Here is a 121,896-nt window from a genome sequence, read left to right as displayed (position 1 = left end):
ACACCAGTAGTTGACTTCAAAAGTGCTAAACTAAGATGCTAATAAAAAAATTGTGTATCATCAAGGGAGTCTGTATCTACATGGGTGAAGATCCAGAAAACCTTGTGCAGCAATATGAGGTATGTGTTGTGTGCTTACTACTCCCTTTTTGTTGTCTAGATCAGGGGTCTTCAAAGTTTTTTAGGCCAAGGACCCCTTAGCTGAAAGAAAGACGGAGCAGGGACCCCCACCAAATTAAGTTGAAATTGGGTTGCATATTAAACTGGGCCTACAATAACGTGTGGGTGGCCTAAAGCCTCTATACATACCTTTTTTATGTTGCATACAATACTAAGTGTAATGGCCCCTTCCGGAAGGGACCATTCCACTTCGTGTTTTCTGTGTGTCCTTGTCTTGTCCTTGTATGGTCTTTCCTGTTCTTGTTTCTGTCAATCGGTATATTCAGGTCACCTGTGTTTAGCCCCCACCTGTTTCTGTTCTCCTCGTTTCTCAGTGTATTTAGTTCAGCCCTTTTTCTCCTTGTCATCGTTGGTCATTGTGCTCCTGGGCTCCTGGGCTCCTGGGCTCCTGGGCTCCTGGGCTCCTGGGCTCCTGGGCTCCTGGGCTCCTGGGCTCCTGGGCTCCTGGGCTCCTGGGCTCCTGGGCTCCTGGGCTCCTGGGCTCCTGGGCTCCTGGGCTCCTGGGCTCCTGGGCTCCTAAGACTTGATGTTTTTCTTTGTAAGAAATGGCCTCCGTCTTGCCACCCTTCCCCTATACTTGCCAGAAATTCCTGCAGTTCCTTTAATCTTGCTATAGGTCTATTGGAAGCCTCCCTGACCAGTTTTATTCTCGTCTTTTCATACATTTTGGAGGGACATCCAGTTCTTGGTAATGTCTCTGTTGTGCCATATTTTCTCCACTTGATGATGACTGTCTTCACTGTGTTCCATGGTATATCTAATGCTTTGGAAATTATTTTGTACCCTTCTCCTGACTGATATCTTTCAACAATGAAATCCCTCTGATGCTTTAGAAGCTCTCTGTGGACCATGGCATTTGCTCTGAGATGCAACTAAGAACATTTCAGGAAAATCCTACAAGAACAGCTGAACTTTATTTGTAATTAATTAGAGTCACTTTAAATGATGGCAGGTGTGTAATGACTTCTATTCAACATGAGTTTGAATGTGATTGGTTAATTCTGAACACAGCCACATCCCCAGTTATAAGAGGGGGTGCACATTTATGCAACCAATTTTTCATTTTACTTCCTTGAAGATTTCAGTTTGTTTTTCAATTGAATTGTTCACATTATAGGTCATATTAAAAGTGGATTTATCTTTGTCTCATTCTTTTAAGTCACAAAAACCTGGCATTTTAACAGGGGTGTGTAGACTTTTTATTTTTAAGAGGAAATGTCTCTGAGTGACTGACAAAGTAACCCTTGTTAAATTGCGTTAGTGGTTAGAGAAGCAGACCTGTAAACTATAGGTCCCAAGTTCGTATCTCCTCACAGGCAAAGTGATGTATGAATTATTCTGTATAGAAGAAAACATCGCTGGCTAAAACCTTCAATATCTCCATTATAGTAAGCCTGAAATAAAACAGTTAACAGTAATATTGCGACTGTTTCTGGTGGATTTTTGAAGTACGCATCTGTGCATGCGTTTTGGGTCAGGATAGACAAACACATTTGCTGGCTTAACATACAGTAGTTATGTTATAGTAAGCCTTAACTAAAACTATACGGTTATATTGCGTCTGTTTCTGGCATGGAAAAGTTCATCTTCAGTCTTGCTAGAAATTGCTCAATTCTTATGATTATTCCTAGGAAGTTAGTAGATACTAGTAAGCCTATGACTGGTTAATTAGCTGTTAAAACAGCCAGTGGTAAAAGCCATACAGTTCATAGACGTTATGGTGGAGGTTAACATAATAAGAAATGTTAGTCAGTTTTACACGACGGCTGAAACGTGTAACACTGTAGCATAGTGGTTAAAGACAGTGCCTCTCATGTGGATGACCTAAGTTCGAATCTATTGAGAGCAATGACATTTATTAATTATTTCTGGTAGATGCTCTCATCTTTTCACTTGATGGAAAACTTAGTTATCGTCACCTTTATTGATAATGATGTTTTAAATGTCATTCATGAATGAAAGAAAAAAGTATGTTGTTATGCCATGAAAAAAAAACGTTCTTTTGCCATGAAATGAAATAGCTTTGGCAGACTCACTAACAATTTCTCAATTCTTATGACTATTTCAGTAACTTAGAAGATACAGGTAAAGCTTATTACTGGCTAATACGCTGTTAAAACGGCCAGTGGCAAATGCCATGTAGTGCATAGACACTATTTGTGGTGGAGGTAAACTTAGTAAAAACTTTTAAAACCTCAGTTTAACTGTATCATTTTCATTCATGAAAGAGGATTTATTCAGGATAGACACAAGAGGCTATACTGACACTCAGCAAAGGTACAGCTTCGTGGTGTAGTGGTTAACGAAACAGCCCTTTGCGTGGGCGACATGGGTTTGAATCTCGAGAGGGTAACACTTTCTGTTGCAGGCCAGCTGAACTAGGGTTTCCTGGTTTCTTGTTTCCAGAGCTGTATATGTGTCATCATCAGTGGGAATGGAAAACAGGTGTGTGTGATAATATGGGGACCGGGGTGAAGGTGATTAACTGGAACAGTGGTGCCTAGAAGGCTGGTGACAACGGAGGAGCACCTGCACCGGGGGGATTCGTGACAATATGCTTTGGTTCTTCAGCCATTCCAAGCCTTCTCCATTTTTCTTTTCCATGGAAAGGATCCTATGATCATCTACAATTGTTGTTTTCTGTGGACGTCCAGGCCTTCTTGTGTTGCTCACCAGCTCATTCTTTTTATCTCAGAATGGATTTTTTTTTACAGCCTAAGGATGGCCTGTTTCACTTGCATTGAGAGCTCCTTTGAGTTCACAACAACAGCTTCCAAATGTAAATGCTACTCCTGGATTCAACTCCAGACCTTTTACCTGCTTAATTGATGAAGAAATAACAAAGGAATAGCCCACACCTGTCCATGAAACAGCTTTTGAGTCAATTGTCCAATAACTTTTGGTCCCTTGAAAAAGAGATCAAAAAGCAGAACTTAATATTTGGTACAGAAACGTTTTTTTACAATTACAGAGGTCATAAATATCCTGTAGTTCTTGACCAGGTTTGCACACACTGCAGCAGGGATTTTGGCCCACTCCTCCATACAGACCTTCTCCAGATCCTTCAGGTTTCGGGGCTGTTGCTGGGCAATAAGGACCTTTAGCTCCCTCCAAAGATTTTCTATTGGGTTCAGGTCTGGAGACTGGCTAGGCCACTCCAGGACCTTGAGATGCTTCTTACGGATCCACTCCTTAGTTGCCCTGGCTGTGTGTTTCGGGTCGTTGTCATGCTGGAAGACCCAGCCACGACCCATCTTCAATGCTCTTACTGAGGGAAGGAGGTTGTTGGCCAAGATCTTGTGATACATGGCCCCATCCATCCTCCCCTCAATACGGTGCAGTCGTCTTGTCCCCTTTGCAGAAAAGCATCCCCAAAGAATGATGTTTCCACCTCCATGCTTCACGGTTGGGATGGTGTTCTTGAGGTTGTACTCATCCTTCTTCCTCCAAACACGGCGAGTGGTGTTTAGACCAAAAAGCTCTATTTTTGTCTCATCAGACCATATGACCTTCTCCCATTCCTCCTCTGGATCATCCAGATAGTCATTGGCAAACTTCAGACGGGCTTGGACATGCGCTGGCTTGAGCAGGGGGACCTTGCGTGGCCTGCAGGATTTTAATCCATGACGGCGTAGTGTGTTACTAATGGTTTTCTTTGAGACTGTGGTCCCAGCTCTCTTCAGGTCATTGACCAGGTCCTGCCGTGTAGTTCTGGGCTGATCCCTCACCTTCATCATGATCATTGATGCCCCACGAGGTGAGATCTTGCATGGAGCCCCAGACCAAGGGAGATTGACTGTCATCTTGAACTTCTTCCGTTTTCTAATAATTGCACCAACAGTTGTTGCCTTCTCACCAAGCTGCTTGCCTATTGTCCTGTAGCCCATCCCAGCCTTGTGCAGGTCTACAATTTTATCCCTGATGTCCTTACACAGCTCTCTGGTCTTGGCCATTTTGGAGAGGTTGGAGTCTGTTTGATTGAATGTGTGGACAGGTTTCTTTTATACAGGTAACAGGTTCAAAAAGGTGCATTTAATACAGGTAATGATTGGAGAACAGGAGGGCTTCTTAAAGAAAAACTAACAGGTCTGTGAGATCTGGAATTCTTATGGGTTGGTAGGTGATCAAATACTTATGTCATGCAATAAAATGCAAATTAATTATTTAAAAATCATACAATGTGATTTTCTGTATTTTGGTTTAGATTCCGCCTCTCACAGTTGAAGTGTACCTATGATAAAAATTACAAACCCCTACATGCTTTGTAAGTAGGAAAACCTGAAAAATCGGCAGTGTATCAAATACTTGTTCTCCCCACTGTACATATTGATGAGATGTAATTCCTAAACACTTCCTCCTGTTTGGATGTGAATACCCTCAAATTAAAGCTGATAGACTGCACTTTAAGCCCATGTTATTATTATGACACTGTAACTAGAATATATTTTGGTAAACAGCCAAAATAACAAAACTTGTATCCGGGTCCTTTTTATCTGGACTTAACTGTCCAACAACTTTATTGCACAGGTCTCACAGTTTGGACAGAAACATTCACTACAAGTAGCCCACTGGAGGTAATTTTGTAGGTCTCTAGCAGTGCTCCTCCTCACACAAAGGGGCAGATGCCGTTCTACGACCCTGTCCTGTCTCCTGGTATCTCCTCCATTCTCTTGAGAATTGCACAACTTTCTTGTGATGGTATGTATGGATGTGCCGTCCTGGAGGAGCTGGGCTATCTGTACACCTTGAATGGGCTGCAGGTACCGCCTCATTCTACCAGTTATGCCAAGGACACCAGCAAAATGCAAAACTAAAGAATCAGTCAGGAAGGATAAGGAAAGAGCAATTGTTTGTGGCCAACACCTGCAAAATTATTCCCTTTTTGTGGGTTGTCTTAATGTTGCCTCTTCATTGAACCTGTTGTCACTTTTATTTGCACCAAAACAAGTGACATTGATTCACAATTGCATATACAGTTGTACTCATACATTTGCATACCCTGGGAGAAATTGTGAAATTATGGCATTGATTTTGAAAATATGACTGATTATGCAAACAAACTGCCTTTTATTTAAGGATAGTGATCGTATGAAGCTTTTTATTATCAAAGTTAATTGGCTCCTTTTTAAATCATAATTATAACAGAAATCACTCAAATGGCCCTGTTGACATACCCCTTGAATGTTTGGCCTTGTTACAGACACACAAGGTGACACACACAGGTGGAAATGGCAATTAAAGGTTAATTTCTTACACCTGTGGCTTTTTAAATTGTAATGAGTGTCTGTGTATTAATAGTCAATGAGTTTGTTAGCTCTCACATGGATGCATTGAGTAGGCTAGATACTGAGTCATGGGGAGCAGAAAAGAACAGTCAAATAACCTGCGTAACAAGTTAATGGAAATTTATGAAGATGGAAAAAGACAAAGATATCCAAAGCCTTGCATATGCCAGTCAGTACTGTACAATACTTGAACAAAATGAGCTGTATGGTCGAGTTGCCAGAAAGAATCCTTTACTGTGCCAATGTCACAAAAAAGCCTGGTTACAATACACCTTGACACACCTCACAGCTTCTGGCAGACTGTAATTTGGAGTGACAAGACCAAAATAGATTTTTATGGTCACAACCATAAGTGCTATGTTTGGAAAGGGGTCAGCAAGGCCTATAGTGAACAGAATACTATCCCCACTCTGAAGCATGGTGGTGGCTCACTGATATTTTAGGGGGGGTGTGAGCTCTAAAGGCATGGAGAATCTTGTGAAAATTCATGGCAAGATGAATGCAGCACGTTAAGAGAAAATACTGGCAGACAATTTGAATTATTGTGCACGAATGCTGCACGTTGGACTTTCCAGCATGACCCAAAGCACAAGGCCAAGTTGACCCTCCAGTGATTACAGCAGAAAAAGGTGAAGGTTCAACATGTAAAATACATGTTTTTCCTGCTCACTTATGTTCTTTACAAATGAGTAAAAACATGAGTGAGCAGGGATATACATGTATTTTATTTCTTATGGGATTCATACAGTATATAATCAATTACCCAAGGGCATGCAAACTTTTGAGCACAACTGTACTTCCTAACTGAACAGATTGATATCCCTGAAGTTGACTTGGTGTTATACAGTGATGATTCAGTGTTCCCTTAATTTGCTTGAGCAGTGTATAACCAGGGATGCAATTTTCTTTTAACTATAGACGACCACAAATAACTAATTACATGCACTGCTTCTGAAGGAGATTCTTTCTTTAAAAACAGACCGGGTCTTTATTTACATCTGAATAAAGTAATGAAACCATGGATTACACCTCTAAAATCACTGTTGAATAACCAGAGTTTCTTTTATCTGAACAAATTGAAGACTTGCATACCCAATTAAATTAACATGTTTTTTGTGAAACACACAACTCCCAATGTGACAGAAGAACTGAATACAGTAAAATCTGCTATTTACTAAACAGAGCACACATGAGAAGAACAAGTTATGTTCAACAAATCAAACTGAAATTTTGCCAAATGAATAAGCTTCTATGACTTTAACGGAAAAACTATTTCTAGGCCAACTTGACCTCAAGCGTTCCCTTTAGAGTGGCCTAGCGCCAATTTGAGGCATAAAGTTCTTAGTGAACACAACTATAAGGGGGAAAAGGAATAATTAACTGAATGAAAGGTTGAGTAAACGCTACTTCACAAATGAAAAGGTACGTAAACAGTGAACACCCTCCACTTCATCCCTGGTTTGAATTAAAAGGCTGTGAGGTTTGAGAAGTGTGTTAGTTTAGAGGAAATATAGTACAAATTCATAAAATGACAATTAAGAATCTGCAGTACTGATCAAAGAACAGAGCCAAAGAAACACTGAATATGAAATATTTTATTACTAAAAGTTGTGGTACACAGAAGGTGCTCTTTTCAGATCAGCTGAATTTCACAACTCAATTATTTGCTTGAATCACAAAATCTTTCTCTGAAATGAAAAAAAAAACTAGGAAATCAAACGTGAAAATCTTTAACATGGAGAAAGACTGGGGTAACAATGGAATATATACAACATGAAAGGAGAGCAAGGAGAGAGGTGGATATCACAGGCTGGCATTTTGTTAACATGGCTCATGCAGGAGGCACTTAAATCTGAGAGCCTATAGCCAGAACCCTATCAAAAAAAGGGAGAAAGAATGATAGGAGAAATTTGACATTGCTGGAGTTAGTGGGGGCAGCTCTGTTCTGTAAAATGACCAGCCTAGAAATTAAACTGTCAGATTCTTCAGGTGGAATACAGTACTACTGCTGATTCTATTCCTTTAAGTATTTTTTTTGTTTTTATACTTGATATTAGATGTTTCTCACCCTGAAAGAAGTTGATGGGCTAAGATAAAATGTAATCTATGGTTTGGTAGTGATGATGAATTTTAGCTTACTTTAGCTTCAGCTAACAAAAAAATCTATGGAAGTAAGGGAGGATCATGTTTGTTTTTTAATTGGCCAAATAACATTTAAAAAGTGTAACTTCTTTTACTTAAACATCGTATTTTCTTTTTAACTATGGGCAGCAAAAGTTAAGTTTTCAATAGTTCATAGTAGACAGAAAACAACTGTGTATTGCAGTTTCTGTCAGCCCAATGACTACTTTCAAGGTGAGAAACCATTCAACAAGTGAAACCAAAAATAGGACATTGTCCTTTAAGCACAGGCCTGGGACCAGCGAGATGGGTGGTGAATGCTGTTACACACACAGAGAGCATTTACAGTACACGGGCCTGAGCTACACACATCTACAGCTTAGCAAAAGGGGTTGACATTCAAAAGCATGCATCGCCGCAAGACGGGCAATGAGGGTGATCATAAAAAACTGCCAAAGACATGCCATTATGTATCATCTCCTTCATGCGTCAAGTTCACAACACAAATTTCAAAAACCGACCTACACTCAGATTTGTATTTACAGTAATTAGATTATTTCGATGCCGCTTTGCCGCCCGTTCAATTGTTAAAGTCCATAACTGGGCCTTTGCTGTCCAGATGGGACATTTTACAATGAAAAATCATAAAAGTATTTTTTTTTTCATGAATGAATATTTCCCATGAACTATTTACATTAATGACCAGATATCAGATTACAGTAACCTTAAAAATCTAAATGAGGGAGGTTAAATTATGGACAATGATCTTTGTCTTATTTGGTTACCAGACTGCAGCTAGACCTGGCAAAGATGGTGGCTTTGTAGAACGGATCCAGATCCAACTGTGTTGTCTTGCTAATTATTAAGGTCATGTCACAATGACCCCAGGAGTTTACAAGACTGCACAAAGGGATCTGAAACCAGGCTAGTGGCATAACGTGAGCTGGTCTGAGATTAGTTCTCCTGGATAAAAGGGTGCGGCAGAGCCGGGTTGCTGGTTGGACTGATCTGAAGTAAGATATTCTCCTGCATGAAGCATTGCGGCAGAGCCTGTTGGGTAATAGGGTGTGTCTGATGTCAGATCTTCTCCTGGATGAAGGGGTGTTGCAGAGCCTGGTTGATGCTGATGCGTTTGGCTGGGTCCAGCATCAGCGTGCTATCGATGAGGTCTTTGAGGACAAGGACTTTCTTCCTCTGCTCCTCAGGCAGCCTCTGGCCCCCTATCATGTCAGCCAACAGGTCCTTTGTCGGGTTGATGGTGCTCATCACCGTTACCTTCTCCTGTTGATGAGGCAGTGAGGGTCAGGTGGAGGGAGGCAGAAGAGGACGAAAAGTGAAGGTCAAATTAGAAAGAAAGAAAAATGCCTTCAAAAGAACCATTAGAACGAGCCTTCATCATTACCCCAGCAAACATAACTGATTTGCATGCGATCTACTAACTGTAGATCCAAAGAACAAGGGAAACCGTTTTGCTCCCACATTAACTAAAGAAAACTGAGCAGATGAAATGTAAATAATATACTAACCCTTTCAGTCACTTTGTCCACTTCAATGTAGAGGAAGTTGAGGTTCTGATCAAAGTGCTGGTCTTTGAAAAGTCCTTTGCGGATCATCTGAGAACAAAAATATTTCATCAAATTTATCTTACTGCGGTAAACAACTTGCCTGAGGTTATGACTCATGTCATAGAAAATCTGAGGGGAGAGAAATACAAAGGGATACAAAGGCTTGGAGACTGGCCGGTCCAGTAATAGACAGTTCACCTTGTTAGGCATCTTTCCCTTGAGGTCCATGGCCAGTTTGATCATGTGGTTGTTAGAGGAGCCAGGGAACAGAATTTTGCCTGTGTAGAGTTCATAAAGCGTGCAACCCACTGACCACATGTCGATGCTGTAGTCGTATGGCTTCCCAATGACTGTTGAGAGACAGATGCAGACAGAATGACAATCAGAAAATATTGTTCCAGATAAATGTTATAATCTAGAAACTCAAAATAAAGCCTACTGATTTCTGGAGCTCTGTAGAATCGGCTGACAAGATACGGCGTGATATCATTGTCTGCCACGTGGGACGCCGAGCCAAAATCGCAGAGTTTCAGAATGGTCTTGGATTCGTTCACCTTGTGTGGAGAGATGAAGAAACATCTTTTGATTAGAGAGAACTGTAGTCTTACAAATTAGGCCACTTTATAGCAAAACAGCTCCAAACACACAACGTAAAGACAATGTTTGCTTTACTGTCTAATCTAGTTACAAAATCCTTGTTTCAGTGTGCTGGTACTTCCGGTTGGTGTAGGGATCAACGCCACCCGGCCTTAGTGAGACAGTGTTGGTCAATGATGGTTTAATGATAGTATGGGCTTCTTACCAGGATGTTGTCAGGCTTGATGTCAGCATGGAGGATGTTGCATCGTTTCAGGAGCTTGAGTGCTAGGAAGAGTTGCTGTGTGTAGGAGCGGACAGCCTTAATATGGAGCCCCACGTCCTTGCCGTACTTCTTCAGTACCTCGCGCAGGTTCATACTGGAAAGATGTCAAAATGTTGAGTCCAAGCGACAGTTTGCTAGAGGACCAATTGCGTGGTCACATTGCAGTGCAGCAGTCAGGGATTACCTCAGGGGCTCAAACACAAGACACAGGTGCTGCTTGTGGTAGAAGTGTCTGAAGAGGCGCAGGCAATGGAACTTGTCATCTGGGTCGGCATCGTTGAGCCTCTTGAGGAACTCCAGCTCCTTTAGGCCAGTCTTCTGCCTGGAAACCCCCCCAAAAAATGTAGGTAAAAAGGATCATTTACATTTTGTGGTAAAAATGATCATTTACATTTTGGTCATTCAGCAGATGCTCTTACAGGAGCGATTAGGTTTAAGGGCTTTGCTCAAGGCCACCGACAGATTTTTCACCTTGTCGGCTCGGGGATTCGAACCAGCGACCTTTCGGTTACTGGCCCAACGCTCTAACCGCTAGGCCACCTGCTGCCCTGGACGGTCCAAGTAGACAAAAGTGCAAATTCTAAAGAGAACACACTCAAGTGTATAAGGTTGTGAAGGTACATACATACATTAGAGACCAGGAGCCCATCCCAAATTGCACATTGTTACCTATATACTGCACTACATTTCAGAAGGCAGGATCAAGAAGCAGTGCACTATAGAGGGAATGATGTGCAGTTTGAGTCCTGAGACTGTCTGCCTAACAGAGGACCTACATTAGCTCGTTGTTACGGATGATCTTAACGGCCACGTCTTGTCCAGCGCGGGCCGTATCCCTGGCCCGAATCACATTGCTGAACATCCCCTGGCCTGTGTAGCCGTAGACGTCATAGCGCTTGTCCAGCGTCTCACCGATGTTCACACCTAGCCCCCAGCAGGACAGAAACATCCCGTGACTAAACGTGGAACTAACACTACTTGAATTATGGAGAAATTGAAAGGGACAGCACAGGTAAACAAGACTGAATATTGCATTTTGTAGAAAATGAAGCTCATTTGCTGCCTTTTATGGATGGATTATTGAATGACACCAAAAGTCATTATAGTGGGTACTTACGGTAGTAACCCTCTGCATCCGTCCAGTTATCCCGGAGGTTGGGGTTCTCTTTGAAGTCCTTCCCACCCGCGCCTGCCGCTCTCATCCTGGCATTCTGTACAAAGACGTATGGTTGTCGGCTCAAGCACAAACATTCAACCAGCACTCTAAAGATCAAAGCTGTAAATGTCAGGACATCGGTGGTAGGGAGTGAGGCTCCTGAAAGACTTACATCAATGGCCGCTTCAAACATGTCGTCTGATTCTGTAAACATATCTGGGGCCGAAGGCTTTTTGGGTCCTGATGGATAGCAGAAACAAGATTGAAAATGTTTACATGAGACTTACATTTCTCAACAAAAGCTAGCCACATTACGGGAAACCTGCTTTAACAGGTGCACATTTTAGGCTGAATATGAATAAGATTGAGTGAAAATAAAATGGGCTTTAGTTTCAGACCAAAGATTAATTTGCCACCCTGCATTAGTCAATGTTAGTCTCAAGTGTGAAATCACAGCATTACGCAGTCTCCAAGTGAAACAATTAAGTCAAACATGATCAAAGAGCCCTGTTGTACTGTGTACCTTCAATGCGAGTGCTGTCAGGACCCCGTAAAAGAGAAACAACCTTAGAAGAGTTGGGGGAAAGGTGAGAGACTACAGAGGCCCTGACAGCCACACAGTTAGAGGCCCAGTCACAAGTTTACAGCTTATTAGGGATCGACTAGGACTGTTTAGTCGGTAGTCTGTTCCTCAGAGAGTTGCATGGCCACTCAATGTCTCCTTTCTGCCTGTCCCAGTCATCTACTCCATGTGGAGGTCTGTGCTGTGTAGTCACATGGTTCCATCAGCCAGGCAACATGGCAAGCAAGTTTACTTATACAGCCCAATTCGTATATAGAAGCAATTCAATCTGCATTACAAAGAAAAATATAAATATAAAAATACAATAGAATAAAAACAAATAAATCAAGGGGGACTCAACACCTGAGGTGGACCCTAACCACCTTAAATAACAAGGGGACTCAACACCTGAGGTGGACTCTAACCACCTTAATAATGAAACACAGAACAAGAAAATAGAAACAGAATAAAAACAAAAACATAACTGGTAGATTCTGTAGCAGATTCCATAAGGAAGCTATAAAAGCTGAAGGGCTAACAGCGTGGTTAAGTTAAAGTGCTCAGTCACAGGCACGAGAAAAGAGAAGTGTTTTTAACCTGGATTTAACCCTTGTGCCCTCCTCAAATTTACTACTCTCTTGACACCTTCGAGGACAGAAATGTCCCATTGACTTCCATTTAAAAAAAAAAAAATTATCTCACTGTCATTACAGTATAAAACCATGCATTCTGTAATGTAAGCATTTAATTTTGAAGAAAAGTTGTGATATTTGAATTATTTACTGTATTCGACCACACACACACACACTTTTACTGTATTCTACCAGATTCAACCATTTTCCCATTGTAGGCCAATGGAAGAAATTCTTGTTTTTTTTGCCAGTTATATTATGGAGCCATGTGACGACCAAGGGGGCCCAAGAGGTTTTGTGTGCACGCGTTTGTGTGTTTGTGCACGCGTGGTGGAATACAGTAAACATTTCTAATATCACTACTTTTCTTCAAAATGGAATGCTTACAATACAGAATGCATGGTTTTATACTGTAATGGCAGTGAGATAAAAAATTGTTTTTAATGGAAGTCAATGGGACATTTCTGTCCACAAAGGTGTCAAGAGGGTGTACATTTCGTAAAAAGAGTATGAAAGACAAGTAAGAGTTAAAGACATTGGATTTCAAAAATGTAACTAAAAATAAGAATTCTGACAAAATAAATCCTGCTCCTAGTTGCAACACAGACAGAATGATCACCAAATCAACAAAAAATTGAGCAAAAAGGACAAAAATGTCAGAGGGTGGCATAAGGATTAAAAATGTATACGTTTGGGGCACGTCTAAGATCTTCTGGAAGTTTATTCCAGTTGTGTGCAGCATAACTGCTAAATGCAGCTTTTCCATAATTAGTTTGGTCGCTAGGCTCTACTAGCTGACCATGGATCTAAGAGCCATGCTTGGTTTATAATCTTAGTCCATCATTCAAAACATTTACAGTTGAAACTGAATATGGTTATGTAAGAAGGCAAGTGACACACCACTAATGAAAATGCAAACTGATATTTTAATGAGCCGTTGGCCTGGTAACTGTAGTTTGTTGGGCTGAAGACAAAACAAATGGAAGACAATCACACCCCAAACAACAACGGCCTTAGATTTGGCTGAAGAATACAACATCTGAGTGTGAGTCAACCTACTTAACATAACACAACAGCTTGACATCATGAAGGATATTTTTTGGAAGTGATCTTAAATGGTGATATTGAACCATGTGGGTAAACCAGCGCTTTCAAATAGAGCTTTAAAAAATGTATATACTAAACACATTGGGACAATATAATCAGTTCAAGGTTAATTCTAATGATATGTTCCTTGCTTCTTGCTAAATAAATAGTGGTTGTTGGAATTTCTGTACTACATATACAGGAACTGCATGTTTAGATGCTACTAGAGAACACCCGATATATAGGATGGCTGACATATCTTCCAGTCCATATGCGATTTTCTATTGGTCTCACCGATAGTCCCTCCATAGCCTATTCAAGTGCCCCCTCTAGTGGTGAGTTTGAAAATCGCTGTGCTGCTGCCACTAACAGCCAACAGGACACATCTACTCTAGTAGCGAACATCATCAACACGCAGCGAGCTTGAAGCAAGATCAATCTCTATCCTAAGTTAATACCTAAGTTAACATTAATGTACTGAGAAATATATTGCGTTGGCACAACGACCAAATTTCAAATATTAGGTTTTGCTGTATTTACTTACATGCCTGGGCATAAGAAAGCTATGTAGGTAGCTAGCTAAGTGACTTGATAGGTACACTAAGTAAGCAAATTTTTTTTAATGGGATTTCAACTAGCTGGCTTAGCTAGTTAGATAAAGGTGGTGCTTAGACATCAGATAACTAGATAAATAACTGTGGGCTGATCTGACCAGTCTCAGGCAACCAAATACATTTACCGCTGGTAGTCAGAAAATAATGCTGCTGAATATGAAAAGCATAAAGTGTTTGTAATGCCAAAGTTTGACAATAGTTGTATAGCCCAAGGGAGCTGTTTGCATTTTAATTCTCTATACGGGCAGATTCCATCAGTTGGACCGAACAGGCATTGTTTTTTTTTTATCATTAGCTAAAGGTGGTACTAACATTTCAGAGAGCTATTATTTCAATTTGGAACATTCACCATTTAGGCAACAACTCCTTTACTGTTGGTAGTCAGAAAATATTATTGTTGTAATACGTAAAGAAAAATGCATCTTAAAATGCCTCCAAGTTTCACAATGATTGTGGCAAAGTTGCGGTGGTTGTCATAATTTCACTGGATGCAATGGACCAAAGATTCTTGGGCAACCGTTAGTACTTCTAATTTCAACCACAGCAATTTTTTTTCATCAGGTAGTGAGACAGGCTGTTGCAGATTGAGTGAGCTGTAGGGACAACGCGTTGCAGGCGCACACAGCTCGGTGCCCGCTCAACCTTCTGCCGGTATAATATGTATCCTATAACACGCTGCTCCCGGTGTACCCACAATAGGAACACTGACTTCAATGTAGAAAACAAGACCAAAACGTTAGCAATCTAACAAGGTGGAAACAAAGTGATTTCTTTGGATGATTACTCAGCTACAAAAGTAGCGGCCACAATCAAGTCTAGCCCACTATGCGCCCGGACACTCTGAGGTAAACAAAGAAATTGGCTATAAAGCCCATTTGTTGGTGAAAATATTTGAATGCGATCAAAGTTGGTTATTCATGTGAACACTATTTGAGAATGTGCTGTTGTACATTACTGGTTAATTCAGGATGTGTTTCCCTTATACAGACCTCATTTAGTACACACATTTTTTGTGAAGCATTAAATATTGCAACTTTTAATGAAAATGTCAATGTATCATATGGCATGGTATCATATCGCAGCAACATTAAGGAACATTCTAATACATTGAATCATGGCCCAGTGTATTGATACAGTACTGTACATAGCCCTAGCAACCACTGAGTTACACAATAGGGATCAACTGAGCTCACTCAAATATGGGAAGTCACGCCAGGATCGCTGATCTAGTGGCTCTTGATAAACAAATAATCTGGTGTCTAGCAAGCTTTTCACACAACTCAAATTAGCAAACAAACCCACTCCAGCTAATATGTTAGCTATTGAAGTAGGCTAGTTACTAAGCTAGACCAGCTAAATATACATGCTCTGACATGAGTGATACTGTTGCATGTACAGTTAGCACAAACCCTTCAGTTTTACATACAATAGCTATAACTGATTGAGTTGATGGCTTAGATAACCTTGACATCAAACTTTGCAAATAATCACGGGTGCACAAAATGTCACAACTTTTCTGTTGTTGCAGCCTATGACAAAGCAGATTAACAGCACAGGAACAATTGTCTGGTTCAGGAAATCTTGAAATCTGAGGTTAGAAACGGAACAAAGTGTACTGTAATGTAAATAAGCTTTGGAAATGTAGTCATTCGGCCCCAAAGTTGTAGGTCATCACATGGGATCAATTAAATAATTAAAGGGGGAAAATACTTGAGAAAACATTAATTGTAGGTTTTGTATTTGTGATAAATTTAAAACAATTTGTAGATTGTTTAGCTTTTAGGAAAACCCTAATCTGTAGATTGTATGGTTCCGAGTATATTCATTGAAGGAACAAATTAGGATCATATTGCATAGCTTGATAAGTTGAACACTACAGAATACTCACTTTTGATTTCATTATACACTAATTGGGGTGTATTTTGCACTCTCTCTAGATACTTATTAATGATTGTAGGCGTTTCAGGCATAGTTATGCACCACTGCAGAATTTTTGTAACATTGCCCTGGGCGAGTTCTACCAATGTCAGGTTTTTGAACAATTATTGTGACTTCTGTGATTTCTTGATCACACTAGGCGGGTAGATATGTCCTTGTTGGAATCGTCTCCACAATGTTTCCATTTGCGACAACATTGCTGGATAGCCAGGTTGAAAATTCTTTCTTGCTCTGTGAAGTTTACAGGAGCCCTTATTCTTCTGTTCCCAATCACCAATGTGGGATTTTATAACAGGGGCGGAATAAGTTTCTACAGTCAACATAAATTCTGTTATTTGCTTACAACCAGAAAATGTGGATTGTATGTTTCTACCAGTGAAATGTAGCATGTGTTGCATGAGGAGATTCAAAGTTTTTATAGCACACATGACATGTCAATACCATAGTAATTAAGCACCAGTGCTCAACTAAATCTATTTCAGCAATTAGTTACCTGTACAAAAAACCTCCTGTTTTTTGTACTAGTACAGGTTACTAATTGCAAATGTTCTCCTATAATGTGTTCAGTCTTTCAATAATGAGTCAACCTGTTTTAATCACTTAATCGCACACTCCTCAGCAACAATGAGGAATATGATTGGATTATGAAAAGCAGCACAATGACTAAAGAATAGGATTTAATTGAGAAACAATTGTTTTTCCAGACAGAACCCCTTACCATCTTTCTCCTGCGTAATAAGGCCTTGCTTGGCCTTGATGTTCTCCTCAAACGTGTCCAGGTTCTCCCGCTCATACTCCTTGACGTCGGCAGCCACTCGTTCAAGGATGTCATCAGGCGAGGGTGAGCGGCTTCGCGTGCTGCTTTGGGGGCTGCTGGGCTCCGATGCCACGGACGCCATGCTGTCCTCGTTAGCACTACGGTATTTCTGACCCAGGACAGGAATGAGTCAGGATCGGGCGAGGGTTTTGATTCCAAACAGGGAGGGGGGAGCGGGTGAAAATACTCACTACTGAAAATAGCTTTGGATAAGACCATCTTCTAAATTACTCAGAAATGTCCCATTTCATAGTGTGGGTAGTTAATGCGGGTCCATCTATGCAGATATGAATAAAAGGGAAGGGTTTAACCCTGAAAAGGTTGTTGTGATGTAAGGGAGGGCTGCAACTGACCTGGACGATGGCCAGACGCTGCTGACGCCGCTGCTCTATGAGGGCCTCTTCATCCACCTCCTCACCATCAAAGTCCTCCAGCCTAAGCAGAAAATAAACACACTTACAAAACAATAACCCAGAGAATGGCCATATTGCGGTGTAACATTTGACTGCATGCGCCCCCCCCCCCCCCCCCCCCTTTACTCACACTTCCTCAGAGGAGGACTCCTTATCAGCCTTCATACCCTCGGAGAGGCTTCCTTTGAACTTGTCTTCGTCTCGGCTACGCCTCCTCCGCCTGTCTCGGTCCCGGGAGTTGGAGCGTCGGCCGTACTGTCGGAGCCGGCCGTATCTATCTCTTTCCGGTGACCTGCAGTGTGTTATGTGGGGAATTTTTTATGGTTAACCACTTTTACAACCTTGGCTTAAGCCTCACTCTGATATCCGCAATATTCTTTTGAGATTGAAATTGTAGTATTTTGCCTCAAAAGTAATACAAGAATGTTTTTAATATTTCAATATTTATTCACTATTTTTCATAGCCACTGCAGTAGAATGGAATTCTTAGAGCTGGGAGGGTTTACCCATGTCTATTAAGCTATGCACCAAGGCAGAAATTAATAAAATATAAAATCTGTAAATACTGGTGACAAGTTGGCAAAATTTAGCTATGCTGTTTTGTAGGGTTAAGATTATTCACTGCTATCTGGACTATCAACTAACTTGAAATTTAAACAGTCCATTTTCTTTGTCCCTTGATAAACAGACAAGCCCTTATTTAAGAAAATGCTCTTACTGGAAAATCTGCGTATTGGGGAATGCAACTGTACTACAACTGGCAGAAAAGCGTGGAACTGTGTGTAACAGACAAGCGTGGAACACATTTGTGTAACAGACAAATGTTATAAAAGGCATGAGAAAACTGGCACTTTAAAAAGCTGGGGACTTTTATTTCTTATTATAATAATTCACCTGAGTGACTAGGAACATGTAAGTGGTAAGCCATGACTTCCTGTTTCACTGGGGTATAAATATGTGGTGGCCAAATTCCAACAGTCAATCATCACAATGGGAAAGACCCAAGAAAACAGTAATGATGTGCGACAATGGATGTTGAGCTGCACAAATCAGGAAACAGCTATAAGAGAATAGCTCAACATTTGAAAATGCCCATTTCCACTATCAGGGCAATAATTAAGAAGTTTAAAGCTACTGGAGGTGTTAACAATTGGCATGGAACAGGATGTGTATCTATATGGACCCCATGCAAAGTGAGGAGGATGGTCCAAGGGATCATAACTCGACAACTGGAGACATTAGTTGGGTCTTGAGGTCAGGTTGCACAAAGAATTAAGCATGCATCAATCGTAAATTTTAACATACTTCATTCCCAACATTCAAAGCCTCTTTCACAGGCAAGGGCAAAGCATTAAGCTCTTTTAGGGAAGCAAAACATTGCCAAATCTGCATGGTCAAGAAGAAATAACATCAACAAAAGTATGTTTCAAATGTCAGTTTTTAAAGCACCCTGCATTGGATGGTCGGCCAGAACCACACACATTTCCAAATTCAAAAGGTAGGCTACTTCATTAATAGGCAAAGACATGGTAATACGGCTGTGTATGGGCACTGACCTCCCAATTTGACTTTGATTCACGAGGTCCCGATTCGATTTAGATTTAATTTGAATATAGTGAGAATTACAATACCAATACTACTTATAAGCGAGATTCTCCGAGAACGACGACTATGCAACGCACAGGGAGCTATTTCATGTACAACAAGGAAGATTACTAAAGATGAATGCTAAACATGGACGACCAAGCCAAAAACACTACTTTGAATTGCATTTTATTTAATCTAATTAAATATATTCATTTTTTGTTGTAGAAAATCAATAATTAAGAATGAAAAATACCATTCATAAATTACCATGCAATAAAGACAAATTAACTAAGACTCTGATTTGTCTTTAAAAAAAGAAAATAATCCAGAACAATTACTAAAAATAATTAGTATTGCATATGATCAGTTATTAATATTGTAGTTCTCTACTGCCGGTTGTTTGAATGAAGGAAACAGTAGTTAAAATTAATGACAACATTGGTAATTTAGTCTTTTTAACAAAAATGTAGTGTATGGTTTCACAGAAGTATGTGGGTATTAAAAATAATTATCGATATTCATTATTCCAACCTGTGTCCAACTGAGTTATAAACATGCAACAGGGCCACACAATTATTCAAAACATAATCGAAATTGCAATATTGACATGCAATATCCACATTGCCAACTTACACATATTTCAGCCCAAAAAAAGGTGAATGATATGTGCATTAGGCGAGGCAACGGGCATGCATCATATATCTGTAATATTTTTTTTGCAGGTGCTGTAGGTATTTTTGTAGATTACTTAAATACCTGGACTAATTTTGTTATTTGCTTACAACCAGAAAATATGGATGGTATGTTTCTACCAGTGAAATGTAGCATCTGTCGCAATACTTTTCAATGTTTGTTTGAGTTAACACTGCAACTGCTAGCGAAGACATCTGCATAAAGATAGCAAGTGGCACCAAGGTGTTGTCCCACATACACAAAGGCATGGTTATTAAAAGTTTCTGCTTCAACGTCAATATTTTATCCAAATCGTGAAGCCCTAACGAAAGCAAAATTCTGCCTGGCTAGATCTATTTTTCACAGCAAATGTAAACAGCTGTTGGTCAGAGCACTTAACTGGAGGGCCGCATATGAAACCAATGATGAAGTGGAAATCTCCAGTAAACTGTTCGACTGAATGATACAGTTGAACAAGTCACCAAAAAGACTCATTACTCTTGACAGTAAAAAGTTGTTAATTTTTTAAAATTTGTTTCCACTTTAATTAATCTCACACTTTAGCAGGTTGACTTTGACAGACCTAAAAATAATATTTTATAAGTGGTTAGTAATTCGTTTTGAGTGATTTACTAAGCCATCTGATTGTGACTACACAGCAAAGTTCTTCAATGGAGTAGTCAACTGAGGCCTAGTCTATACAGACACGGGTATTTTTTAAAACTATACAGACACAGGTTTTTACTAAGCATTTTGGCCTTTCGTCCACATGCAAACAGCGTTTTAGGTCACTGAAAACTGACCTTTTGAAAAACTCCTGCCAGAGTGAAGATGTTCAGAAACTAGTTTTCTGCGTTTCTGTGTAGACAGGGAAAACTGATATTTTGGCTTGTAACGTCAGTGTGCTCTTTTATCTCCTTTGTTTACCAGGAGATTTTGTGGAAGGGCGGATGTAGCCAAATAGTGCTGGTTTTAATCTTGTTAAGTGGACTTTTAACATTTACATATAAATGTACAATTACTCTCCCACTATATTAAGGAACAGAGGTGTCAGAATGTGCAACAGAGATCACTGCTATATCCAACACACGCGCCATTGTTGTTAGCCTACCGCAACTGGTAATAACATTTCTCATGGCTTTAAGGTTAGGGTTATATAGTCTCCTGTGGGTTTGGCGATTTCATGTGGATGGAGATTTTTAAAACAGTTCTTACATGGACAGGAGTAAAAAAATACCATTTAAAAAAATACCTGTGTGGACTACGCCTGAGATAAGCGGGAATCAGACAGGTGTTTATAAGGAAATTGGGTTAATAAATCTCTCATATACATAGAACATGCATTAGCGCAACATCATAATCATAATGAAGGACCTCCCTAATGGTTGATTTTCCTCTCAAGAAATAATGTTTTTTAAATTGATATTTCCGTATGCCAACAGTGCCTTCCTTTCAAAGTGCATATAAATATTTTACTTTAAGAATTTAAGATTCATTGACTTAAGCTCAACGTTTCTGTTCCCCCTAAATTGCTTGTCCATTCTGCACTGCAAAACATTTTGCCAACGGATCAAGACAATTTCACTATTTTGGAAGAGATATTTGCTTGGAATAAGTGAAATAAGACCGATTACATGATATTCAAGGCATATTTTCAAAAAATTAATCTAAAAACAAGCGGTATATGCTAGCTTGTTAAGACAAATGTACCTTATTTTAAGGACGGTTATATTTCGTAACCTGAAAACAAGTTAAATATACTTGATAGGAATTTTTTGCAGTGTGTCAAATAAATACAATGTTGTCCATTGCGATAGTCGGACTTACAATTCTGTAATTTACATATCCTCTACACGATTTGACAAATCCACATTAAAATGTTAATTTATCCAATTAGGTTAGACATCCCTTATGCTTTTAACCACTCAGTTCTCCTGGTCTCACCTGCGTCTCAGTGGAGACCGGCTCCTTCTCCGGAAAGGCGATGGGGACCTTCTCCTGAAGGGAGAGCGGCTCATCCTGCGTCGTTGGGCAGCACCTCTGGGGCTGGTCTCCCGTGACCTTGCTCTACCCCCTGGCCCTGTATCTGGCCGTATTCGCTTCCTGTGGAATAGAGCAAACTGAAAGATGATGTCCCTGCTACATAGCACACATTAGCGGCATGCATTGCCATCAGTCAGGGTTAGGTTACTTTTGTCATTTGTTATACTATATTTTCAATATCTCTTTAGGTTAATGTTATTTCCGGCGTTGCATCATAAACGCAAACATTTTTAACTGAAAAAAAAAAGAATTGTCCTATGTTCATAAAAATGCTTATACAACATCAGGTCTAGAAAGGAGTCTGAGTAATTTAGTTTTTGTTGTAGTTACACTTTAATTCAAAACTGGTGTAGTGGAACAACATCACATTATCACAATACTGATTGCTAGCAGCAGTTATTTCCAATGTGGCATTCCATAACAGTTGAAAGCTGACTGCAACGCTGAAAGCTCGATGGCTGAAGTGTTACATAGGACCTACACTACAGCCATCGAGCTTTCAGCGTTGCCATCAGCCTTCAACTGTTGTGGAATGCCCCATTGGAAATAAATAACTGCTGGTACACTACTCACGTTGCGTCACGTCCAATGGCAGCATCCAAGCTTTACGAAACACTGAAGTGCAATTCTTGCATGGGCATCAAGAAAAAGATTGATTTGGGAGGCGGAGTAAGTGTATTGACTTGTTAAAAACTCATACAAATGTTGGTAATTTATATTGGCCTGTTATGTAGGGGGCCCGTTATGTACTTTTGTCCGCCTATTTAATAGCATACATTTTTGGATGCTGCCGCAGATCAGCTGACACACCAAGCTTGCTGTGTTAAGTTTTTGATGGATGGCAAATAACTGATTATGGAAGTGTAGAAATATAGGTTTTTGTATGACCCAATTAACCCATTGTATAAATAAATTACTGTGAAGAACGAGCATGGGACGAGACTGGACCATTATTGGAAAGCCAGGTAAACTGAATGAAGATGAATGAAGCCAGGACAACTGTAATCTAGCTAGGTAGCTAGTAGTAGTTTTCCCGCTAGTGAACAATGTAAACAAAAGCAACTTGTGTATTAGAGGACGGTTTTATAATCCACTAGCAGCAACGTAATAATTGTGAAAAACTTAGATATTTTACTTACCCATTATTAAAAAAAGAACTTTCTTCAGCCACTCTTCTCCCTTATGAAAAAACACCCTCTGTGTAGCAGCTAAAACATCAGGCTGGCTCAACGCTGATGGCAATGCAACGCAGCGCATATAGTGTAGTATATACATGTTACGAAAAAACGTGCTGTGTATCAGGTTGACGCGACGCTTATGGCAATGCAACACGTCTAGTGTTGTTTATATGTTAGAAGACTAATGGTGCAATCAAAATGCCCCAGTAACCCCTTAAATATGGGGCCCTTGCCATGTCCAAGCTAATAGCACCATTAAGTACTAAAATAGACAGGATACAATAGTCATTGGGCATAGGGTAAATGTTAAATAATAACAGGTTATTGATAAATGACAACATGTCATTTACTTAATACTTACCCCATTTATAATTTAATTCTCTCTACATTTGCATACTAAAACTTTTTTGTTAAGTAGTTGTACCCACATTTATAAGCTAAACTGAAATATCCTTAAAATTGCACATACAAAAAGCTTACGTCAATGCAATAAGATTAAGTAAGCATATTCACTGTCAACGTGTAGACCAATTGTTTTCGGCACGTTCCAAATACATTTCTATTGGTTGACAAAACTACATAAGGGGTAACATCTGCAAGAAGGTAAATCCATTTTAACAAACCTGAGTGGTGAGGAGCCCTGTCTGTCAGCATCCCTCCTCCTGGTGTCTGTGGAGCGGCTGCGGCCTCTCCTTGCTGGGGACCTGGCTGCTCTGGAGGGGGAACCCTGTTTGGAGGTGGAGGCTGAGGCCTGCTGGGATTCCCTAGTGGCGTGTGGAGAGGGACTGCGTCTCCGTGGGGGGCTGCTGTGGCCCCCTCCACGCCGGTGGGGAGAGCGGTTCTCTTTCCCAGACGAGGCATCCTTGGATGGGGACTTAGTTGGCCTCTTGTCCCGATCCCTCTCTGCCTCAGAGCGTCCTGGACGCTCCCGGGATCTGGACCTCCGGCTGCTGCGCTCCATGTGTGGTCTGCTTTCGGGCTGGGGTGAGGTGCGTTTGTCCAAGCGGCTGCTCCTATGCTCTGCTTTCCGGCTGGAGGGGGAAGGAGACTTCTTACTTCTCTCTTTGGACTTATCCCCGCTTTGGGAACGTTTTCCCTCTTTTGATTTGCTGCGCCCACGGCTTCGGTCTTTAGTGGCACCATCTTTGCTGCCTTTGGTCGTTTTGTCGGACTTGGACTCCTTGCCTGCTCTTTCCCCGGACTTGCTCCGACTGTGGTGCTTAGTACCAGATTTCCCTGCTTCTGCAGAGTCCCGTCTAGCTTTACTCCTTCCCCGGGGAGAGATGGGTTTCCCCACGCTTGCTCTCTGCCGCTGCTCCCCGTTTCTGACTTTACCCTCTGCATCTCCCTCCTCAGAGCCAGAGTTGTAACCCTGGAGGATGAGGCCCATGCCAGACTGCACCTTGCCACCCTCCATAATCTGGCTGTCTAGCTCTGCTTTGATCATTGCTCTCTGTTTTTCCAACTCCTCCAATAAGGCCTTGTCATCAGATGATGGGGAAATGTCAGTCTTTCGGTGACTGGAGGAGCTGTTGATGACCGGGGCTGATGGAGAGGAGCCATCTTTACGTTTGTGTTTCTTGTGTTTGTGTCGATGTTTGCGTTTGCGGTCCTTGTCCTCTTCAGAGGCATGCTTGTGTTTTTTGTGCTTGCTGCGGTGTTTGTGTTTCTTCTTCTTATGTTTGCTACCACTACTGTGATGTTTGGACCCCCCTGCGGTCTTTCCTCCATTAGTTTCAGCTTCGCCTTCCCCAACATCTTTCCCACCCTCTTCTTCAGAATGTTCACCACTTTCCTCACTCCCACTCTTGTCATGGCTCTCCAAATCCTCTTTCCTATGGAGTTCAAAGAGAATCGTATTTTTTAAAAATAACAACAACACTTTCTGTTCGTTAGTGAGAAAGCACAAACAAAATCTGTCCAAACATGACCTAACAACACAAACAAACGCTTGACCGCCAAGACAGACAGTTAGCTACATAGCTAAGTTAGCCAGCATTAATATGCTAGCAAACTCCGGCTAGCTCGTTACGTTAGCTTCCTAAATAGCTACAACTTATGCAATAAACGCTTGCTGACAAAGTAGCTAGCTTGCGTGTAAACTACAATTTGTCGTCGTATATTATTGCACTAAGATTCATTTGGTGTATCGTTAGTAAGGATTTAGAACAAAATGCAAATATGTCCCCAAAACACGTTTGAACACAGCTTTATAGCTAGTACCGTAACAAGCTAACATTAACGCAAGGCTTGCTTATCCAGAGATAGCTAGCTAGCCAGCTAGCTGGCTAGCCCAAAAAATGTTTTAATACTACAGAAAACAAATACACAAACGACAACGACGACTTGCCGAAATCAGTGGGCCGGGTAAAAGTACTTAAAAAAAAGATGCATGACTGACTAATCTTCTAAAATGTCTTACACGTGTTCGTTTCCATTATTCATTCTTCTAGACGCGATATCCATCTCTACGTCGGCCATTTTCCTAAGCCGGGGTTATTTGTTGCTTCAAGGTATTGTACAGAGCACACACGACTGCAATAAATTGTGCTTCTGCCCTCTACCGCACAGGCGACGTACTGAGTTGACTGAATATGTTAAATGCTTAATTTTCTCCATCAGAGGTCAGTAAGACGAACATGCTAACAGTGACAAGGAGAAAAACGGGGTGATGATCTGGTACGAGTCTTTGCCTTTACTTATGTATTGGTTTCTTCCTAGCAATAGTTATTCTTATTTTAAAAACAGAAACTTGAGACAAGGGTATTCTCAGGTGCTCTCACCACTGGTCTTTGTCACTCAAAATTTGGAAACTTTACTTGGTAAAATAAAATGACTGGAATGACTGAAGTTACACCCTGCTTTAGTTGAAGAGACTGCATCCTGGACAACCAAAAAAAAAACACTGCTGAGAATTTCAACACTGCTGAGTTGTTGACAAAAAAGTGGAAACTTTGCACTGTCTATATATTAATGTTCTGTGAGGTGCAGGAGGACAAGCAGTTATATTACACTTAGTCATTAAGCGTCAGCCATTTAACTTCTAAATATGCCAGAACTCAGTTCTTATCCGTTTCAGGCCAAGTCAAACACTGTTTACTGTGGGCTAAAGGCTACTTTGTAGTATGAACTACAATGTATTATATACATGTCATATATGATGCCATAGGATGCCATAAACCAATTAGATTATGGTTTAATTGGTTTGTGGGTGGTTTGGACACAGAAAATATTTATATTATAACACTAAGCTAGTTAGCTACAATATTTCACTTCTTTCTAGCAAATAAAGCAAACTTTATACTGTAGGGAAAGTTAGCACCCTAGGGCATGTTGTACTATACCCTAAATGTTTTATGTACCATTTTCTTAAATGAAAATAACAGAATATCAAAATAAGATCTTTCAGTTCTCAACAATAAGGGAATTATCTCCCAGTGGTTGCCACCACAAAAGTGACAACAAAATGCTTAATAGCCACAAACCAATTGTGTTTCAGTGCTTATTTTCTATCCAGTTGAACTATGGTTTAGGGGGGTGCTTGCAGGGAGACGGAGACACAGACAGTGCATTCATCCCAGCTTTCTGCCGGGGATTCCAAAGAACCAAACATTCCCATTATTCTCTTCTCTAAGTAATACATTCTAACAGTGCACTTTGGGGAGACCACCCCCTACAGCGTATGAGGGGCCCTCCCTCTACACTCTCATTACATCAGTGACCGGCCCCCATCCCATCATCCCAAGTTTCTTTCACTTTCTCAATGGACTTGTGGGACATTCTCACTAATAAATTCAACCACTGTAGTTTAAATAAACAATGTGCACTCTTTCAATGTGTACACATAGTCTGATTCCTAACTGAAAATTGATGTTAAACCTTTTGTAACCGCACTGTGCACAACAATTTTAATTAACACTGTATTCATAATTAAACCTGCTTATCACATCTCAGCCAAAACCCTATTCACTTCATGTTAGTCAATGCTAATACCTTCAGCTGATTGTATTTTATTACATTATTTTCACTCAGTCACATTTCAATAAGAAGCATCATGTTACATTCAATGCTAATGCTACTGCAAAAGAGAAAGACAAGCCTAATAAAGAGACTGGGCACTATGGAAGCCACATTTTAGCAGATCATTTTAGAAGCCACAATTCTAACCTTTCTGTTCCTCACTCAAAACCTTCCTTTTTTAGAAAGGAAAGAAAAAGTTGCAGTGGTTGCTTAATCTTTTCCAGAGTTGTATTTTGCCACTCTTTTTGCTTTATACCTCAACCCCTTTGCAGAATATATATAGGCTTTCAATAACATTTCAATTAAATATCTGCTAAAACTAAACCTAACCTTAAACTTCATCCTATCTCTGATGGTAACCCATTCCCTAGCCCTAACACTTATTCTAAACCTAACACTAACCTTAACCTTAGCAAACATTTATTTTGTTTTTGATAGTTTTTTCTTTAGAGCATATACAGATACAGATTTTGACTACCCAATTTGTGAAATTTGTGAAAGTTCACAACCTGGTTACATTGAATACAGAACCACAGGCAATGTAATTTATTCAGAGTTCTTCAAGAATGTACAGTATTTCACTATGGATGTACGACTTGGTAAGAAAGTTTTTTTCACTTCATTTATTTAACCATCAATTTTTTATAATTAATGGCCCAAGACTTTGATTGCACAGTGACCAGACAACACCAAGAACCACATAAATAATATACAAAATAATTTCACTTAGAATATGCACCAGATTTTGCAAAGTAACTGAGTGTCTATTCTGTCACCTACAATACTATTTTAAGCAAAACATATTCGGTGGTCTCTTTTCACTACAGGAGAGTAGAAGACGTCAGGCTTAGATGTCTGTTGGATCTAAGCCTGACGTCTTTCAACCTCACTGGTTCCTTTCCCATGTGACACCTCACAGTCAAGTCCAATATGGTAACCTTAATGACTCCTTTGATGTGTAGTGTTATATTTTTTTGACCAGAGCTTTGTTAAGGGAATTGATGCCATTTAGGACACAGCCCAAAGATTCCTCTGGTCTTTGGAAGAAAGGTGATGCTTTGTAACTTGCGGCCAATTCGTTCTCCCTCAAAGCTCTAAGTTCTCTCTGATTTATAGGGTAAATATGAGGCCTGCAGGTCTCAACAGAGATTAAAGTGTCGGCTGTGCAGACGTTAGATAGTCAATTAGTGCAGGCCTCTGTCCCACCGTGCTCAATGAATTACAGACCTGTGCCATATGTTGCTTGTTCTCTCCCCTATGGCCCTGTCTGGATCCACAACTGCAGATGGCTGTACAGGATATACAGTAAAGCTGTGAATGAGTCTATATGGTCCTCATCATTGTTTTGTTAGATATAATTATTTCTTGATAAATAAATTCACAGAATAAATGTACTTTGATTAAAGGTTGGATGTTTGTAATGTTTTTGCTGTGACATTGAGCTAATTCACCAAAAGATGAACAGCGAATGTCTCAAACTGAGTGCCTGACTGACTGACTGCACATTGTTAAATTGCGTAGTGGTTAGAGACATGGACTGCCTTGATGACGAACCATGTTTGATCCTTGCCTCTGACAGAACAATGTATGCATCATGATTTGTTTCCGGAAAAAACAAAAACTTTGCTGGCTACAAGCTTCTGTAGCTACGTTATAGTCAACCTAAAATAAAACTATTTGCAGTTATATTGTGACTATTTCTACTGGGTTTTTTAAGTGCACATGCAAGAATGCTTTTTAGGGTAATATAGACCACAACCTCTTGCGCAGTAAGAGGATGGGTTCCAACGACTCTCTCGTCATTTTACTTGACCTATATTGATAGTAATTGTATCAATGTCATTCACGAATGAAAGAAAAACTTACATTGTTGTGCCATGAAATGAAATAATTTTAGCAGTGTAAAGTAGATTTTCAGTCTCGCTAGAAATTGCTGAATTCTTATGACTATTCCAAGTAGTTAATGAATGACAAAATGATCTAATGGCGAGACGCAATTGTATGACGAGGTAGTATGTCCCAATCTCTTTCTAATTGAACAAGTTTAATGTAGGGTATCAACCCTGTTATACCTGTAGTTGGTTGAGATATTAGGTGATGTAGGGAATTTGTTTCGAGAACTGTGGAGTTACGACTAATTGTTTTAACTAACAATGAAGGCAGACCACAGAACACTGTACAGCTCAGTGGCGTAGTGGTTAAAGACACCGCCTGTCACATAGAAGACCCCATTTTGAATCCAGTGAGGGCAACAACATTCATTCTTTCTAATCGTGCTAGTCTTGCCTGGTTCCATTTCTTGCTTACTCATCTTTACTAGGGATGCCGTTAATCATGGAGGGCACCGTAGATGCCTATGGAAACCAAGTATTTAGGACCAAGTCACTTAGACAAAGCTTGTTTTTCAGTCTCTCTAGCAATTTTGTATGTTCAGCTGTGTCAAACACTGAAGGTCTAATAACAATAGGATTGATATTTTACCAGAATCAATGTTTAAACAAATGTCACTGAAAATCCCTATTAGAACAATTCTATGTAACCATTTGAGTTTAAGAAATTGCAAATTTGTTTGAATATTTTTTCTCCCGTGATTTAACCTAAGAAATAAAATTTTGATATACCCTACTGTTCAAAAGTTGGGGGTCACTTAGAAATGTCCATGTTTCCAATGAAAACAAACATGAAATTAATTTGAAGAGGAAATATAGCCTTGCAGGCCTTTGGCATTCTAGTTGTTTATTTGTTGAGGTAGTCACAAGAAATTTCACCCCATGCTTCCTGAAGCTCCTCCCACAAGTTGGACTAGCTTGATGGGCACTTCTTATGTACGATACAGTAAAGTTGCTCCCACAACTGATCCGGTGACTGTGCTGGCCACTCCACTATAGACAGAATTCCACCAGACTGCTCCTTCCCTAAATAGTTCTTGCATAGTTTGGAGTTGTGCTTTTGGTCCTGCTGTAAGAGGAATGTGACTCCAATTAAGCGCAGTCCACCGGGTATGGCATGGCGTTGCAGAGTCCCATTTGCCCTGTACATATCTTTCACTTTACCACCACCAAAGCACCCTCAGACCATCACATTGCCTCCACCATACTTGACAGATGGGGTCAAGCACTCCTCCAGCATCTTTTCATTTGGTCTGTGTCTCACAAATGTTCTTTTTTGTGATCTGAACACCTCAAACTCATTTGTCTGTCCAAAACAATTTTTTCCAATTATCCTCTGTCCTGTGTCTGTTCTTATGCCTATCTTAATCTCTTCTTTTTATTGTCCAGTATTGTGGACAATATTGTGAGATATGGCTTTCTCTTTGCAATTCTGCCTAGAAGGCCAGCATTCTGGAGTCGCTTCTTCACTGTTGACATCGGGACTGGTGTTTTTTGCATCTGTTTCTTAAATTAAACACTAATTTACTTGTCCACTTGCTCAGTTTTGCACCAGGGACTCCCACACCTCTTTCTATTCTGGTTAGAGACAGTTTGCGCTGTTCTGTGAAGGGAGTAATACATAGCGTTGTACGAGATCTTCAGTTTCATGGCTATTTCTCGCATGGAATAGCCTTCATTTCACAGAACAAGAATAGACTGATAAGTTTCAGAAGAAAGTTCTGTTTCTGGCCATTTTGAGCCTGTAATTGAGTACACAGTTTCTGATGCTCCAGATACTCAACTAATCAAAAGGCCAGTTTTATTGCTTCTTTAATCATCACAACAGTTTTTAGCTGTGCTAACATAAATGCAAAAGGGTTTTCTTATGATCGATTACCTAATAAGCTTGGATTAGCCAACAGAACGTGCCACTGGAACACAGGACTGATGGTTGCAGATAATGGGCCTCTGTACGCCTGTGTAGATATTCCATTAAAAGGCAGCTGTATCCAGCTACAATAGTCATTACCAACATGTCTACACCGTATTTCTGATTAATTAATTTATTTTAGTAAACAGAAAATTAGCTTTTCTTTCAAAAACAAGGACATTTCTAAGTGACCCCAAACCTTTGAATGGTAGATTTTATTTTGCATGCAGTAACATCAATGAACCGATCAATGAGAATGCAGGAAACATTTTAATGACAGGAGTGGTTTGGGAATGTTTTACACTTAAAGCTGACATAATATAACTTATACAACAATCACACTCTCACAAAATTATGGTTTTCAACACAACCTCAGGAGTTACTTTACCAATTTAATACTCAACAAATTAATGTCACAACCTAATTAACACAATAATTGAAAAATCAACAATGAAGCTAGCACTGGCCAATTTGCTGTGTAGCTCTTTATTTTACTATGATTGGTGTGGTTCATTATGGTTTAAAAATAATTGTAGATGTGTTCCTGTGGGTCAGAGAGAGATGTGAAGCAGTCAGCAGCCACAATCAGCTCTGTGGCCTTTCACCATCAGTTTTTCACTGATCTGAAATATGGGCTTGCAGACTTTAGGTCTCCTCTTTGTATAAGAACCTTACAGCCTTTACTCACACAACGTCAGTAGAAACACAATAAGACCCGGCCCATAAAACACGGGCTCCAGCAGATGCACCTTGATGGCGACCGCAGTCCATTACCGGGTCAGTTAAAAACACTCAGGCTCTTTAGCTAGCATATGTCTCCCCTGGCCCAACCGGCATCCTCGCTCTTCACAGGGTTTTGTCTGGGAGTGTGGACTGGCTCAGAGTTATGGCTCCAGCTCCAGATGACTTCCTCCTGGTGAACGAGGCTGTGTGGAAGTAATTGCCCCAGGCGCATATTGTCTCTCATTGAGCCCGGGGACCGCCTGTCTCCATCTACGCAGATGTTCTTTGTTCTCCGACAGATGCCTCAATCCCTTTGTTTTTACCCTTTTCGTTTACTATTTCCAGTTGACATTTTATGGGTTTCCACTGTTTGGTTTGTAAGAGTGGAGGGGCTGGAAGAGGATTTGCAGGGGGTATAGGGGACGAGGGAGTGGTTTCTGAAGCGAACCCTAAGCGTATGGCCTTGTCGGAGGTTGGGATTTATGTTTGAACTGAGGGAAGATGCAGGAAAGCTGACTGAGATTTATATGCTAGCCCAGATAGCTTTGGAGAGTGGCCATCTGTAATGATTTGGAGAGAGGGGCATATGCTGTACCAGTCAAAAGTTATTCCTTCAAGGGTATTTCTTTAGTTTTACTATGGAATTTTTTTATTTTGAATTGTGGCAATCAAAAAAGTGTTCATCAAATCAAAATACATTAATATTTTAGATTCTTCAAAGTAACCTTGATGACAGCTTTTCACACTCTAGGCATTCTCTCTTGATGTTTAGATGCATCCGTTACTTGAACTCTGTGAACTATTTATTTGGCCTGCAATTAATTGGCAATTCCTGAGGCTGGAAAACGTATGATGAATTTATCCTCTGCAACAGAGGTGATTCTGGGTTTCCTTTCTTGTCCTCTCATGAGGCGGTCCTCATGAGAGCCAGTTTCATCATAGCGCTTGATGGGTTATGAGACTGCAGTTGAAGAAACGTTCAAAGTTCTTGCCATAATGCATACTACAACCGTGCTGACTTAACAATGGTCAACTGTATTCCCGCCCTAGCTTGTCACCCTCTTTATACCAACTGTAATGCATTAAAATAAACCTTTAACATGGAACACCTGTTAATTGAAAATTTGTACTGTATGTTTATTGCCAGTGTTTTGTAGTAAAGAATTGCAATACTTTGTCGTGTTAATCACCCCCAGCAGCAGTGAGGTATTTTGCTCTGGTGGGGCTCACATTGACGAAAACAATCAAACTTGAGTGGCGATACAAACACCGGCATACTTGTTAGAGCATGCTCAAAATTACATTAAGCTAGAGAAAACGTTAAATGGTCTGATGACATTTAGCTCTTTACAGTGACAGAGAACCTCACAAAGATTAATTACTCTGATGATTGTTTTATTTGGAAGATACAGTAATACTGGACTCCAGGCCCATTGATTTGAAATAACCTAATTAGAACACATACAGTTGTGTAAAGAGTTGATATATACACATGTGCCTATGATTTACCTGAGGCCTCTGTTCACACCTGCCCTGTTCCAGAAATGTCCTTGGTGTGTATGCTTTTTAAAACATCCCCATCAGTGTAGTGGATTAAGAATTAGTGAATGAAATTGGCTGCAGACATCGTCATTTTCCTGCTCTTCACAGGATAATTGTATTGGTCTGTACTTATAGGGCATGAAACAAACTGCTTTAAATTGCATTGCAGAGTCCTCTTGGTGCTGCAAACAAGGATTTAAAGATTTAAAGGATTCCATTCCTTTAGTCGTCAATTTGACACAATGTCCAACCAAAGCTTGACTGCTGCTTTTAACATCTGAAATGAAGGGGCCGGAGGTCTGCGTAAATCAATTACAGTCAACTTTTTTTACTCAAGAACAGCATATCCTGTGAGGGCTGCTCCACGTGGCGCTGCGCGCTCTCTCCCTCTCCGGCGCGCCACCTCACCGGGTTACTAACCGCCAGTTGGAGATGGTGGCAGCAGGGCACCCACACACCTGCACCTCATCAGTTGTTATGTGGTTATTTAAGTTCTCTGTTCAGCACCCGCACTTCACGGGACACTTTTACTGTGTCCTGTTGTTGTCGTGAGCGTGTGGTACTGCATGAGCATCGTTATAAAAAGTCTAGAAACGCTGTTCTCGTGTCATTGTCGTTTTCGTATTTTTGCCTCTCCTTTTACGCACGTGCTCCCCTCGCACCTCACATGTCCACTTCCATGTTTAAAGTGGTATTGAATTGATAAAATACTGAACTCATGACAGCAGAAGGAAACTTAAAGTTCAAATAAATGCATTGTGACACTGTCATTTGTGGTTAGAAACTATTTGATGGCATTCATTTTGTTCTGTTCATTCTGCCTAGACCACACAATTGCTAAGACTTGACAAATCATTCATGTGACTAGCAGAACTTTATGAAGGTTTGCTTCAAGGTTTATTTCAAGGTGCTTTGGCAAAGGATCATGGACTCCCCCTCCCTCACTGGTGGTGGAGCAGACATTCATCTGTTCCATTCCTTACAAAGCCACTCTCCAAACTTTAAGCTACGCCCCTATTTCCAAACATACACACACATCCTCATACATTCATGGTAACACACGCACAATCCCTCGGAACAGAGGTAACATTTAGTTTCCCAATTTCTATCTTTCAAAAGTATTCCACCAAAATGAGGCGGGTGGACAATATGCTTACACTGTCAATGCAGCTCAAGCATAGAGCAAGGCTTTACTCCAAACCGAGTGGCCCAATTATCCTTCAGAGAAAATTGTCTTTCTTCTGAAATACAATGTGCATGTGTCATTACTTCCTGACATATGGCTTGAGCACAGAAAAACACTGGATCACAGCATGCCAAAAAACAGTTACTCAGCGAAGACTCCTACCACTGGAAGATGACTCAACATGTTGGTAAAGCTGTTGTAGTTCAATTGTACGTCAACGCTGTGTTTCACCCTTTGAGAACACCTTCAATAGTAATGCCTATGATTTTAAAGGCTTATGACCATATACATTCTGTGGTTATGACTATGTTGATAAGTTGGAGTAAACAGCCAAAGGGATTAGTGAAGGCTGAAGGTTAGGAAAGCAGGTGGCTAACCAATGCCTCCAATAAACATGAAGTTGGCAAATCCATTCCCCCACCTGAGTTGCCATAAAACTGTACACTCAGCAAGTATACAAGTCTCTCATTCCCGACTACATCAACATTAAATCTACATCTATGTCTCTGTCTCTGTGACGTACAATGTAAGGGACAACCTTGCCATCAAGTAAAACGTAACACATTTTGACCTGGGCTGCATGGCAAAAGCAGTGCACTCTACAGTATATAGAAAATCGTCGCATTTTCAGATGCTGTTCAGGAGTGTGTATTTCCTGAGCTGTTGGTAGGCTACTACCAACAGTATGAACAGCAAACTAGCAGAGCTTATGTACTGTATTTGCTGTTTTTCTACAGTCTACATGCCACAGTATATATAATTCAATTTGAAAACATCAGTAGAGCAGCAGAGGTCCTGAGAATTATAAAAACATTTTAGTTATATTTAATTAACCTTTATTTATACAGGTTATTTCATCTCATTTACCAAGAGAGACCTGTTCCAACCAAGAAAGCAGTGAGGAGTGGGGTGGCAGGAAAATATCAGACATTACCAAACCATAAAAAATCATCATTAATAACTAGAATAGTTTTATACTAGAAGTAGGAGTGAGACTGTAAATGGTATTTATTTTATTTCCCAAAATTGACTTTTTAGTCATAGCATACCAATGTTTAAGCCTACACTGTCAACTAAGACCAGCCAGCAGTAATATAGAGTTCACAATGAGGTGTTAGACACTTTTGGTTGGTAATAAATCTTAGGGCTGCATGACACTATACATACAGAATCAAGTGCCTTTAGGGTAGTGTTTGAGGCCTGTACCAGTCAAAGGTTTGGACACACCTACTCATTCAAGGGTGTTTCTTTATTTTTACTATTTCCCACATTGTAGAATAATAGTGAAGACATCAAAACTATCAAATAACACATTATGGAATCATGCAGTAACTAAAAAAGTGTTAAACAAATGAAAATACATTTATATTTGATGACAGCTTGGCACACTTGCATTCTATCAACCAGCTTCATGAGTTAGTCACCTGGAATGCTTTTCAATTAACATGTGTTAATTAATTTGTGGAATTGATTTCCTTCTTAATGTGAAAAAGTAGGTAACGCACATGAAAGAAAAAACAGGAGGGGTGCTCAACAACATTGACAACAACTAGAAAAAACTGGGGGAAGTTGGAGCACTCAAAAATCTGAAATCATGCCGGTATCAAACTCTTAGAAACCTTTTTAATAAATGATGACTGACGTTTCGACGCTCAGGTGCGTCTTCCTCAGAGTGATATGACATTTTACATAGCATGAAGGCCTAATTAGGCAACACCTGTGTTAATTACTTAAGAGCCCCACGTGAGTGCTTCTCGACTGAGTTTAGCCCATTTGCTGGGTGTGTGTTGTGACAAGGGTTGCTATGAAGAAGACCATAAATGTGTCTGTATTGTAGTAGTCCAGATTCGGGTAAGAACAGCTCAAATTAGCAAATTGAAATGACAGTCCATCATTACTTTAAGACATGAATGTCTGTGAATCTGGAAAATTTTAAGAACTTTCAAGTACAGTCACAGAAGCCATCAAGCGCTATGATGAAACTGTCTCTCATGAGGACTGCTGAGGGAGAGGAAGACTCATCTACTACAGAGGATAAATTCATTAGTTAACAGTCTTAGAAATCGGCAAATAAATGTACCTCAGATTGCACCCCAAATAAGTTCACAGTTCAAGTAACAGACACGTCTCAACATCAACTGCTCAGAGGAGTCTACACGAATCAGGCCTTTATGGTTAATTCCCACAGAAACCACCACCAATGGACACAGGACCGGCTCCAGGAAGTAAATGACTGAGGGGGCATTTTTATCAATGGGGGGGCATATCTAATTCATATACCATTTGCAGTGTTTAAGGGGAAGCAAAACAGGGGGGCCACAGATTATCCGGGCCTGGATGGACACCAATAAGATGAGACTTGCTTGGGCCAAGAAACATGAGAAATGGATATTAGACTGGAGGAAATCTGTCCTTTTCTCCAGTCCACATTTGAGATATTTGGTTCCAATCGCCGTTGTCTTTGTGAGAAGCAGAGTGGGTGAACGGATGATCACTGCATGTGTGGTTTCCATGGTGAAGCATGGAGGAGGAGGTATGATGGTGTGTGGGTGATTTCCTGGTGACACTGCCTGTTGTTTTCTTTAGAATTCAAAGCACACTCAACCAGCATGGCTATCACAGCATTCTGAAGCGATACGCCAACCCATTTGGTTTGTGCTTAGTGGGAGTATCATGTGTTTTTCAACAGGACAATGACCCAAAACACACCTCCAGGCTGCAGGAGGGCTATTTCACAAAGAAAATGAGTAATGGTGCTAAATCAGATGACCTGGACTCCACAATCACACATCCTCAACCAAATTGAGATGGTTTAAGATGAGACTCCAATTGCTAAACATACGTGGGAATTCCAAGACTGTTGGAACATATTCAAGACTGTTGGAAAAGCATTCCAGTTGACTACCTCATGAGAGAATGCCAAGAGTCTGCAAAGTTGTCATCAAGGAAAAGTGTGGCTACTGAATCTAAAATATACATCTATTTTGGTTACTAAATGATACCATATGTGTTATTTCATAGCATTGATGACTTCACTATTATTTTACAATATGGAATATAGTAAAATTAAGAAATAGCTTTGAATAAGTAGGTCTGTCAAACTTTTGACTGGTACTGTAAATTATATCACTGTAATCTAAGACAGAGATTAATGTACAGCTTACCAGCTTGTACTGTTTTGTACTGCTTTGTTACTTGTGTCCAATAACCAGAAAAGGAACCAGGCAAGCCTAGTTCAGCAGGCCCGCAATAAAAAGTGATAAATATTGAAGCCTGTACTGGCCTCAAACCCAGGTCTCCCACATGAGAGGCTGTATCTCAAACCACTATGCCACAGTGCTATACATTTGCCCAATGTTGGTATAGCACCTTGACATTAGATAATTTTGCCACGCATTAACATCACCCCAAGTTTTTTCGCTGGACACCATTAAGCATTGTGTTAAACTGACTAACAAAAGTGACTTCTTATTAAGTTTACCTCCACCACAAATATCATCTATTAAATGTATAGCTTTTGCCACAGGCCATTTTAACAGCTGGTTAGCCAGTAATAGGCTTACTAGTATCTACTAACTTACCACTTGGAATAGTCAAAAAAACTTTTTTGACTGAAATTCACTGAATATGAACTTTACACAGGCAAAGCTATTTCATTTCATGGCACAAAATGTTTTGTTTTTCTTTCATTAGTGAATGACATTGATACAATAACTATCAATATTTGTGACGATAAATGACTTTTTCATCAAGTGAAAAGATGAGAGAATCGTGGACACCCCTACTCTTTTACTGCCCAAGGGGTTTTGATCGAGCACATATTTTCCCAAAAAGCATGCACAGATGCGTACTTCGAAAATCCACCAGAAATAATTGCAATATAACCGTAAACTGTTTTATTTTAGGCTTACTATAACATAGCTTGTAGGTTGTATCTAGCAAAGTGTTTGTCTAATCAGAACAAATCATAATGCATACTTTGTTTTTACAGTGATGACATTCAAATGCAGGACCTACAGTTTCCCTAGAGCCAGTTTCCGTGTCCAGAGATCGGGTTGTCTAGGCCCCTGCCTTCGACTGCCGCCCAATCCTCTTCGCACCCATGGGGGAAGGCCCGGCCACCAAGCGCTCACATACGAGCCCCAACCCCGGGCCTGGCTCCAGGGTGGGGCCCCGGCTTCGCCATACCGGGTGACGTCACGGTACTCAAAATCTTACGCATCATTAAGGGGACGCACTGGGACAGTTTGCAGCTGAGTGTGAAGTGGGGATGAAAATCAGTACCTCCAAATCCGAGGCCATGGTCCTCAGTCGGAAAAGGGTGGCTTGCCCACTTCAGGTTGGTGGAGAGTGCCTGCCTCAAGTGGAGGAGTTTAAGTATCTAGGGGTCTTGTTCACGAGTGAGGGAAGGATGGAACGGGAGATTGACAGACGGATCGGTGCAGCTTCTGCAGTAATGCAGTCGATGTATCGGTCTGTCGTGGTGAAGAAAGAGCTGAGCCGCAAGGCGAAGCTCTCGATTTAAGGGTCAATCTACGTTCCTACTCTCACCTATGGTCATGAGCTTTGGGTCATGATCGAAAGGACAAGATCCCGGATACAGGCGGCCGAAATGAGCTTTCTCCGCAGGGTGGCCGGGCGATCCCTTAGAGATAGGGTGAGAAGCTCGGTCACCCGGGAGGAACTCAGAGTAGAGCCGCTGCTCCTCCACATCGAGAGGGGTCAGCTGAGGTGGCTTGGGCATCTGTTTCGGATGCCTCCGGAACGCCTTCCTGGGAAGGTGTTCCGGTCCCGTCCCACCGGGAGGAGACCCCGGGGAAGACCTAGGACACGCTGGAGGGACTATGTCTCCCGGCTGGCCTGGGAACGCCTCGGTCCCCCCCCCGGAAGAGCTAGAGGAAGTGTCTGAGGAGAGGGAAGTCTGGGCATCCCTGCTTAGACTGCTGCCCCCGCGACCCGGCCCCGGATAAAGCGGAAGATGATGGATGGATGGTATCTAGCTAGACCACCATATTAGCAGCTCAAAGTAATTACTGCTTGATAAAGGTGTCAGCCAATGTTCATATGAACTTGGGTTGGCAGTTAGTGGTTAGTGCACTGGGCCAGTAAAAATGTGTAGTTGTGTCAAGGCGCTGGAACTACTTCTGTAAGTTTCTAAGCAAATGTTATTTGCTTAGATACTCAATTAATACAAATGTTAATGTTAATAGAGTTTATAACTGTTAAGCACAACATCCAAAAAGCATAAGGAACGTACGCAATAATCAAGTCTTTCTCTTCCATAACATTTTCTCCTGGTTCAGATCATGACCTTTAATAGGACAGTTTCTTAATTTATGCCTCCTCCTGGAGTGAAAAAAATCCATTAAAGAAGACATAAACATGTGCTTTGAATGATAAAGCCGTTACGATAGATTTCATGTGTTGGCACCACATTATTCTCACCTAACTGGAGATCTTTCTTCTCTTCCATTACTAAGCTGAAACTAAATTTCCTTATCCTTTTTACCAGGCCTGCCAGTTTAGTAAAGCACAATACAGTGTAGGGAATAGGGCGCCATTTAAAATGCATACAGGGATGGTACAATGCCCACAGAGGTGCATGTGTTGCTCTGAGGGTGTCCTTGTGTTGCTCTGAAGGTGTCCTTGTGTTGCTCTGAGGGTGTCCTTGTGTTGCTCTGAGGGTGTCCTTGTGTTGCTCTGAGGGTGTCCTTGTGTTGCTCTGAGGGTGTCCTTGTGTTGCTCTGAGGGTGTCCTTGTGTTGCTCTGAGGGTGTCCTTGTGTTGCTCTGAGGGTGTCCTTGTCCCTAGGCTGTTGCAAACACTCATATGAGCCTGGAACAACTTCCATTTACAGTCGGCCTTTAGAGAGGGACTGTGTAATTCTTTGGAAGTGTACCGTATTTGTCATCTTTTAATTTTAGCCAATCAAAATACACAATGTGTGTAAGTGTGGCATCTTGTAAACAAAAGCTTTGACTACACCCAGTCTAGCCCGAGCCAGCAACGTTTCATAATGGTAATATGATGGTAGATGATCAGTTGGTAAACTAAGCTGATTAAAACCAATGTCTATCGTGGTAAGATTTTTTCATTGCTTTCTTATTGGCTAAAGAAGGTCACATTGGTTGAAGTGTTCCACTAAACTTTCTTTATATTTGGACAGAAGATTCTGGGAATGAGATTAGTCTGAGGTCCTTTGTATGTGTTCTGTTTCTGATTGTACGCCCACAGTGGTGGGGATCATTTTAAGGGTACTTGCAGGTTCTCTAGATCTGTATAAAACGGGTCTGCTCTGCTATGCTTGAAATCATATAAAAATGTTCTCAATAAATCATGCTGTCTTGTATTCTATGCATGTTTAGTTTGGTACCCAGTAAAAGAGTTGGGCGGAAAGAAATGTTTTGTATGTTTCATTGTGTCCGTGTGTATCTGTGCATGTGTTTTTACAAAAGTAATAATAATAATAATTCATATTTTTAGCTTTGAAGGGACACGTCAAACCCATATCAACTTGGTCATACTGGTGAACCGTTATAACAGCAGGACCACACAGGCCATGGCAACACAAATTACAACTTGTTTTCATTTGCAATTAACTTGCAATTTCCTGTATTCTCAAGTGTCATTAGTAGCATTTACCAGCAGCGATAGCCTGAGGACACTAATTTAGAATACAATTGTTAATCACAGCCGAATCCTCATTATGGTGAACTGTTATAGGTTTTCCTCAACCGAAACCCAGCCAGCCACTCCTTAAAGCACTTAGCAATGAAACATTACTGTATAGTGGTGGTTAATGAGCCATAGAAGAGAGGATAGAACATTGTTCTTCTCTTGACAATAAGTAGGTATTAAATTGCATTCAAGAGTTACAAAATCAACCTTGTTGCTCTGCCAATAACCTAGTTCCCAGACACTTGATGATCTGGTGGACCCTTGTTTCAAATGTAGCCTTTATAGCCTATAAGAAATGTTCCAGAAATTGGCGGCTCAATAGCCATTAACTAAATCTGCAAGGTTGAACAATTTACACTCTATACTCCCCCATTTATGTCTGGTGCACTGCTATTAATTTAGTCCATAAAGCTGTTGGATTTACTTTTCATAAGGCTTTTGGATTTAAATGGACATTTAAAGACATGTCTTTGATGCAGTTCTCTCACATCTCTGAACTCCACATTGTAACAGCAATAAAGGATACAGACAATTTGGTTGAGAATACCTGTCTCCTATTCATGGATTTCATCTTTGTTACTTCAAAAACAAGTTCAATATTGCTCATGATTCTAAACATGGGCTTATTACTGTTTCCTTTACATTACCCTATAGAGGCCTGGAAATATGCTGACATTAATAAAGTGGCAAATATTAAGTAGAGAAAAACATTGTCTTCCTCATCAAAATTATTTAGACTGATGGCAGTGTTGTCATTAGCTAGCGAAATCAGTCTAAAATGGCTAGTGATGTTAACATTAGCTAGCTCAAATTTGGTGGACACCCCAGGAATCTTAGTTTGGCCATTCATAGTGTTGAATAACCATTGTAACTAAGCACAGTTTCTGCCATCCTTTGCCATAGTGCTCGTTCTCCCTCTAAATCAACAGATTGATTTAAGAAGATTATCCCCCCAGTAATGGGATCAGTTATCTACTACAGTCTAGTGTCTTTGCATAATTGTATCTGTCCAACATCTTGCCAATAAAGAGAAGAAAAAATATAACCATAGTCCAGTATAGGCATACAAGTAGCTGAAACGTCCTTTTAGCTTCAAAAGGAAAATAAGCCTTATTCTTAAAATAAAATCAGAACTTGAGCTTTAGTTTTTTTGCAAGTTGCTGAATATGCAAATCAAAAGAGAGGTTGTCATCGATTAAAATTCTAATATATTCATATAAAATTACCGCCACAATCTTTTATTGGGATAGTTTCCTCCACAAGTATGACACAGATATGTAAGTTCCTGCCAGAGTCCTGCCTCCATCTGGAGCCACACAACGCAGGATTTTTAGTTACTAAAACTAAATGATGACAAAAAATGTATTTAGTAAATTCCCTTCCTCAAGGCCAACTTGAAATGGCAGTTGTTTCATGCTGATATGCCCTATTTGCGCTTTTGATGAAAGGAAATACAATTAGCCAAAGTTTGTCATAATCACAGACAACTACGTCAGCAGGTAGCACTGTATGTATTGTGAGCCCCTACTAGTTGTGCATATCAATTGTAACTGTTATACAACTGATGTTGCAGAAAGAAATAATGTACACTATTCTACTCCATTTAATGGTCTGATAACCAAATGATTGAAAACATTGTGGTTGTTGGTCTCAATTGTGCTAGCTCTTTGTTTTTGTCTGCTGATTTGAAAGTGAAAACAAATTGAACACCAGTACCAAAAAAACAGCAGTGTGTAAATATAGAGGGGGAAGTCCATTTGACAAATAAAGACTTTGGATGTCATGAGCTAGTAGTTCAAATGTTATACTTCATCAAAACCCATAAGTTTGTTTCACATTTATATTTGTAGACAAAGAAAATACATCCCTCTGACATAATTTTCAAAGGCCTCAGATAATGAAATGCCTTCTATATTTCAAGTCTGTAAAACACATTTCTGGAAAAGCTAAACCATTAAACATTGACATTCAATGGTATATATATTATATTAGAATCACATCAGAGTGGATATACAGCATTTATGTGATGGAAAATATTGTCTGGTGGTATCCACAGTACATTTGGGATTAAGTCTTTGTGTGTGAAATAAACAAACTGATCAACTTCCCCAATCGAAATTTAAATATTTGCTAAATATTTTTAAAAGGATCAAATATGTAATGGAGAGCATTTAACCCCTCTCCAAATTGGGAAAGGGCAATCAAATACTTAAAGTATCAAAGTTATCTTGATGTATTGAAATTACTGTATTTGCTGAATTTGGTATAGAAACGGTCTTTCTAACTTGTCTGTTAAATGTGAACTTTGATATTAGATTAATTACATCCTCCCTGGCTCCTGTTGACCAGTTGGAGTCAAGTGGGCTGATCCCTGCTGATGGCATGACTTACATGAATTATACTTGCCTCAATGGTGCTCTTTATGCAATCTCTTAGGACATATTCTGCTGCAAGTTTCTGCTGAAATAACAATAGGATGAAATCCAACCTATGCTGCAGCAGTACATGTGCATAGAAGACAGCAGCTTAGACCACGTTAATACACTTCCAAAAGCTGCTTTAGCTCTGAATGTTTTTTTGTCAATATATGCTATTGTACATTAATAATATTTATTTTAAATTTGTATAATTATGAATATAATATTTCCAATATTGAGAAATAATCGAGAGATCACAAGCAAAAATACTGAGTCATACTTGCATGGCCTAAAACAAATAGTTGTAGCAAATGGTGTGTTGTCAGAGCAGTAGACACTACACCAGAAGTAGACAGTTTTCAAAATGTCAGTTTTCTGATGTCAAAATAATCATATACTGATGCCACAACAACCTTATTGACAGACAACAAAACTACTAAATGCTAGCCTACGTCTGGGCCACATTATGCCCTTTTTTACTTAAGAAAAAAGTATGTTTTGGACATCACCTATTACGAAAACATTTGGCTATGTTGGGTGTCAGTGTTATAATTGCAATATCATGGATGGTTAACCATCGCATAAAATTCCCCACTATTTTGCACATCTTGAAATCTTCCAATTGTGTACTGAAACAGTGACCGCTGATTCATTTGGTTTGTTAGGGCAGTTGAATTCCTTGCATAGAATAATCAATGTTGACGAGGATAGAGGAAGAAGGCGGGAGCGAGAGTAAAGGAGTCAACTTCTGCGACGGGAGGAAGCAAACAGATATTTTGCTGGAGCGACAAATCCGTCAACTGTGATAGGCAGTGAGCAAAATGTACCCTCACAAGGCAGAAGTCGGCAAACTAGGGTAACCTTGAAGAACAGCACGGCGAATATGCAAACGGCTTTCATCTACATGAGCGTATCAAGATCAATCAGAAGACTCACAAAAGAACAGTAAGATTAAAAAAACACTGGGCCTAATATAATTTCGGTTTGCCAACTTTCCTAAAGCGTCATATAATCTGTGACCGTGAACTTCAAAAGTAGACTAGTCAAATAAATAATTACGATTGAAAAATATCAAAATTGATATTCTTTGTCTATTTGAGGTCAGGGAAGATTATCTTGTTTGATAATAATACCTTATTTTCTTGCCCTGCGGTGTCAGTGCCACGTTTGAGATTGTTTGTGGATGGGCTGAGCAAGCGAAACTAAAATCCATTTGCTGATAGGCTGTAACGGTTTTTGAGTTAGGTCAGTAGTTTTGGAAGTGGTCACCACATCCGTTGGATTATAATAGTTTTTTTGTTAGTAAGTTAAGGAGTCATTTGCGACATTTTCGCTATTTATGGTCAATGTTATTAAGCTTTTTTGCCCAGGTGAGTGTGGCCTATGATATTCTAACTTACAATTAAATCGAACGTCCCATACCCTCTTAGAATGCTGGATTGACTGCATCGGAATGGCATCGGCGATTTTCGAGGGGACATCTCTGGTCAACATGTTTGTCAAGGATTGCTGGGTGAACGGGATCCGGAGATTGATCATAAGTCAAAGAGGAGAGGAAGAAGAATTCTACGAAATCAGAACCGAGTGGTCGGATAGAAACGTTTTGTACTTGCACAGGAGTTATTCAGATTTGGGGAGACTATTCAAAAGACTGGTTGAATCTTTTCCCGAGGACAGAAGAGAGCTATCCAAGTCCCAGCTTATACAAGGTTGGTACTGTGTACCCATACCACTTGAAATGTAAATGTAATGTAATGAATTATATGGGCATGAGAATAGAATACAGAATAGGCACCAAACAATGTGTTCGGGACTTTGCTATCCGCATGTTCTTTTTAGCATTTTTGACAGGCATTTATATTGGGACATTTGACACGTTTTCATGTCCCAGACCTCAGCAGACAAAGTCCAATTTAGGGAGACAAAAAATTCGATCACATGGCTGCCCTTTAGAAAACATGATTCACAAGGTTTTAAGTTTTCTGGAAAAAATCCTCAAATGCAATGACCGATTTCATTTTCCATGCGGTTTTTCCGATGTAAGTACATCTATGGTTTAGTTTTCAGCTGGCAAGTTACAAATAATATTGGAATTGGTTCACAGATGGATATGTCAGTAATAGTTCTAGAGCAAATTATGAATATGTGGACTAACCGTTGCATATTGGCATTTAAATTGTTGATACAAACTCAGCGACTCCCCCTATCGAGTGTTGGTGGACGATTTAATAATACACTAACATTAACGCTATCAAATGGCCTGCATGATTGAACTATTGCTCAGCTTGTTAAGCAATAAGTTGATAGATCCTACAGAACTGGGTTTTATAGGACACTGAGTAAGCTAGTTAGTATTGTGGCATTATATACTTTTTCTTTACTTATTTTTTAAATACGTATTTTCAGATATTTGTAATTTTTTTGTAATTTGAATACTGGCCTTAAATACAGTTGAATCAGTTGTTTAACAAGATACTTTTTGGAGGGCTGTATTTTGTAAAATATAAAATAATCTTTTAATTATAGAAATCTGGACGTTCAAAATGTCTCAACCATTAAGAAATCTCTCGAATAGAGCAGATATCCCAGGAGGCATGCTTGTTCAACATGGCATATTTCTGTCATGTTTTCTGGAACATAATATTTTTGGGGGTGGAGCTCATGAAAATAAGAATAGCCAGAATACTTTGTTTGTTTACATTTCTAGTCACAAATTGTGTAATTTGTCCCACAACATAGGATAAAGAAAGAAAACTGACAAACTGTTTATTTTATTTAAAACAGTCCTCTAGAATATTATAGGAAATACCACTTTCAAAGTGGTGAAGACCAAAGAACATCTCTGAGGACGTCATAAACAAAAACATCTTCAAACATAGACATCCCAAGGATTCTAGTCCATCTCCTAGGTCCAGTCTACAGATTTATCGAGGCATTTATGGCCTATAGAACATTAGTCAAATGCCCAGGATGTGGTTGCAAGAAGAAACACAACCTCATATTGTTGAAAGTTGGTTTAGATTTTGATAATGCACCTGAGGCAACTGCTAGAAATCTGCAAGCTGACCTGAAGAACAGTATGACATTACTCAGAACACCCCACTCCTGAGACACACAAGAGAATCACATTGAATTTGGCTAAACCTGTTGAGATTTCTTGGGCAAAGCAAGAATGTACTGATGACTAAATAAAGTGTTTCAAGTCAAGAAAACCATACCAACAGTCAAGTCTGAGGGTGGTTGGACAATACTGTGGGGTTACTTTGCTGCCTCTGGTACTGGGGCACTTGAATGCACTTAAAAAACATCATGAAATGAGTTGATTACCAAGATGTTTTGGAGCACAGTGTTCAACCTATTGTCAAGGAACTGGGTCTGTGGGTCTTCTTGGAGGACAACAATTCCAAACACAAGAAAAAGTGCTCAGGCATGGCTATAGAAGACATGCTGGACTTTAGAGGCCAGCAATATGTCCAGATCTCTAATCTCATAGAAATCCTATGACCAGAGCTGAAATCAGTGGTGGGTAAAAAGGCACCCCTCAAGCATTGCAGAACTGAATGGTTTAGAGCTAAAAAGTTGCACATAGAGAACTTAACTGTAGGTATTTTTGCCAAATAATGTGCAACCATATTTTAGGTATTGGGTAACAATAATTTTGTCCATGCAATTCATGTTTTTTTCTGAATTTCAATAATAAACTGATGTTTAAGCTAGAGAAATGTATTCTCCCATTTGGAAATATCAGTTTTAATGTGTGCACACCAAAATTATCTTCATTTTCGACTTCATTGTGATGAAATGTGAAATCATTTTAAAATGTCATGTCCCACTGGTGTGTTTATTTAGTAGTATATTTAATTGTTTGTCTTCCACTCTGTTTCTCATTTTTGAAGGAGTATTTTTCAGGCATAGAGACAGTGGAGAAAGAGGAAAGTGTTTTTGCTGAAGAGCAGTTCGCCAGATTTGAGCCCATGCTGCAGCATTATGTGCACCAGATGCAGTGGCTTAGACCGCAGGACCACCCCAGACCATAGAGTTAGTGTATTGTGTATTTTGTAGATCTCTGAACACATTGCCCTGGGTGTATGCCTGTTACTGCCCTGTCTGTCACAATGGTGCCCTGACATTACAACTGGGTGGCTGTTTGGCAGCATGCCCTGTGTGTGCCACGTCTGTGACCACCATACACAGCCTCTCTGGCACTGCTCATTTGTCTGTGCCCGCTCAGGCTAAGTGTGTTTTGAAACCTGTAAACCATGCCAGTTTTGTTGTGGCGACTGGAGGGCTCTGCTTCCTTCCCATACACCAAAATAGCCTGTCAGCTCTGATGATTGGCTCCTCACGTGCTTCAGATATGTATTATGCATGACAGAAGAAGAGAGATCCATGTTGGAGAAAAGGCCACTGACTTTGCACATATTATTCCCCCTGTGTCTCTCATCTATCGTCATGTGTTGTTTAGAAATGAGTGTTGAATTGAGGGAGACGGTTTTGAAATAGAGACTTGCTGCTGGTAGAGTATAATCAAATCAGTGATGGATACCTGGCTACAGATTAATCCCATTCCATTCCCCCATTCCTTTCCTTTTAATTTCCACCATATTTCATTTAGATCCTACATTCTGTTGCACTCAGATGAAAAGCTGGCTTAACACTAGCTTTGTGCTATCCCAAGCAGTATTAGCTCACCCTCAATTTCTGGCTCCTTCACACAGCCTCTTGTTTCCCTGTTTCTTGGCTGTACCCAGGCAACAAGGAAGGCGTGCAGAACTTCCATTGGAATTTTGAGGCTGATGTCATCATGGTGAGAGGTTGGAACATAGGCCTAGCTGAGAGAATTGGCCTTCTATATTTAGGCTAGCCCTTTCTGTAGCCAGCTTAGAGCTTCTTCACAGTCACCTGACAGGAAGTAAAAGGTGCTAGTTCTACTGGCCAGAGATCCAGTGATGAGGACACAGCCCAAATATGCAGACATGACTCAGACTGTTGACGGAAAGGAGAGCTCATAACTCTCTTTAACCACAAAGTCTAAGTAGTCTGGGGTGGTCCATCGGTCTGAGCTGCTGCCTCCGGTGCACATTACTGCTGCAGCGTGGGTTTGAATTCGACCCAGTGCTCAGCGGAAAACTCTTCTATCAAAAGTGTTAGAAGTTTGATGTTCTGTGACGGTGGACTGAGTGAACAGTTAACGAAACACAGTTATCAAACCAGTAAGATTGCGGATGGATGATGTTGCCGTACACAGCACTGCTAGAACACTCTAGCATCGTCATGCTCACAATTGGCACGTATGACTTGCTGGAGGATTGTGAAATGGCTTGTAATAAATGTTGCAATATCATGTATCATGTGGAGGCTAATGCTTCCTGTCATGTTGCTTTGTCTACTTCATTGATATAGAAATGGAAGTTCAAAAAGATACCACATTGACTACATGCATTGTGGAAATACATTTGTATTATATTGTGTGCATGGCTAATTACAATGTCTTTACCTTAAATAATTGTAGTTAAAAAAAAGGATAGATATACATTTTTGTTGTGACCAGCTTAACCAAATCTTGTCAAGAGGTTAGCTACCTCAGTGTAGTGGTTTAGTTATCCAAGTTCTAGCCTGGTTGGAGCTTACCCAAAAGGTGACCAGTTGGTTAGGAACAGTGGACCAGGAATTGAAAGGTTTTAAGGCCACAAAGTGAAGGAGAAAAAAATCTGTTGTTCTTTAATTGGGCAAGGAAGCTAACCCGAATATTACTTGGGCTTCAAGCGTGGTAGCACTTTGGGTTAAAAGCAGCTGTAGAATTTCATCCTTTTATTTAATACAGTGTGGTGCAGGAAAACATTGTTTTCTGTGGAAAATTAAACCAGCAGTCTGTGCAGGTTTGCATTTGCCACTTGACTGCAGACAATGATCTACTGTCGGCCTCTTTCCTGACTGCAGGCTAATTCTCTGATGTACACATGGAACCAGTCTGAAATTCCAGAATGCTGGTACAGAGGAGAATTATTAGACAATTTGCCTGAGTACTAATAATGTCAGAAAGATCCGGCACAAGTTTAGTGTTTCCCTCCTCAACATGGATCACAGATTCCAGGAAATCGAGACAGGAAATGGGACACTTCCACAGGAAGTAAGGAAATGCACTCAGGGAGCCTGTAAAGAACTACCACAGCTGGGTTTCTTTTCCACATCTTTGATGGCAAATTCTTTTTAGATGACCTCTATCAGTCTAGTTCCAGCTATAGTTAATAAAAATAAATGGTTGTAGTAGCTGTGTACTACACCTGTGTTTTGGCATTCTGTGCAAGAGCTCATGTCGCTCATGTTTTCATATCAAATAAATATTTTAGATAGACTTCAATAATCCATTTGTACAGAAAAGCAAGAGGGTTTCAAGTTTTTCTCTGATGACAACAACCCCATGTGTTTCATAGACCTGTGGCTTTTCCACTTGTCATTAAGGCTGTGTTTTTAGGGTTATTAGGAATGTGTCTCAACTGATGCCTCCAAGGAACAAAATACCAGATAATAGTGAAAATGCCATACACGCTAGCATTTTGAGCAGAAATAAGAAGTACTAATCATACATTTTAAGTGTATAAGAGCAAAACACAACAAACCTTCACGTACAACCAAGCACATTTACTGGTATTATTTGATCATCTATAAAATCCAAATGCTTTGCACTACAGGTTTTTAATTAAAGAACATGTTTAATCTGTTTAACTATAAAAACATGATCATTGTAAACTGTGAGGTAACATGGTATGCGGAAAGCACCCTATTTCCTCTATAAGCTCCCTTTAACCAAAGCTATAGGACTCCAATTCAGACATTTCCCAAACGGGCATTAAACCCAACTCACGAAGCATATTGTCATCACGGTGGCCCATTAGTAATGAATGTCATCCTCAAGAGTGCTGCGTGAAATACTCACATCCAACTCTCTATTCCGAGAATATCTCTGGGTGCATTGTGTATACTTGTCACATCACCACAGTAAGACCTTTTCAGTAATTGTGTGTTGGATGACAATCATCAACCTCACTATGGTAGTCATCTTGACTATGAATGGACATTATATTTTGGTATTCGTTCTAACTGGAAGTCAGCACTAGAGATGAATGTGTCATGTGGGCAGTTTAGTTTGTTGTGGCATCACTTTCTTATTTCATATTTTTAGTCTTAGTATTTGTTTTAGTGGCTTTGTAATGGTTCCACTGTTTTTTGTCCTTGTTTATATCTCCGTTACTGTACCTCTCATTGTATATTGCCATAACAACAATATTAAAGTCCTTGTTAAAATCCCTAGCTCTTATTTCTAATCAGCTCAAAGTCTTGCCAAAAACGTAAATGTTATTCTTTGCATTGTTTGTCAATGTACCATGCCTCCCATTTAGCGTGCTGAATGCCCATTTTTTAGCATTTAGCCATGTTGGCATTTTTGCGTGTTTGCCTATACGTGACACTTAAAACCTCCACTGAACTTTAAGAAGTCTATTTTTGTTTCACTGTACTTGCTGTGTGCAGGAAAACGATTATTGGAGCATTGTGCATTTAAAGGTTGTTACAGAATTTTGTACTCTACTGGTTTTCCGTGAGAAGAGTTCAAGTTAGTTTACCATCTGTTTGGTGTTGCAACGTGAAGTGCATATAGATACGATGCTATTGGATACGGCGGCCCATATACAGTAGTCACCCCTTTGTTATAGTGGATTCACCGATTGGATTCGGCTCGTTTTCTTAGTAGAGGAGTTATTTCAGTCTGAAAGCTCAGACTACCTATTGTTACAAAATGCTACCAAAGCTAGGAACAACTGAGCTGCCACATATTTATAGGAATCTAAAACTGGAAAGGAAACTCAATTTTGCTAGAGTACTGAGAGACATTATCCTGATATATTTAGGAATATTACATGGGGAGTTAATCAAATGTAATGTCACACTGCGGGGGACTAGTTTCACTAACATTTTGGTGTTTTGGGCTCTGTTTACTGCATGACATACTTTCTCTTTTAGTGTTTCTTCCACTTACTAAAGCCTTTGAACACTGCTAAGGTGTTTAAATTGGTCTAAAGTAGAGCAGATTGGATCTGATCTTGAGAATGTCTTCTGGGGTATTTTAAAAGCAGAGCAGCTTAACCCATTTTGACAGGCATTTTTAAGCCCAGTTATCAATCCACCAGCAGTAACTAGAGGTCTTACAGTAAACATTGCAGGAGCTGTGTTTACAGTGCCCGGAAAGTGCACACCCATTTTTTGTTATGTCAGTGCCACACAGTTACACAATACCACTGACGTGGATTTACCACTCCACACATTTAGGGGGATTATCTGAGAAATTAATTTTTCTCAGATATGTATTCTTAGAAAAATAAATATCATAATTGGATAGGTCTCCACCCCCTGAAGTAATACTTAGTGGAAGCAGTCATTTCAGCTTTGAGTTTGTTGAGATATGTCTCTACCAACTTTGCAAACCAAGATTTGGCAGTGGTTTGACCATTATTTTTTACAAGACTGTTTAAGCTCGGACTGCAATGAAATGTAAATGTGTGTCATGCCTATATTTGTGACCTGAAGATAACCCATGCTGAATCATTGAAGAATTTACTTGAGACCAAGGCTTTTCAAGTTTGTGAGACGTCTTGTCAAAATAACCATTGATGTTATGTTGTTATTTAGTAACATTTTGTGTTCAGGTCTTGTTAAGATAAAAGAGGCTCGTGACGTTGAAGTGAAACTAAATGAGGTGGAGAGGCTACTGAAGAATGCCATCACCATGCCATGGAAGGTGAGTGACATTTTCCCCACTACTCTCACGCTTCTTGTTTTTGATTATCCATTCAAATATACACCTTCAAATATACCACATTTTACTTGAACTTACATTGACTCTCATGTATTGTGTATGGTTTACTTGATTAAAACCCAGCTCACACTATCTTAATTGCTCTCCACAGTATTCTAGATCAGAGGTAGTGTTGACATTCTTTGAGCGATCGCCTCTGGACCAAGTGCTAAAGAATGACAATGTCCATAAGATCCAGCCATGCTTCCAGAGTCCATACAAGATATCAGGTATTATTACTTGGTGAAACTCCCTTTTCTTCCCAGAGTTACTGCAGTGTTTCCTCACAAACAAATAATGTAATTAAAAATCAAACACATTCCATGCTTCGCATCCATCTACGTTAAATTATGGTTAGATTGTTCGATAAGAATGGCTATGATAAGATAGCCTGTACTATTGACAAACAGTGTCTTGCAAAAGTATTCTAACCCCTGAGTAGCTAATATTTATCAAACTAATATTTGAGTAGCCCAAATATAAACATTTAAAAGAGACACCTTTTACTGCAATTACAGCTTTAGGTATTTTGGTAAACCAGCAGTATGTGAGATATTTTGGCCCATTCTTCCTGGTAGATTTGCACAAGGTTATACAAACTGGTTGGGAAACTTTTTATATAGTGGAATAATGGGATTTTGATCAGAACTTAGACTGGGCCATTCAATTTTCTCCATTCTTTAGCCTTTAATATAGGGATGATGTGTAATGGGGCAGTGTTGGGTGTGCCTCACATGTTGCTTGGAATTCTGGGCCAAAAAGCTATTTCTCATTTGACCACAAAACATTTGCTGCATGGTCACTCATGCTTTTAGATGATACTTTTCATTTATAGCTTCTTTCGTACTCTCCCTAATTTTTGAGGGGCCGCCTTTTTTTTGGCTTAATCTTAGTGGTGTGATGTACCTTACACTTCCTGATTATTGATCAAACTGTGCTCACTGATAGGCAAACGCTGATACAATTTTTTACCCTTTCCCTAATCAGTGCATTTGATTTACTGTATCTCTTACTTTTGTTGAATGCTCAAACCCTGAACAAAGATCTTTTAACAGTGGTAATATGACAGCCTTGTCTTAAATATACTGCTCCAAAATGTTTATAGAACACTTAAATCTCACATCGGGTCTCAATTAACAAAATATATTAAAGATCAAAGTCTTTACTTTGCATTGTGTAATTCGTTGAGAACGAAGTGACGTAACAACTGTCAATGGAAACAAAAATTGTGAACCGATTGAGGGCTGGATTCAAACAATTGAAATCGCAGGCTGTTCCAACTTGCGTGTATTTCATCACAGGCAACTCATACTGTGACTCAGTAGTGTGTATGGCCCCCACCTGTCTGTATGCACTCCCGACAACATCTGGGCATGCTCCTGATGACACGACGGATGGTGTCCTGGGGGATCTCCTCCCAGACCTGGATCAGGGCATCAGTGAGCTCCTGGGCAGTCTGTGGCGCTGCTTGGCGGCATCGGGTGCACCAATAGATAACGTCCCAGAGGTTCTCAAATGGATTCAGGTCTGGGGAACGTGCCTTTGTCATCCAGGAACTGCCTACACACTCTGGCCACATGAGGCCGTGCATTGTCCTGCACCAGGAGGAACCCAGTGCCCACTGCACCAGTGTAAGGTTTGACCATGGGTCTTAGGATTTCTCCTGGTATCTCCTCCATGCTCTTGAGACTGTTCTGGGAGAAACACCATACCTTCTTGAGACGGCACGTATGGATGTGCCATCCTGGAGGAGCTGGGCTCTTTGTGCAACTTACATAGGCTGCAGGTACGCCCTCATGCTATTAGTAGTGACAAGGACACCAGCAAATCCCAAAACCAGAGAAGATTCAGTCAGGAAGGATAAGGAGAGTACAATTGTTAGGAGACACCACCTGCAAAACCATTCTCTTATTCAGAATTGTCTAGCTCACAGGTGTCAAACCGGTTCCACGGAGGGCCAAGTGTCTGCAGGTTTTCGCTCTCACCTTGTACCTGATTGATTAATTAGTTCACTAATTGGTTAATTTCTACCCCCACCTGGTTGTTCAGGTCTGACCTGGGAACCAATTTAAAGGAAAACCCAAAGACCTGCAGACACTCGGCCCTCCGTGGAACCGGTTTGACACCCCTGGTCTAGCTGTTCCCTCTACAGTGCACCTGTGGTCATTTTTGCACCAAAAGAGGTGACAATGATTCACAATCGCTTATGCTTCCTAACTGGACAGATAGATATCCCTGAAGTTTAATTGACTTGGTGTTATACTGTGATGATGACGCGTTCCAATATTTGTTTTTAGCAGTGTACATCATTTCAATGTACCATTTATAATGAAATTAATATCAGAGAAATGAGTCCGGGGTTTGAATGCTTTTACAAGGCACTGTACATTTTTCAAGTATAGTTCATAAAACAACAACAGACAATTAAAGATGATAAATCAAAAACACATGAGGCAAAGGGTGGTTGTTGTCCTGAACTGTAGCATGTTGCTTTAGTGTTTTGCATTTTCCTACCCAATGAAAGTGATAACATGTTTCATGCCCGATAGAAATCATGCGTTCCAACGGCTTCTGTTTGGCCAATACTGAGACCATCGTGTTTGATGCAAGTCTGCCACAGGACAAAGAAAGACCATCTTCCACAGACTCTGCTGCTAACTCTGCAGAACTCCTGTAAGTTTAACTTTATGCACAGACTCAGTTTGTGCAAAAATAATATGAATTGTTTTTGCATTACCAGATCGTAAATTAAAGGTATGTAGATCTAATGCATATTGTTGTAACGTGTCAACAGTTTTGAAAAATGTTATGTAAATAACAAACGAAACACTGACTTGGCATAATTTTCTTTCCACAACTAATTCATACAAATACGACATTACTTTCCTCGCCAAATCTTTTTACAATTTAGTTTCTTTAATAACATACAAAATGCCCAAGTAGGTTAGGCTTTATTGTGAGTTTTCCTGTAGAACTCAACAAAATATAAAGGTTTTTCTTTTGAATGGTATCTTATCATATTGTTCTTTAAGTAAGTAGTCTTCGTCATTCAGTCCTTAATGAATTAGATTAGATTCAAATTTATAAGTACTTATTTATAAGTACAGAACAACGAAATGCAATTAGCATCTAACCAGAAGTGCAAATAGAAGGCAGATGACGGGATGACAGTGTTGAATGCTGAGCCGAAGTCTATGAATAGCCTTCTCACATAGGTGTTGGTTTTGTCCAGGTGGGTCAGGGCAGAGTGTAAAGCCATGGAGATAGCGTCCTCTGTTGATCTGTTTGACTGGTAGGCAAACTGCTAGGGATCCAGTGTTGAAAGGAGGCAGGACTAAGGTAGGCCAGAACTAGTTTTTTTTTGTAAGCACTTCATGATTGTGTGGGTGAATGCAATCAGTTGGAGTAATGAACAATGAATGAGTACTATTACAATAACTTGAAATTTGCTTTCATAGAAAGGGTAGAGATAATACAGTGAGGGAAAAAAATATTTGATCCCCCACTGACAAAGAAATGATCTGTCTATAATTTTAATGGTAGGTTTATTTGAACAGTGAGAGACAGAATAACAACAAAAAAATCCAGAAAGATGCATGTCAAAATTTTTATCAATTGATTTGCATTTTAATGAGTGAAATATGTATTTGATCCCCTCTCAATCAGAAAGATTTTTGGCTCCCAAGTGTATTTTATACAGGTAACAAACAGAGATTAGGACCTAATCTCAGCTTGTTACCTTTATAAAAGACACCTGTCCACAGAAGCAATCAATCAATCAGATTCCAAACTCTCCACCATGGCCAAGACCAAAGAGCTGTCCAAGGATGTCAGGGACAAGATTGTAGACCTACACAATGCTGGAATAGGCTACAAGACCATCGCCAAGCAGCTTGGTGAGAAAGTGACAACAGTTGGTGCGATTATTCGCAAATGGAAGAAACACAAAAGAACTGTCAATCTCCCTCGGTCTGGGGCTCCACACAAGATCTCACCTTGTGGAGTTGCAATGATCATGAGAATGCTGAGGAATCAGCCCAGAACTACACAAGAGGATCTTGTCAAGGCAGCTGGGACCATAGTCACCAAGAAAACAATTGGTAACACACTATGCCGTGAAGGACTGAAATTCTGCAGCAACCGCAAGGTCCCTCTGCTCAAGAAAGCACATGTAAAGGCCCGTCTGAAGTTTGCCAATGAACATCTGAATGATTCAGAGTGAAAACACTGGGTGAAAGTGTTGTGGTCAGATGAGAGGGGTGGGACAAAGAGGAGTGGGACAAAATCCCTCCTGAGATGTGTGCAAACCTGGTGCCCAACTACAAGAAACGTCTGACCTCTGTGATTGCCAACAATGGTTTTGCCACCAAGTACTAAGTCATGTTTTGCAGAGGGGTTGAATACTTATTTCACTCAATAAAATGCAAATCAATTTATACAACTTTTCGGGATTTATTGGTTGTTATTCTGTCTCTCACTGTTCAAATAAATCTACCATTAAAATTATAGACTGATCATTACTTTGTCAATGGGCAAACATACAAAATCAGCATGGGATCAAATCCTAACATTTTTATAAAGTACTATAGTAGTGTGCAGTGCAGTGGACATCACCATTGCCTTTACTGCAGCTGTCTTCAGTTGTTGTTTGTTTGTGGGTCTTTCTGTTTTGTCTTCAGCAAATTAAGTACATGCTCGATCAGGTGATTGACTCTGCCATTGTCGAATATTCCTCTTTTTTGCCTTAAAAACTCCTGGGTTGCTTTCGCAGTACAATATGTTTTTGGTCATTGTCCATCTGTAAAGTGATGCGGCATCCAATCAACTTTGCTTGAATTTGGTTGGATCTGAGCAGACAATACATCCCTTTACACTTCAGAATTAATCTGTCTGCTTCTGTCTTCTGTCACATCCTCAATAAACACTACTGACCCAGTGCCATTGGAAGCCATACATGCCCATGCCATCATACTGTTTCCACTGTGTTTTACAGATGATGTGGTATGCTTCGGATCATGAGCCGTTCCAAGCCTTCTCCATTCTTTTGTCTTCCCATCATTCTGGTACAGATTGATTTGGTTTCGTCTGTCCAAAGAATGCTGTTCAAGAACTGGGCTGGCTTTTTTAGATGTTTTTTGGCCAAGTCTAATCTGGCCTTTCTATTCTTGAGGCTTAAGAATGGTTTGCACCTTGTTGTGAACTCTCTGTATTTGCTCTCGTGAAGTCTTCTCTTCATGGTAGACTTGGATAATGATATGTCTACCTCCTGGAGAGTGTTCTTCACCTGGTTGGATGTTGTGAAGGGGTTTTTCTTTTGCCATGGAAAGGATCCTACGATCATCCACCACTGTTGTCTTCCATGGATGTCCAGGCCTATTTGTGTTTCAGAGCTCACCAATGTGTTGTTTTTTTCTCAGAATGTACCAAACCATTGAATTGGCCATTCCTAATGTTCCTGCTGTCTTTCTGATGGATTTTCTCTCTTTTGCAGCCTAAGAATGGCCTGTTTGACATGCATTGAGAGCTCCTTTGACAGAATGTTTTGGGTTTACACCAAAGGCTTCCAAATGCCAATGCCACACCTGGAATCAACTCCATAAATTTTACCTACTTAATTGATCAAGAAATTGTGAAGAAATATAGCCCACACCTGTACATGAAACAGCTTTTGAGTCAATTGTCCAATTACTTTTGGTCCCTTGAAATAGAGGGGGCTACATATTAAAGAGATGTAATTCCTAAACCCTTCCTCCAATTTGGATGTGAATACCCTCAAATTAAAGCCAAGAGACTGCACTAAGCCCATATTCATTATTTAACTGCATTCTCAATACATGCATGGATCTCCTCCAGGGTAACGAAAGAACTTTGACAAAAACAAACAAGTATAACTGGCATCACTGAAGTCAGTGAGATTGTTGGGGAGAGGATTTCTGGCCGCTCACGTGCAGTTGCATTTCTCTTTTTTAATGTTAACTGGCTCACTTTATAAACTGTATATCATTTCCATACAGTGGCCAGGATTACTGAATATATTTCGGTAAACTGTTATTATTTAATGGTAGAGAAATTAATATTGAATTCACGGGCAACAGCTCTGGTGGAGATTCCTCCACTCAGCATGCCAATTGAACGCTCCCTTGCGACATCTGTGGCATTGTCCTGTGTGATGGAACCACACATTAAAGAGTGGCCTTTTATTGTGGCCAGCCTAAGGCACACCTGTGCAATAAACATGTGTTTAATAAACATGTGTAATCACATGTGTAATCAGCATCTTGATATGCCACACCTGTGAGGTGGATGGATTATCTCAGCAAAGGAGAAGTGCTCACTAAGACAGATTTAGACAGATTTGTGAACAATATTTGAGAGAAAAAGGCCTTTTGTGTACATAGAGAAAGTCTTAGATCTTTGAGTTCAGCTCATGACAAATGGGGGCAAAAACAAAAGTGTTGTGTTTATAATTTTGTTCAGTGTAGTAAATAACAAATATCTCTGAAACACTTAATTGTCCCGGTTTTCGACATTCACTACCAAATTGTCCCGGTTTTCACCAAAATTTTTATAAAAATTATAATACTGTAATGTTTCCATATACGAGTCGGAGCCAAACAAACAACTTTGTAGAACTCCTTAGCAAAGCAACAATTCTAATTAAAGCTCATGGAGCGGTTAAACACACAGGACAGTGAATACAGTAACAAACAAGGTCTGCTCCAGCATCCACAAACACGCACGATGAACAACATGCGTGCATAAGCACATACATGCACGCTTGCATATGCGCGTGCATGAACGTGCCGACGAAACAGTCAGTTATTGTAACCTATATTGATAGTTATTGTATCAGTACCTTTCCCAATTGAAGGATATTGTGTTAAGTTCATATTCAGTCTCGCTAGCAATTGCTCAAATCTTATGACTATTCCAAGTAGTAAGTTAGATACTAGTCTATTACTGGCTAATAAGCTGTTAAAACAGCCAGTGGCAAAAGCCATACAGTTCATAGATGCTTTTTGGGGTGGAGGTAAAGTCAATAAGAAATGTTTCAAACAATGGCGCGATGTTAATGCGTGATAAAATGATCTGATTCTTGTTCTCATAAATATTTATCTATTTAATTACACAGATATTATATATCCTGTTTTGTACAGTACTACTTCACTACACAACAACCTAAACGCTCCTACAAGTTGTTTTGTGTACCTTTCTGAACATGTGAGTGACACATTCCTTGAATGCAAAGCTGTTCAGAGTACCACCTCAGGAAGTGTCTCAGTGAACCTCTTCCTTCCATGGGTGGGGTCTGAGAAGAAATCTAAGGAGGGAAATTCACTCACAGTCATCACAAAGACATTTGTTGAAATTCCACTGAACACAATTGAATGTTACCCAAATGCCTGCTCATATCATACAACGCACACTTGGGCTAGTGTTTTAAAATAGTTAGGAGCTGTCATAATGCTGGATTCAGTTCTTTGAGTGCATTTCAACTGATATTTTTCTAGCTGTGTGGTTCAAATCCACCACTGGATCATCGAGTGATGCAATGACTTGCATTTTCCTCCCTCAGGTACGATGATGGCAGGGAATTCCTGGCGGTGGAACCAGACATCAGTGACGACGACTCGGATGCCTACGTCACAAACCTGTCATACTACCACTTGGTCCCCTTTGAGACGGACATCCTGGAATGAGAAGCCAAAACGTCTGACGGGTAGCACCACTCAGAAAGGAACCCATGTCATGTGACCTAGCTGTGGAAATCTTTGTCCAGCAGGTTGACATAACTGCTTCAGTAGCTGCGCAACTGCACTGACTAACATTGGGGCTGAGGCTTCTCCATCGCAGCTTTGTCTCTGTCAAAGGAAAGAGCAGGTCCTGGGGTTTTGCAGCCATATGGATGGAAAGACAGAATGTATCTTTTTTTCTGGCTTGCAGTGTCTGAAATGACCAGTGTGCCTCATCTGCTATAAATGAAGCAGTTGCCTCAAGATGGAGTTGTAAGAAAAGAAGATTGCCTGCTCCTTAAACTGCTTCCTATATCCCTCGCTCCAGTGATGTATCAAGGTCTTCTCTGGGATTCTTCTCAATGGACCTTGGTGTGCAAGGGGTAACTGCCTTAAATGCAGTTTTATCATTAGAACCAGTATTACCAGAGATTGGGTTTTTTCTGTGGCGCTTGATTGGATTAAATAGGAAAAGTTTTTTTCTTTCTGTGCAACTTTTCCATACCAGGGGCCTCATTTATCAAAATTGCCTGGAAACTATTCATAAACACTAGTTACAAAAATAATTTAGAATGTTTATACACATAAAAAAGTGTGATTTAAGATCTCCATTTGAAAACCGTTAGATGGTCACCATTGATCAATACATAATCTCAGCAATTGTTCTTGTGTACAACCTTGACAATCTGCGTTATGAGACACCCCTAATTAACCATATGTGGTCCAAATCGTCCCTTTAAAGCTTGTGGGAAAATACAACACATTACGTACAACACTGTGAAAACATAAATCTGAGATTGAAATCTTTTGTGGCTCCTTTCACCAGTAAAAAATTTAAAAAAACTTTGCTACCAAGAGAGGACAATTAAGACAATTAAATCATGTAGGCTAGGTGTATATGCCATAAATGTTGTTCTGCAGGATGTATGAGTTGAGCATTCTGCCGGGTACCATATTCAGCAGGGTCTTTTAGGCATCACATATCTCCTACAAAAAAGGCGATGGAATGCTGTTCTGTTCACATAGTTTAACTCATTTTGGGATGTTGCTTTGATGGCGATCTAGGAGCTGTCTATTCGTTTGAACCCACTGATAACAAATAAACCTCCCTTGACTTGTTATGCGATGATGTATGGAAAGGGGATGTAACTGTGCGTGTTCTGACAATTACACCAAAGAAAGAGTGTTTATTGGCTAGCTCCTGGGTGAGAAACCTGGGTGATAATATCCTATTAAATAGAGCTTATTGCCAAAAACCCAAGGTTTGATAACAAAAATTATCTCAGTCTGTTATAATACTTCAACTATAGTTTTACATGTGCCTTTATGTGGATTATTATAATAACAGATCCACCTGTTGACTTCTAATTGTATGATATTACAATGTACAGTGGAAGCACAATTCAATCAAAATATTGTTGAATATCCTCAAAATTACATCCATGGAAAGATCTGTCATGACCACTCCCCCCTAACAATGTAATTCACACATTTGTATATATATTTCTAACCAATTTGTATATGTTTGACCATTTCCCTTAAACCACCACTTGTCACAGTGTACATCTATGAACACTCACAAACTTTTATAATGATAAAACTTACACTGGAAATTATCCTGCACATTGTTTAGGTGAAGATTTGGGCATACGCTTGATTGATAAATGAGGCCCAAGAAATGTAATTGGGATATACTGTAGGTTGGAAGTGTTTTTTTCATTCAAAACATGTAATGTAATAAATCAGAACACTACATATCTATAACAATTGGTTTGAGTAGCTAAGATTAACAGCTATTGTAAATCTGGGGATTGTTATATGCGTAGTGCATGCCACTAGTGTTTCGCCATTTCAAGCAAGTCCATGTCAGACCCTCCATTATGTTTTGCAGGCTACTGTAATTGTACATGTGAGCTCAGTACAGCTCTGTCCAACAGCTGACCACAATCTTAGTGTGGGAATGTCTGTAGCCAAACCCACCATTGGAGAAAAAAAAGATGTATCTAATGAAAAGAAAACCACAGTAGGTTCAGTTTAGCCAAACATCTAATTTTCCCTCTCTCTGTTCCCTCTCTCTGTTGCCAATTAATCATCTGTTAAACATAGGCCACTACATGATTCCCCAATATCACTAAATAAGCTGTTAGGGAATTCAAGGCACCAGCAACCCTGTGCTGAAAAGGGACTCTACCGTTATACCTGAGGATTTTACAGGAAGACAATTTACAATGGATAAAGCTGTTTCTTGGATGTCTTGTCATTTTTTATTCAGAATCAGTCTGATAAGTAGCCAATGACTCGTGATAGATCCTGTGCATGTATTCGGTCACCAGTCATGGCTTAATGCTACTCAACCATTATGGGCCTCAGGAGTTTCTAAACAAATATCAATAATTTGGTCTCTCTGACACACAATTGCACAACATGGCAATATGCAAATTTCAACAATATAAATCAGACTGTTGAAGTAATCATATGGAAGAGGATTATTTTTTAAACAGTGACATTCAAAGTTGATAATGTTATTTATTTTTTTAGTCCAAATATTTGGCAAACTGTCTCTCATATTGCTAATCTATGCTAACCATGCTCTTCAACCATGTAGCCCCATGTTGATATGCTCACAGACAATGAGAGCTCTATGCGGGAATGTAACTGTGGTTACCAAGGGCAGAACATATTTCTGCATATGATGCAATGAAACTTTATTATATCCAACATAGTATTCTTTTGTGGAACATTTATGCTCAATAATTATTTGATATTAATACTTATATTGAATTTCTAATTTACAGGCTGTGTAATAATTCTATTAAATGTGTTTTTTAATTAATTTAAAAGGCCTTGTCTGTTTTTTTAATATATTTTATTATTGTGGAAATGTGCAGTACCTCAATGAGACGAGACAATTGAGATTCAACAGGTCAAATCAAGAAAGCCTTAAAATGTGTGTGCCAGGGCCATCTTGTGGTAAGTATCAGCATCACACATACACCAATCAGCCATAACATTATGACCACTAACAAGTGAACATTCTGTCCTCAAAGTTGATGTGTTAGAAGCAGAACAAATGGGTAAGTGTAAGGATCTGAGTGACTTTGACAAGGGCCAAATTATGATGGCTAGATGACTGGGTCAGAGCATCTCACCCAGTCAAGTGTTATTCAAATTGCTGAAAAAGTTAATGCTGGTAGTGATAGAAAGATGTCAGAACACAGTGCATCGAAGTTTGTTGCGTATGGGCTGCGTAGCTGCAAACCAGTCAGGGTGCCCATGCTGACACCTGTACTGCCGAAAGCACCTTCAATGGGCATGTGAGCATGAGAACTGGACCACGGAGCAATGGAAGAAGGTGACCTGGTCTGATGAGTCACGTTTCCTTTTACATCACACGGATGGCCAGGTGCGTGTGCGTGGCTTGTCTGGAGAATACATGGATGCACTATGGGAAGGAGGCAAACCGCAGAGGCAGTGTGATGCTTTGGGCAATGTTCTGCTGGGAAACCTTGGGTCCTGCCATTCATGTGGAGGTTACTTTGACACGTACCACCTACCTAAGCATTGTTGCAGACCATGTGCACCTTTTCATTGCAACGGTATTGCCAATGGCATTGAGGAACACAACAATGAGTTCAAGGTGTTGAATTGGCCTCCAAATTCCCCAGATCTCAATCCAATCGAGCATCTGTGGGATGAGCTGGACAAACAAGTCAGATCCATGGAGCCCCCACCTCAACTTACAGGACTTACAGGATCTGCTGGCAACGTGGTGCCAGATATCACAGCACACCTTCAAAGGTCTAGTGGAGTCCATGCCCCAACAGTTCAAGGCTGTTTTTGCGGCAAAAGGGGGGACCTACACAATATTAGGCAGGTGGTCATAATGTTATGGCTGATCAATGTATACATGCATGCGCGCACACACAGACACGCACACAAACAAGACAATAGAAAGGAAGGATGAGGCTGGAATGGCCAGCTCTCAATCCATTACAGATTTTGACATTATCAAATTATCAAAATGTGGAGAATATTCAATACTCAAAACATCAAACATAACAATTTTAACACAGTCTCACAGGAAGTCTAACCCTTATTGTGCAATTATTTTTGTGGTGCAAAAATGTATTGTGCAAAAACATTTACTGTGCAAAACATTTATTGTGCAAAAATCTTTTACCACAGAACCATTGAACCAACATGTAAACATTGATTTTATCAACACAATGAAATCACAACATATTTACATACATTAACAGTACTGTATATACAGTACAGTAGTTACAGAAAGTTATATGTTAAACTTTCGTTGCCTTAAAGCCTGAAATTAAAACATAAAATTATTTAATTATTTAAACATGATAACTCACCATTTCAAGTGAAAAAATAAATGGAAAAAAATATAAATGCATTAAAGTGTCTAGTTTGAGAAACAGATGCCTCAGAGGTCCTCAACTGGCAGCTTCATTAAATAGTTCCTGCAAAACACCAATCTCAACATCAAAAGTGAAGAGGCAACTCCGGGATGCTGAACTTCTAGGCAGAGTTCTTCCCCTGTCCAGATATTCAACTAGTCTAAAGACAGAGTTTTATCACTTTCTTAATCAACACAATATTTTTCAGAAGCGATAAAAATGATTTCTAATGATCAATCAACCTTTTAAAATGATAAACTTAGATTAGCAAACACCAAGTGCCACTGGAACACAAGACTGATGGTTGCAGATAATGGGTATCTGTAGGCCTGTGTAGATATTCCATTGAAATGCTGCTTTCCAGCTACAACAGTCATTAACAACATTAAACATATCTACACAGTTTTCCTGATTAATGTGCAAAAGTAGCTTTCGAAATTTCTAAGTGACCCCATACTTTTGAACTGTAGTGTATATAAATAAAATATGTTAAATAAATATTGTGTGTACATGAAATATATAATAATCTATGGTTTATGTTAGATAGATACGCCTTCTTATCATCAAAGTACAGCATTGATGTTCAGCAGGTCCTTCACTACAAACGTGGTACCAGTGAGGAAGTTGCGATAAATCTAATTAGCGGTGAACCGGGCCAACGCGGAGAACGGTTTAAATTAAAATGCAATCTGAGCTGTCAATTTTTTTTAACACTGTTGCATGGTGCATCAATCAAACAGTACTATTTTCCGTAGTCATATATTACACAATATTGAAAATGTTGAAACGGTTCAATTGTAAGACAGAAAAAGCGGTATGTTAATCAAAAGTATTTGCTTTTACATGTAAAACAAATAATCTTAACCTTAATCACTTTCGTTTTGAGGCGAATTCGAGGTCGTGTAGAAGTGGGCACTAGGCGTACCTCAGGGAGAGATCCATGTTAAAAAAGAGAACGCAATCTCAAGTCCAAAAATATTTATTTGGGCCAGATAATCGAACGCGATGCTTCCGATTTCATGCTGCGTTTCACAGCGCATGCTCAGACAAAGGATTTACCGCTTGTATTTCCTGCTTGATGTTTCCATTCAGAGCGATGGCAAAAGTGAAAGCCACCTTGGTTTGTGCAGGTAGCTACTTACACTTTGTAAATGTTTCTGTTTTGTTTATATATGCTTACTATCTTTCATTCCTTGATACCTTATCAGATTTGTTCGCTTGGTTTAAATTGTTCGATAATATGTACGGACAGCAAGCTAGCTAAAGGGTGCGAGCTATTGTAGCTGAGGCATCATGAGACTGAATGCTGTACTGAATTGTAGGCAGCAGCAGCATTTGCAGAAGCATTCACACAACTGTTTATTCTTGTTTATGTTTTTTATATTGTAGGGCTTTTTCTTTGTTCAATTGTGTTTGCAATTGTCGAAGATCTCGATGACACGTAAGTGACTGCTGTATGCATTTGATTAAATAGACTTCTTGTCTCTAGATATTGTTTAACGTCAGTATGCCTAAGGATGTAGTCACTACATACTGGGGTATAAAGACTTTATATTCAAGTGGAATACCTGAGTTTGACTACCTAGCAAATAACTTTTGTCTTAATGTTAAAAATGTATCTCAAACCAGTCACTCTTTCTGGACCCACAGACACGTATGTACACAATTGAAATACATTTTCCCACAGTAAAACAAATATAAGAAAAGGATTTTACAGTTAAATAGTCTGTCTTATCTAATAAATAATGTAATTTCGTTTAAAATAATATTTCCATTTGAAATTTTGTTTAAAATAAAATGTCCCTTTGAAATTGCTGGTGGAGAAATGTAACCACTATCAAATGAATAGACAAAGATATGCTCATTGATTGATGAAAATGAAATCCTGTTTCTACCAATCCTGGTTTGCCTCTTTATTTGTTAGGGGGCAGTACGTGGAAACTGTAATGAAGCAGTTCTTAAGACATACAAAACCAACCCTACTAACATCTACAGATCTTTAGCTTACAATTGAAGTTACTTTCACCTCATATGAGGAGCAAACTGATATACTGACTTGAGCTATAGTTTATTTAAATACTTTTTGTTAAAATATGTTGCAGATTACCCTACACTAATGACTATCAAATAATGTAACAGATTTCAGAGTCAACAAATAGCATCTGATACTACTTGAATTGTCTACAGATAAAGGCTATTTAAGGCATTTACTTTTGTGCAAACATGTTTAGCACTCATCTGGGTGAAGCACAATGACAAATTTGTCACTGCAAGTTATGTTGTCGCCATCTTGTGTGGTTCCGGCTATGCAAATGATGAGATGAGAGTCAATGTTATGACATTGGCTTTTGAATCTTGTTTTAAAAAGTTTTCATACACCTTAACATTTGACAATATATATAATAAATAATTATGTACAAATTTGATAGCTGCATGCCACTGCAAATGAAAATCCCATGACACATGATAGAAGGGTTACCTTAGATTTAATGTCCGGTCTGCTTCAGTGGTCTGATTCATTGTAGGGATATTGATGTTGTATCATGACACAGCAAAAAACACATTTCTTTTTAATGAATGGAAAAAAAAGAGGCTATTTAAAATTATTCCTACCTAGGTAAATATTTAGAATATTTCATGTTGTTACACATCCTTGCAATAGTATGCCAATGTGTATTATCAGGGTTATGATTTTCACATGAATGACTACAATTCACAACTCTTGGTGTTCCAAACCTGACACTATATTAAAGATGTACCTATGACATACCACAAAACAATTTCCAGACGTTGACTAATTTACACATTTGCTTGAAAAATAAAGTTGATACATTTGATTGGCTTCTCTGCACTTGTTGAATCCTTAGTCTAATTGGTCTAATTTATTATGGTGGTGCGTCTGTTAGAACTTCTTCAAAGTTTCATAGGGATTATTGAGCATTGTCATGCTTTACTTTATGTTCCAAAAACAATCTAATCAGATCTGTTTGGAGGGAGCCATTGCTTGAAACGTGAAAGGTTCTGTTATCGTTTCTTTTTTGTTGTTTTGTTTTCAGATTTAAAGACACCAGATTGGATGATGTCTGGCTGGTGGATGTGAGTCTTGTTTGCTTTGCATCACACACTGCAGTCACACCGACCTAACCAAGCGGGTCTGGGCCCATTCAGCAGCGCTTTAGACCCTCGCCTCAACACCAGTGTTTAGCTTATCCCTTATGGAAGTGGGGGTGGTATGAGGGGGAATGGGTTGGGTCCTCTGTTTGTTTAAGTCAGTGAGTAGTCATGCATGGCGGGGGATGAGTGTGCCAGGGCGGGGGGGGGGGTTTGGGATCGGAGGGGGTTTATGCCTTGTCTCAGCAAATCTAACCATCACCAAAGCTGCAAGGCTTCCGCTTCTGGTTTGGTCTGGGTGGGATGCGCCGGTCAGATCTATTGGGTAGAAATTATTGCATTGACAACACTCTTACCGTTAATTGAACGAAATTCACTTCAGTATTCTTGTTACAAAAAAGTGCAGTGCATTGACTATTGGGCTAAAAGTCCTAAGGTGGAAAATTCCATCCCAAGATGCAGCATTCCCACAGAAATGGCAGGTTCTGTTGGAATGTGTCGCCACCATGTTTGGTTTCAATTTGGACCACTGGTCCATTTTGTGTTCAAGATTTTAGAACAATGCCTGTTTCAATGTTTCTGATCGTGTTGTGCTGTGCATTGCAGTTCTATGCACCGTGGTGTGGCTATTGTAAAAAACTGGAGCCAATTTGGTATGATGTCGGCGCTGAGTTGAAAAGCTCTGGATCGCCTGTGCGGGTGGGCAAGATGGATGCCACAGCATACTCAGGTGAGTCCCTCTCACAATCACCATGTTAACACTAAAACCACCAAATGCCTTCGCCAATTGGAGTTTGAGTTTGTAATTAAAATAAAACTGCCATTTTGAAAGCTACACCCTCCTCCTTCCATTACTTTTCCTAAATAGGCGTATAATACATTGTTCTGTTGTCGGTATTCTAAAGTGACTAATAGAAAACTATTTAAAGACTTTACATTTACATGGGTTTTTTATACCTTATTTTTTATACCTAATAACTTATTCATGTCACCTATAGATAAATCATATGCCAGTAATTTAGGAGACAATTTCTACGCCAACGGATAGATCTTATCTCGATAGCCCCACTACAACCCCTGGGAGAGACCTGCAAAGACACGCTGTTCACTGCCTATTCATATCGGACCCCATCTTTTTCGGTTTTCTTTTTTTTGTTTTCTTTTTTTTTGTATGATGAGACCTTCAATACAAATACATTCTTGTATTTTTCAAATTAATTAACCATTTAAAACAAATTCTGTAATTCATTATTTTTTAGACTTCCATATAGTTTAATGATGACTCAGTAGATGAACTGATGCTCTGGCTGGATGGTGATGCTGCGGAGGAGAATGTCTATGCTAATAGGGATGTGTGATAATGACACCAAATGGTGTTCTGCTCTGGCGGATACTGGGGTTCAAAAAGGCCTGGAGGTTCTAGTGTTAATGGGTCCCCTCACCAATCCCTGACTTTGTGTCCCTGTTTAGTGGACATTTTAGTCAGTGTAACTACATTTCAACAGCTTCGGGGAGTCCCTAACAGAAAGAAACATAAGTCTATTGGTTTAATGAGGAACTGACAGCATTTTAACTCCATTTATATATGGTTATATTGTGATGGCAATTTCATCGATCAGAACTTTTAAAGTATTAAGGACAGAGACAAAATTCTCTTGCACAATTTAATCATTTATTTGCAAATAGAGAGACGCGTCAAATGCTTACAAACGTAATCATCCGAGGAGTCTCTAACTTAATACATGAACAGTCATCAGTACTTATAGTGGAAAAAGGGGTGTGGTGAGATGCTGCCCATCTGTCTTATGTCAATAAAACACATTCCCCTTGTTCCATCACATATCCTGGGCTTCAAACAAAGGGACAGGCTGTCCTCCCCCACATGGGTAACCTTTTCAACGCTTGGGGAAGACTCTGGACAAACAACAGATAGACACTGATGGGTTATACAGATTTACAAGTAACCCTATAATCTGCTGATTCCATTTAATTATGCCCCCTAGGCAAATACCAGATCCCCCTCCCCTACATTCCTTTTCTCATCCAAACATGGGGACTCAGTACCTTTAACTAGTAACCCATTTATGCATGTATAGGACCAAGTATACATCAGAATTTCCACAACAATATACACCATACACCATAAACCCCCTTTTGTCACGTTGTCATTCAACCGTAACCTCTTTCCCGCAGAAAAGTCCCACCTTGCAAATAAATCATGGGTTTACAGAAGACAAAATAAGGGCTTATTAAACATAAAGAGTGAGAGAATAAAAAGCGACATAGATTGACCTTAGTTTGCATAATAATGTCTGTAGCATTTGAAATTACACTGGGATGTTCGAGACCTACTACACTGGTTTGAACATCTCAATCGAGGGGAAATCGAGTAATATGCGTCCACAATGCACAGACGTTTTATGCAGTGTATTTTATTCACACTTGGAAAATCTCCTGTGGGGCTCTTTTGAAAATGTGCTGCATGCTACCTCGGAAGGTGGCGTCGCGTGCTATTGATATCTGCAAGTTTACAAAATATAATAATCTTGCGTCTCAAGTCCTATTTGATGTCTTGGAAAATAGCAGTATGTGCATTAGCTGTAAGAGTGACATACAAATTCAGCCTAGAAGGCCAGCCTAGAAGGCCAGCATCCCGGAATTGCCTGTCACTGTTGATGTTGAGACTGGTATTTTGTGGGTACTATTTAATGAAGCTGGCAGGAACTGAGGACCTGTGAGGCATTTGTTTCTCAAATTAGACACTAATATATTTGTCCTCTTGCTCAGTTGTCCACCGGGGCCTCCCACTCCTCTTTCTATTCTGGTTAGAGCCAGTTTGCGCTGTTCTATGAAGTAATACACATTGTTGTGTGAGATCTTCAGTTTCTTGGCAATTTCTCACATGGAATTGCCTTAATTTCTCAGAACAAGAATAGACTTATCAGCTTCAGGAGAAAGTTATTTGTTTCTGGCCATTTTGAGCCTGTAATCGAACCCACAAATGCTGATGCTGAATATACTGAACTAGTCTAAAGAAGGTCAGTTTTATTGCTTCTCTAATCCACACAACTGTTTTGTGTTTTAGCACAGCTGTGCTAAAATAATCACTGATTAATTAGCCTTTTAAATTGATAAACTTGTATTAGCCAACACCATGTGCCATTGGAATGCAATGATGGTTGCTGATAAAGGACGTCTGTACGCATTTGTTGATATTCCATTGAAAATTGGTTATTTCCCGCTACAATAGTGATTTACAACATAAAAAATGTCTACACTGTGTTTCTGATCAATTTGTTGTAATTATAATGGACAACAAGTAGAGAACAAGGACATTTCTAAGTGAACGGTACTATACACTCGGTAGCTATTTTAATAGGTACACCGTTAACATAGTGAAACACTAAATCATGTTGCTTCAATATATTAAACATACTGACATGGAAGGGAAGACACATTATCAAAGCTACCTTGACCCTGCTGTGACAGTTGTTGCCAGACATGGTGGTTTTAGCACCTCAGATACAGCTGGCCCCCTTGAGATTTTCACACTACAGTCTCTTGAGACAATAGAGAATGGTGCAGTAAACAAAAATATCCAGTGAGCTATTTGACTATCTAGAAAACATTTTACAGTTTTTACGACTTAATCAGCCAACAGCCCACGGCACTTAGCGTTGGTACCTAGGCAGCTGCTAATGGTACCCAGATGCTAATCACCCCTCACTGATTGTATGAAGTCAATGGATGGATGCGTGATACTCCCAGATGAATGATAGAGCCTTGATTGAATTTGAATGAACTTACAAATGAAATACAAGATTTCCATAACCATTGTCGTGGAAAACCCAAGTCCACAATGACTAAAACAAAAAGCACTTCAACTCAGAAACTTGTGAATCCAATAGACTTTAATGAAAATCATGCAAGAATGACAGAATTAAACATGCCTAATGATATATTCATAACACGTGTGATTATAAGCAATTTACAGAAAAATCCCTCACACCATTCAACAATTTAATTAGGCTATTATTGAAACATAATACAAGCGATATAGTCTACTTGACAATTCAACATATATATCACACTTGACCGTTTTTCAATAGGAGATTCAACTTCTTGTGTAGACTAAATCATCATGTGTAAATCTGAAACAAACTCGCATACGAACCCGATTCCAAATAAGTTGGGACACTGTACAAATTGTGAGTAAAAAAGGAATGGAATAATTTACAAATCTCAAACTTATATTTAATTCACAATAGAATATAGATAACATATCGAATGTTGAAAGTGAGACATTTTGTAATGTCATGCCAAATATTGGCTCATTTTGGATTTCATGAGAGCTACACATTCCAAAAAAGCAATAAGAGGCCGGAAAAGTTAAATGCACAGATAAGGAACAGCAGGAGGACCAATTTGCAACTTATTATGTCAATTGGCAACCTGATTGGGTATAAAAAGAGCCTCTCAGAATGGCAGTGTCTCTCAGAAGTCAAGATGGGCAGAGGATCACCAATTCACCCAATGCTGCGGCGAAAAATAGTGGCGCAATATCAGAAAGGAGTTTCTCAGAGAAAAATTGCAAAGAGTTTGAAGTTATCATCATCTACAGCGCATAATATCATTCAAAGATTCAGAGAATCTGGAACAATCTCTGTGCGTAAGGGTCAAGGCCGGAAAACCATACTGGATGGCCGTGATCTTCGGGCCCTCAGACGTCACTGCATCACATACAGGAATGATACTGTAATGGAAATCCCAACATGGGCTCAGGAATACTACCAGAAAACTTTGTCGGTGAACACATTCCACCGTGCCATTCGCCGTTGCTGGCTAAAACTCTATAGGTCAAAAAAGAAGCCGTATCTAAACAGGATCCAGAAGTGCAGGCGTTTTCTCTGGGCCAAGGATCATTTAAAATGGACTGTGGCAAAGTGGAAAAGTGTTCTGTGGTCAGACGAATCAAAATTTGAAGTTAATTTTGGAAAACTGGGACGCCATGTCATCCGGACTAAAGAGGACAAGGACAAACCAAGTTGTTATCAGCGCTCAGTTCAGAAGCCTGCATCTCTGATGGTATGGGGTTGCATGAGTGCGTGTGGCATGGGCAGCCTACACATCTGGAAAGGTACCATCAATTCTGACCGTTATATCCAAGTTCTAGAACAACATATGCTCCCATCCAGACGTCGTCTCTTTCAGGGAAGACCTTGCATTTTCCAATATGACAGTGCCAGACCACATACTGCATCAATTACAATGTCATGGCTGCATAGAAGAAGGATCCGGGTACTGAAATGGCCAGCCTGCAGTCATCCATAGAAAACATTTGGCGCATCATGAAGAGGAAGGTGCGACAAAGAAGACCTAAGACAGTTGAGCAACTAGAAGCCTGTATTAGACAAGAATGGGACAACATTCCTATTCATAAACTTGAGCAACTTGTCTCCTCAGTCCCCAGACGTTTGCAGTCTGTTATAAAAAGAAGAGGGGATGCCACACAGTGGTAAACATGGCCTTGTCCCAACTTTTTTGAGATGTGTTGATGCCATGAAATTTTAAATCAACTTATTTTTCCCTAAAAGTGATGCATTTTCTCAGTTACACATTTGATATGTTATCTATGTTGTATTCTGAATATTTAAATTTGAAACTTCCACATCACTGCATTCTGTTTTTATTCACAATTGCACAGTGTCCCAACTTTTTTGGAATCGGGTTTTTCCACATCACTGCATTCTGTTATATTCACAATTATTCATGAAATCAACGATCACCAATTTTCAATTCAGCAATGGTATTATACGTCAATGTTTTTGCCAGTAAGGGGACAGTGTAAGGGGAGCCGGCCTAATGTCTCTTAATGAGTGACTGACTGACTACATTGTTAAATAGCGTAGTGATTAGAGACATGGAACCCATGCAAGGGACCCGTGTTCGAACCTCGTCATAGTCTAAACAAATTATGCATTAGGATTTTTTTCGCTGGATACAACCTTCACTAACTACACTATACTAAGCCTAAATTAAAACAGTTTATGGTTATATTGCAACTATTTCTGATGGATTTTCGAAGAACGCATCTGGACATGCTTTGTGGGGTAATATATGGAATATCACAACCCTTTGCGCAGTAAAAGAGGAGTGATTTCCACGATTCTCTCATCTTTTCATTTGACAAAAAAGTCAGTTATTGTCACCTGTATGGATTGTTATTGTATCAATGTCCTTCAAATGAAAGAACAACGTACATTGTTGTGCCATGAAATGAAATTGCTTTGGGAGTATAAAGTTAATCTTCAGTCTTGCTAGCATTTGGTCAATTCTTATGACTATTCCAAGTTGTAAATGGATACTAGCAAGCCTATTACTGGCTAATAAGCTGTTAAAACGGCCAGTGACAAAAGCATACAGTTCATAGATGCTATTCGTGGTGGTAGTAAACTTCATAAGAAACGTTAGTCAGTTTAACACAATACTTAAAGGTGTCTAGCAAAATATTCAAACTTGCGGTTATGTTAATGCGTGACAAAAGTATCTAATGTCGAGACGCTATACCGGCACTTGGCACGCGTATAGGTTAGTGGCGTAGTGGTTAGAGACACAGCGAGGTTTGAATCCAGTGAGGCCAACCACATTCATCCCTTCTAATTGTGGGCCAGCTGAAGTAGGCTTGCTTGGTTGCTTTTGTTATTTGGAGAGAGACAATCGCATACACATCCTATCATCTCTTTGATTTTTCTCTACTCATTTTACTGAAGGTAAAGATTCTACACATTACTAGCTTGCAAACTATTTGTAGAGCAGGAATGAATAGTAAACTATTTCACTGGTATTTTGCTTACCTGGAGACTCAGTAAGGTGGGAATAGATGTCCGGGTAGGGCATGTCTGGCCATAGAGTGGGGTTATTGCACTAGTTTGATACTGGGTGACTGAATGGACATGATTTAAAATGGACCAAATTTATGTTTTCTATGTATCTTGTGCATTCTATGGCAGGCATAGTGGACATATATTGACTTGAAATAATTTATTTTGGGTCATTTATCAACTGATTTAATCCAATTAGCCACCACTGTCCATTCTTCTGGCTGCTAGCACTGCATTCACGGGAACACCCTGGACTTCCCATCATTACGCACACCAGATCCTCACTACTACAGCCTATAACTGCCCTTGTGTTTGTCAGTGTCTTTGTGGAATATTGTCTGGTAATAGTCAGAGTGTGTTTGTAGTTTTTCTCGCCTAGCGCACTTGTTCCTTTGTATCAGTTCTTGCCGTTTCAGGCTTCATTGTTTGTATTACACATTACGCTTTTCAGCTTAGTGAACCCTTGTTTCACATTTGATCTTGCGCCTGGTCTCCTTGCTTACCAAACCGTGACATGCATAACTAACGAAATGTAATAATGTAAATTCGATTAGCAGTGTAAAAGGATGATGAAAGGATGACTTACAGTAGTGTCTCACAGTGGCATTTGCGGTCGCCGTTGGTTCGTTTCTTAATTTTTTTTGTGTGAGGAGGCTCAGGCATTGGTGGTGGAGGTTCAATATCTGAATTAGATGAAGACCCAGCATCCGACTCATCGATTTCAGGATCTATGTCTCATCTGACTCCATCTCATCTACATTTTATAGCATTTGCAATGCTGTCAGGGCGTTGAATCGGTGGGTTCGGTTTGCCATTGTAAACTAAACACTGTAACTTGAGTTGTCTGACTTGCTCATCGAGTACAGATTATATACAATTTCTACCCTCATCATTACACTTCAGGGGATTATCTCCCATTGACATCATTGCTATTTCATTGCTATTCATTAGATTAGAATAAAATATTTTAACAGTGAAACAATTAAGAACATGTATGTTATAAGTGTGATGTATAAATGTGCAAATTGAAGGTACAATGTGGCATGTGCAACTGAAATGCAGGATAGCGGCAATGAGGTTCCTCAGGTACATGTAACAATAGAAAAAGAATGTGTACATCTTAATCTTCAGTAAAATAAGCAGAGAAAATGTATGTGAATTTGTTTTTCTCTCTGTCATAATAAAAATTATAACATGTAATACAATTTTTTTAATTGGTGATTGGTAAAGAATGTCTAATATTTCATTTTGTCAATAATTATTTAGATTTACATTTGGTGAATTTGTCTACACAAGAAGCTGAATCACCTATTGAAAACCGGTAACGTGTGATACATATGTTGAATTGTCAAGTAGACTATATCGTTTGTATTATGTTTCAATAATTCAATTGTTGAATGGTCATGTATTTTATTTGTATGTTCATTCAATTTCAACCAAGGCTCTATCATTCATCTGGAAGTATCGCGCATTCATCCACTGACGTCATGAATTCAGTAACGGGTGATTAGCGTCTGGGTACCAACTCTAAATGTCGTGGCCTGTTGGCCAATTAAGTCGGAATACATGCATGATAAAAAAAAAACTGGTAAATAGTCTCTAAATAGTTTTACTGACAAAGGGATGTAATATACAGTATCTCACACAAGTGAGTCCACACTGAATAAATGACACTTTGCTACAATGTAAAGTAGTGAGTGTACAGCTTGTATAACAGCGTAAATCAACACACAGCCATTAATGTCTAAACTGCTGGCAACAAAGGTGAGTACACACCTAAGTGAAAATGTCCAAATTGGGCCCAATTAGCCATTTTCCCTCCCCAGTGTCATGTGACTCGTAAGTGTTACAAGGTCTCTGGTGTGAATGGGGAGCAGGTGTGTTAAATTTGGTGTTATCGTCTCACGCTCCCTCATACTGGTCACTGGAAGTTCAACATGGCACCTCATGGCAAATAACTCACTGCGGATCTGAAAAAAATAATTGTTGCTCTACATAAAGATGGCCTAGGCTATAAGAAGATTGCCTAGACCCTGAAACTGAGCTGCAGCTCGGTGGCCAAGACCATACAGCGGTTTAACAGGACAGGTTCCGCTGAGAACAGGCCTCGCTATGGTCGACCAAAGAAGTTGAGTGCTCGTGCTCAGCGTCATATACAGAGGTTGTCTTTGGGAAATAGATGTATGAGTGCTGCCAGCATTGCTGCAGAGGTTGAAGGGGTTGGGGGTCAGTCTGTCAGTGCTCAGACCATGCGCCACATACTGCATCAAATTGGTCTGCATGGCTGTCGTCCCAGAAGGAAGCCTCTTCTGAAGATGATGCACAAGAAAGTCTGCAAACAGTTTGTTGAAGTAATGGATTACTGGAACCATGTCCTGTGGTCTGATGAGACCAAGAAACGTATTTGGTTCAGATTGTGTCAAGCGTGTGTGGCGGCAACCAGGTGAGGAGTACAAAGACAAGTGTGTCTTGCCTACAGTAGCATGGTGGTGGGCGTGTCATGGTCTGGGGCTGCATGAGTGCTGCCGGCAGTGGGGAGCCACAGTTCATTGAGGGAACCATGAATGCCAACATGTACTGTGATATACTGAAGCAGAGCAAGATCCCCTCCTTTCGGAGACTGGGCTGCAGGGCAGTATTCCAACATTATAATGACCCCAAACACACCTCCAAGACGACCACTGTTTTGCTAAAGAAGCTGAGGGTTAAGGTGATGTCAAGCATGTCTCCAGACCTAAACCCTATTGAGCATCTGTGGGGCACCCTCAAACGGAAGGTGGAGGAGTGCAAGGTCTCTAGCATCCACCAGCTCCATGGAGGAGTGGAAGAGGACTCTGTGGCTAACTGTGAAGCTCTTGTGAACTCCATGCCCAAGAGGGTTAAGGCAAGGCTGGAGAATAATGGTGACCACACACAATATTGACACTTTGGGCCCCAATTTTGACATTTTCACTTAGGGGTGTACCCCCTTTTGTTGCCAGCGGTTTAGAAATGAATGGCTGTGTGTTGTGTTATTTTGAGGGGACAGCAAATGTACTTTATATTATACAAGCTGTACACTCACTACTTTACATTGTAGCAAAGTGCAGTTTCTTCAGTGTTTTCACATGAAAATATATCATCAAATATTTACAAAAATGTGAGGGGTGGACTGACTTTTGTGAGATACTGTATGTCTGTTTAGGAAAGGTCACGGAAGGAGGAAGGGTGTACGTTTCAAAATGGCAAGTTTCATTTGAATTACAAACTCAAATGCCAATTGGTGTGGGCATTCGGCGATCCTGGTTTTAAAATGTGCTTGTTTGATTTGTTTTTGGGTTGATTCACAGTGTAATATAGTGGGTGACTACTACTGGAGGTGGCGCTTTTCTTTTTCCTGGTCAATGGGAGAACAAATTTGTTATGTGATGTTCAAACTTTGACTGTTCTATAATGTTCAGCCATCTTTGAAAAGGGGAGGTTTTTGGTGTTTGTGGAAATGGTTTGTGTTTGAGGGTTTGACAGGTGCGTCGATGTTTTGTGTGTTGGTTAAAAGCAATAGTACTTAACTGTGAATGTGTGTCTGCAGACCAGAACAGAGACAAAGCTGACAGGCCACAGGCTCAACGATGTGAAATAAAGATGATATAAAATCCATATACTAGTGGACATCTGAGTTGCAAAACACCCCTTCCACCATTCTGCCGCACTACTAAAAATATATAAATTTCTTACTGACTGAATGGAATCTCTATCTGTAGCCACCACCAAAAGCTGTTCATTTCGGGGGTACAAGTATCCCACTCATCCACACATCCGATCACGTGACATCCTCCCGGCAGCTTGGTACGCTTTGTATTTTTTTAGCTAAAATGCCACAATGTCATTGCCATTGTGATTGTATTAAAATTCCAAGCCCTATTTGTATTGAGATTTTAAGCCCTTAGACCAAGTAATTTGCAGGTGCCTTATAATTACTGCAGCTTTTACTGGATTTATCTATTTTGCCAAAATTTCTTATTCTAAGTAAATAACTAATATTTGGGTTGCATAAAATGTATTTTAAACCACATGTTACCCATAAGGGTCAGTGAGGACAACACCACAGCAAACTGCAAGTATGAGGTGACTGAGTCAATGCAAGCTGATAGACATACCAGGCGAGAGAGTTTGGATGGGGAATGTCTCAATAAAATAAATAAAAAAGGTTATATATATATATATATATATATATATATATATATATATATATATATATATATATATATATATATATATATATATATATATAAATAAATAATATAACTCCCTATATTTGAAACCTTAACTTAAAACATTAAAACTACTGATGTCTTTTGGTCATCGATCGGATGCTTTTGCAACTGGTTGACAAAGCATAGCATTCAAGCTGTTAGGTTAAACGTTATCAAAGTGAATCAATTGAAACACACGAGACTGAGCTAAAAGCACATAGGATAGTCGGAAAGAGTTCTTTGGGTCAGAGACAGCATAGCAGTTGAACAAGCCCAGATCAAAACACCCCTGATACAAGGCTGAAGTTCTTGAGTTCAAAATGAAGTTTTAAATGGCTTCTAACAAAACAAATATGATAGTTTACCATTGATTGTCAGTCGTTGCATAGAAAAATTGCCAAAGTTGGGGCGCTGAACATGTTGCAGTACTAAATGTACATTCTTTGTGTGAAAAATTCCAAAACTAGTTTTCATAGTGTTACAGTTCGTGCATGCAAGATGGCTAAATGGGTCAACGTAACAGTAAAGTACACTTTACCCAGGGAAGTAGCAAACGGCAATTAGCGCTGGAAGGATGCATGAAAGATGAAAATGAACACATATATATACATACATACATACACATATACACACACACATACATGTCCCAAATAGCACCCGTTTCTTTTGCACTAATAGGACTGTTAAAGCTCTGCTAAAAGGATTACACTCTATTGGGACATCTTGAATACTTGTCCGCTACCTAATGATATAGCCACCTTACTATTGTTTCACCTGGCTGTGGAACAAGTCTGGCTTTGTTACACCATAATCATTTGTTGTTGACCTCAAGCTTCTTACTTAATCTGGTAATCACAGATACCTGATTAAACATTCACGGACAGATTTAATTAAATTCTGTGGCTGACGTTTCTCTCTGTCCAAGATGAAGCTAAGAGGCTACTTAAATCTGTTAAGCAGGTGACAACAGCTCTCAAAATCAGGAATTATTCACAGTGCTTTTTCAGATAATTGAAAGTGCATTATGAGTGCAGACATGGAACAGAGAAGTGTAGTTCTCATGGATTTTTTTTTTTTTTAGGTGAGGTATTTGAATATATGGATTGATAAAAAAAAATATGCTCTAGTTGTTTTTAAACATTGTCACTTTCCATTCAGGTATGTCCTCAGAATTTGGAGTACGGGGATACCCTACAATAAAATTGTAAGTATGAGTATGTATGAAGACAGACTGACCATTGCAGTTTGCTAATAGGCCACAGAGAAACACTACTCTAGTCATTTTAGCATGGTCATGTTTCTCTACTGAAATGTTTTGTGTGTTGTGACTTTACTTGTCAGCATTAGGCCAGATGGTAATTCCCCCCCCCCCCCCCCAAGGGCTGGCCAATAGGGGATTTAGGTTACCACCTACATTGAGGGCGGCAAACGGTCTAATGAGAAAATATATTATGATGACTAGTGTGTTAAGATACGATAACTTGTTAATAATCTTTGAAGGTAATGCAAAGAATACTTACGTGTGAAAATACTGCCACCCTTGCACAATGGAGCACAATTGTTTTTTTCTTCCCTTTTCAAAACCGGGGGAATAGCCAATAAAGGAGAATCATATCTTTAGTTTAGAAGAATGTGTGTGTTTCGCAAAGGTGAAACCGTCTGTATTGGGGCTAGGCTTATCCAAAATTAAATTGTGCTCCGTAAATTGGCTTTTTCGGACAATTTTGTATAAATGTTATTGAAACCAAATTTGTTTTATTGTTGTGAGACTTCTGTAGATCACAATGTTAGGTTTTGTTTGAGCGAACATAATAACTCTGTTGGATTCACACAACAGGAGCCATCATCGCATTTAAACCAAGTGGGTGATAAATTACTCTCTGGGGCACTACATTATAGGAAGAATCCCCGGGAGATAAATTTGGAGGTAGACAGAGAATTTCACCTCTCCCGGAGTTCATTAGAATAGATCCAAATAGCCTTGTGTACTGGCGTAACCCTAGCAAACCCTCCTGGGTGTATTGGTCTTAGGGGTCTGATCCTGGCGGTGTTGTTTCTGATGTAACCACATAGAGAAACGCAACAGGATCCATGTTTTCTCCAGGTAAAAGGTCTAATACGGGGTGCTTATAATTGTTACTCACGGGTCTCATCTTGTGAAATGTAAATGTATTTTTTTGTGCATATCCCTCTGCCTCCCTGGCTGTGACATTGGGGAGTGGGGTCACAGCCGGGGATAAGCCGTTATTGACGGAATCTCCAGTGCAATTACGTTGAAGTGCCTTGCTCAAGAGAAGATCACCTTTTTGGCTCAGGGATTTAAACCGGCAACTTTTCAGTAACTGGTCCAGCGCTCTGTTAGGCTATCTACATTCCTTTGTGCTGCCTGGAGAAGCGTAATCACCTTCAGTATTGGCATTGCCATGTTACAAAACAGTCTTATCTCTGGCTAGCTGATTCTACCTGTCGTTGTTTGATAGCATGAACTGAGACTTGCACTAGATACCCAGTGTGGTACTAAAGGGTGAAGTGAAATATTTTCTATTCTGCTTTTCTTTTGAGCAAACACACCTTTTTTGCCGTCATTTGTCCTTAAAACATTGTGAAGAACCGTCACAATCCATCTGTGTTTGTCTCTGTTTTTGTCTCTGCCTCACTCACTCATTCTCTCTCTCCCTTTATCAGGCTGAAGGGGGATCTTGCCTATAATTACAAGGGCCCAAGGACAAAGGATGACATTATAGAATTCGCCAACAGAGTGGCTGGGTAAGTCACATCACGGCACTCCAATCGCTTACTGAACCGGTCTCTGATTCAACATCTCTTATGGGTGATACAATTGAGAACATAATCACTTTCCAATTGGGATGTTAAATGGGTGACCTGGTTCTCCGCAGTCACTAAAAATCCCACAGCACTTAACATCCGTGTAGGGGTTTCCAATCTGGCCCTCATAACATCATGGCTGCCTAATCACCCCTAGCTTCCAATTGGCTTAGTCATCCTCACCTCCCACCGTACTAAATGCAGGCAATCAATAATGTGTGAAGTCACTCCGGATATGAGCTTGAGCTGACTGACTAAAATGTAAATGTCTACAAAAGTGTTAAGACCAGACAAACATCTGCTTTACATCCACTGCATATTGGCATATGGCTCCTGTTTCATAAACAGGACATTATGTTGTTTGGGCTTCATGTGGGACTTCACAACATGTCTTCGCTTCACAGGAGAATGTGGTGAATTTCCACCCTAAACCTTCAAAGGCTCTTCAAAGGCCAGTTCCTCCTATAGCCTGAGGAGATTCCTCTCTCTCAAGGGGGAAACCGCTCCAGTCATAACCGGTCTGTCTAAAAGATTGGTCAATGACTAGCTCGAGTTTTACCACTGACTGCATGCCTTCACAGTGTGCGCTAGATGGAGCCAAAACCATACACAAGTTAAACAAGTTAAACTAGTGAAAACCAGGGTCGGGTTCAGCATGGCACTCCGTAGATGTCTTTGCAATGTAAAACTAAAATGCACTTTTCAGGTTAACGACTCCCTGTGTCTGGTAGTTTCAAAAAGTGTTACCATTGCACGCTTTTAAGGTGATAGCAAATACATTATCTCGCTATCTCAACTTGAATGTTTCTGGGCATGTTTTCTGTCCTCTAGGCCAGCAGTCCGAGCACTTCCCAGCAAACAGATGTTTGACCATATGATGAAGAGACATGATGTGCTTTTTGTATACGTTGGCGGGGAGTCTCCACTCAAGGTATGGGCTCTAGAGGTTTCTCCAGGAAGCGGAATGACATGGCTCACAATGCATAATATGTGGCAATATGTGTCAGACATGGACCAATGTTACCCAGCACAAAGATGTTGGTGACAAATATACAGGTTTTTATTTAAAAACAAAAGTTTAATAAACAAACTCCAAGTGAGACACAAAAATGACTTTAAAATGAGTAGGCAGCACATGTTGTGTTGGCATGGGCAGATAAAAATGATTCTCCCAGTTTGGAGTTGGAAATATGTTAAGGATGCCCACTACAAAGAAGTATGTAGCCCACTAGTTTTAAGTTGTTTATTTGCCACTCTCTAAGATGTTAAAAGAGATCAGTACATCATTGCTTGAAGCCTGTACACAGTACACACATGCATATACTAGTAAAAGATCCATACTGTGTTTATTGGTTACCTACCATCACGATTAAACTGTGTTCTCACTGATTCCCTCCAATTGCATTCCCCCCGATTAGTTTATAATCTCTCAGAGTGTGAAATGTTGTTATCTTATCGTCCAATCACTGCCACTGAAAGCTGTCACAGCACTTAGTTAGTATTTATTGATTGGATCATAAAGCGTCTGCTCACACGGCTGCTGCCAGACCCTCTCCGAGTGAAGCGAGGCCCATTTATACAACGTGCTAAAGACAACCTTGACAAATGTCCCACATAAAGTTAACACAGGTGGCAATTCGCTGAGAAAAAGAAGCTGTAACTTCTTGTGAATTATTTTTTTCTCATTTGCAGGAGAAGTATATCGATGTGGCGGCTGAGCTGATCGTCTATACATACTTCTTCTCAGCGTCTGAAGACGTCTTGCCAGAGGTGAGACCTAGGAAAAAGTCCCTATGCTCTTTGGCAATCTATTTTCCCCTCCAGTTACCCTGAGGGGAAAAAAAACCAACGTCTAACTTTGGTCCTGTGTTTCCCGATCTGAAATGAAAGATCCCTGGTATTGCCTGTAAGCACAAACCCTATCTGTATTCGCGGCCATATGAAATCCATAGATTAGGTGAATTGTTTCGATTGAGTTATTCTCTGTGCTGTGTGCTATGGTAAATCCCATTGGGACAGTGAAACCTGCCAGCATGATGTCTGTGCGGGTCTATTTGGCACAAGGTCTGCAGTTTTCAGTGGCCTGCTGCCAATAGGACTGCTGTCCCTCATGGCTCAGGTGCCCATAAATAAAGGAACGGGTGATTTATGGAAGTCGCATTGAATTATGTATTTTATGTGTTTTCGCCACGCAGTCTGTGACTTTGCCAGAGCTTCCATCGGTTGTGGTCTTCAAGGACGGGTCCTACTTCACCTACAATGGTGAGTATTTTGATGGGGCAACATTGCTAAAGTTGGGGGGGGGCGGGGTTACCCTTTGGGGATACATGTTGTTCACGCTTTCAAAATTAGGAATAATTTGTTTTTTAACAACCTCTGGCTAAAATGTTCTCCCGGAGCGAATGGCCCTTTGTATGGTATTGGCCTCTGACGACCAGCTTTTCTCTTGAAACAAGGTCAGTCTAATTTGGGCAAGGCAAGGGTGCCATTTTGTCTTTTGTTTCCCTCTCCCCCTGTCTCCCAGCCTTGTTTGCGCAGGCTTTGTTCCTCGGGTCCTAAACCAAAGCGCCTGTTCTTTCATCTTTCATCAGACCTCACCGCACAGCCTTCTGAAGTAGTCCCTCAGTCGGTCGTAAAGCTCTCCCGTTCCGCCCACTGTTGTCTCTGTTGCGAGGCATTGGCGGCGGTTGTCTCTAGGCGGACACAGTAGACAAGACAAAAGAGTCGGAGGGAGGGATGGATGATGGATATAAGTGAGTGGGCGTGGGATGCTGGGAAACTTTAGTGCAATCCAAATAAACCAAGGCGGGCTTCAATCTGGGCCTGACTCACCGGCTGACTGACTCGGTCACTGGCTGACTGACTCGGCTGTCCAAGTTAGAGCGGTTCAGTAAAGTATGTGCGTGCGTATGATGTGCTATAGCTAAAGTTGGAATTTGCCATTATAATTCCACTGCCACCAATATGATTATTTATAATTCCACTGCCACCAACACCCATCCGCATTCAGCGAATGAGCACCAGCTCGCCACACTCTTTCATCACTTCCGTTATGCTGCCGGTACCAAGCGCTTTGACAGGGAGGCGAAAACGAAAGAGCAGCGCATCCATGCACAGTCCCACCACAAAGGGGCCCCAGTAGTGGTGGTTGGGGAGTCCGGGTGCCCTGTGAAGTGCCCGCAGAACAAAATCCAGCTCCTGGTTTGGGCCTGGCCCAGCAAGACCCTGCATGTCAATCTGTTCAACCTGACTGTTGCGGAAGGGGGGCCTTCGCCACCAGAAGTCCAGCAGACGCCGTTCTCCGCAACAGACGGTCACCACGAACACGCCGCACTCCATCGAGTCTTCCAGGAGCCTGATAACGAGGATGTTCTGTATGGCTAGCATCGCCATGGTTACGGTTGGAGATAAGCTAGGGAAATCAGAGCTGGAGCAACAAGATATGACAGTTGATTGGCTTTTTCACAGCATGCAGCAAGGTTATCTTACTAGCCTGGAATACTTGAGTGGTTCTGGAATAGATAACACCTTTTCATTGCTCAAATGGATTTTTATTTCTATTTTTATATATATGTTACATTCTGCACTTCATTTTGTCTGTTGGAAATATGGGTGGTGGCAGGGGGCAGTTGGACAACCTTTTTGTTTGAAGCTGGGGCCGTTTCTGTGAACAAATACTCTGCACACAAAAAACATTTTAGGCAACTGTTTCTTCCATAACAACTGAAGGACAAAAACAATATTGATAATACAATTCGAACAGACAAATCACGTTAAAACTAATTAGATTGTCAGAACAACATCGCTCAATGCTTCTTAGTGAAAGGCCCTAATCCCTATCATGACCTACACGGAAGCTTTGCATCAAGCCAGTTAAATACGTTTAACCCATATTACCTGAGTCGTCCTCAGCATGGTTCTGGTTTGGGAGTCCAGCCATCAGGGGCCCTGGCTCCTCTGGGCTGTGCAACTACAGCAGTGCTGCTGAGAGGCCACTGGAATGATGTTTGCTCACAGAGTGTGGAGAGAGAGTTTCCGCTCCGCTGTCAAACGGGATAAACGTTCCCATTCTGTCTGGCGCTCCACCACACACTTTTACAGCCCACTTTGGGTTGTGGACCAAATGCTTCTCTGACCCTGCCTTTGTGCTATGCAGCACGCAGCTTCTTCGCTTGAGTTGTGCACTATATAGGAAACTGGTTGTCATTTTGGGACGCGCCCGGGATATCGCCGTGCTACTTAAGTCGCTAGGCATTTGCATCGGACAAAATGCATGAAGTAATAACATTTATCAGCTTCAAATCCAGTATTTGACTAATACATCATCATTTGCTCAGGGTTTTATTAGTGTTATGAATAGCCATGGGCATTTTGGATCTGTGGACTCGGTCACATACTTTTAGTGGTTTGTGTTCGTTCCTGTTTGCACACTAAGCGCCGGAATTGGAGATGGGCTGCACAGCCAAAAACCCCCCAGAGTATTCTCACTCAGCAATTCCAAATACAGCAACCATCCACTTTGTGTAAAACGCCTTTTGACATAGTGCCGTCAAGCTCTGATCGTCTTGCTGCGTTACAAACCGCACAGCAGTCCATTTTGGAGCATGAATGCCCTCAGTGAATGCAAGTACAGAGTTTCATCCATTTTTAACCACTTAGCTGCTCCAAATTTGCAGTTTGAGGAAGTTCTACCGGACTTTTGACAACATGACAGCCTGTATAACGTGTACAGTATGTTGTGACAGAGACACATTTTGACTCGTAGACAGAATTGTTGCATAAGAGAGCCAGATTGCATTGAAATTTATAGTTGATAGACTTCAACATGCTTATAATGAAGGCTCAAATTTAAGGTAGGGAGTAATTGTTTGCTCATTGTGTCGTCTTATTTTTGAATGCTTCTCTCCAAATACCCTTTCAATTTCTTTTTTTCCATGCCCTTGTTAAAGCTGAGCTTTTTTTTATTTATATTATATAGCATGCTGGTAATGAGTTCATATCAGTAATGTCTCGCTTGGCTGAACATTTTAGTAGCTTTATGGTTATATAGCCAGTTATGTGGTGAGGTTTATGATATCGGCCTACAGCCCGGGAGCCCTGTACCAAAGGAAAATTAGTTTTGCAAATGTTTCTGTGATATTATCATTGCGAGGCAACGGCGAATAGGCCTCAATGTTTGTGTTGGATAGATGACCTCAGGGGTTTACCCTGCTCTTAAGGACTGTAACACTTCAATTCCTAATTTGGCAAGTGAGAATGGATGTAAAACACAATCTCGTTCTCAGAAACCACAGTCAAATGTGAGCAGAATTCTGGTAGATTGAGGTGTCAAACTTGGCCTTTGTTAACTAGAAATCGAAAGGTGCTTCAACAAAGTATTAGTTTATGGGTGTGCACACTTATGCAACCAGGTTATTGTAAGGTTTTCATTTTTTCCCCCTCAAAGATTTCAGTTTGTTTTTCAATTGAATTGTTCACATTATAGGTCACATTAAAAGTGAAAAAATGTCTGAGATGATTTATCTTTGTCTCATTCTTTTACATCGCAAAAACCTGGCATTTTAACAGGGGTGTATAGACTTTTTATATCCACTGTATGTACAAAAGATATTTAAGTTTTTTAACATTCCAATAAATTCGCAAACATTTCTTTTTTTGTTTTCATTTTATCCATAATGGGGTTTTGTGCTTTGATTAATCACACTTTTTTTCATTGAATCAATTTTCAATTCAGACTAACACAACACAATATGGAGAGAATTAACAAGTCTGAATACTTTCCGAAGTAACTGTATTTTATTCAGTAATGTAATTTCCCTAGAACTGAATGGCCACTCCCATTAAGGCCAACCTAATTGTGGATGAAGTTGCTGTGCACGGTATCTGTCATATCAGGTATCACAATGTAACATTGCAGTACGTGGCCATGTCAGAAATCCCTATTACACTGGTCGGGGGAAACCATCCTTTTGATCTCATCTTGACTTGCTGTGCTGTCATTTGCCCGGGTAGGCATGTCCTTAACACGACCCGTCTCAGACTGCTTTCGTCTCAACGGCAATCCACCATTCACTCGTACCAGGCATTATGTCATAGCTGCATCTCTTTCAAACTATGGATGCCGGCTCGCTCCCTCTCTCCCTTCTCCTCTCCACCCACACGGCGGTCTGTTTTATCTACCTCCCGCCGTCTCTCCCTTTACCCCTCCTGTTGTGTGGACTGCAGGCTGACAGGCTCGCACTGGTGTGTATGGAGATTACAGGGTTCGAGCCAAGCCGGAACGCGCGCTAGGTGCCGGCTAATTTGTTTCAAGGTGAACAGGGCCCAGTCTTCAGGCTGATGGACCCAGCATGTGGGCCTACCCTTTCTCTTGCACTAGGTATCTCTCCGACTCCCCCCACCGCTTCGGTTGGGAGAGAGAAGTAACTTTTGAGGCCGCTCCCTACTGTCTATAAAGGCCAAACATCTGCGGAGAGAACTTCTTGGAGTGTCAGTCTGCCCACGTCTGACTCAGCACTTTAGCTCAGAGAGCTACGAGGACACATTCCCACAGTGTAATATGTAACTGCATTGAGATGAGTCACTGTTACATGTCTACGCAGCACATACATCCTTGTTTCCAAAAAAGTTAAGAAAAACCGAAAGAAATGATGTGCAAATCATTTAAACCCTATATTCAATATAAAATAGTACAAAGACAGCTTATCAACTGTTGAAACTGCGAAATGTTATTGTTTCTTGAAAAATATATGCACCTTTTAAATTGGATGCCAACAAGACGTTTAAAAAAAGCTAGGACATGGGCAACAAATAAGTTGTTGTGTAATGCAATGAAAAAATGACAACTAATATTGGATGGCCGTGATCTTCAGCACTCAATTAAAAACAGAGACGATTCTGTAGCGGACATCACTGCATGGGCTCAGGAACATTTCAGAAAACCAATGTCTGTGAACACAGTACTCTGCATCCACAAATGCATGTTTAAACTCTACTATGCAAAGAAGAAACCATATATAAACAAGATCCAGAAACGCTGCCACCTTCTCTGGGCCTGAGCTAATTTAAGATGGACTGAGGCGAAGTGGAAAACTGTCCTGTGGGCTGACAAATACATTTTTAAAATGTTTTTAAGAATTATGGACACTGTGTCCTCAGGATTGAAGAGGAGAGGGACCATCTGGCTTCTCATCAGCATGCAGTTCAAAAGCCAGCATCCATGATGGTATGGGGGTGCATTAGTGCACATAATGCTAAACAATATTTATAGGTTTTGGAGCAACATGTGCTGCCAGCATTTTCAGGGAAGCCCTTGCTTATTTCAGCAAGACAATGCCAGACCACATTCTGTACATATTACAACAGCATTGCTCCGTAGTAAAAGATGGTGGATTGCTGTCTAGACTGGTGCTCACCGCTCATGTCCCATGTTACAGTCCGCTATCTTGTTCTGAGGGTTGTGTCCTATGTATAACGTTATGCCTATTTCTCTTAAACCAGCCGGCGTCTCACAAACAGTTCCTGTTCAAGTATTAGCATTTCATAATGGGGTCTTGCAATACATTTGACATCAATTATTTAATCCCTGCGCCTGGCTTCTTCTTCTCTCTCAGGGAGGACTGTTTGGTCAAGCTTTTCTGCTTGCACGCTGCTCACGTTTTCTTGTGGGAGACATGATGCAAAGGAGAGACATTATTGTCTCCTTGCACATCTGTTCCAGATGTCTGGGTTGAAAAATCTATGGTAGTTGGTGCACAAAGTCTGAATAAAGTCGTAATTGAATTTGACAATTTGTCATTGCTGTTTTAATGTGTCATAGGAGCTGTGCATGCAATGTCAAATGGAAAAGGACCCAGAGACTGACTGCTTTTTGCTTTCATTGTGAGTCCCTCACCAATCTGGTTGTGTACAGGAACCCAACATTTGGCTAATGAGGTTGGATGAGAGGGTGGAGATCATTCTGCCAAATGCCACAATAGAAGGAATTCAGGAGGATTTGACATCTGTTTTTGCCATCTCAAGAATCAGACTCTTTTAAAATACATAAAGAGCAGCTGCAGTCTGTTGTTCGTTTTTAAAATTTTGGCTTCACCAAAATTACCATTTGGTTCACGATGTTTCCGTCATACCCTACTCACAGCGTGACAACCTTGATGCAGCCCAGTCTCTCTCAATGTCTCTCTTTCGCTCCCAAATATCCTTCCTTTCCACTTCCCCCCACTTAAAACATAGAGAAACATCTGGCAGAACCCTAATCCAATAGCAGATTCTTACATGACCTCTGCTCTCATGTGCGTGTGTCTGTGCGTGTGCGCGCGTCTGTGTGCGTGTGCGCGCGTCTGTGTGCGTGTGTGTGTGGCACACTTGTGTTCTTCACGTAGCAAATATCAACAGCTATAATGTAAATCATTAGTCTGACCTTCTACTGCTCAACCACGCATCCATAGTCAATCGAAACATTCTCAGCAAAATAGAACTTATTACCAATGCCCGATATTTGTCCCTGAGCTGCCAAGTTATTTTCTGTATCCACAGAGTACACAGATGGCAGCTTGTCCTCCTGGGTTAACAAAGAGCGATTTCGGAGCTATCTGCAGATCGACGGCTTCACCCTCTATGAGTTGGGAGAAACAGGTACAGTAGCCAATAGTACCAGAACAAAAATGTACACACAGCCATTTCCCAAAGTCCCAAATGAAACCTTAGATCGAACGAGTCATCACCAACTTGCCGTCTGATAAGATATGTCGACTTTTCAAATGACAGGGCAGTAGTAGGGAGAGATGAAGACAGGTATATGGGTGAGACAGTGAGGAAGGGAACATATCTGGTCCCATATCAGGCCATTGCTTATATAAATCAACACCACTCCAATCTCTGCAATTACACAAGGGGAGTCAGGAGGGGTCGATTTCTGGGATTGGTGTTACACTGTCCACAACGGTGTCCAAGTCTGCTGGCAGTAATGCTGCTGGACCAGCAGAGGGCAGAGTAGTTCTCTCTCTATTCCCAAACGTGGGCTTCCTTTGTGCGCCAATTCACAAACGAGTGCACAGAACAACAGTACATGTGTACCCCTCTTAACTTTTATCTCTGTTTGTTCTTGTTCTTTTTTTGTATGAGTCCATCTTGTTTTGTCCTGCTGCGGCATCGAAATAAAACCCCCGCCAGTGACTGACCACTTGTTCTCTAGGAAAATTGAGAGAAAACCACCAAGTCACACAACACAGAATGCCGACGGATTGGATAGAGACCTCAGTTGCTCCTTTCTTTAAGCTGATTCTGTAGCAATTTGATGCATCTCCCAATGCCGTTTATCTCTAGACTATTGTCCTGCCTCCTCCTCTCCTTCCGTCTTGTGTGAATGTGATTTATCTCTCCCTCGCTCCCCCTCTACAGGCAAATTGGTGGCGATTGCAGTCATCAACGAGAAGGACCCAACAGAGGAGAGTGGCAGGTAACAAAAGAACATTGGTAAACTAGAAAAGACAATTTCCTGAAGAAAACCCTGTATTGTATACTCGCTAGAGTGTTTTAAGCATTTATGGTTTTGAATATAGTCGTAGCAGTGATTGCAGTAGTAATGATGGCAGTAGTATTGATAGTGATTGGTATACTGTAGTTGAGAAATTGGCTTGACTGAAGGAATAATTGATGGACCTGTTATATAATAGCGTGAACATGTCATTGTTAATTTTGTCAACAAAATGGGTGAATATTTGTTAAACACTAATTCGTCAGTGGCAATAGACAAAATAATGACCGGCTAATTAAATTCTGAAAAACTAATGTTACAAAATATGTATTAATTTTGCTTGACTAAAACGAGAGGAGACATTTGTTTCTCTGTCTGAAGTTTTCACTGACGTGGCTGGACATGAGGTTTTTGGAAAGAGCTTTTCACTGCAGGCAGCTCTTTTGTTTTTATCTAATTATATCAAATGCGTGTAATTCCATGGCCTTAGGTGCATGACTTGACTACAGACAAAGTTTTGAAAAGTTGTGCTATTTATCCTTTGTTGCAATTAGAAGTTGTTAAGTCACTATGACACTGGCTCGTGCTCATGGTTTTATCAGGTTCATTGAAATTGTATGTAGTCTACTCCTGTTCACCAAGCATCTCTCTTCTGTCAAATTCTATGTGTGCAAATTGAGCCTGGTATTGGGATGAGATTAGAGAGATTGACATTGTATTAATAGAATTGATGGGATATTTTGCTATAAAAAAAGTTGTGTTCCTGAATACTCGTTGGCTACCTGCCAACCAGTTTTACCCACTAATAGCTAACGTTAGCCACATGTGGTTTGTGTACATTTTATTAGCAAGAAGTCAGTAGTATATGTATACTATAGGTTAAAGGGACAACACTAACGTGACAAGACTGAATTTAACTGAACAAGACGTTTTCTGATTGAGACTGGAATAGTATTAGCAAGTCCACATGGAGACTGAGAGGGTTTAGGATGGGAGGAAACAACCGAGACTGTCTAAAGTGAGTCAATGCAAACTGGTGGACGGACTCACAAGAACGTTTCAAATGGGGAAAATCTCAAGCACAGTTTTGTATAAAAATATATTTTGAACAATAAACATTCAAAATGTCCAGAAACAAATAATTTTCTTCTGAAACTGGTCAGTGTATTCTTGTTCTGAGAAATGAATGCTATACCATGCGAGAAATTGCCAAGAAACTGAAGATCTCGTAAAATTATGTGTAATATTCCCTTCACAGAACACAGAAAACTGTCTCTAACCAGTATAGAAAGAGGAGTAGGATGCCCCAGTGCACAACTGAGCAAGAGCCAGTTGAGCCTCACAGATTTAATTGTACCTTGCAAAACACCAGTCTCAATGTCAATATTGAAGGGGTGACCCCGGGGTGCTGGCCTTCTAGGCAGAGTTCTTCTGTCCACTCTGTGTTATTTTACCCATCTTAATCTTTTCTTTTTATTGCCTTGTCTGAGGAATGGCTTTTTCTTTGCAGCTCATCCAGAGTTAGGCATTCACTGTTGACATTGAGACTGGAGTTTTGCAGATTCTATTTCATGAAGCAGCCAGTTGAGGACCTGTGAGGTATCTGTTTCTCAAACTAGACACTTATGTATGAGTTTCAGAAAAACATTATTTGTTTCTGGAGGTTTTGAGCCTGTAATCGAACCCACAATCGCTGATCCTGAACATACTGAACTAGTCTAGAGAAGGCTAATATTATTTCTTCTTTAATCAGCACAACAATTTTCAGCTGTGCTAATATAATCACAAAAGGATTTTCTAATGATCAAATACATTTTTTTAAATCTCTTTTTAAAATACTTGGATAGAACACAGGACTGATAGTTGATGATAATGGGCCCCTGTATGCAGGTATTCCATTGAAATCATCGATTTCCAGCTACAAGTCATTTACAACATTAACAATGTCTTCTGTATTTCTGATCAATATGATGTTATTTCAATTGGAAAAATGAGCTTTTCTTTCAAATACAAGGACATTTCTAAGTGACCCCAAACTTTTGAACAGTAGTATATGTATTAAGATTAGTAAAAATAGTGAAAAGGCCAATTTATCCAGTAGATTATGGTAATGTGATGGTAAAAAACGCAAAAGTCTTTTACCATCACATTAAAATTTCCTCCATGGCAATACAACAAGTATAGCCTACAGCAAAAAGCTGTCTGTCAAGCACAAGTCTGAAAAGTGTTTCTGTATAATATACATTGCCATTCTGGTGTTTGGGAACATTCAAAATAAAACCAAATCCTGAAGTGAAACGTAGGCTGAAAATAATGTACACAACATCACATAAGGAAATGCATAGGCCATTTTGAAGCCAGATATTTTATATATTTGACAATAATGATGACCTATAAATGGAAAATCTTCTACAACATCATGGGTAAGCTCTGTCCTTTCAGGTCAAAATCTACATTTCTATTGGTATGAGGCTTTAACCAATTGTAATGAACATTTTAAAGTGTCAATGCACTTAACTACTACATATATTGCCAGACTTTTATGCTGAAATAACAAATATATATCCATAAGAAATATTTACTTGCCTTATCAAGCGAGAAGGCTGTAACTGATTACACAATGAAACTGAGAAAAAGGGCTTTAAATCTTTGTTTATTTTCTAGCTGGGTTTTTCATAAGTATGTCAATGGAAATGTGGTTTCATTCATTGTACTCTAAAATGTTGAGTTCAAATTGAACTTGACCTTTTAAATGACCTTTGCCTCCGTTTACAGGCATTCTGGTTTGGTATACCAATTAAATGTTTCCAGGAAAAATATATATATTTCACCGATCAGCCAACCACTGACAGATGAAGTGAATAACACTGATGATCTCGTTATCATGGCCCCTGTCAGTTGGTAGGATATATCAGTCAGCAAGCGAACATTCTGTCCTCGGAAGTTGGTGTGTTAGAAGCAGGCAAAATGTGCAAGCGTAAGGATCTGAGTGAATTTGACCAGGGCCAAGTTGTGATGGCTAGACGACTGGGTCAGAGCATCTCCAAAATTGCAGCATTGGGGTTGTGTTCCTGGTCTGCAGTGGTCAGTACCTATCAAAAGTGGTCCAAAGAAGGAAAAGCGGTGAACCGACGACTGGACCAAGGCTCATTGATGCATGTAGGGAGCGAAGGCTGGCCCATGTGGTACGATCCAACAGGCGAGCTACTGTAGATCAAATTGATGAAAAAGTTAATGCTGGTACTGATAGAAAGGTCTCAGAACACACAGTGCATTGCTGTTTGTTGCATATGGGGCTGCGTAGCGGCAGACCAGTCAGGGTGCCCATGCTGACCCCTGCCGAAAGCATCTACAATGGGAACCTGAGCATTTCCCAGATCTCAATCCAATCGAGCATATGTGGGATGTGCTGGACAAACAGGTCCAATCCATAGGGGCCCTACCTTGCAACTTACAGGACTTATAGGATCTAATGTCTTGGTGCCAGATACCACAGCACACCTTCAGAGGTCTAGTGGAGTCCATGCCTTAATGGGTCAGGGCTGTTTAGATGGCAAAACGGGGCCCACACAATATTAGGCTGGTGGTCATAATGTTATGGCTGATCGGTGTACATTAATTTATGTATATGTTAGTTTTGTATTTGTTGACCACTATATCAGCAACAAACAGTCTGTACTACCAAGGCAAATCATAATATTAGCATGGCAGGTGAAACCAAGGAAATGGGCAGCACCTGAGGTAAAAGATGCCAGCAACTGCCTTTTTACTTGTTTTCATTGTAACGTTTTGAAGTTATTGCCAAGCCGACTGTCCATTATCTCCATAAGCAAACACAGTGAAGACAGGATATTTGTCATTATAATAAAGTATGTATGTACTGAATCAAATGTTACTCACTTTTCATCAAATTAGCAGTTACTGCTGTTTTGCATGGTAGGGTATTTATGGTTATGTGCTTTTTGTGTCAAAAGTGCAGCCTGTTAACTTGGGAAGGAATCTTTGGCCCAGATCATGACCACACAAGCTCATAATAGACAAATAACCATTTTCCTGAGTATACAATAGTGACGGATCTATATAACACCCTATAGGGCAATCAGGACTATCTATGTAAATTTAAATTGGTTCCCTTGTGCCCAAGCATTTAGGTTAGATTCAACTTTGTCATTGAACTGTACAAGTACATTACAAATGGCAGTACTATATGTGCCATTAAGGCAAATAGAGGAGGGCAAAAAATGACTAATATTAAGTATAGTGTATGTTGCAAGTGAGGATAATTGTTGTGCAGGTACAGATGGCAATTGGGATGCAGAGATAGCAGCAATGAGGTCCCTGATGTAGTCATGTGTATGTAACAACTGTAAAAATGCAAGCCTGATAGCAATACTAAATGTGCAAAGAGGCAAACTGAATGTGCAAGGTGCATCTGCTACTGGAATGCAGGGATAGCAGCAGTGAGGTTCCCGAGTTAGACACGTACCTGTAATAACTGAAAACTATTTTTGCAAGGCACTCTCAGAGTCCAGTAGTACAATGGGAGCAGTGCAACAAGGTCCCTGAGAACTGGGGTGGGGATATGGTTAGTGATGGGTCACAGAGTTCAGCAGGGTTACAGTAGATTATTCCGGAGTCTGCTGGTGCGAGATCGGAGAGACCTGTACCGCTTGCCTGATGGTAGGAGGGCAAACAGTGTGTGGCATGGATGTGAAGGGTCCATGATGATCCCGCGCACCCTGAACAGACACCGCTTGCGCTGGAGGTCTATGATGGCAGGAAGCTGGGCACCAGTGATGTGCTGGGCGCTTTTCACCACCCGTTGTAGGGCCTTCCGGTCGGCTATGGAGCAACCACTAAACCACACCGTGGTGCAGTTTGTCAGAATGCTCTCGACTGTGCAGCGGTAGAAGTTCACAAGGATCTTTGAAGACTGGCAGGCTTTCTTCAGACTCCTCAAAAAGTACAGGCAATGTTGCACCTTTTTGACTAGGGCTGAGGTGTTGAGGGTCCAGGAGAGGTCCTCAGAGATGGACACCCAGGAATTTGAACCTGGACACATGCTCCACCTCAGTACCATCGATGAGAACTGGGGCGTGTCTGCAGCCTTTAGATATACTGTAATCCTCAATGAGCTCCTTGGTTGTTCTTTGCTTCGAGGGCCAGGTTGTTATCAGTGCACCATGCCATCAGGCACTTGACCTCCTCCCGGTAGGCTGACTTGTCATTGTCACTGATCAGGCATACCACGGTGGTATCATCTGCAAACTCGACGAGGGTGTTGGAACTGTGTACAGGAACGCAGTCGTGGGTGAAGAGGGAGTACAGGAGAAGGCTCAGATGGAGTCCTCTGTAGACCTGTTTGACCGGTAGGCAAATTGGTAGGGATCCAGTGTTGGGGGGAGGCAGGACTTAAGGTGGGCCAGATCCAGTCTTTCAAAACACTTCATGATTGTGGGTGTGAGTGCAACCGGTCGTAAATCATTCAGGTTACACGTGGTCGACTGCTTCGGCCCTGGCACAATGGTTATGGTCTTGAAGCACGTTGGGACAGTGACAGGTTGAAAATGTCAGTAAAGACATCGGCCAGCTGCCCAGCACATGCTCTGAGCACACGCCCAGGGACGCCATCAGGACCAGCAGCCTTGCGTCCATTCACCCTGTTCAGTGCAGATGACACATCTGTGGTGGACAGTCTGAGGGGGCAGTTGTCTGCGGGGAGTTCAGCTTTTAAGCTATTTGTTGTCCCCGTCAAAGCCCGCATAGAACCTGTTTAACTCATCAGTGATTGAGACGTCGCTGGCTGTGTGTGGTAGGGTTCGTTGGCTGATAGTCTGTGATGGCTTGGATGCCATGCCACATGCGTCAGGGTTTGGAGTTGTTGCTGAAGTGCTCCTCTATCCGCAGTTTGGTCTTTTTTGGTTCGTCCTGGATAAGCTTTAGGCCCCCATTGTTGGTGCAGATGTTGATGTAATCCAGAACGGAGGAAGCATATGCTTCAATGTCCGTATGGGAGTCTAGGGTGGCTTGAGTGGCAAACAAACTCTAGTCTGTGTTGAAACTGGTGCTGTAGTGAGTGTGACCTCTCTGGCCACACTTTGACTGTCCTCACTGATGGTTTCACTTGTTTAATGAGCGGTAAATACTTTGGAAGTAGTAATAGTGAAAGAGGATCAGACTGTCCCAGGTGGGGGAGTGGAATGGCTTTGTAAACCCACGGAATGTTTGTGTACACATGGCCTTGTGTATTGTCTCCTCTGGTGGGGCAAGAGACATTTGGGTGAAAACTGTTTTCAGATTTGAATGGTTGAAATCCCCTGCAATCACAAAAACACCATCCGGGTTGCTGTTTGCTAATGGCAGTTTGCAGTTCTTTCATTGCTAGTTTAGCATTAGCATTTGGGGGTATGTAGACTGCCATAACAGCAATTGATATAAACTTCTGAGGCAATTAAAAAGGCCTGCATCTAATCATGAGGTACTCCAGATTGGTTAAGCAATGACTCCCGATTAAGTTAGTGTTTGTACACCATATTTGTGTACATAAATGCACAGCCCTCCTCCTCGGTCCGATCTGCTCTGAAAACATTTCAGAGAAAATCATGATGCTGCAATCCATAAACCAGTTTTATGAGATGATTCTTAGTTGTATTTTATCAATTTTGTTCGCCAGTGACCATACGTTAGCGAGGAAAAGTCGAGGTAGTAAAGGTCGATCGGGGGCTAGCAGTCTATCCCGGGTGCCTCCATGCTTCCCACACCATTGTTTGCGATGCCGCCTCCGGGCACATCCAATCGGTGAAGTGAATAGCATCTCCCAGGGCGTCTTCACAATCTCTGTTGGAAGTTGTCGAAAACTTTCTGTTCATTGTGCTCCAATGTCCAGAATTTATTGTCGGCTGTATGGAGTGTATGCTGGGCTGTACTGAGTGAATGAGCTTAGAACTGTTAAATTACTGATCATTTGCAAAAACTGGGTAGACGCTGAGCCTCGCGATGTACTTGTCGCTGTCTTGTGAATGTTTAGACCGAGTATTTAAATTCGTGGCCAAATGGCTCCAGGAAATAAATTCTAAATAATATCTGTGAGTTATATAAAAAAACATGGATTTATTAGACAGTGTTGAAAGGTCAGCATGGGGGCTTTACAATTAAAATGTTTGTTAATTGGATGCAAGAAGCAGGACCATTTTATAGTTAATAGTTTTAACTTTATTCTGAGTTCCTATTCACACTGCATGTAAATTGAAGCTCATAATGGGACAAATTAAGATACTGTAGGACACATAAGTCTTTTTTCTGTCTCAATCTTAAACAGTTCAAACAAGCTGTTCATTATTAGTGTGATCAAATGTTTTAATTATTCTTACTATACAACTGTACTATACCTCAATAATGTAATACATCATGGGTAATAATGTGTGACCACCACCTGCAAAACCATTCCCTTTTTGGGGGTTGTCTTACTGTTGCCTCTAGTGCACATGTTTTCACTTTAATTTGCACCAAAACAGGTAACATTGATTTACAATCACTTATTCTTCCTGGTCAGAGTGATATCCCAGACTTTAATTGACTTTGTGTTATGCTTTGATTAATCTTTTTTCTTAAGTCATATTAGGCGACAATAGATAGCCTAGTCTACTTAAAGATTATCAAACATTTGTGTGAGTGACATTCAGCAGCAGTTATAGTTAATAGCTTCTACTCATCCAGTATTTAACTTTCACTCAGTTCCATTCTCAGCCACTGAAACACTTGTAAGTGGCTTGAGAAATAAACATTCTGCTCTCTCAGCAAATACTTAAAGCCTATAAATGCAATAAGTAATATTAATAATTTGCTTTAATAAAGATTTCATAATATTAAAACGCTGAATCTAACGTAATCTAAGTTCAGTCATTTGAAATGGTTTGGTGTTCATAACTTCAATGGTGTCAGCCACGGCTTCCAAACCCTGTTCCAACCCTGTTCCTGGAGATCTACTGTCCTGTAGATTTTCTCCAACTCTAATTTAACACACCTGATTCTAATAATTTGCTGGATGAAAAGCTTAATCAGTTTAGTCACAAATGGGGTTCAAGACAACCTACAGGGCAGTACTTCTTCAGGAGCAGTGTTGGGCGGCCCTGGTGTAAGAAATGCTTACCAAATTTCACATGTAATTCTATTGCCCTTATATTTCCATTGCAATACAATGGAAGCTCCTATTAATGGTGCTAAAAGTATGCTTTAAATATCTTCTCAATTTAAGCTAGGGAGGTCTGCACACTTGGTTACATGTTTATAGCTCTGTCTGTTTAAGCATTATAACAGGCAGAATATTAAAAATGAATATGCAAGATCTAGAGGAGGAAGCACATTAAAGTACTCCTGGATAAATCACAGTACACATGATTCCATGAAAACCACTAACTGATTTAAATATATATTTTTTTGTGTCATGATTTCAGCTGATGGTACTTTCTTCTCTTTTTTTGATTTGTCTATTAGGTTAAAGACTATGATTCAGACAGTAGCAAAGGACTACAGGGAACATTTTAACAGGTAAGTGTTTGGATGAAGACATTAACATTATTAGGGAGCATTGTGGAAAAAACATGCATTTTCGAGGGCAAGTCAGGTTTCATTCCATATCAGTGGGGAGGTAATTATGCAAAATGTCAGACTTACCAAAAATAGTTGCTTCTTTGGAGCTGCACAGTTGGAGGAAGTTTTAAGTATTAAGTCAAGAGACTTTGTTCTCCTGTAAGAAAACTGAATAATGCGATTACAGGTGTGAGTGGAACACTGCCTCCGAGTACAGTGCATATAATGGTTCCACTTTTATTGAAAACCGATTAATCTTTAGACAGAATCCAGACGTCATTTCCCAAGGTTGACACCTAAGAACAGACTTTTGTCGAAGAACATTTGCTGCATTATCGACCCGGTTCCCATATAAAGACCTGGATATCGTATTTGGCTCTATACACAATTTCACCATATTAGACATACTCTCCTTTATTACTTTCTGTCTTTACTAGTTGATTTACTGGCACCAGCCCTCTAGCAAATGAAGAGGTATTATCTAAAATCTCTATGATCAAAGTATTTCTTCTCTCCAGGCAGCCCCATTAGAAGTGATTGAATTACACGGATCCCTATCATCAATTAGACTATCTGCCATTCTTATCTTGCCTTGTTTTTTGAAGTCGCGCTCTCCTGATTCACAGTCAGACTGCATCCCACTGTGATTTGACACAACCTAAATGCTAGCTAGCTAGCTTGTTGTAATCATGTAAAACCCCCATTGTTAGTGCTCCCTGTGGTGGGTAGAGACTGAGGCAGAGAACGCCTAATTCGGTTTCACTTCAGTAAAAACATATTCATATTATTAGCAATACCCAAAAAGTTGTAATTTTTTTTTTCATCCCATTCCTCCAAGTCTTGCTGAAAATGCTCTCCAGTTCTTTCCTGAGGCAGCTTCTTGAGATAGAGACTGACACCTGGTTTTCTCCGGTGGTCAGTGCTATGCTCTAAAAAATGTATTGTTCGTTGGTCTAGGCAAAGTGTTGAATAATGACTTTTCTTAATGATGCATCGTATTTTTTTTGTACGTTAGTTAAGATATTAAATGTACATTACATTTTTTCTGGGTTTATAATGACTGTTTGCTTGGATTCTTTTCTTTTTGTCATCTTTGCTGAACTAAGCCATGTGTTGGAGAGCATCTTGGGAGTCAATTTGATTGTTCAACACCTAGTGATATTCTCTTTAGATTTTTTCATAGAGAGCAGAACGTTTTTAAAAATGAGATTACCCCCCCCCCCCAAGACTTTCAATTATCTACTACTAGTTTGATTGTTGTATTCTTCGAGTGCCCCATTCACAATCACCCATATAACCAAAAATGTGTGTGTTTTCAAACCTGTATTGCTGTAGTATAGTCTCCTCATCTTAATGGACGAGATCTGCAAAACCCATGTAATAAGTGGACGGTATTGTCAGCATCCATCGTTTCCGGTTCATCATCCCAGCTCCATGCTATTTGATTCAGATAGATGTCTCTTGGATGAGTGAGGCGGTGTGTGTGAGGGCGGTAATGAACGCCTGGGCGTTCGGCTCCATCCGCAATGCTGTTCCAGAGCGTTCTACGCAGCTCTGAGAGGACACCGCCTGACGAGACACGTCAGTCTCTCCGCTTGGTGTCCTGTGTTTGGGGGCCCAGTCTGGGTTGGGTGTCGGTGCTTGTGTGGGCTTGGGTTTGGTAATCTGTTTGTAAGTGATTGGGGGTTAGAGCTGTGGGTTCGTTGCACAGCAAGGAGTTGAAGAGAGAGTGGGAGGAAGGAGAAGGCGGGGAGAATGGTAGTGAGGCCGCGTTATTCAGGGCTTTGAGGATTGCTGTTACCAGAATTACCTTTATTTGCTATAATTTATACTCAGAATTGATGTGCTTTACGTAACTGTGCTGTTGTACTGCATGTAGGGACAGAATTCAGAAAACCTACATGTACGAAGCTGACACAATTTTGGTTAGCATGTAGAATACTTGGATAGAGTGGTGAGTACATTAGGCACGGTGTATGTCAGGGGTGTCAAACTCATTCCACAGCCGGTGTTGTTTCTGATGGTTTTAGTTTTTTCCAATTAAGACATAGACAACCAGGTGAGGTGAGCTCTTAACTTATAGGGGACCTTAATTAATCTATCAATTACAAGATACAAGAAAGAATGCTCAACACTGGTGCCCTCCATGGAATTAGTTTGACCCATGTGGTTAATGTACACATTTACAGTTCCAGCTTGCATCAACCTAAAGTTTTGGGTATAGTTTAGTTCCGCAATTTTGGGGAACATTTACAGAAATGTGGGAACATTTATAGACATTTATTTATTTATAGACATGCTCGCCACAAAACAGAGAAAATCTTTTTGTCTACAGGCACACACACAGACTAAATTTATCCGGTTCCCAGATCCTTGGGTTCGAGTAATGGCTCCCAATTAGTTAATGGAAGAATAGAACCTCAACTAGCCATCCCTTTTCAGTCTTAAGCCCAGTACTCTGTGTTTGAGCCTCAACCTAACTAAAAACTGATAGGAGCTGATTCAGCTGGTTTAATAATACAGTTCACTGTCTTCATAATCCCGTCATTGATATTGGCACCGGCAGTGTTGTTTGGCGCCCCGGGGATGAGCTTGGTAGGTAGGGGCCATGATTCAATATGAATGTAATATACTGTATGCTCAGACGGCAATAATCAGTCTCTCGGCGCAGGAGACCGCCGCCTCCTTTGCCCGGCTCTCTTGGCTTCCCTAGCTCCTGCTGGGGACTGCAGTCCCCCATTCCTTCCCCATCGTTTGCTTTCCTCCCACAATGCAACACTGTGGCTACACCACAGGACAGTACAATGTGATACAAATTGGATTTCTCCTTCGTCTGCCTTATCGTTTAGATAAATCACCCGAGACTTTTCAGAGTAGAAGAAGTCACAGACGGGGGGGGGGGGGGGGATGGGGCGCTTCGGGTAGCGGGAAATGGGAAGCTCTGAGTCCGGTAGACAAAAAAAAAAAGAATAACCAATTTTCTTTAGGAATGAACAGAGAGAGAGAGAGAGAGAGAGCTTGGTGGCGCGAGTTATGTGCCATCAGAGCAATGAGGGAGGCCTCGGTTGAAATGGGACCTCCTCGCAGGGAACGCGTGACATGTTGGGAGATCAATGGTTGTACTGTGTTGGTTTTACATCGTGGTCAATGAGCTGGTACATTGTCTCACCTTGTCACTTACCTCCCCAGGGACTTTCAGTTTGGCCACATGGACGGAAACGACTATATCAACAGTCTCATAATGGGGTGAGTTCCTTCCTTGTTTCCTTTCCCCTCCTCTTTTCTCCCCTACGTTCTCGTCCATTTTATCCTTCTTTTTCTCTCTTATTTCTCCTTTTCCCCATTTACCTGTTCGTTCTCTGACACCCCACCCCCCCCACCGCCCTGGCAGTTACAGCAGACTGCTGTCGGGCTCCATAAAGCGCTGCTTAAGGTCGGCCTCTGCCATTTAAAATGCACTCTCACAGATCTGTCAATTACCCGGGACTGACCGTCATTTTCTTTTAGTGGGCTTGTCAATTTGAGCACCCCGCTAGCTCCCTGACAGGTTTGCGTGTCGGAACAAGCGGACGAAGAGAGGAATATGCGAGCCAAGACGAGGCCGGTGGATTAAAGTCTTATTGGGGGTCGTGCTTTAATGGTTGTCGGAGGGAGAGCTGGTGCTAATGAAGCAGGGAGGCTCAGCATGGGACTGCGTGACAGGTTCCCCTGCTGCGCGGCACGGTTTCACGCACCGAGAGGGCCGGCATTTCTTTTGGCTGCTGCTCTGACAACACCACACTGTTAATTAGCCCCGACCAAAACCACTAGCAGGGCCGGACGGAGCACAGCTGGATGTGGCAGGGCAAAGACAATGTCTGTGTGTGTGTGTCTATATTAGGACCTTCTGCTGTCAATTTTAGGTTCAGGTTTAGAGTAAAACGGCATTAGGGCTAGGGTAATTTAAGGCATAACAATTTAGGTAGTTGAGATTAAGGTTTGGTTGAGGTTTGGCCAAGGGCTATGATTAGGTTTAAGGAACATGGCATTTCAGTTGTCTGTTGCCCACAAGGATAGAAATAGAAATGGTACATTCTGTATGTTTTTAGTTGCCTTTGTTCATCATTTGCATACAGGTTTAATCTGATAATGTCGATATGGCAACGATCAGAGCTTTTGTGTGTGTGTGTGTGTGTGTGTGTGTGTGTGTGTGTCCATACATGTTTGTGTGTCTGCTTGTGTGTGTTGATGTCAATTACAGTTCACTCAAATTTTAGTGTTGGTGTGAGAGATTAGAGTACAAATGCTCTTTTAATCAGACCCAGGGTTAGCGCTCTCAGTATACATGAAACATCTGTCCAACACATTGTGATAAGGATTAGAATATAAATACATATTTCAATGTGTGTATAGGTGGTTAGCGATTACACACTTGTGTATGATGCTGACACTTTGTTATGAGGATTATGGTATGAATACATATTTCAGTGTGAGCGTGTGTGAGCGTGTGTGAGCGTGTGTGAGCGTGTGTGAGCGTGTGTGAGCGTGTGTGAGCGTGTGTGAGCGTGTGTGTCTTTCTTGGACTTTCTTGGAACAAGTCTGCCCAGGATTAATTGGTCTCCTTTGAGGAATAAAATCCGGGCCTGTCAGTGGTCACTAATCCCACTCTGTTAGGAAGGCCAGGGAAATAAATCTGATGGCGTTTTATCCGCCCCTCCTTCTTCACACGGATTACGGGGCTTTTTCTGGGCTTTCTCCCTGGCAGCACCCGGTCATATCTGGCAGAGTCCCAGAGTAAGCACTCAAATCCGCACACAAACATGAGCGCACGCAGGCATGCTCACACGCACACGCACGAATCTAACAAACATCAGCAGTCTCTTACACACACCCACACACTTTTTGATATAATCTCATGAACCCAACGGCGCGCGCACACACACACACACACACACACCTACACATTCTGACAGAATTTCACAAAGACAGTCTCGCACGCATGCACACACACACACGCAGTCTTACAATATGTGATGGAGTCTGAGTATTACTGTATGAGTAAGGCTTGTTTGGAGGATTCTGCCCCCCTGCTTTAACAAAGGATTAGCAACGTAGCAATGCCGCAGCAACATTTGACTAATTTTACAGACTCTCATCCGTAGCAATTTACATGAGCACTTAGGGCAGTGTTTCTCAACCCTGCTCCTGGACGCCCCCCCGCCCTGCATGTTTTAGATCTCTCCCTGCTCTGTCACACCTGATTCAAATGATCAGCTCATTGTCAAGTCCTTCATGGGCCACATCAGGTATGTTAAGGCAGGGAGAGATCTAAAACATGCAGGGCAAGGGGGTGTCTAGGGGCAGGGTTGAGGAACACTGACTTAGCTGTCTGGCTAAGGTGCAGAATGTAAAATGTTTTTACTTTGCCAGCTGAGGAATTCAATCTAGCCACCTTATGGTTACTTCAGATGCTCCAACCTTCTGGCCCAATGAAGAAGCCGTCCAGTATGGTACACTATGATAACACATTCATCGTGTTGGAAAGTCGGAGCCGGGGAGGCTAAACCACACACAGAGAGCCGTGCTGTGTGGCCTTATTGGTTGGCAGCGTGATAGCGGTAGCGCCAGTGAAATGCCCCCTTAGCGGTAAGCTCCACCAAAGGTGAATGGGCTAAAGCCATGTTTATTCAGAATGGCTGCCATCGGTTGGCGCCTCACTGAATGTCAGATGGGGCCCTTGTAGGGGGCTGGTGGATACGTGGCGCGTGTGAGTTTTTGTGTGACGGCGGCGTAGCGGAGGACATCCTACAAAGCACGCCTGATCACAGCTGAGGTTTGCACCGCTGAGTTGCAGAGTGGCACAGGAATCATCAGATGCACGACACGCTTTATCTCAGCTAAAGTGTGCGTGCGTGTGCGTGTGCGCGCGCCTGCCTAAGTGTCATCTCATCAGCGTGGCATCCCAGTGCCGGACTCCCCCGATTCATTTGTCAGCTCTAATTTGTAAAGGTGTCTTCAGCTGTGACCAGCGCGGCCCTACGGTGCCCCCGGAGTCCCACGTGGTTTGCATAAAGATCGAGATGACACTCGGCGAACGCCGCACGGTATTGTCTTCCATCCATAACTAATCCCCTCACTTTGAAAGAGCGCCCTCAGGGGAAAGATCGGGCTGGGGCGAGAAGAAAGGATTCTTACTATTTCATCCGGAGCTTCTTTGTTGGTGTTGTTTCTTAAACTGTAATGTAATATTTAATTGTGATATTCTCATATTTAAAATGTGATGGCGCATTCATTTTTAGAAATGAGGTGTTTTGAATCCTGAATGCTGATTGGCTGGTAGCCATGGTATATGTAAGGCAGTAAGCCATGTGGGGGTGTGGTATATGACCAGAATACCACGTGGAAGACGTGTTCTTAGGCACGGTGCATTAGCCGTGGTATGTCAGCGATACAGCACAGAATCTCTTATAAACCGTTTACTAATGCAATTAGAGAAGTAGAAAGGGATGTGATGTCATACCAGTGTGTTAGCCATATTCTGTGACTTACTGCTTAATTATATTACTATATTAGAATATATATGATGATATAATAAGTGGGGCACTGGGTTTTCCCGGATAAGATCAATTCCTAGCCCTGTATGCTAAGAATGTGCTTTTATATTCCCCTTTCTCTAAGTAGGAGATGACATTATAATTTTAATCCTTAAGCAGACCCAACTATCCAGAGCAACTGACAGGAGCATTTCCCTCTGTTCAATGGCAAAACTGTACATTTTCAGCTGGCCCAGTGCTCTAGACACCTATGTGGTCTGTGCCGGAGTCTGGTGTTGCAGATCTCCCTAGTATTTCCTTCACCTGTCTCCCTCTCCCTAGTCTTTCCTTTATCTATATCCCTCTCCCTAGTCTTTCCTTCACCTGTCTCCCTCTCCCTTGTCTTTCCTTCACCTGTCTCCCTCTCCCTAGTCTTTCCTTCATCTATATCCCTCTCCTTAGTCTTTCCTTCACCTGTCTCCCTCTCCCTAGTCTTTCCTTCACCTGTCTCCCTCTCCCTTGTCTTTCCTTCACCTGTCTCCCTCTCCCTAGTCTTTCCTTCACCTATATCCCTCTCCCTTGTCTTTCCTTCACCTGTCTCCCTCTCCCTAGTCTTTCCTTCACCTGTCTCCCTCTATATCCCTCTACCTAGTCTTTCCTTCACCTGTCTCCCTCTCCCTTGTCTTTCCTTCACCTATATCCCTCTCCCTTGTCTTTCCTTCACCTGTCTCCCTCTCCCTAGTCTTTCCTTCACCTGTCTCCCTCTCCCTAGTCTTTCCTTCACCTGTCTCCCTCTATATCCCTCTCCCTAGTCTTTCCTTCACCTGTCTCCCTCTATATCCCTCTCCCTAGTCTTTCCTTCACCTGTCTCCCTCTATATCCCTCTCCCTAGTCCAGGGGTCGGCAACCCGTGGCTCTTTCATCCCTCTGATGCGGCTCCCTGTGGCTTTTGAAAATAATTAATGAATATTTGTTTATATATTATATATTATAATATAATAATAATATATTATAAATTTATATATTATTCGTTCGTTTTTTTAAATGTAATTTGAAGATTATGGTAATCTTGTAACATCTAAATAATGTATTATTTTTGTAATTTGTAACACAAAAACAAGTTAAAATCTTTTGTCGCTCTTAATATGCATCACAAGTTACAACCGCCAATGTGCGACACCCCGCCAGCGCGCGATTTCTTGAACTTTTCTAACGTGTAGAATGTATATGTCTATGAGCCAACTATGGAGAATTCTAAGAAAAGAAAAGTGTCTGAAGAAAACAGAACGTTCAATGCTACGTGGGCACATTCATTTGCTTTCACTGCTAACGAGACTGGTTTACCAGTATGCTTAATATTTAATGAAACACTAGCAAACAACAAACAGTCAAATGTTGCAAGACATTTCCAGAATAAACACTCAGCCTTTGCTCAAAAATATTCAGATGGAGATGAGAGAAAAAAAGCCATATCGGAACTGCTGCGGAAGGTTAATCTGAGCAAAAATCACTTCCAGAAGTGGATGAAGTCTGCAAATTCGGGTACATGTGCTAGTTTTATAGCCACGCAGGAAATAGTCAGGCACGGGAAGCCATTCACAGATGGCGAATACATAAAATAATCTTTCATTAAGATTTCAGAACATCTATTCACGGACTTTAAAAACAAAAGTGAAATTGTGCAGAAAATCAGGGATATGCCCCTCTCTGCATAGACTGTCAAAGACAGAACCATAAAAATGGCAGAAGACATCACCAGACAGCAAATTAAAGACATACATTTTACTTGAAAGTAGGCCTAGCCTTCAACCCATCGTCTTATTTTTGGAGTTCAAAATGTTTTTGTTGCATGCAGAAATGTAATTTCGTTTTCTCTGCAGTCATTATGCAACACATTATAGTTTGTATACATAGAATAATAAATAATAAAAAAACACTTTATATGCAGTGTTATTTCATTTTTAAATGTCAAACGGGTTTTGTGGTTCCCATGTTTTCGTTACTGTGGGAAACGTGTCAAAATGGCTCTTTGCGTGGTAAAGGTTGCCGACCCCTGCCCTAGTCTTTCCTTCATCTATATCCCTCTGTATCCCTCTCCCTGGTCTTTCCTTCATCTATATCCCTCTGTATCCCTCTCCCTGGTCTTTCCTTCATCTATATCCCTCTGTATCCCTCTCCCTGGTCTTTCCTTCATCTATATCCCTCTGTATCCCTTTCCCTGGTCTTTCCTTCATCTATATCCCTCTGTATCCCTCTCCCTAGTCTTTCCTTCATCTATATCCCTCTGTATCCCTCTCCCTAGTCTTTCCTTCATCTATATCCCTCTCCCTAGTCTTTCCTTCATCTATATCCCTCTCCCTAGTCTTTCCTTCATCTATATCCCTCTCCCTAGTCTTTCCTTCATCTATATCCCTCTGTATCCCTCTCCCTAGTCGTTCCTTCATCTATATCCCTCTCCCTAGTCTTTCCTTCATCTGTCTCCCTCTATATCCCTCTTTGTCTTTCTTCCTTCCTTGTCTCCCTCTCTGTACATCTTCCTTGTATTTCCTTCCTCTCTGTTCCATCTAAATACCTCTCCATAGTCTTTCCTTCATCTGTCTATCTATAAATTCCTGTCTCCCTAGAATTGACTTCCTTTCTGTCTCCCGCAGAAATACTTTTCTCCATATATTACCTATGATAATATTATTTTGGCAATCTTCCAGCAGTGCACCTGGTTTAAATGTGTGTATCACCTCTCACCATAGTAGGATGCAATCCTCGGGATCACATGCCTAAATGTTTTTCGCCACATGCACCAATCTTTCCACTGCAGAAAAGATAGCAATTTAAGGATTGGAATCATCTTTTACTAAACTTGACATTTTGCTCTGCAGTTGATCTTCCCCACTGGCTATCAGTGATATCCCTGTGACCTTTTTTTTTTTTTTTTTGATTGATAAGCTAGGTCATCTGTGAAAATGTGAATGCTCAGTCGTCTTACCTGTTGAAATATTTCTGGTTTCTGTCCCCTTCCAGGGAAGTATCGGTGCCCTCCATCATCATCCTCAACACGTCTAACGAGCAGTACTTCCTGCCCAGCCAGCCCGTGGAGACCCTGGAGCAGCTGGTCCACTTCATCAACAGTGTTCTGGACGGCTCCGCTCAGGTCCACATACTCCATTCTCTGTGATGGCTCCCTGCCAAGTTTGCAATTTGAACCGAAACACAAGGCTCAAATAGTGTGTGGAACTGTTCTGTCTTGGCTTTAGCAATTCCTTCATTGACATTTACATTTCTGTTGCATCGTTTATCATCCGAATAGCATATCTGCCTTAGGTCCGGAACTTGAATATTGATTTCCAGGGTCAGTATGGGGCACACAGTATATATAAGGGTTAGTGTTTAGTAATAAACTTCACTGTTTGGCATCTGTAAAATGTTACGCTAACCTCCCACAGTTGTGTATTATAAAGTCGCCCAAGCTGAATTGAAATATAATCCAAAATGTTCTGAAGGGTTATTTTGTGCCTGGCAAAATAAACCCTAACCTCTTAAATGTAAACCGTAGTGGTGGTGAGCCCTGTTCCGTTCCCCGGGCCACCATGCCCGGCACGGCCACACGCCTATAATGAGGAAGAGTTGGCGGGCTGACGACTCACTTCCTCTCTTCCTCCCTCTCTCCCTCCCTCTGTTGCTCTTTACGTACATGTCTCTCCTTCTCTCTCACACATACATGCACACTCTGGTCTTCCACCCTATTCTTACACCACACCCTCTGGTGCTGTGTTTCCCCCATCAGGCCCAGGGAGGAGACGGCATGTTCCAGAGGGTGAAACGAGTGGCTTTCGACGCCAAGTCCACCGTTATGGTGAGTGGCCGTGCGGTCGGCATTCTGGCAAGCGCCAGAGAGTTGGGGGGGGGGGGTGAGAATAACAGTGGCAAACTTGTCAGTGCATGATTTGGAGTCTATGCAAACGTTGTCATCATGTCTCCACTCAAACATATCGGAAAAGCAAAATATATTTTCACAGCCGTTTTCATACAAGTAAGGTCCCTAAGGACTTATTAGTGTATATTTTCTGAATAACAAGTGGATTATGTACGGAGCGGTTTCTCCCCCTCCAATGCACTATAGTGCGTAGTTATAGTATGTCTTTTATGCTCAATGCTATTCTAGTGATAGCCACCAGGATTGTATGGAGAGGAAGCAGAGAGGGAAAGAGAGATAATATGAACCATTAAAGAAGCAGAGAGGGAAAGAGAGATAATATGAACCATTAAAGAAGCAGAGAGGGAAAGAGAGATAATATGAACCATTAATTGAACAAAGGGTTCAATGACCTATGGGATGAAAGTGAAACAGAGAAGATGAAAGAAATCGAGGGATGGAGAGAGAGGTGGGGTAGGTACATGATAGAGGGATGGAGAGAGAGGTGGGGTAGGTACATGATAGAGGGATGGAGAGAGAGGTGGGGTAGGTACATGATAGAGGGATGGAGAGAGAGGCGGGGTAGGTACATGATAGAGGGATGGAGAGAGAGGCGGGGTAGGTAGATGATAGAGGGATGGAGAGAGAGGCGGGGTAGGTAGATGATAGAGGGATGGAGAGAGAGGCGGGGTAGGTAGATGATAGAGGGATGGAGAGAGAGGCGGGGTAGGTAGATGATAGAGGGATGGAGAGAGAGGCGGGGTAGGTAGATGATAGAGGGATGGAGAGAGAGGCGGGGTAGGTAGATGATAGAGGGATGGAGAGAGAGGCGGGGTAGGTAGATGATAGAGGGATGGAGAGAGAGGTGGGGTAGGTACATGATAGAGGGATGTAGAGAGAGGTGGGGTAGGTAGATGATAGAGGGATGTAGAGAGAGGTGGGGTAGGTAGATGATAGAGGGATGTAGAGAGAGGTGGGGTAGGTACATGATAGAGGGATGTAGAGAAAGGTGGGGTAGGTACATGGTAGAGGGATGTAGAGAGAGGTGGGGTAGGTAAATTATGTTTTCTTGGAGCTGGGAGGGCTGTTAGAGAACTGTGTAGCTAGTTTAGTTCTGAGAAGCACTCAGACAGGACACTACCACTTTTACACTACATCCCCAGTTGGTAGCACCAATCAGGTCAGGTGATGTGCCCTGCCAGGAAATCTTGTTAAGTGGAGTTGGTTGTGTCCATGTGTGAGCAGTTGGTGTTACTGCTTTACTGAGCTGCTAGGCTGCTGGAGTTTCAGGTCCACTAGGGCCTTTAATTTTTGTTTCACCTTTTGAAAATCCATAAATATCTTTGAGTGGTCTGACCAAGGAGTCAAGCGTGAGCTTGCCCTGGACCAAGGTAAAGTTGCTATTTCCTGGAGGGTACAGCAGGATAATCTGACTTCTGACGTTAATACTCACACTAAATCAGGTTACAGATGATTTAGCTTAACCTTCAGTAAGCTTAGGGAATGTTGAGAAATAGTAGGCCAGCTGTTTGATTCATAGTGGGGAGGAATAATGTTTCTTGTTCCGTGTGATCTGCATGTAAATAAGCCATAGTAGCCTAATCCAGTTCAGAATGTAGATGTGCCACAACCAAGGGGAGGTCTTAAAATGTGTCCAGATATGGTTATAAGGGTTTATTTGGATTTTATCAAAATAAAATGTCAGATGCTGTAAAATGTTGATCCAGCAGGGGATGACAGCAGTTATGGAAACAGTAAACTGAGGGGAGAAGGACAATCTTGTTTTGTGTATGACATTTTATGTTTTGAAGGAAAACTCTTTCATAATCTGAAAACAGAACAGACATCAGTTGAGTGAAAGAAAGGAGTCATAATCCTTCTTTGTGATTGTCTTTTTATTTTGAGTTGTCCCCCTTCAAGCCTTAGGTCACACAAAATAGACAAGTTGAGGAATTAGGCATCACCTTGCCCCTCGGAGTATGAATATTCCATCACTTTAAGGGAGCAGTCATGTGAGTCCTCATGTTATCCAGAAAAAAAAACAAGGGAAATTTTGATTTGGGGGTTTATAATATAATCCATAAAACGGTCTTTTAACTAAGGCTTGTTGACATAATACTGAATTCATCCAAGTTGACTTATTGGACATGTGCTTGACATTTCCTAGGCCACCTTTTAAAACTATTTTTTAGATACATTTCAGGCATTTTATGCTTAATTTGACAGGAAAGTGGAGACAGAGGTTTTTTTGCTGAAAGGGCAGGGGACTGGGTTCCACACCACACTGCAGAAGAATGTACACCAGAGGCAGCGGTTCAGACCACTGGACCACCCTAGGCTACAGTATATACTCATCAAAGGATCATTCCTAGTTTTAAAGCTATGGCCCATTTTATACGGGCAAATTGGCAATGTAGTCATAGTAACCGCCTTCCTTTTACTCTACAACTGCACCAGCAGGGTGACCCTTTTGAATCTATTTTCAGGCTGTACTGAAAGAAATGACATCCAAACTGTAAAAGCATCAGAGGTCCCACTCTGGAACCTTGATAACCCTGTTCAGTCAAAAAAATTCCTTGCCATTCCTCCTCTTTTGATTTGCGACTGACAGATTTGTGCCATAGGCTACACTTGGTTGCGTTGCATCGGAAAGAAATCAAAATAGTGGGTGCAAATATGTTTTCGCACAATGATTTGGTCCTTTTTCAAGTTACCCTTGTTTTTTTTGTTAGTCTATAAAAACCTATGTCAACATTAACATTTTCTAAATGTGTGAAGTTTTTGATTTGATGGACTGCAGAAGTTGTTCCTCGAAAATGAATGTTTTTTTTACCAATAACGTAACCGGTAAATACGTTTTTATAGGCCCTGGGCAAGCATACTACCAAATGCTTTAGTACAGGCTATCTACACTCACTGGCCACTTCATTAGGTGCACCTTTTCAATTGCTCAGCCTTTCACGTGGCAGCAACTCAGTGCATTTAGACATGGTCAACACAATCTGCTGAAGTTCAACTCAAGTATCAGAATGGGGAAGAAAGGTGATTTAAATGACTTTGAATGTGGCATGGTTGTTTGAGTATTTCAGAAAGTGCTGATGTACTGGGATTTTTCCGCACAACCATCTTGCACAACCAGGGTTTACAGAGAATGGTCCAAAAAGAGAAAATATTCAGTGAGCTGCAGTTCTGGGCGAAAATGCCTAGTTGATGGGAGGTCAGAGGAGTATGGCCAGACTGGTTCAAGCTGATAGACAGGCAGCAGTAACTCAACCACTCATTACAACCAAGGTATGCAGAAGAGCATTTCTGAACGCACAATACGTCAAACCTTGAAACAGATGGGCTACAGCAGTAGAAGACCACACTGGGTCCATTTCTTGTCAGTTAAAAACTGGAAACTGAGGCTACAATTTGCACCGACCCACCAAAATTGGACAATAGAACATTGGAAATAGGTTGCCTGGTCTGATGAGTCTCAATTTCTGCTGTGACATTCAGATGGTAGGGGCAGAATTTGGCATAAACAACATGAAAGAATGGATCCATCCTGCCCTGTATTAACGATTCAGGCGGCGGTGGTGTAATGGTGTGGGGAATATTTTCTTGGCACACTTTGTACCAATTGAGCGTTGTTTAAACGCAACAGCCTACCTGAGTATTGTTGGACCATGTCCATCCATTTATGACCACAATTTACCCATCTTCTAATGGCTACATCCAGCAGGATTACACGCCATGTCAGAAAGCACACATCATCTCAAACTGGATTCTTGAACATGACACAGAGTTCACTGTACTCATATTGCCTCCACAGTCACTAGATCTCAATCCAATAAAGCACTTTTGGGATTTGGTGGAACGGGAGATTCACATCATTGATTCACAAATCTGCTGCCAGTATAATGTCAATATGAACCAAAATCTCTGAGGAATGTTTCCAGCACATTTTGGAATCTGTGCCACGAAGAATTAAGTCAGGTCTGAAGGCAAAAGGGGGTCCAACCCGGTACTAGCAAGGTGTACCTAATGAAGTGGCCGGTGATAGTATATTATCAGAGCATATACAGCTCTGGAAAAAAAAGAGACCACTCCAAATTATTCTTAGATCAGCATCTCTACATGTATGGCAGCCATTCCATTCCAGTGTCTGTTAAATTCCAACACAGGCACACCTCATTTTACTTAATGAGGTACTGATTAGGTGATTGCCTGAACCAAATCTAATTTAACTAGGAAAAGTATAAAAAACACTGCTGTGGTTATCTTTTCCTCTTGCAATAAGACCAGCTGGATGGCAAAAACAGTTCAAGTAGTACCTCACAAGTAATAAAACAATTAATAAATAGAGTCACTCACAATCTTTTTTTAAAAAGCCCAGCGTTTCTGGATTACCTTCACACTCAAAACAAAGTTGATACTCCTTGCCACTTTGAAAAACTTGAATGAGGAAATGAAGGTTTAAATTCGTAGAAGAATGGAGTAAGGTCATCTCTGATGAGTCAAATTTTCATCTTTGCCCAACACCTGGTCATCTAATGGTTAGACAGAGACCTGGAGAGCCACAGTGTTTTGCACCCAGTCTGAACTTTGGTGGAGGATTGGTGATGATCTGGTGATGCTTCAGCAAGGCTGGAATCAGGCAGATTTGTCTTTGTGAAGGACGCATGAATCAAGCCGAGTAAATGGTTATCCTGGAAGAACAGCTACTTCCTTCTGCTCTGACAATGTTCCCCAACTCTGAGAATGTTGTTTTCCAGCAGGACAATGCTCCATGCTACACAGCCAGGTCAATCAAGGTGTGGATGGAGGACCACCAGATCAAGACCCTGTCATAGCCAGCCCAGTCTCTAGACCTGAAACCCATTGAAAACCCCTGTAATTTGATCAAGAAGAAGATGGATGGTTACAAGCCATCAAACAAAGCCAAGCTGCTTGAATTTTTGTGCCAGGAGTGGCATAAAGTCACCCAACAGCAATGTGACAAACTGGTGGAGAGCATGCCAAGACGCATGAAAGCTGTGATAAAATTATTCAACCAAATACTGATTTCTGACCTCTTCCTAAATTAAAACATTAGTATTTAGTTGTTGTTGTTAAATAAATACTCTAAATTACAATATTTCTATTTGGAACTTGGGAGAAATATTGTCAGTAGTTTATAGATTAAAATTAAACTGTTCATTCTACTCAAACACATACCCATGAATAGTAAAACCAGAGAAACTGATAATTTTACAGTGGTCTCTCAATTTTTTCCAGAGCTGTAAATACACTGATTAGCAATAACATTATGACCACTGACAGGTGAAATGAATAACACTGATAACCTCGTTATCATGGCATCTGTCTGTGTGTGGAATATATTAGGCATCAAGTGAACATTCTGTCCTCAAAGTAGGTGTGTTAGAAGTTGGAGAAATTTGGCAAGTGTAAGGATCTGAGTGTCTTTGACAATGACCAAATTGTGATGGCTAGACGACTGGGTCAGAGCATCTCCAAAACAGCAGCCCTTGTGGGATGTTCCTGGTCTGCAGTGGTCAGTACCTATCAAAAGTGGTCCAAGGAAGGAAAAGCAGTGAACTGACAACAGGTGTCATGGGTGGCCAAGGCTCACTGGTGCAAGCGGGGAGCGAAGGCTGGCTTGTGTGGTTCGATCCAACAGACGAGCTACTTGCTCAGCTTGCTGAAAAAGTGAATGCTGGTCCTGATAGAAAGGTGTCAGAACATAGTCCATCGCAGTATGTGGCTGCGTAACTGGGTGTCCATGCTAACCCCTGAGACCACTGCTGAAATCACCTACAATGGGCATGTGAGCAACAGAACTGGACCATGGAGAAATGGAAGAAGGTGGCCTGGTTTGATGGCTGGGTGCGTGTGTGTTGCTTACCTGGAGAACACATGCACCTAGATCCACAATGGGACGAAGGCAAGCTGGCGGAGGTGGTGTGATGCTTTGGGCGGTGTTCTGCTGGGAAATGTACCACCTACCTGAGCATTGTTGCAGACCATGTGCATCCTGTCGTGGCAACGGTATTTCTTGATGGTATTGGCCTCTTTCAGCAGGATAATGTACCCTGCCACAAAGCAAAAATTGTTCAGGAATGGTTTGAGGAACACAACAACGAGTTCAAGGTGTTGACTTGGCCTCCAAATTCCCCAGATCTCAATCCAAACGAGCATATGTGGGATGTGCTGGCCAAACAAGTCTGATCCATGGAGCCCCCACCTCAACTTACAGGACTTACAGGATCTGCTCCTAAAATCTTGGTGCCAGATACCACAGCATACCTTCAGAGTTCTAGTGGAGTCCATGCCTCGACGGGTCAGGGCTGTTTTGGCGGCAAAATGGGGACCTACACAATATTAGGCAGGTGGTCATAATGTTATGGCTGATCGGTGTATTACCAGAGTTTTGGTTGATTCCCAGCTGCCATTTTAATATTGAGAGTAAGAGAACTAGGCATTTTTTTGTCTGTTTGCATGTCCAAATTAATTAATTTCTGGAATCTGACAATGCTCAATGGAATTAATAAATGGCAAAAGTCAGACAAATGTCAACTCCCAACAGCTGAGACACATCTCTCAACAAGTATAGTTGTTATTTTTTATATTACTCTCCTCCACATGGGCACCAAAACGTTTTAGGAACCTGCAGCAGTGATTTTCTAAACATGCAACATTAAAACAGTTATTTATTGGTTATGATTTTAGACAAATAAGGGCCAATTTTCTGAATCACTGTGAAAATCCCCAAAATCATAGTATCTTTTTTTTCTATGTTTCATGAGGAATCACAGTTGACCCAGTGACTCATGACTGTGTTTGTTGGCATAGCACACATCTACCTCATCCGGCATTACACACACATTGTGGCAATTACCATCCCTCATCTTCGCCTGGCGTTGTCGGCAGGTTTTCTCTTCCTCTCCCTTCCTGGCTGACAGCAGCCTTTGACCGAATGTCTTCCCTTTAGGCACATTGTCTCCTGGCTCTCCCTGCTCTATTAAGGGCCAATGATTCAATGCCACTCATCCTTTTTTTTTGGGGGGGGGGGGGGGTGTTGCACGTCAGACTGGAGTAATGCCCTGAGCTCATCAATGGCCGAGACTGAGGCTAGGGTCAGGTTGGTTTAGAAGGAAGCGCAGAGAAAGGGAGCGAAGTAAATAGTCACACGCAAGTCATTTTTAATGCTACTGCGGTTGTGTGCGAGGCTGTGTGTATTATTGGGTTGGGGGGTACATTTGCTCCGTGGTGCAAGGCATGTATTGGAAGGGCTTGTTAGGTAATGCTAAATATTTGCCATTGATTGTGTGTTCAGGACAGAGGTGGTGGGTTCGCTAGTAAAAATGTTTTTATATGTGTATACATATATCCATATAAATATATAGTATTTATGACTGAACAGGGCCGTAATAAGAAGAGGCTAATGAGACAGGTATGTAGAGAGAAAAATGAGACTGTTGGACACTCAAACCCTGTCAACAGGGGGCATTTGTGGTCCACAAAAAAAAAGATTTTATGTTGATTGTTTGTAGAGGGCATAATATTTAAGTATAATTATATTTGACACCTTCCTCCGGTTTCACCCCACCTTCTGTTAACTGCTACACCCACCCCCACCACCCACCAATTCCTCTCCCCTCTCTGTAATTGCCCTCTGCCTCCCCCTGATCCCTCTCCTCTCTCCCGTCAGTCGGTATTCCGCAGCTCCCCGGTCCTGGGCTGTTTCCTGTTCGGGCTGCCACTGGGCGTGATCAGTCTGATGTGCTACGGCATCTGCACAGCCGAGTCAGATGATGGCCAGGAAGACATGGAGCTTATGAAGAGGGAGGATGATGAGGACGAGGACGAACAAGACGAAGACGAACGTCTGCAAACCACAGGAGAGCTGGAGGGCCCCGAGGAGAATGGAGAGGAAGAGGATGGTCAGGAGGAGAAGAACCCTGATGACAAGAAAGACGATTAACGGTGTGGCGGGATAGGCCCAGCGGTGCACAGCGACATGGAACTCAGAGACGTATCAGTGATGTGTTTTCTGTCTCTTTTTTGGGGGGCATTCTCAAACACCCCTTCTTTGTCAGACAAAATATTTTTTATGTGTAAATATAAGTCCGTTAGGTCAGACTCCAGACAACACATTAAATCCTGTACTAAATTAAACTAGTCATTCAATATTGGTAATGAATAAGAAGCATTTGTCATTGATAACTGTTACAAAAAAGACAACATGGAAATTTGCCAAACTTTTTCATAATTAATAGGGTTTAACTTATTATCATTGCTTAACCAACCATTACGCAAGGCCATATACTGTACTTAACATTTGTAATTAGATGGGTGGGGGGATTACACTTGTAATGGTTAAACAGGTAACCCATTTCTCCCGTGCCCAATCAAAGTTTTGGTCCCTCACTGAATGTTGCAAATCACCTAAAGTTGACTTCAGAGGAAGTGCCCATGAAGGAAAATCCGCCATATAAGGAATAATGCTTTTTTCTATTCTACTATTCTTATTGCCTGATGAGAGCTGCTCTGCTCATGCGAATCGCCTTACGGTGTCGTTAATGCGTTTCGGGTGGACTCTCACGTCCGTTACTCCAGACAATTATTCATAGAACATTCTCAGAAAAGATACATCCAGTAAATGTTGGCTTGAAAGGGTGTCTGGCTTATTTGACATGCTGTAGTTATAAATGGCCATGAACAAAAGTTGTTTTCTCTCAAATTCCAAAGCTAATGGTTAGAGTGTGATGGGTGACGGAGGCTGCAAGAGCTCCAAATGGGTTTGTTTGTCCGAATTGGCACACCATCCCCTTTCCCCGACCCTGTTCCCCATGAGCTACAATCCTGTAGGTTTTCTTTTCAACCTACAGGCAAACCGTTCTCCTAAATCAATAATAAATTTTTAGTGATTTAGTTGATTTTGTATCCAGTGTGACTTACAGTTACTGCAATCTTAATTTTGCTTGGTGGAACAAACACTGCAACACAGTTCTAGACTAAAGTTCAAATTGGTTTACACAGCCCAACAATTCTGGTTTACACACACACACACACACACACACACAGATTTCTGTACACCAATTAGATAAGCTCTTTAGAAGATATGTGAAAAACTCTGATGTAATTGGTCAAAATATTATTTGGTCTCACCAATTACTGAGAAACAAAATAATTCTGCTGCCTATGAGAATATAGTTCTCAAGGAAAAGTGTTTGAGAGGTCAGCCTTAAAGGGCATTGTTTATGACCAGATCCTATGTAGGTAATATGATTCAATTTTGGATGTAGAGGAATTTTTTCTTTTTTTGTTTAACCATGCCAGTCAATGAACAGTCTTACAGTACTTACAATGCTGGCCTGGCAGGACAATCATAGAGATGGAAAGAGGTCTCATCTGTGTATTTGTGCCATTGTGGAATCTCTTAACATGAGCTGGGCCATTGAGCCCAACTCCATATTAAGTTGGTCAATTTTAGTCTAATGAGTAGATTGTTAATTTGTTATGAGGGACAAGAAAGTTGGATCTAACAGCCAGTTCACCACACTAACATGTCAGATGCCTTTAGTGGGGATGTCCTAGTTCCAACTTGTTTTTTCCCTGTTAAGTGCTCTAACCATCTCTGGATCTCTTGTAGGGGCTGCATGTAGTCGAGCAGGTAAAGCATCCAACGAGTACACAAAAGGTTGCTACAATAGACTGAATTACGGAGCTCGATAGGTGGAAAAATTTCTCTGAACAAAGCAGTTAATCCTGATTGCTCCCAGGTCATTGTTGTAAATGAGAATGTGTTGTCAGTCAACTTACTAAAATAAGGGGGAAAACAATGTGATTGTAATATACTTGACATGACACATTAGTTGTCTGGCTGGGACTTCATTGGGTTTGGGAAGGTTCCCAATACATGACATTTTAAGAAAACATACTACTGGTCACCACAACCCTGCCCTTGCTTTCACAGACTCCCAAACGAAACAGATACAGAGATTCAGAGTCTATCGATTTCTATGTTTACCACTTGTTGCCATCACCATCAGTCCTGGTAGTTCATGTCTCTTGGAAGAAAATGGTAGCAACCAAATGCACTGAGATTACAATCAAATCCATGTGAGTTCTCAACGCACTGGTAAAAAACTGATCATGGTTTTTACAGTACTTCCAGTTCCCCATTGCAATAAAAAGGGTCACAGGGCTTGTAAAGGGTTAGAGTGATATTTATATTTTTAGGCCTGCATATGCATAACTAAACAAAATGTATTTTTTTGGAATGCCATGGGGTTGATAGACAGTGCCACATCTCCAACTAATGTTAGTGGGATGTTTGTGAAATGTTACGTTAAGGTAGGTTTTGTAGGTTATAAAAAACATGATGCCCAATCCTTGTGTTACCCAGTCAATATGTATTGCATAACGGTTGACACATTTTGTTTTCTGATTTCATTGTGCTTGTCTACCCAAGTAAGTTTTTAGTTGACTAAATTAGACACCCGAACCCAAACACACCTCTTGGTTTTCAGATGACAAACCTGATCTAGGATCTATTATCCTAACTGTGAATCTGCACTATGGAAACCAACAGGCCCTAGCCTTGCCTTCTATTCATTGTAGTTGCCTACCATTCTCTCTTTCAAACTCGACTCATTGGGTTTGAATTGAGATTGTCACACTTTATTACTGGTTTGAAAAAATAAAGATTGTCTTTTTCTTCTTGACTTAACGTCTGCTGTCTGCAAAATTCTGTAAATTATTTTTAGTTTCATGCAAGTGGCTTTTATGTAGGTACACATTTTCTCTCCCTATATGTGTCTTCATCTAATCTGCCTTTCTTACAAAAAATGTCTACACATTTAGGTCTAGAAAAAGTTGGGCACCGCCCCTTTTTATATAATTTTGGCTCTGTGCCGGGTCTCTGCCGGATCTCTAACTAAACCTAATTGTCCATGATTAGTTAGACATTTTCCAGTGATGTCCGAGAGATTGCATGGGTCAGCGAGACTCGGATCCTCGAGCGTCTGTGCCATAAGTAATCACTATTGAATCAAATGGATGAAAACATGCTCTTTATGGAGCCACTGCAACCTTTTGTTCAGATTTTGTCTCCCTTCTGTCTTAACAGTGTTAATAACACAATCAATTTAACATGTTGAAAAAGCCTATTGACCAATCAGCACTTGAATATCATATCAACACAAAAAAAAAATCTCTACACTATGGTGTCTGTCCATTAATTAGGATAATTAGCCAGATTTAACTTAGATATTGTGCATGGTTCCACCTACAAACACAAAAATGATCTGAGTATTAAAACATAATCGTGAAAAGGGAGAAAGCATTATTCAATTATATTAGAAACATTTATTATTTTAAATTGTGGCCAATTTCCTCTTTTTTTAACAATCACATTTTCAGGGCCCTTGTCAAAGGTGCATTTGTGTCATTTCACCTGACAGGGGATATCCTGAGATAAGGGTAGATGTACTGTCCTGTAATTGTTCTATTTCTGTCTCTTTTCCCCTTGTCTATGGGACAACTTAAGGGGGGGAACAATATTGGTAAGTAATAAGCCACAAGTTGCACTCCCAACTTCACTCTTCCACAGATATAGAACACAGGCAAAAGGGACATTTTTTTTAATAGATATTCATGTTCAATTAAACAAACTTTACATTTGGGTACAGATTTAAAAAATGTGTGCTTATGTATAAATAATCTGTATTCTACTTTATAGAAAATAGATGTTGATGACTGAATCAATAGCCAAGCTTTGTTTCCATCCGAATACAGTAGTAGCCTAGCATATAACATCTTCCAATGTAGATACAGCAAGCTTTTTAATGGGTAATAAAATATAGTTACTTAGTTCATTCCAAAACAACTTTACAAAGTCACCCTTGAAAATGATGTGTAACAGTTTCTATTAGACAGTGTCAGGGGTGGAGCTTCGATTCCTCCCATGCGTGCAAGCCTTAGCTATATAGATGTTTATCACTTCTAGGCCGCGTACCCATTAAAACTCTTCCGGACTGTGTCTAATCTGACAAGGGACAGACATTTCTTTCTGAGGATAAGCTAGCTACAAGCATCAGTAACTTGTTTGTTATACTATGTTACTGCGTTGATTTTTTTAATACTATGCTGTTAAGCTATTAATTTCAGTTCTGCATTATCAAGGTGTTGCAGGATGAAGTACATGCCCATATTGACTGCATCGTCCTTGTTGACCCCCCACTGGGATACATGTCATGACACTTGACTAGAATGTGGTAAATGGCCAATATGATA

At 40.8% G+C, this 121,896-nt stretch overlaps 3 protein-coding genes across 3 annotated transcripts; 2 read left to right on the top strand and 1 right to left on the bottom strand.

The window, feature by feature from the left end:
• Positions 1-7,044: 7,044 nt before the first annotated feature.
• On the bottom strand, positions 7,045-25,247 carry prpf4bb (pre-mRNA processing factor 4Bb). Its single transcript, XM_010865752.5, has 15 exons — positions 25,133-25,247; positions 23,334-24,545; positions 21,434-21,592; positions 17,361-17,522; positions 17,171-17,252; positions 16,719-16,926; positions 11,341-11,408; positions 11,130-11,223; positions 10,789-10,936; positions 10,197-10,334; positions 9,953-10,106; positions 9,590-9,704; positions 9,349-9,500; positions 9,112-9,198; positions 7,045-8,866 (listed from the first exon to the last, which is right to left on the bottom strand). The coding sequence occupies exons 1-15, from the start codon at positions 25,189-25,191 to the stop codon at positions 8,663-8,665; spliced, it is 3,042 nt and encodes a 1,013-aa protein (XP_010864054.2). The 5' UTR covers positions 25,192-25,247; the 3' UTR covers positions 7,045-8,662.
• An 18,552-nt stretch (positions 25,248-43,799) lies between these two features.
• On the top strand, positions 43,800-62,490 carry pxdc1b (PX domain containing 1b). Its single transcript, XM_010865751.4, has 6 exons — positions 43,800-44,021; positions 44,507-44,785; positions 51,779-51,870; positions 52,040-52,157; positions 54,477-54,600; positions 59,504-62,490. Exons 2-6 carry the CDS (start codon positions 44,530-44,532, stop codon positions 59,625-59,627), a joined length of 714 nt encoding a protein of 237 aa, XP_010864053.1. The 5' UTR covers positions 43,800-44,021; positions 44,507-44,529; the 3' UTR covers positions 59,628-62,490.
• Positions 62,491-65,097: 2,607 nt separating this feature from the next.
• LOC105007000 (protein disulfide-isomerase TMX3) lies at positions 65,098-120,331 on the top strand. The gene is made up of 16 exons (XM_010865750.4): positions 65,098-65,205; positions 65,465-65,516; positions 67,132-67,171; positions 67,793-67,916; positions 79,458-79,503; positions 80,985-81,065; positions 81,957-82,056; positions 82,818-82,895; positions 83,321-83,387; positions 89,661-89,759; positions 90,525-90,582; positions 99,094-99,147; positions 102,379-102,435; positions 108,720-108,849; positions 109,483-109,551; positions 117,308-120,331. The coding sequence occupies exons 1-16, from the start codon at positions 65,154-65,156 to the stop codon at positions 117,578-117,580; spliced, it is 1,380 nt and encodes a 459-aa protein (XP_010864052.1). The 5' UTR covers positions 65,098-65,153; the 3' UTR covers positions 117,581-120,331.
• Positions 120,332-121,896: the final 1,565 nt, after the last annotated feature.

This window comes from Esox lucius, chromosome 21, assembly GCF_011004845.1.
Source record: "Esox lucius isolate fEsoLuc1 chromosome 21, fEsoLuc1.pri, whole genome shotgun sequence".
Classification (NCBI taxonomy): Eukaryota; Metazoa; Chordata; class Actinopteri; order Esociformes; family Esocidae; genus Esox; species Esox lucius.
Note: the sequence above shows the minus strand (reverse complement) of the source record. Positions and strands in the feature narration are given on the sequence as shown.

Bases quoted from the DNA above. Each gene is read 5' to 3' on its own strand.
- prpf4bb (XM_010865752.5), bottom strand. From the start codon at position 25,191: ATGGCCGACGTAGAGATGGATATCGCGTCTAGAAGAATGAATAATGGA. The intron at 24,546-25,132 runs GTAAGACATTTT...TGAACTCCATAG, and splicing joins AATAATGGAAACGAACACGT to GAAAGAGGATTTGGAGAGCC. The intron at 17,253-17,360 runs GTGAGTAAAGGG...TTTTCTGCTTAG, and splicing joins GAGTCCTCCTCTGAGGAAGT to GCTGGAGGACTTTGATGGTG.
- pxdc1b (XM_010865751.4), top strand. From the start codon at position 44,530: ATGGCATCGGCGATTTTCGAGGGGACATCTCTGGTCAACATGTTTGTC. The intron at 44,786-51,778 runs GTTGGTACTGTG...TTTTGTGTTCAG, and splicing joins CAAGTCCCAGCTTATACAAG to GTCTTGTTAAGATAAAAGAG. The intron at 54,601-59,503 runs GTAAGTTTAACT...TTCCTCCCTCAG, and splicing joins GCTAACTCTGCAGAACTCCT to GTACGATGATGGCAGGGAAT.
- LOC105007000 (XM_010865750.4), top strand. From the start codon at position 65,154: ATGTTTCCATTCAGAGCGATGGCAAAAGTGAAAGCCACCTTGGTTTGT. The intron at 81,066-81,956 runs GTAAGTCACATC...TCTGTCCTCTAG, and splicing joins TTCGCCAACAGAGTGGCTGG to GCCAGCAGTCCGAGCACTTC. The intron at 109,552-117,307 runs GTGAGTGGCCGT...CTCTCCCGTCAG, and splicing joins ACGCCAAGTCCACCGTTATG to TCGGTATTCCGCAGCTCCCC.